This window comes from Malania oleifera, chromosome 7 (genome assembly GCF_029873635.1).
Source record: "Malania oleifera isolate guangnan ecotype guangnan chromosome 7, ASM2987363v1, whole genome shotgun sequence".
In the NCBI taxonomy this organism is placed as follows: domain Eukaryota; kingdom Viridiplantae; phylum Streptophyta; class Magnoliopsida; order Santalales; family Ximeniaceae; genus Malania; species Malania oleifera.
Genome location: NC_080423.1, coordinates 33,560,919 through 33,705,097, shown reverse-complemented (window position 1 = coordinate 33,705,097; position 144,179 = coordinate 33,560,919). Strand labels below are relative to the sequence as shown.

General features: G+C 35.9%; 3 protein-coding genes across 10 annotated transcripts; 1 reads left to right on the top strand and 2 right to left on the bottom strand.

Moving 5' to 3' along the window:
* Positions 1-6,056: 6,056 nt before the first annotated feature.
* Positions 6,057-12,028, top strand: LOC131159768 (sucrose synthase 6-like). 3 transcript variants are annotated; one of them, XM_058114928.1, is made up of 15 exons: positions 6,057-6,448; positions 6,554-6,711; positions 6,876-7,077; positions 7,399-7,517; positions 7,619-7,839; positions 8,754-8,845; positions 9,114-9,290; positions 9,492-9,608; positions 9,723-9,889; positions 10,024-10,251; positions 10,378-10,944; positions 11,132-11,270; positions 11,372-11,451; positions 11,558-11,584; positions 11,678-12,028. In XM_058114928.1, the coding sequence occupies exons 1-15, from the start codon at positions 6,176-6,178 to the stop codon at positions 11,691-11,693; spliced, it is 2,583 nt and encodes an 860-aa protein (XP_057970911.1). In that variant the 5' UTR covers positions 6,057-6,175; the 3' UTR covers positions 11,694-12,028. The 3 variants fall into 3 exon arrangements, with proteins under 3 accessions (XP_057970911.1, XP_057970912.1, XP_057970913.1); XM_058114929.1 differs by lacking the exon at positions 11,558-11,584 and having other exon boundaries at positions 6,058-6,448; positions 11,372-11,460; XM_058114930.1 differs by lacking the exon at positions 11,558-11,584 and having other exon boundaries at positions 6,058-6,448; positions 11,372-11,460; positions 11,657-12,028.
* A 10,447-nt stretch (positions 12,029-22,475) lies between these two features.
* Positions 22,476-46,717, bottom strand: LOC131160442 (ALA-interacting subunit 1-like). Of its 3 annotated transcripts, none has more exons than XM_058116126.1 (9): positions 46,414-46,717; positions 45,972-46,062; positions 30,869-30,927; positions 30,683-30,757; positions 30,465-30,581; positions 30,248-30,318; positions 23,655-23,955; positions 23,255-23,544; positions 22,476-22,807 (listed from the first exon to the last, which is right to left on the bottom strand). In XM_058116126.1, the coding sequence occupies exons 1-9, from the start codon at positions 46,417-46,419 to the stop codon at positions 22,747-22,749; spliced, it is 1,071 nt and encodes a 356-aa protein (XP_057972109.1). In that variant the 5' UTR covers positions 46,420-46,717; the 3' UTR covers positions 22,476-22,746. The 3 variants fall into 3 exon arrangements, with proteins under 3 accessions (XP_057972109.1, XP_057972111.1, XP_057972110.1); XM_058116128.1 differs by having other exon boundaries at positions 30,663-30,757; positions 46,414-46,680; XM_058116127.1 differs by lacking the exon at positions 30,683-30,757 and having other exon boundaries at positions 46,414-46,711.
* An 18,688-nt stretch (positions 46,718-65,405) lies between these two features.
* LOC131160417 (uncharacterized) lies at positions 65,406-137,435 on the bottom strand. 4 transcript variants are annotated; one of them, XM_058116081.1, is made up of 11 exons: positions 137,109-137,435; positions 125,985-126,087; positions 115,442-115,455; positions 109,549-109,767; positions 109,340-109,411; positions 106,823-106,912; positions 106,096-106,134; positions 66,741-66,845; positions 66,276-66,441; positions 65,735-65,844; positions 65,406-65,658 (listed from the first exon to the last, which is right to left on the bottom strand). In XM_058116081.1, the coding sequence occupies exons 1-11, from the start codon at positions 137,331-137,333 to the stop codon at positions 65,572-65,574; spliced, it is 1,230 nt and encodes a 409-aa protein (XP_057972064.1). In that variant the 5' UTR covers positions 137,334-137,435; the 3' UTR covers positions 65,406-65,571. The 4 variants fall into 4 exon arrangements, with proteins under 4 accessions (XP_057972064.1, XP_057972065.1, XP_057972067.1 ...); XM_058116082.1 differs by having other exon boundaries at positions 106,096-106,136; positions 106,834-106,912; XM_058116084.1 differs by lacking the exon at positions 106,823-106,912.
* Between the last annotated feature and the right edge of the window lie 6,744 nt (positions 137,436-144,179).

Here is a 144,179-nt window from a genome sequence, read left to right as displayed (position 1 = left end):
AATTAGTGTGTTTGGTCTATTTCATTGTTGAAGAATTCGTTATTGTTTATTTACTTTTTGTTCCTCATTTTAATACTTAGTTGAGTCAATTAGTGAATTGAGTTTTTTTTTTTTTTACATTAGTGTTAGGTTTATTTATGTTTAAGACATTGTTAGATTAAGTTTATTTTTAGTTGAGCCCGTGCTAATTTTAGTTTATGTACATTTGCATCATTTTAAATCCATCACAAATTCTCCAAAAACCCAAGATTTCGAATTTGAACTATGTTCAGTAAAACTTTGTTTTCTTATTTTCTTTTTTCTGTGTTGCACGAGTTTGGAACCGAACTACATTCCCTAAAGAGACGATCTGGCCTCTTTGGCTGATTATCACATTACATAACTCCTATTGTAATGACTCGAAAATTAAAATAATTAGGAAATATAATAAATGAAATGAATTAATGGGTAATAAGGGAAAAAGGAAGGAATTTAGAAGGAAAAGCAGGCCTCGTCGACGAATGTTCTGTCTTCATTGATGAGTGCCCTTCTAAGATTTTCGACAAAGGAATCCCAAGAGAGTATTTTTGGAACTCTGAATTTCGGCGACGAAGTTATCTTCTCATCGACGAAGTCTCTACAGTGCCTCATCGACGAATCCACATGTCTCGTCGATGAAACCTTGTCTATAAATAGGTTGTTCTTCATTTTTTTAGCGTGAATTCGCGAACTCTCTCTCTCTCTCTCTCTCTCTCTCTAAAATGGTCTCCCAGCCTTCTCTCTTCGATTTCAGACCGGATTTGATTCGGTTTGACAATCCGAAACCACCACGGGGTTCGTAGGATCATTCTCTGTAAAGCTGTAGGAGCTGATCGTTGGATTGAGGGGTTTGGAAAACATCATAAAATCAGGGTAAGTGAGTTATTTTGGGATTTTCTTAAGGAATAATGTTATTTGGAGCCTAGAAAGTAGTAAATAGGTGTTTTTCGTAAGATATGAGTTAGTTGAAATTTATTTTAATTAGATAGAATTTTTGGATTCAGGGTCGTCCAAGTGAACGTTGTGGGTATCAGTTCGGGGATCCTATCAGCGTAACTTGAAAGTCAGGTAAGGGGAAAATCTATGTATTAAATCAGGTTTTTATGAATTAAAATGGATTATGTATTATTTATAGATATATATGTTTTCATGTGGATTTAAAATACCAACCATGAAAAATCATGTTTTCTGAGCTTAGGTATGTTTATATAGCTATGCATATGTGAAAGTAAGTAAATGAAAGTGAAAGGTATTTTCTGAGAAATTATGTAAGAAATGAAATGTATTTTCAACATATAAATGTTAAATGTGGGTTGACCTACTTTACAAGAATATGTATGAATTTACTGTTAAATTGTGTGGCATGAGATTCTGTGCAAATATATGTTAAATGTATGAGACGTAGACTAAACAAGGAAAGTATTGAGAATAAAATATGACATGAACAATGTTGCCCGTGTATGTTAAATGCAACAATGTAAATGTAAGACAACTGAAAGATAGCCATGTTAGCAGATACTAGTGCATTTCTATGTGAACTAACTGTTAGCAGATTCTAACACATTTCTATGTGGACTAACTAATGATAGCTAAAGACCAGCTATAGTACGAAGGAATGAAATGAAACCGTTATGCAATGAAATGACAATGCAATGAAATAAATTGTGAAACGTGAACGATACAAATGGGAAAAAGTCACTTAAAGTAAAATGCAATACAATGTTAAGCTATGAACATGAATGAATGTGTATGATTAAATAAAGACAGAAAGAATAATGTATTATGATATTAGAAGTATTTATGTACGTAGAATATGCTATGATTTGGGTGGGGCATACTTTTCGCCTGGGGGCTTGTTGAGAAAAGCGAGTGCACTAGTAGCTTTAGATGTGTAGTAGTTGCATAACGTACTAAGGTAGAGGGAACCTACTTATATGGGCAGGTAGATTTCCCTATCTTTAGGGTCTTTGCCGATAAATTATTATTGAATTGTGTGAGTACGAGATTAATCTAATACTTGAGGGCTTACTGAGTAAGGTGAGTGCTTTGGTATACTTTAGTTGTGACCTTAGGGTTACTTAAGTATTAGGGCAGAGGCGTGCTACTTGTATGGGCGGGTAATTACCCCTATTCTTGGGTAATCTCGTGGGTTAAATATTTGCATATGATTGTTTAGGTTCAGAAAACGATTTCAATGTTATGTGATGATTTGCAAATGTAATTAATATGATATCTATTTACCTCATGTTGGCCACACATTGTTTTAATATGTATGTTTCTTCCCTTACTGAGATGTGTCTCACTCGGATATGATTATTTCTTTTTCAGGACATCCTCGAGGTTGGGCTTAGGGAGCTCGAGGGTATTTAGTCTTTTTGAGGAATATAATGAAACATGGTATATGTTGATGACACTTTTGGATGTAATTATTTATGTTTTAAGTTTTATGTCGTTATGTTTTAAGGACGTTGAGGGATGACTAATAGTGGAAATACTAAAATTTTTTGGAGATGTGTATGTATTTATGGAAATACAGGTGTTGGATAAATTATATGGAATTTAGATAGAGATAGTAAACTTTGGTATATTACGGTATTATGGTATTATGTTTATGGAGATTATGTTTATGTTTTCCATTGCGAATGTATGTAAGGATTTTTGATTTATCAGGTATAACGCACCGGACCTGGGTTTAAGGGTTTGGGGCATTACACTTATACTTGGGATAGCCTTTGCACTACTCATTTTTAGAAGTGAGTCAATCTTTCCCTTGGTTAAAATTAAGTGAAATGATAAGTTTATCTTTTGATCTAAACTCTAATTTGCACTACACTTTACATGTTCGATGACCTCAAAAATTCATTTTCCTGCATGTAAAATTCAATAGTAAGGAATTTAGTATGCTTTGAACCCATTACGAGCACTTCCCCAAAGTGGAACAATGTATGTCTAAGGCATGCAAACAGAAAAATAAATTTTCTTCCACCCTCAAACTAGATGTAGCATTGTCCTCAATGATTAAAAGAAAGACAAGAGAGTGATAATGAGAGAAGTAATTAAACGAGTACATGGGTAGAGAAGTAAAGGACAAAAAATGAAACTAAAAGAAAATGTACCTACAAACAAACTAAAAATAAAACAAAACAATGCAAAATGAAACGAAGGAAAAGTAAAAAATTACGGCATTTGTGGAGGATCGAGATTAGATAGTGGTTTCAAGACTAGAGATAGTGGAATTTCATTTGATGGTTGTTGGTTTATGGATTGAAGTGGCAGGTCATCAAATTTGAGTTGCCGCAACGAGTCTATTTTGTTACCTGCAAAAAAATTAGCATCAATTAAGTCATTAATGCTCTCCAAGGTTTTAGACAAACCATGCTCCAATTGAATTTCTTGCTCTAACAAGAAAGGTTCTTCATCAAGTAGGGATTCCAGCAAGTTCATTTGCTAAAGTTCTTCTAAATTTTGGGGTTGCTTGCAAATGATAAACGCATTTAATTCTAATGTCATATTCCCAAAAGTCAATTAAGGATATCACTTTGACAATTAATCAAAGCATTGAAAGTAACCAAAAATGGCCTCCTTAAAATGACAGGTGCCTGAAAAACATAGTTAGGAGTTAATTGAACATCTATCACCATAAAATCAACAGGATAATAAAATTTATCTACTTGCACCAACACATCTTCGACAACTCCCCTAGGCTTTTTAATTAAATGGACAACCAATTGTAAAATGATAGAAGTTGATTTCAACTCTCCTAAATCCAGTTGCTTATAAGTGGTGTAAAGAAGCAAATTCACACTTGAACCTAGATCTAGTAATGCGTGTCCTATTTTTGAGCTCCCTATAATACAAGTTATTGTCGGAGAGTCTGGATCCTTGTACTTAGGAGGAGTATTGGACTAGATAATGATGTTGACTTGTTTTGTGAGAAATGCCTTCTTTTGCACATTAAGTTTCCTCTTGATCTTACACAAATCTTTCAAAAATTTTGCATATGCTGGGATTTGTAGAATGACATCAAGAAGAAGAATGTTAATGTGAACTTGTCTTAAAATTTCTAAAATATCAGCAAGATGTTTATTATTATGTAGTGGAACCAATATTTGATGGAAACGTGCTGGAACAGTTACCTTTGGTTCTAAAGAAACATCAACATCAAAATTTTTACCTCGTTACTTGGACATGGAACTCTTACCATTCTGGTCAGCTACATTATCCGATGTACCAATCACCTTACCACTATGGAGCATTGTTATGGTCTTGCAAGTCTTGACATTTACTCCAGTAGAGGATGAAGGCTTCATGGCCACAACCTGCACTTAAGGATTTGGTTGGAGTTGAGATGAGAATTTACCTTTCTCTAGTGTACTCAAGGTTGTGTTCAGCCTAGTTAAATTGTTCCTTATGTCATTGATGGCTTGAGAGGTTTGGTTGTTGAAGGTGGTATGACTTTACATGAACTGTTGAAAAGTAGAGGCCATTTGTTGAAATGGGTCATCCATGGGTTTCCTAGGAGCTGGAGGTGGTGCATTTTGTTGAGTAGGAACTGAATATTGAGGTGGACTAGCTCCGGAATGTGCTAAATTCATGGGATGATCATTTCTCCAGCTAAAATTAGGATTATTTCTCCAACCTGCATTATACGTGTTAGAATATGGTGCAGAAAAAGGTTTATGATGTAACGGGCTGAGAAGAATCAAACAAAGCTTCCTTAAAAGCTGGAATAGTGGGGCATTCGGATGTCACATGACTATCCTCTTCAGAAATATTACAATTTTCTTGCTTTGGAATGCCTTGAACTTCATGCACTTTCTTTAACTCATTTGCCTCTAATTTTTTTGACAATAAAGCAAATTTAGCATGCAAATCATCTTCCTCATTCAAAGTATACTTACCTCCCTCACTTATGGTCCTCAATGGTTTAGTTCGATCATAAGCACAAGAAGTGTCCCATGATTGAGCATTTTCAGCCAAATAATCAAGATAAGCAAATGCTTCTTCAGGTTCTTTATTAAACAATTCTCCATTACACATGGTTTCAATAAATTGGCGCATCTTAGGTATCAAAGCTTTTAAAAAAAAAAAATTAATAATACGACGATCCTCGTAACCATGGTGTGGACAAGCATTTAAAAGATATTTGAACCTTTTCCTACATTGATAAAAAGTCTCGGTTTCCTTTTAAGAAAAATTCATGATTTGTCTCTTTAAGGCATTGGTTCGTTGCATTGGGAAAAACTTTTTCAAAAATTCAATTTGCATTTCTTGCCATGCACCAACGGATCTTGGCCTTAATGTATTTAACAATGTTTTTGCTTTATCCTTAAGAGAAACAATTTCAATCTAATAATCTTCTCAATGCAATTTTGATTAAAAAATGTAGAGCATTCTTCCTCAAATTCCTTAAGATGCAAATAGGGATTTTCAGACTTCATCCCATGAAAATATGGCAATAATGATATCATGTGAGGTTTAAAATTGAAATTATGAGCATTCAAAGTGTAATGATACGTGATGAAGTGGTAGTCCTAATAGGATGCAAATATAATAAAGTTAAAAAAAAAAAAGATAGGAAATGATTATTTCTAAATTTTATGATTCACGGAAATGTTTTTTGTTCTTTCTAATATTTCATGTGAAATGGAATAAGACACATTTTCTACTTAAATTCTGGTAAAGCGTTAACGCAAAGCAAAATAAATCAGAGAGAGAGAGAGAGACATAGGGCGCTTTGCTTCATTCCTTGCGCTCTTCTCTCACGATAATTAAATTCCTTACTTTCTTCTCGTGATTCCGGCCAGATGAATACACGCAAGGGAATGTTCCTTCCTCTCGACCCAGTCCAGTCCAATATATTCCCTGCCCAAAAGCAGTTCAGATCCAATCCATCCTTCCCCCAACCAAAAGCAACTTGCCCCCTCTACACTATATATATATATATATATATATATATATATATATTATATTAAATTCTCGCGCGAAACCTATACTACCCTGCATATATATATACAGCGTCCGGCCCGTATCAATCTCCGTTAATTTGGAGACATCCAAACTATATACATATCCCTACATATAGAGATAAACAGATACACGCACGTAATCATCTCAATTAAATTCGGAAGAAAATAAAAGTAAGTATTACTAAATAATGGCAGCGGCGACTTCCAGTGGTAACGGCGCTGGTGGTGGTGGTGGGGCGGCGACGTTGAAGCGGACGGAGTCGATAGCAGAGAACATGCCGGAAGCGCTGAAGCAGAGCAGGTACCACATGAAGAAGTGCTTCGCCAGCTACGTGGGAATGGGGAAAAGGCTGCTGAAGCGCGCCCACTTGATGCATGAACTGGACGCCACCATCGACGACCCCACCGAACGATCCAAGGTCTTCCAAGGCACGCTTGGCTACATCCTCTCCTCCACTCAGGTTCCTCCCTCTCTAGCTCGATCACTACCTTATGCTACGTGTTAATTAATTTATTTATATATTGGGTACGTCCATGGCTTAATTTATGAATTTGCCTGCATGCAGGAGGCGGCAGTTGTGCCTCCTCATGTGGCCTTTGCTATAAGGCCGAGTCCCGGGTTCTGGGAATACGTAAAAGTGAACTCTGAAGATCTCTCGGACGTCGTGTCCATCTCTGCTTCTGACTACTTAAAATTCAAAGAGCTAATATACCATCGAGAATGGTACGTATTAGATTTTTTTTTTTTTTAACTTTCTAAACAAATTTTATTAAGAATTGAAGAGACGAATGAAAATGAACCAAAAGCGAAAAGAATGACATCACTTGATTCTATTAAGATTTGAATGCATGGGAATGATATTATTTTATTTTGCATATTAATTGCAGGGCGAATGATGAGAATGCATTGGAAGTGGATTTTGGGGCACTTGAATTCTCAATGCCTCACCTTACCCTCTCTTCTTCAATAGGAAGTGGGATTGGCTTCGTTTCGAAGTTCATGACCTCAAAGCTATGTGCAGGATCAGGATTACACAGCGCAGAGCCTCTTCTTGATTACTTACTCTCACTCAAGGACTACAGGGGAGACGTACGTTTAGACACAAATTCAAAATAAATAATATCCATAAAATTTAAACAATAAACAATCAATTTTATGCAGTTAATTATTTAATTATTTTAAAAAAAATGCTACATATTTTATGTGTGTGTCTCTTATACAAAGCATGCAACATTCAATGCCTTCGGCAGTTGCAGCCCAAATCATATCGTGGACTTGGAATGCAATTTCTGAAACACCATGTGTCTAATCAAGACATCACACAGAATGCAATTTTAAAAAAAAGTCATTATCGGTATATATATATATATACATATATTCATTTTTTTGTGGATGGTTTGAAAAATGCAGCAACTGATGATAAATGAGACGCTGAACACAGCGACAAAGCTTCAGATGGCGCTGATTGTGGCGGATGTGTACCTCTCTGCAATTCCCACGGGCACACCGTTCCCGAGCTTCGAGCTTAGGTGAGTCTACCATTGATTTTTGGTATAGCTAGTTCTAGCTCCAAGGATATAGGTAAATTAAGACATGTGACAAATAATATAATGTCGATTTTGGCATCCAGATTGAAGGAGTGGGGGTTCGAAAAGGGATGGGGCGACACTGCAGAGAGGGTGAGGCAGACAATGAGATGGTTGTCGGAGCTGCTGCAGGCTCCAGACCCCCTCAGCATGGAGAAGTTCGTTAGCAGGCTCCCTACTATTTTTAATGTCGTAATATTCTCCCCACATGGATATTTTGGGCAGTCCGATGTTCTCGGTTTGCCCGACACCGGTGGCCAGGTAGGTGTATTTCCACGCGGTTGCATTAGCTATTTCGGGATTTGTATTTCTTGAGACATCCTCATGAGACATATGCCAAGTTTAAGATATAAGCATACTTCTTACCAGATGCCTCCTGAGATATAAATCATTTTGAGAGTGATAGTACTTCTGCACGTTTTCTAATTTGGAGTACACCTTTTATTTCTTTTTATATGTATATGCGTCCACAATTTGAATAGAGAAGCAGGACTCAATTTTATTATACAGAGAACTTTCCTGTTCATGTATCTGTTTTCTTAACCATACACTTTATTACCAATTTGTATGCATTTGAAATCTAATATCCTAAAAAAAAATTTTTTTTTTTTTGCTTTTTCGCCCATTAGAATTTTTTCAGTTTTTTCTCTTTATTTTCTCCATATATTAGTAAATATTCTTTTTTTTTTTATAATATTACCGGGTATCCGCGTCCGTTTTACGGTCCGAGACTAATCCCACGCCCCGTGAAACCAACCCCACAACTCCATAGGGGGGTAAATTTCAGGAGCCCAAGGGTAGGAATCGAACCCGGGAGGCATTTCTGCTGACCGTCAAGTGGCACTCCCGGGGTTCGCCTTACCACCTAAACCATACCGTGGAGGTTTATTAGTAAATACTCTTGATATTATGTCATCTAGCTTTCAATTAAAAAACAATAAGGATAAAATAGTAAATAGGAAAAAAAATTCAAGTGTCCAAAAGTTAAACTACTCAGTACTCTCACTTAGCTTTATCTAAACTCACTTAAATACTCTAATATTGTTCGTGTGTGTGCGTGTTTGTTTATATATTTGAGTTTTACATAATGTGCTATACCTTGTGCTTGATTGTAATACAGTAATACTGATGAGGAAGCTAGGGTGATTAAGTTTCTATGGTTAAAATCAAAACAGGTAGTTTACATCCTTGATCAAGTCAAAGCCCTGGAAGAGGAACTAACTCTCAGAATAAGGGAGCAAGGGCTCCATGCCAGTCCTCAAATCCTCGTGGTAAGTTCTTCACAGAAATATATATATACACATTGTTGTGAGTTGCATTGGGAAATGGAATTTCAATCTAGCCTTGCCATTCGTTTGAATTATCATTTATTTACTCCACCATCCCCTTAAAATTTCCGATCCCCCTTATATAGTATAAAATTTGGAATTCCAATTCCCCTGGCTCGATCATTTTCCCATTTCCATTGCTGCCTAAATCCCACCAAACGCGGAACTTGACGGGTACTTTTCATTTTGTGGGGAATGTGAAACCAAACAGGTGACGCGGCTTATACCGGAGGCTCGAGGGACAAAGTGCAACATGGAGTTGGAGGCAATCCATGGAACCAAACACTCCCATATTCTCCGCATCCCATTCAAAACGGAGAAAGGGGACATTCTTCGCCCATGGCTTTCTCGTTTCGATGTTTATCCCTATCTTGAGAGGTTCACTCGGGTACATCCTATTCTTTACTAGGCCCTTGTCTTGCTTTTTCTTTCTTTCTTTTTTCTTTTTTTTAAGAGACTCCAGGGCATTTGTCTAGTACATTGAAATAATGGACTCAACCCAGTGGTATATTTATAGAAAGGATAAATAAGAATGCTATTATTTCTTCCTTAAGGGTTTCCATATTCCAACATATATTTGTATCACCAGGATGCGACAGAAAAGATATTGGACCTGATGGAAGGAAAGCCAGACCTCGTCATAGGAAACTACACAGATGGGAACTTGGTGGCATCTCTCATGGCAGGCAGACTGGGGATAACTCTGGTGCACATATTAATACTAATTACTTCTTTTATTTTGAACCATTTCCAAGCTTTAATCTCAATTTTTAATTTGCCAGAACTGATTTAGCTAGAGTGGTAAATTTGAAACCTGCAGGGAACCATTGCTCATGCCTTGGAGAAGACTAAATACGAAGACTCTGATGTCAAGTGGAAAGATTTAGACCCCAAGTACCATTTCTCCTGCCAATTCACTGCTGACACAATTGCCATGAATGCTGCAGATTTCATCATCACCAGCACGTATCAAGAGATCGCGGGAAGGTTAGATCATACTTAGATTAGATCAAATGCCGTACATGTTCAAACTTTTAATTGCAAGCAAATCATGCAGCAGAAAGAGGGAAGAAACTAAATCTCGTACTGACGAACAAACGTGTTCATGTTTTTGGTTGCAGCAAAGATAGACCTGGGCAGTATGAAAGCCACAATGCTTTTACTCTTCCGGGGCTCTGCAGAGTTGTTTCCGGGATCAACGTCTTCGATCCCAAGTTCAATATTGCATCACCGGGGGCCGACCAGTCTATGTATTTCCCTTTCACAGAAAAACAGAAGCGGCTCACAACATTTCATCCTGCCATTGAAGAACTACTTTATAACAATAAAGGGGACACTGAAGAGCACATGTAAGTTCTCAGCCTTGCATAAATTTTGTACTTCAGAAGGCCTTGATTTGAAGATTAACATTATCGGAGCACTGCATAGATTTGAACAACTTTTTCTGAGTAATACTTTGGAAATTAAATATATAGGGGATATCTAGCAGACACGCAAAAGCCCATCATCTTCTCAATGGCAAGGCTTGACACGGTGAAGAACATCACTGGGTTAACCGAGTGGTATGGGAAGAACATGAGGCTGAGAGAATTAGTTAACCTTGTTGTTGTTGCGGGTTTCTTCCAGCCTTCCAAATCGAAAGATAGAGAGGAAATGGCTGAAATTAGCAAGATGCACTCGCTAATAGAGAAATACCAGCTGAAAGGTCAGATTAGATGGATTGCTGCACAGACTGACAGACAAAGGAATGGAGAACTCTATCGATGTATAGCTGATACAAAGGGAGCTTTCGTGCAGCCCGCTTTATACGAAGCATTCGGTCTTACCATTATTGAGGCGATGAACTGTGGGTTGCCTACCTTTGCTACTAATCAAGGAGGCCCCGCCGAAATTATTGTTGACGGGGTCTCCGGCTTTCATATTAATCCCAACGACGGAGACGAGTCCGGTTATAAAATTGCTGATTTCTTTGAGAAGTGCAAGAATGATACTGGATACTGGAATGAGATTTCAGAAGCAGGCCTAAACCGTATAGAAGAATGGTAACAAAAGCTTAGTCAATTCCTAGTTATATATACTATATAGTCATACCCATAGCCAATTTTATTCATATGTACTAATCAATCTCTGGCTTATTTTCACTTCAGGGTTTATTTATTTATCTCTTTTTCTGTCTTGAATCTTCCTTGGATTTCATAATTCAATTTTCCTTTTATTTGTTTGCTATAGCTACACATGGAAGATATATGCAAACAAGGTGTTGAACATGGGTAGTATTTATACCTTCTGGAGACAATTGAACAAGGAACCGAAGCAAGCAAAGCAAAGATATATCCAGTTGTTCTATAATCTCCATTTCAGCAACTTGGTATATATGCATATTTTACCTATCTTGTCTCATATATTGCTTATGGTCAACATCTTTTTGAAGAATTCGTATATGCTCCTCATTTTGTGACAATGTTACAGACCAAAAAAATGCTCTTGCCACCAGAAGCACCTCCACGCCCAGAACCAAAGGAAACACTCAAACAACAGCCCACTCAAAGGCATGTTACGTAACCCTGACAAATCTTTATAGTTCAGATCTTTCTCTTTGTTTCTAAAAACAGGCAGGCTTGCTAGCTCAAACTAACTCAAAATTTTCTTGTGTAGCATCAGGCGCTCGCGATCGTTGTCGAGGTATGACGCTGCGAACCCCATTTACCCCTTATTTAAATTCAAGTTTTCAATTGTTCAAACTAACTTATTCAGACCATACTAATTTACTTTCAGGTTGTTTGGAGTGTGATGTTTGAAGACAAGATACCTTCGGTTGGATTGCATCTTTTAGCATCTAATATTGCCATTTGTGTCGTTGCATGCACATTTTTTTTTTTTCCTCCTGATTCATTGACAGTCTAGTACCTGGTCAAGGTCTCGGTGAAGCTGTTGTATTTAAGTCAATAAAGGGCAAGCATCCCCCACACACAACCCCCCCCCCCCCCCCCCCCCCCCCCCCCCCCAAAAAAAAAAAGGATGTATTGTGCAATAATTTTAACAATACAATTTGTTACAATGTGGTTTATGTTTAATGATGCAGAATAACAAATGTATAAAATGTTAGAGAATAGAAAACATTTCAAGGCACGTTATAATGTCATTTTCCTTAAAATGTTATTTGCTCCCATAAAATTGGTGTGCATTAAGTCAGCAAATATATTTTCAGGATACAATGAAATTCAGAATATAATCTGATATCAGTTTGCATTATGCACGAATGAAAAACTAGTCACTATGTGATAACCCCAAAAATGTATATAAGAGTAGAACATGATAATAACAATAAAAATAATAAAAATAGACATTTAGTTAGTATCAATACGAAAGTGTATCTCTATTAGGATCCTTGATTCCATGTTTGATGCCGAAGAAAGGCATTGTCTAAGTGAGTACTTAGAGACTATTGCGGCTTAATCGCTCTTTAGAGGTTGGCTTGGTCAAAATGAAATTTCATAGGATAAGCAGAGTAGACGCAGAGGATGTAATGATTTCAAAAAAAAAAAAAAAAAATCAATTAATTAATTAATTAAATTAATTTAAAACTAATTAAATGGGAGTATCGGCAAGCACTCCCATTTTTTTTTCTCCCCCACATGTATCTCTATCCTTATCCCATACCTAACCCATCTCATACACATTCCTTTATAAATTTTATTTTCTTCCCAAAATTTTTCTATAAATAGGAAGCTCTCAGCCTTCATTTTTCACAAAATTTTTTCAAAAGAAGAAAAGAATTAGTAGTGGAAAGAGAATTTTTGTTATAATTAAAATTCTCACTCTCCCACTTTTTCCAATCTCATTTTTAGAGATATTCGTGATGACTGTTTCACAAAGTTAAGAAAGTGTAAGTAAATTTGATTATATTTGATTTTTATTAAAATTTATACCCGAATTTATTTGTAAGTAAACGTTGACTCTATGAGTCCAATCCTGTTTTGATAATAACAAATCACTTGGTATTTGACTTGTGCGATTGAATTTGTGAACATGATCATGATTTAAAATGCATGAACGGTAAACTTGATATGGAAACCACGAGAATCCTAAAGTACATATCACTTGCCTCAATCCATGGAATTAGACGAATAAAATGATGAAGAAGAAAGCTTCAAGTTCAAGATCTTCAATGGGAATGAGTATTTAGAGTTGAATGTATTTACATATGTCATATGATATAATTTGAAACTCAAACATTCCCTATAATGACCTTAGGACTCGTGCATTTCATGAAATATTCATTTACATTAGTTATTGGTTGAATTAATTTTTAGAGGCAAATTTTAGAGGCCTCGTCGACGAACCCCATGGCTTCATCGACGAACGCATGAAGGTCACTCAGTGATGAACAGTTTTGTCTCGTTGACGAAAAAATATCGAGAGCTCAAAAAGTTCAGATAGTGCTCTCGTCGACAAACTCAGGATCTCGTCGACGAATGAGTGTTGTACACTCGTTGACGAATGAGTGTTGTACACTCATCGACAAACGTACCCATTCGTCGACGAAGGTCGCAGCACAAAACGACGTTCTCAGAGCAAATACGGACGAAAACCTTTATTTTTAAATGATCCAACGGCCAAGATTTGATCAACTGTCGAGAACACTTATAAACCTAATCTCTAAACCCTAGAGCATCACTTTTTGGCATATTACTGAGAGCCTTGAACTTTTTTCCTACATTCTGAGAGCCTTGAACATATTTCTAAACTTGTGCCTGCACTCCAAAGATTTTACATCCAGTTTTGGGCATTTGTTACATTGATCAAAAGACATTCACGCAGATATTTTACAATCGTCGTTGGTATTGAGGTTTGAGTAGTTTGAGCATTCAAATCATATTTTGTTGTTTTTCACATTCATTATATTTTATATTTTCTTGGGGGCAAAAATATTGTTACGTATTTTGTATTCATTGATTGAATAAAATACTTGGAAAATTTTTTCTAAAACTAAAATCTTTGAGATATTCAAATCTATATTTTCATTCAAAGATTTGGCATTTGGTTATTGTAAAAACTATCTAATTGCAAAATTCTAAGAGCTTCTACATATTCTTGAGGAATATCTTTTGAAAAAAATTATTTAAATCTTTACAATATTCAAGGTTATATTTTAATTCAAAGATTTAATTTTACAAATTATTTGATAGTAAGAACATAGATCTGCGTGTTATTCAAGATTATTTTTAAAAGGATCTTGCTTTCTATTTTTGCATAAAGTGATTAGACATTAAACCCTATGATCTCCAAAGCACTTTTTTTTTTTCAAGAAATTATTTTTAGGAGATATTGATTAAAAAGTAAATTTGGGAAGCATCTCATTACTTATATAACGATCTCATCATTACATGCATATTGAGCTTCATGTTTTATCATATGATTATGTGTTAGGAATTCTATTGTACTTACTAGTTTGGTTAGAAGCATTTTGAGTTTACTAGAAATTGTAATCTTTATATTGTATTCACAGTTGGGGCTATGAACCGAGGTTGAAGAGAAAGCTACGCCTCTTGTAAGTAACAGATTGTAAAAGAAGTTCCGTCCTAGTTAAAGGAGCGGATTTTAGTGGAATCCTTGAGTTGGTTGCTCAAGGTGAGGACGTAGGCTGGGGTAGGCCGAACCTCGTAAAAATCGAGTTTGCATCTCTCTTACTCTTACCTCTATTTAATTTCTATGTAATCTTCTTTGTGTGAATATTGTGAATATTTTAAATATATAGTAGGTCTACGAAGTAACTTGGTAAATCAGGTTGATTGAAAAAATCACTCATTAGGTTGATTAATTGAAAAACATTGAGGTAGTTGTAAGTAGCTTATAAGTTTGTAATTGATAGTTTTCCAAAGTTAGAACTTGAAGGACTTATTTTTTAAAATACCCAATTCACCCCTCTCTTGAGATAACACCAGAATTCACATTTGGTTCAAAATAAAGATTTAAACAAATGGGATTTATATGAAAAAGTCCAATTAATTCATTACGAAAAACAAACTGAATATGAAGAAAACTCATTATCAAATAAAAAAGAAAATTTTAAAAAACACTATAGATACGATCTTCTATCATATAAATCTATTAGTTATGAAGCTAAGAAAGACTCCTATATTTATGAATCACTATTTCAAGTAAAAAAAAATGAAATGATTTATTATAATTACAACACATATAAACGCAAATTATTTGATATGCTGGGGAGTACCCCTATAAAAAATTCTCTAGGAGAAGATGATATTAGGGATATGGAGAAAAATCCGAATAGAAAATATTTGGATTGGAGAATTATCAATTTTTGTCTTAGAAAAAAAGTAGATATTGAGTCCTGGATCGATATCGATACCAACAGTAATAAAAATACTAAAACTGGGACTAATAATTATCAAATAATTGATAAAATTGATAAGAAAGGTCTTTTTTATCCCACGATTCATCAAGAAATCAACCCATCCAATCCAAAAAGGTTTTTTTTGGATTGGATGGGAATGAATGAAGAAATACTAAATCGTCCCATATCGAATATGAGACTTTGGTTCTTCCCAGAATTTGTACTACTTTATAATGGATATAAGATTAAACCATGGGTTATACCAATCAAATTACTTCTTTTAAATTTTAATGAAAATGTTAGGGAAAATAAAAACATCAATGGAAAACAAAAAAAAGGATCTTTTCATATCATCGAATGAAAAAAAATCTTTTGAATTAAAGAATCGAAATCAAGAAGAAAAAGAACCCACAAGCCAAGGATATTTTGGATCAGATATACAAAACCAAGAGAATCTTGGATACCTTCTCTCAAACCAACAAAAAGATGTTGAAGAAGATTATGCGAGATCAAACGGCACACATCGGTGTAACCCCATTCGGTGAGGGACATTCGTCCACTAGACCACCAATTTTTTGAAGTATAAATTACACCTACTGGAAACGAAGGATGAGTATATATCTTTTAAATGTTGATTGGAAAGTGTGGAGAATAGTTTCTAAAGGAAACCATATTCTTATGAAAGTAGTTGATAAAGTAAATGTACCTAATACTGAAGATGAGTATATTGACGATGATTTGAAATCTGTTCAAATAAATGCTACTGCAATAAACCTTTTATACTGTGCACTAGATGTCAATGAGTTTAATAAGGTAATGGCCTGTAAAACTGCTAAAGAGATATAGGAAAAATTAGAAGTAACATATGAAGGCACTAAGGATGTAAAAGATAGTAGGATAGATATGCTTACTAGTGAATATGAGGCATTTAGGATGACTGCTGATGAGTCTATTCAATCCATGTACACTAGATTCACACACATCACAAACTCATTAAATGCTCTTGGTAAATCTTACCCTACTTATGAGTTGATCAAGAAAATCCTTAAGGGACTACCTCTAGTTTGGGAAGCTAAAGCTACTACTATAGCCGAAGGAAGGAATCTGAAAGAGATGTCAGTTGACGAACTGATCGGATCGCTCATCACTTATGAGCTAGCAATAAATGAGAGGAAAAATAAGTAGAATAAAGCAAAGAGAGTAATAGCTCTTAAGGCATCGTTTAGCAGCTCTAGTGAAAGAAGTGACTCAAAATCAAAAGATGACATGACATTTTTAACAAAGAATTTTGGAAAGTTCCTAAATAAGAATAAGAAGTTTAATAGAAAATTTTAGAACTTGAAATCAGAAAGAGGAGAGTCTAACCAGAGGAAATAGAAGGAAGATCCGCCAACTTGCTACAATTGCAGAGAGGTTCGACACATCAAGCCTGAATGTCCTAAACTAATGAAAGCCTCCGAGAAAAAGAAGAAGGCTCTAAAATTCGGTTGGGACACACACAGCACAAGTAGGTCATGTAACGACCTGCTTAATTTCCATGTTTTTATTTTATTTTATACTATAACAATTAAAATGCTCTGATACCAAATTGAATCTTCAACCTAAGCGAGGAGAAGCAGAAATCAAATAAACATAACCATATATAATTATATACAATACCAGAGTGCTAGAATGCATCCTCAAAATATACATATATAACTGTTTCCCCAAAATACCCTCAACTGGTTAGGGCTATACAAAAATACTCCCACAATACTCACTCCACTATCAAGGTAATACTGAAAGCCCCTCTATCTATGAGTTTGGTCTGCTTGCCTACCTGAATCACCTAAAAAATGGTTAAACACTAGGGTGAGACAACGCTCAGTAAGACGAAATATGCTATTACTAGTATGTGGCAGATGAGTTACAATATTATAAAAATCTGTTTCTATAAGATCATGTATAACTCGATCTGTAAATACAGTACAAGTAATAGAAACCACCATCATTTGCATGTTGCTTAACATACCAGTGTTTTAGATTACTATTTAAGATACTTCTAATGTACATAAGTATAATCTCTGTCTCTAAAAATCTGTACATACATAATAATAACTGAAATCTTTCCTCGTGGATAACTGCGGATAATAATGTACCCGCCCGTATATTTCTTTGGCTTGCTCGGTATTCCTTCGTCGACGACGCTTTGAATTTCGTCAATGAAGCACTGAAAGTACATCGTCAATGATCATTCTGCCTTTGTCAACGAACCCTGCTAGAATACCCCATATTTACCCTTTTCTTATTTATTCTCCTTATTTACGGGTTCGGGTCTCTACAAGCACTTTACTTGTACTTAAATTTTCATATCATTTGTATTCCAGGCGTAGGCTTGAAGAGAAAGACTAGCCCTGTTAAATAGTCCTGGATTGGCTTAGACCTGGTTAGGAAAGTTAGGTGCACCATTCTAGTAAGGTGTAGGTTGAGTTCAGCCCCGTTAATTGACCTGATTGTAACTGGTGCCGCTCCACCCGTTAAGTGAGCATTAGTGGAATTCTCAGACTTGCAAGCTAGAGGTGAGGACGTAGGCACAGTTGGCCGAACCCCGATAACATATTGTGTGTGCACTTTACTTTTCTATAATTTTTTTTTCTACACATGTACATTATTTTATGAATGTTGCGCATGATTTAATTTCCGTATATTATCTACGCATTTGGGTTTATGTGTATACATAAAGACCCTAGGTTGTGAAAACTATTGTTGCATTAGCCAAACTTAAGACAAAATTTAAATACCCAATTCACCCCCCCCCCCCCCCCCCGCCCCCTTCTTGGGAATACACCAAGGCTAACAAATAGGATAGGACTCAAAAAGTCAACATTCAATTGTCTATAAGATTGAAATCATAAAGCTAAGTGAGCTCCTCCTTGATAAGGGAAACCCTATCTACTCCAAAGTGTGTCTCTATTGGTCTCAATAATTTAAATGCATTTGAAGCTTCAGTTCATTTAGCACCTCATTGCACTTTCTTAATATGGGAGGAGCATTGCTTTTATATCAAAACCCCTCCTCTTCTAGTTGTAAATACAAGAATGCATCTCCATTGGCATAAAACATCATCATGCGATATCAAAACTCTACTTTGTGACTACTAGAAACAAATGTTCTTCTATATACAAACAAAGATGTAGACTTGTGTTTCATGTGGAGTAGAACAAAATAATGTTGGGCAAACCAATATAAAAAGTCAATTAAGAACCAATAGTTAGTCCATAAATTTATGAATAGTGTGGAGCTTTTCTTTTCTTTTTTCGATGATACCAAATAGTGTGTAAAATGTATATGGTTTCTTATATATAAATATATTGAGATGAATGCAAAATAAACGAAGGATTTTTAAAATTTTTCTTAAAAAACATCTTGAAAATTTTCATTTATCTATAGAATTTTATTAACTCCACGTGTAAAGCATGTACATATTTTTGGTACTAAATATAGGATAAAATGTTAATGTTATTGTTGACAATCTATATAATTGGTGTTTTGCTTATACATTTCTATCAATGGTGTTGGCTACTATGTAGTAGTTGTTAAATTTTTTAATCTGATTCCTATTTTGATGCTGACAAAGCACAAATTTTTTATGTGTGTATTTAGCATGTGAACAATCCCATTAATTTAACATACACATAAAGGAACGGAAATAGAAGCCTGAAGGACTTAAAGTCTATACAATCTGGCATATTCCATAAAGAGTGAAGAGTAAAGAAAAAGAAGAAGACATCTATTTTAATTTGTATTACATTTACTTTTTTATATTTGGTCTGTAATAATGTAGTTCTTATATGATATGATTGCAAAGTTCAAAATGATCATAGACTGACCTTAGGACACCCAACACGGTAAAATAAAAACCTTTTTCTTAACAACTAAAATCATACAAAAAGTTTTAAATCATTTAAGGTCAAAAATAGGGCTAAACCTTATGTTTTTCACTGACCTCGGTCGACCGTCCCATGCACGTTCAAAGTGCCTTAGTCAACCAACCACACCTTGGGCAAGAAGTCAAAGTTTGACTAAGCTCAGTCAACTAACCGTTTTTGAACTTAGCTTTCATAGTCGACCGACCTCAAAACTTGGCTTTTCTACATTATCTGGCCGACCGACTTTTAAGATCAAAATAGTCTTAGCCGACCGACCTTCAAGGCTCAACCAACTGGTTATTTGGCCAACCAACCGAACTTATGAAGAAAGGAAAATCACCCTAGGTCAACCAACTAGCCCTTTGCTCGGCCGACCGAACCCATTGAGAAATTCAAATTTGGTGTGTGAGGTTAGCCAATCGACGCTAGGGTAAGCCGACCGAACCTCTCGGGTTTCGGTCATTTTCTAGCACTAATCACATTTAATTTTTTAATTAAAAAATTTGAAAAATATCGAGTATGTCCCCAAATGGTCAAATTTTTCAGAAATCTATATATACCCCCTTGATAACTATGTTTAGTAACTTTGATTAGCCAAAAATTTCTCTCAAATCTTTTGGGTTATTTTTTAATCAAAGTTCCCCCATACAACATTTTATTGCAAAATTATCTTTTGGGGTAAAATTGTTACACTCTCTCCAACTCCCTTTCAATCATTCTTTGAAAATTTATTTTACAAAAGAGTATTTTATTTGGACATTCATTTTCATTGATAAGCACGTACTTCCACTCTTTCTTTCGTTCTTGAAAATCATTTTTTGAAAGTTAGCTTAGTGTTTCTCTACATATTCCTTCTTCATAAATATTTTTGAAGAAACTCATTTTTCGGTTATGAATATTTTTGCACACTATTTCCAAACCAAAGATCATATATATTCATTTGTGCAAAAATACCTTTGAAAGCAAACCCTGGGCTCTCATACACTCTTTATTGAAAAATAATTTTTGGAGAAATTTATTTGGATTTACATCTGTGTAGAGCTTGTCATATACATCATATTCTAGTATTACAAATTTATTTTGAAAATACCCTTACTCTATGAGATTATTTTATATCATTATAGAGTGCATTTTAAGAGCTTTCATGTGTACATTTCTGCTGATTTTTAGAAGCATTTTATATGTACAAAAATGGTTTTATGTACTAATTTGGCTCAGCTTGTTGATTGAGCTTGGGAGTCTCTACCTCATAAGAGAGACCGGTTTGGTTCAACCCAATAAATTGAATTGGGGAGTCTCTGCCCCGCAAAGGAGACCAATTGAGCTCAGCCAAGTAATTGAATTGTGTTTTGGCACCGCCTGTAAAGTGTGGCTGGGTTTTGACTCTACCTAGTAAGTGTAACTAGTGTATTCCTTACCTCGTGAGGAGAGGTTGTAAACAGTTTCTACTCTGCTTGTTTAAGTGAGTATGGATAGTGGAATCTTTGGGGGTATGCCCCAGGCAGGGACGTAAGCTGGTTTGGCCGAACCTCGATAACAAATCATGTCTCTCTCTCTCTCTCTCTCTCTCTCTCTCTCTCTCTCTCTCTCTCTCTCTCTCTCTCTCTCTCCTCTCTCTCTCTCTCTCTCTCTCTCTCTCTCTCACATTTATTTTTTGCACTTTAATTTTCATATGTGTATGTTTATTTATTTACTATTACATTCATTTGCATACACACATTTAATTTAAATGAGATATGTTGCACATGTGTAAGTTCACATTCATTGCCTAATCATTTTACTTGCATGCTTATTTCGAATGAGATATGAATCGTGGTGAATTGACACAAATGTATAAATTAGAAAAATATTTTTAAAACTCAATTCACCTCCTCCCCTTTAGGATTACATCCATTACATCAGTAGCAATCAACCCACATGGCAAAGATGTGTGGTGTGGATCAAAGTACACTCAAATCATGTGGTCGTATTTGCGTATCACTCACTTACAATTAGTTATTATTTTTGATACAGCAAGAACTTGGTCCTGCAACTAGTATGAGAGGCAAGGTTATGGATTTGATTCCTAGTGCCAATAAGCAATTGCTTGTGAGTAGGAGGAGAAGAGATTGGTCAAGGAGTCACGAAATGGTAGCGACCAACCCGTGAGAACTCCATAAGTTGTGAATCAAGTCACTTTCAAAACCTACTATTATGCAGAATAAGATTGTGATTTGAGCAACACTCATGCTATTACATTACAATGAAAGGGACTTTCAAACGTAGGTTCAAATTTTGCTTCCAATTATAATCATAGCCCTAAATTTTATCAGTGCCAACCATCATAGTAAGCACTGTCATACCTAGAAATATAAGGCATGGGTTTTGAAATCTAATTAAGCACTTCATAAAAATGCCACTAAATAGTTACTTTGTAACGAACAGTAGAATAAACTAGCGACTGTCGTTTTTGTTTTGTTTTGTTTTTTTTTTTTTTGTTTTTTAAATAATTTATAATCGGCAATAATTTCCTTAAATTTCACAATGGTTTCTCAATGCACCCAAAACAAGGAAACATGAGGAAAAAAGAAAAAAATAAATAAATAACTAACTGATACCCATATAAGCAAGAATTGACTTCTTGCATCAGAGTTGATATGACGACAGTTCTAAGAGAATTAATGGCAATTTTGTGTGACCCTGAATTTGCTTAGGCTTTTCAATATTTTGTAGTAGTTGTTCAAGCTTTTCCATTTCTTTTTTTCCTTTACAATGCAATGCTATTTTACAGAAAATCCTTCAAATGCTTTTATTTGTTTGCATAGATAAAAAATAAAAAATCCTAATGCTATTGCATTGCTTCATTTATTTATTTATTTATTTATTTTTATCTTTCCTTTCCTTTTACATCTTCTAAGTCTAACCACAGAAAATACTTGCATAATTTTTTAATCAATACCTATATCAATAAAGATCTACAACGATGTCATCAACTTATTGCAACAAATAGAAATTATTGACATATTAGATGACATCTGCCCTGTTGTGCAACTATAAAGGTCCAAAGTCTCAACAACTAGTACCTCTTTTTCAAATGTTATCAGAGTAACTTGTCCCTCTTCATATCAGTTCCTTGATTCACCAAAATGGTCAATTTTTTCTTTCTTAATAAAATTTCCATACCAAAGCTTCAAGCTTTCCTTTAATCATGAAGGCTACCAATACTCCCAGCAATGAAAGCTCCAACCGCATTCAGGGAAAACAGAAGTACTTAAGCATACAACGCAGCACTCGACAAAATAAAAATACGGTTAGGGAAGAAGACAAGTTAGAAAAAGAAGAAAATAAATTAATAATATATAATATAACAAAAAATGTTGTCTTGATGTCTTCCACAGATAAAACATAATGACATCCATACGCAAGAATGACTTCGATTGCAAGAAACAAAATATCCCCCCTCTGAAAATATTCATGAAATTTATAAGCACGCCGCTCTATATACACTTGAGTTGGAAGCCTCAACCTTGTTAATGCTTGACTGAAAGAAATTGTTCAAGGAAATTTCAGCATGGCATGTTGGTGCAACACATGAAATCCTAGTTAATCTGTACTGCAGGATTTCTGTTCCACGACAGATAGGATGGATCCCCAAGAGGCCTGCACAGTACACAAAAACCACATTGCCCAAAAAAAAAAAAAAAAAAGGATACAAACAAAAACAGAGGCAGTTCTATTTTAAATAATCCAATTGTCATCATCTACACTCAGATGAAATAAGTACTTCTTCATAAAAGTACTCTTGTATCACTTGTGTCAATAAATATTTTAATTGACACTTGAATAAGTATTTGTTCCAAAAAACACTTTTCCAAACTATTTTTTTTTTTAAAGACAATTTAGTATTTTTAAAAATATTTTATAACTACTTTTAGATAAGTACTTTTCCAGATAAATACTTTTCCAGAAAAGTACTTTTCTATAGATGGCTCCAAACAAGCCCCAAGTGACTGAAGATAAATGCACCATGATATGAAGATTTCTTCTTATCTTCAATATATATTTATTTGCGTACATGGGTGCAGCCACAGTGAAATGATTTCTTACCTTGGCTTGATGACATACAAAAATATAAAGCTTATTGCCAGGAACAAGCACAGGCCACCAACAATAATATAGGCTATGCCTAGGAAATCATTTCTTCCACCAATCCAGCTTGTGGTAGAAAGAACCAGCATCTTCTTGCCACCAAAACCATAGGTATTATAATTGTTCTCAATTACAACTGTTATCTTCTCATTAGCTTCAAGATCCACCTCTATCTTCCCATAAAGTTTTCGGAAACTCGGCAGCGCAGCAGTTCGCATCCAAACAATAAGGTCTTCTTGTTCACTCAGCTGTAAAATGCAGCAGAAGTTAATGACCCGCAAAGAGTTGGAAAAAAAAAAATAAAAAAAATAATTAAGATGAAATAAACTAGCGCTTAATTAATTAATAATGTACTCACAGGTATGCTCTCATTAAGCTTGGCACCACCAATCAAGCCCCCAGCTTGGAAATTTTTAGGATATACATTGGCCCCAAACTTATGCTCTTTGTCACTTTTCCATGCTATGTTCTTTTTGTTAACCTGTAGCACCTTGTCATTAACTGCAAATCCAAATGTGTCATTGAACAAACTCCACGCAATGAGGCCGCAAGGAATAATTGGAGATCCATTTGCAGCAATGTTTTCCGGTGCACAATGTCCTAAATCAAGGTTAGGGTCTCCAGTCCACAATTGTTTGTCAATTCTGCTTTGAAAATATCTGTGCCCAGAAAAGTAAAGGTTCAATCTTTCATATAATAAGTCATTTATTCTAAAACAAATACAATTTGAATGTTTCTGGCTCGTATAGATAAACAAAGAATACACAGCTTTGGGATTCCTCTTGTCCAACATAAAAATTAAAAAGATCCTTCACGAAACAAGCAAGATAATAAACATTTCAATTAAGAAAAAGGTATTCTAACTTTCAATAATATAAGGTTTCCCAAAATAGTTGCACTCAATTTATCCTTCTCACGAGAAACCAACTCTCGCAATGATAGCTGTTAAACCACACATTGTACATACATCAACTTTTATATTTGCATATCAACCATAATCATAAGGTACCCATGAGAGTTTCAAATAAATTAAATAAAATATAAAACTGAATGCAAAACTTATGAAAAGCTTCACGGATCGACCCTGACTGGAGGAAGAGTAAGGAGAACTAGATTAAGGAATTATTGGTTTTCAGTCTAATAGGTTTAGGAGTAATTATTTAGGCTTACGTTCATTTGGGGGTTGGTTTGTAATAAAAATATATTTTAGGGGTTCATTAGTAATTTCGTGTATTTTTAGGAGCTCAGGTGCAATTTCATGTAATTTAGGCTTTCTTCTAAATAGGGTGTGAAAGCCATGCAAGAATCAATTTTCAATAAATTTTCATGTTGGATGTGCCCCTCTTGAACCAAAAAAAAAAAAGCCCACATTAAACTTAGAAAATAATGTGGAGAAGCTCCCCTCTCCTTTATATTTTCTTTAGCTAGGCCCATGCTGCTCTCTTGTGATAAACCCAGCACAAGTACCCAAAAAAAAAAAATGGCTGGGCCCAATTCTAAAGCAAACTCTGCTCAATTCCATAACATTGAACAGCAGCAGGCCCTTGTTTCTTTTCCTTTTTTCAATAGCCAAACCAAGCCCCTCTTCACGCTGGCACATCTTCACCCATCTTATCCAACATAGCCCTCCACCTGCAGACATGTCATCAGTGCATCAGCACCATATTGGATTGCCACATCAGCAAACCAGGCACACAAACATCCTATTCCAGATAGTAAATCCCCTAAAAATATATATAAATAAGAAAAAAAATAAAAATTCCAGCAGCATGGTGATAAACTTGGGAAAAGGGAATGCCTTTTGTCGTACTTTGGCAACATATCAAAACTTTTCATGCATTTCTCAAGTGTCCAGAGAATGTTTGCAAAATTGTCATTGATGGAAGATGGACAGTGAATTGGTTTCTAGAAATGGTCTCCCTCATATCAACTTCATCTGTAACCCCAACCAGCACCTTATGAGATATCTTGGGTTGATAATACTACCTCACATGCTTGTGAACGATGTTTGGTTACTATCCAAATGGGTGACTATTTTGATAGTGTTTTGTATGACATCATAACTGTTGTAAAGTTAGAGATGGTGAAGAGAAAAAAGCAAGAGAAAAAAGGAAGCAGCAGTTTCCTGGAGCATTAGATTCAGCTCCAGGTGCCCTCTTGGAAGACAAAAATACCCCCATGTACACCACATAATTACTAAAATAGTCTATCTCTTCTAACACCCCCATGTATAAATATCAACTAACTCCAGCTTGTTACAACTATTAGACAAGGCAGGCTTAAATAAAGCATTCATGAAAACATTGCCCAACTGATCCACATATTTCACTTAAGGAATTCTTGCAACCTTATTCAAAACAGCATCCCTCACAAAATGAGGGTCAAACTCGATGTACTTGTCCAAAAACACTAGGTTCCTAACAATATAAACAACAGTTTGATTATCACAAAACATGCTTAGCTTCTTAACCAAGAATTCCACTTTTGACATAAGAGATTTCAACCACATAAGAAGCCATGGTATTCTGCTTCAGCAGTAGATCTTGCTACAATAGCCTGTTTCTTGCTACACCAGAAACAAGATTACCACACCCACAAATGTAATGTATCCAGTAGAAGACCTTCAAGGCTGTGTGGCACTAGCTAAAGATCTCTCACTTAACTAGCCGGCCGGCCAAAAATTACCACAATTTAGCACAAGAACACATTCACAATAGTTGAGTGAGAAGTACGCAGAAGCAGTACGCAATTCATGAAAGAAAATGGCAAGAAAATCATAAATATTGAAGCAACATAATCCATAAAGACTACCTCTCTAAGTAACATGTGTTTAGCGAGGGAGGCAAGTAGGCTAAACACATTGAGAAGAGCTAGTGAGTTTTACAAAACTGATGGACACTCACCCTCCCCTAAAGAGATTTGTATGTGATTTTAGCTCTAATACTAGGAAACATCAAAATGTTTGAGTCATACGCCCTTTTTACACCAAGGAATAGACACCATACATAAACAAAACCTATTCTAGTATTTACTTGATGGTAACCCACCCCATGCACACAAGACAAGTGGTCATAGGCAAGCATAATGCCTTGAACAAGCTTGGCTCGTGGCACTGAGCTAGCCCAATCTACATCAACGTATCCCATGATCTCATAGTTTCTAATACATTTATATATCAAATCTTTGCCAGGACAGCCTTTGAGAGACCTTAGAATCCTAGATACAGCATTGTGGTTGTTTGGGATTTTCATAAACTCACTCAACCCCTGAGGCAAAGAATATGTAAACTTTTGTGACAGTCAAATAGATCAACTTGCCAACAAACTGCCTATATCAATGTTTATCTTCAAAGACCGGTACAACATCCCTACACAACTTCACATTGTGATCTATAAGAGTATCAACTGGTTCAAGCTCCAAGCATACTGGTCTCACTTAGCAAGTTAAAGGTACATTTTCGCTGCAATAAATTCAACCCTTTATTACACCATACAATCTCAATACCAAGAAAGTAACACAAGATACCCAAATCATTGATTTGAAATTTTTCTTGAACCCACTGCTTGAATCTACAGTCACACTTTGGTTGCTGCTAGTGATGATGATGTCAATTTATATGTTCAGTGGGCTCATGGAAGTTGCTAATGATTGGACAGCAATGAAATTTTGCAGATAGATCTTCTGGTGGTTTTTAATGTGTGGAATCCATACTCTGGATTGTGTCATGAATGTCTTCAAAAACTGAGTGGCATGGCTGTAATTTCTGGAAAGTTACAGATGAACAGTGCAACCACACTGTTCTGTGTGTCACTTATGGCAGCGTGAGAGATTGGTGCAAAGAAATTTCAGTTGTCATAAGAGCAGTTATAGAAACAGACAGAAAATTGAGGAAGACGCAGAGGAGAGAAAGAGAGAGAAGGAAGAAGAAGGATCAAGGCTTCTGTAGGATTTTGATAGCTGCAGAGGAAAAATAAAGGGCTGGAATTGGTCAGAAAAACAAAAAGAGGAAGAAGAAGAATGAGGGAGGGGAAAATGAGGGATTAAAAATGGAAGAATGGTGTGATCATGGTTGGGTTATGATATCAAATGATGCATAACAAGAAGGAATTGCTGCCAAGTAAAAGAGAAATAGAGGAGAGGAGATAGATGTATAGAACAATAGTAAGATACCGCCCAGGAGAGAGATAATTTGGGAAAATTTAAGGAAAGGAAAGCAGAGAGGAAGAAAGAAGAAGAGAGAGGAGAGGAGAGAGAGATATAACTGGGGGAAAACTCATGTTCACTCCTCAGTTCAAATTCATCAAAAACTAACTCTCACATGACTTTCACACCCTATTTGTAAGAAAGCCTAAATTACATGAATTACAAGCAAAACCCAAAATAAACACAAGCCTACCACAAGAAACTAAACACACATAATAAACTACTAATCAACTAAACATATTTGGGTTTAGGATCCAGCAATCCCTTGACCCTATTCTTTGAAATTGTTCTGCAAATTGGGTCAAAATGATCCATCCAAATACCCACTTCCTATCCCTACATCAGAGGATGATGGATGGACCCTCATTGGTGGCTGATTTAGGAGAATTGAATTAAAGTACTATTGGATTTCAGCCCAATAGATTTAGGAGTAATTGATTAGGCTTATGTTTATATGGGGATTTGTTTGTAATAGAAATGTCTTTTAGGTGTTGTTGCAGGACAATAACTGAATATCAGAAGAGAGAGAGAATTGGGATAATTATGGAAGAGAAACGGAGAGGAGAGAGGCAGAAAGAGACATGACATAAAGGAATGGGAGGAGATGATAGGAAAACTGTATTTGGCCTCGCCGGGGGGGGGGGGGGGGTGCGAGATCAAATCTGACAAGTAACCATTCCAGTACACAGTCACACTATTTATATACAAAATAGTACAACTAAAACATATAATTATAAAATAACCCCAACTAAAATATAAAAATATAAATTAACCCCAAAGTACTTAAATACACAAAATAACCCTAAATTAACGAAACTTTTTTCAAAAATAACCAAAATTTCCTAAACTAAAATAAAAATATTGACTACGATATAAACATATAAATTTCTCCATTGATGTTTCTCCATCAAGGGTTCATTTGTAATTTCATGTATCTTTAAGGGTTTATGTGTAATTTCATGTAATTTAGGGAGTCCATAGGAGGGCATAATATACATGAGTGAGCACCAACTTGATCCAAAAGCTTAATTCACTAGGCCTTGGGCCCAACCATGTATACAAGCACCCATCCTCCACTTTATTTTTTCAACATGGGAGAAAGTCATAAGTGGAATTATCAAAAATATCTCCCTCATTTGTGAGTTTCAACCACTCCCACTTGAACGGAAACCATTCTTGACACTTCATGTCATACAACCAACTAGGAGCCACCACTCAACCATGGGAGCCCATTCATTTATGGGATTAGATTCTGTAGGATCAACAGGTTCTCTAGGGCTGCAAAAGAGCCAAGTTGAGCTAAGCTTTGGAATGTTCAAGCTCAGCTCGAAATAGGAAGAGGTCTGCTCAAGCTCGGGCTCAGGCTCTAACTCAATCTCCGGCTCCGGCTCCGGCTCCGGCTCGAGCTAGAGCTCAACTTGATTTAAACTTTGAAATATAAGCTCGAAACCAATATTATCAACTCAAGCTCAACTCAGTCTAGGCTTGCTTTACCCTCAAGCCAATAACTCTTCACACACAAATCAGAGGACTCCTTCGTGTGGGCCAGGAGTATGTACAAATAACAGCTCAGCCATGGGATGGGGAAATGAAGAGGAGAAGGCTCCATTTATAAGCAAAAGCGAGGCTGAAAATTTAATGGGGTTTGTGATGTGGGACAAGGAATGGACGGAGACTGGAGAGCACTTGCAAGTTGCAACCTGCCTTGAGCAACTTGTCCCACATCAAAATTTCTTAAATGGGGAGGGCCTCGCTATTTCTATAAAATCTAAACCCCCCCCCCCCCTTTTTTCCCGGCTCCTCCACTCATTTGTAATTTTAGTTCTAATGAAAGTTGAAAAATTAATAGTGTAAAAATTCAATATAAAAGGAGAATTATGAATTATAAAATTATTAAAATTTATTAATATAATTTAGACAAATTATTGTTGATTTGGGAATGAAGCAATGGCTAAAGTAATAATTTAAATATATAAATAAGCAAGAACTAAAAAATTAATTGGCTTGAAATTGAAATCGAACCCATTACTAAGCCTAGTTAAGCTATTCACGAGCCAAGCAAGCCAAGCCCGTTTGTGCTCAAGCTTGGCTTGTTTAGTGAACAAGCCTAAAAAGTGGGCTAGGGAATCACTTATTAAGACAATAAGCGAGCTCTTTCCAAGCCAAGCTCTTGAGCAACAATGGTTTAACACATAAGAATAGGGTGTGAAAGCCATGAAAGAGTTAGTTTTGATGAATTTGAATGGAGAAGTTTAATGTTAGTTTCCCACCAATTGTACCTCTTCCCCCTCTCTTCTTTGGTTCTTCCTTATTCCTTCTTATTCTCTCCTCTATCTCCCATAATTCTCTCTTGGCTGCAATTCCTTGATGCTATTCTGCATCACTAGTTCAGTAAAATTTACAATTAACAATGTTTGTTTCCACAACAAGATATTGTTAAGCATCAATTTCTTTATACCCGACAGAAAACTGGCGGTTAATTAATGCTAACATTAAACTCTGATAAAAATTCACTCTGGTGAAAAATTCTCCATATGTTTCCATTCAATTTATTTTTAAAAAAATGACCAAGTTCCTTTGATGACATCAAATTGGATGGAATAATTGCTCTAGTGGCGGCTAAAGGGAAAGAAAGATGCATGAAAAGGTACATAAATTCCAAACTTTGAGTCCTGAAAATTATGCAGTCAACATGAACAATAAACCTGTATAAAATTAGTATCAATCTTACAAGTCAAGTCTGCATACCTGCGATGGTTCTGATAGAATTTATCAAGTTGATAATATATATATACAGGACTTTTCATTTGCTTAGGGACCTGAAAAAATTAAGTTTTTTTTGTAAGTAAATATGCTTCACTGGAAGGATGAAACACACGCAAACACAGACAAGTTAGAAAGGGATAAAAAAAACTATAACGTTAATTTGTTGAAACTGATAAGCACTGTGAGGAAAGGGACGAACAATCAAACTCCTAGTGCAAGTCTTATTAGTCTCAGTGCTTTGAATATATGCAAGCAGATTGTTGCTATAACTTGCAGGAACACAGTCTCTGTCATAACGGTCCACAATTTCTACAACCTACATGTAGAAAAAAATGTTATTTCATGTTCAACATCATCGATTGCAAACCATACAACTCCACATAGGCAAATATATTACGGAGGCATAAAGTAATTTACACGCTCTGAAGCAAATATGGAAGCAAGTCCAATGGGGATGAAGACTATGCCAACGAAAATGAATGCTGTAATGACCTGACATGGTTAATTAAAGATAAGGGGAAATATATTTAAAGCATAAATGATGCAATAATTGTATCTTTCTATATTTTAAAAATAACAATATAGCTAAACCATTATGTATACCCATCCTGGTGTCAGAATTAATTTGCAGGCAGGAAGCTCCTGCTGAGTAAACCTAGAATCTGCAAAAAAAAGCAAATCGTGTCTGTCAAAAAAATAAAAAAGGATAAGTAATCAATTGTAAATTAATAAATCAAGCCGTAGAAAAAAGTCAACAAAAGGGAGACAGAAACACTGCTGAAATTCCAAAGGACGTAATTTCAATTTTTTTTTTTAAACGATGGTGTCCAAGGCACTCTTGACACTCGACAAATCTACCGGGATAATGGACCGACCCCTCTACCTTTCTCCACTTAAACAGCAAGATATTATCTAAACAACTTAATTTTTATCAAATTGTATATGAATAAAGACAAGATGCCAAGATCTGAAATTAGCTTATTGGTTAAAATCGGTACATAATGCTTCCCATCCTATTTATGAATTTGGCATGTCAAACTACAGTGCTTTTTTCAAAAGAAAAAAGATGGAAGAGTTTACTAAGCATACGTTGGCACGTGTGCATTGGTAATAAGATTCCAATCTCACTAAATGGTCGAGGGAGACCATTTCAACCTCAAGACTCTATTCAAATCTCAAACGGGGCAAGGAAAAAGTCAAAAAATAATATTCTCAATAAGGAAGTTATTTTGCTTTGTTCATCCTCTCACCGAACCAAACAGAAATACCATATTCAAACATAAAGCGTAAATGAAAAACTAGATGCATATAAGCCAACCCATGAGATAAGGATAAGACTTAGCTCAGTTAATAAGATTCGGGGCAATAACAAACCATTGGATTTGGCTGGAAAGAAGCAAGAATTGCACCGTCCTTGCTAATTGACAAAATCAAACTGCCTATGATTCCATGATTCTAATATGGGTAAAATAAAGTTTGTCGGGCTGAAGCAAACAACAAGAAAAAAATCTCTACTTCAGAAGAATTTGCATGGTAGAAGCAAAGAAAAGGGTAGCAGCAGTAGTAGTAACCGTAACATAATAATAATAATAAATATACTCGCACTAGAAAATATGCATTAGAAAACTTTGATCAGTACTAGAAACACAACCATATTCTATTCAACACATTTAAGGCTCGTTAGTTTTGGAAAACATTTTCCAGTCTTCAATTTTTAGTTTTCCAAAGAATTATAGAAATTTTAGCTTATTTTTTAACTTCTCCAGATTCATATTAAAGAGTTTATTTAAATGTGCATAATAAATTTTTATTTTCCATTTATAGATTTCAAAATAATCACAAAAAAGACAACTTGTTTTCCAATTTTATGAAATTTATATAAGGTAACACTTAGAAGTAAAGATTTTGGGAATTTGGATTTGAGTGGATTTAGAAGAAATTTTATACATAATTCACGCAAATTAAAGTCTAACATCCAAGTTCCATGCTCTCATAGGAGAAGTAAGAGTTAGAAATCTTAAAAAATAATAATAATAATAATAATAATAATAATAATAATGAAAAGTTATTTTCTAACTTTTCTAGATAAATTTGGAAAATTAGAAAACAAGATGGTATTTTTTGTAATTACTTGAAAAATTAGAAATGAAAAAATATTAATATTTTCACGAGAAAATAGTGTCAAATTGTTTACTGTTGTACATTTATTTCATATAAATGTTGTAAAAATAAAAATTTAGCTAACTTTTTGGTAATTTTTTTTTTAAACCAAAATGGAAAATGAAAACTGTTTTAACTAAAAGGGTCCTTAAATTTTCTCATCCAAAACTAAATATTTATGAGTTGTTTCGGCAGTTAGAAAAGTAAGTAGTCTTAAGCAGCTTAATGTTTTAACCTTTTTACTGTTTTGTGCCTATCTTTTTCTTGTTGATTAGAAACCCACAAAAAGGGACAGCTAAGGATCTATTGGGTATCATTTCTACTTTTTTTCTGTTTTTGTTTTCGTACATTAAAGAAGCAGATTCTAACAATGCCATTTGTTCCTATTGCTAGTTTTGCTTGTTGGTTTTCAGCCATTTTAAAAATCATAAAAAAGGGCAGCCCAGTGCACAAAGTTCCCACATATGCGAGGTCTGGGGAAGGGGCGGACCACAATAGATACGCGGGAGCTTTATGCACCGGGCTGCCCTTTTTTATGATTTTTAAAATGGCTGAAAACCAACAAGCAAAACTAGCAAAAGGAACAAATGGCATTGTTAGAGTCTGCTTCTTTCAAGTACAAAAACAAAAACAGAAAAAAAGTAGAAATGATACCCAATAGATCCTTAGTTGTCCCTTTTTGTGGGTTTCATAATAAATAAAAATAAAAATGAAAAATGAAAAATAAAAACTAAAACAAAAACTGAAAACCAAATTGTATGATTTTAATTGTTTTTGCAACCCCGCCTATTTTAATATCTAGAATTAACTTTTTTAAATTAAATCATTAATTTTGTATATAATTTTTCATTATAATTAAAAAATAAAATGACCATGTGAACTTGAAATATAATTAAAATAAAATCCATAAAATTTCTTTAAAATTGAAAAAAAAAATAGTAAAAGTTACTTAGAAAATATTTTACATTTTCCTATTTTTCAATTATCATGTACAATAAGCTTATTCTTGTAGCACTAAGCAATGAGTCTTGAAATATAGCAAGTAAAGGTAATTATAATCATTTCCATTTTTACTATATTATTATTTTTGATAAAAATAAAAAAAAAAAGATACATTTAGAAAGAGAATGTACAATATAAATCCTCACAAAGAAAAGGGAAAAAAAAAGCAAAGAACAAAAAAAATAAATAAATAAATAATAATAATAATAATAATAATTAGAAAAAAAAAATAAAATAAACTGAAATTATCCAAGAAAGCCCCTCTTTAATCCCTTCCCATCATAGTTCTCCAAACACTTCGCTAATTCCCTCTGACCCTTCTTCACCTTAGATTTACCACCAAGCCTAACTCCATTTCCTCCAAGAGTAGATAAAGCGAGGCCCAAGCTATCCAACAAATTCCAAGTTTGAATGCCTTTCTAAGTAGAATCTTGAACTGGAGTGGCAGAATTCCATTTTTGAACTTCAGTTCTTCTTTAGAAACATAATCCTCAAAAATATTCTAAAGGAGGAGGCAGCACATAAGAAAAATCCTCAAGACAATCAGAAGAAGAATCGGAAGAAAATTCTTGCTGCTCCCAAATTTGATCCAAAAGTAAACCCTTGTCACATTCAAAATCACTACTACCAATACCATTATCCTCTGAAACATCCCCCCCAACTCTTACTATCCCTACTTGTATTAATCCTCCCAACATTTGGCTCCAGCACTACACTTTAAACATCATTAGAATCTCTCTTTAAGTTTCTTTTTTTGAGTCACCAGATGAATCCAATTATATTCAAAATAATTCCTCCTTTCGAAACTCAATTGCACTTCCTTACAACGAGTGTAAACCTTTCAACTCTTCAAATTATCCAAATTGAATGACTATATCATCTAAATTCCCTTCTAAACCAACAATAGTCTTGATTTCAACTCCACAAGAATAAAAATTCTTAGAAGAAGATCCTCCAAACTCAATCCTGGAACCTCATCTACTATCATTCTTCTCCAAAATAGGAGATGCATCACTCTTTAGAAAATTACTAGAATTTTTTGCAACCCACCTATCCAATTCTGCCTCCTTTTCTTTTCTGTTTTTTTTTTTTTTTTTTTTTTTAAGAGCAACTGCTTCTCTACTCGTCCACCATAGATCTTGTTTGAAGGTGATCAAAGCGCTAAACCATATGCATCTTTCTTCTGTTCAAAGGAAAGATTAATTCCTGAAGCCTCACAGGTTCTCATAAAAATTCCTTTTGATTGGAAAGCTGACTAAGCATTTGGGACTACCCATTCAGTTGGCCCAACTGTGATTTACATTGCGGAGTCTTCTCCTCTCTAAACTAAACTGGCCCAATATAGAACCAAATTCTGCTTTTGAGCCTCCCTAACCAACAGGCCCATCAGAAATTTTTAAAGACCTTTATTATAATATTTTAAATTTTTTTTTTTTTTTGTATTTTTGTTATTTTATTTAAATTTTAAAATTATTATTCGAAATACACGCACACACAGAGAAGAGAGACCAACAATTCTTCCTTTTCAGTAATAACTAGCTATACTACATGCTCTGTAGCTCTTGTTATTTGTCAACAGTTTTGAATTTAAGGCAGATAATTATTTTAGTAGTCATAGACGGTTTTTCAGACATTATTGAGAAATAAGAACATCAATTTAGTCCTTTTAACAATAGTAGAAATTTTTTATTTTTTAACTTTGAATACAAAAAAAAGGGATCTTTTTATAGCAATGGAGAAAATGCAGACTGAAAGTTGCCTCTGCGTTTCTTCATTAATAATAGAGATAACTAAGGGTTGAACATAAATTTCTTTTACTATGACAGGAGTTGCTCAACTGAGAATTACTTTTCGTCTTATTTTTTCTGGTTAAAAAATGTAATGTCCCTGCAACTTATCACTTTTCTACTAACAAAAAGGGAATGATAGTCAAAATCAATGTTTGAAAAGGTGCAATCAAGGCTCAACTCGAGGCTTGCCTCAAGATGAACATGCCTAAAATGCCTCAAGGCTCATCCCAAAGTACCAAATACCCAAAAGGACAACAAATTACACACTGAGGGTTACAAATTTGTACAAAAAGCACACCTAGACATTTCTAGTTATGGCTTAGGCATTTTGAGTGGGTGAATCTCAAGTTAGATTTAGCTAAAAAACTTGCAACTGCATATTCATATGAAAAGAATGTTGTAATATGAGTTGATTTCTGAACTCTTGAACCTCCACTTTCCAAAATAATTGAGAGGTGCAGTTTAGATCTTGCATGTAACTTGACCTTTGCAACATTAAAGCTATCTGATGTAGGGAAAAAAATAGAAAATGAGAGAGAGAGAGAGAGAGAGAGAGAGAGAGAGAGAGAGAGAATTAAAAAAGAGATAGAGAATAAAGAAGAGAAAAAAGGAGAGGCAGGACAGGGAGAGAATAGAAGTATCAGAAACAAAGAGAGACCGAATGAGAATGGACAGCACTCAGCAGCGAACAGAATAGAACAGCAAGGAACAGAAGAATGGGGGAAGAAGGAAGAAAAAGAAAAAAGGAAAAAGAAGGGGGAAGAAGAGGGAGAGGGCTGCACGAGAGAGAGAGAGAGAGAGAGAGAGAGAGAGAGAGAGAGAGAGAGAGAGAGAGAGAAAGAGGGAGGGAGGGAGGGAGGGAGAGAACTTAGTAGCGAACAGAACATAACAGAGAAGAACAGAACAGTTCTGGAAACCTGGATTCAAATTGATAAGTAACTGTTTCATGCATAATAAACAAAGTACATATACATCTAACATTACAATTCAAACAAATATTTACAAAACAACTCCATGTTAAACAAAAATTAAGAAAGATCCCCAAAGTACTTAAAATACACAAAATAACCCTAAATTAACTAGACTTTCACAATAACCAGAATCTTTCCCAAACTAAAATGAAAAAATCCTAACTACAATATAAACATCTAAAGTTCTCCTTTAGTAGTTCTCCATCAGACTCCTTTGTTATAGAACTCGACCTTGAGTTTTCAAATGTCATAGTAGTTTTAAGTCCCTGAGCAGGAACAAATTCGAACATGTAAACAAATCAGGAGGGGGCATGAACTGCATTGCATCCTCTTTCACCATTGGGAGTATCTAAAGGATCCTTCAACTGCAAGTAGCATAGAAGGCTGCAATGTCCTCCAAAGAAGAAATCAATTTAATATCCAAATTTATTATAAATTCAAGAAAATATGCATTTGATCCATATTTTAGAATGATGAACAATGTTTCACTAGATTTTGTTAAAGAAGACACAGAGAGAGAAGATGCGAGGCTGGAGGCACAAGTCTAATTTGATGGATGAGGAATAATCTCAAGGGGATTTTCAACAATAGGGGCCATGATTAATAATTTTCAATAAACTCTGGAGCAACAAATTGCTCCTCGCTCTTTGGGTTAGAAGAAATTGTGGTTGAAACATATATGTCCCTTGTACTTGGCAACTCAACTTAAAGTTCACTGTAAGTCTCAGCAACCAAGGGTGGTTACGAGTCAAGGTCATCTCTAACCTAGAGGCTGCAACAGTGTCCAGGGTCACTAAAAACAAGTCTAATGCCTTATTTTGAGAAAATTCATGAGGTCAGGTCCCCTGAGAATAAAAAATCATGTACTAATAATATGAAAATCATTTATGTAGTCATGATACACAATTAAGCAACAATTCGCAAGTGCACTTATGATATTAGATTGTTTATCCTCAAATGGTTGAAGGTTTTCTTGAACATTTTGTGCAGGCCTAGTCATGACCATTGAGAAATTGACCTAGAATGTTAAAATCCTTAAGATTAGAAGTAGTCTTATTGTTTGGTAGATGGAGAAATCTCTCAGCTTCCAAAACCATCTGGTCAACCTCAAATAGAGCAGTGGGGTGTTTTTGAATCTGCAAAATAATATGCTTTCTAATTTCTTTCCTCAGCCCTTTCAAACATAATCACACCACTCTAGGTTCCTCACTAAGAGCACACTGGTAAATAAGGTCTCTTAATTTAAGGTAATAATAGGTTACACTAGAAGAAAGTTGCCTGAGAAGTACACACTTGATCCGCTAATTGCTTCATATAAGAATGTGGGATATATTTCTCTATTAAAATATATCTTATTCTAGACCAAGTGATAACAAGTTCTCCACAATAGTTTTTGTCCCTTTCAATTTTCTTGATGATATTGCTTTGCTAAACCAAAAAGTTTTAGCTAAGAAAATAATATGGTGGTCACAAAATCCATACCAATTATAATTCTCCTTGTCATCCAACAAACCTAAGAAAAACTGAGGACTTAAACAACCATCAAAATCATAAAGACACCTAAGTTTTATCAATTGTTGGAACTTGGGAATAGCCAACTAGGTGGGAAATAGATGTGGAATCAACTCATCATTTTCCTTCTTTATATCAAAGCGCAAACATGGAGCAACGCAAATTCAAACTATTACTAACCAGGTAAGTAAGATTAAATTTATTTCTATGGCGTCTTAAGTAGTGTAAGTTTATGCAACTTGACCAAAGGTTGTTAGATGTTCACAGATGCTCCGCTAATAAACTTGAAAAATTGTGATGGCACACAGTAATTGTCCTCCAAAAATATGTATCAAACAATCAAAGTTGGATTTCTTCAGACCAACATCAAAAATATCTCACAAAGAAAACTAATTTTATCGCAGTAAATCTCAAAATACTGCAGCTGAGCCTCAATCTAATGCTGGCGGACATTCAAAACATTGAAATTTGCAATGACAGTCCAAAACCTTATAGTATAGGTCAAAATATCTTGAAGTTAAGTCAAAATATAGCAAAAAAAAAAAAAAATCAAAATATCGTGACTAAATTAAATTTCTTGCAATTTTGGAAAATGCAGAAGAGTCTGACAGTTTCTCCCACGTGCGTCGCAGTGCGTGGGGCACATATGCCCGTGAGGCTCCTCCAGCGATGATATTCTGAATGATAGTATATCAAAGGAAGGTGATTATAAAAGTGGTGCAGGTGTATCAAAGCAATTCCACAAAATGTCGAGTTTCAAAAGGTGGTCAGCTAGGAGACGTTATGGTGACGCATGGGGCCACGCCCCTAGTCGAATGAAGATGAAAATGGTTTTTTTATGGTTTTTGTGAAATTATACCTGAAAACTGGAGTTTGAAACTCAGGGGCACAATTGTAATTTTTGGGAAGTATGTAGTTGATGAGCATTGCTCTGACTTTTGAATTTTCCTTGTTTTCTGAACTTTGAATGCTTCGTATGAATTGTAGTTGTGCAACAATATTTGCAATTACAGAAACTAAAATTTAATAGAAAATAGCTGTTCCTTGCTTTGGTCTAGAACAATGCAGTGCTCTGGTCTTTGGCGTTGGTGGGTGCAAGGTGTGCGGCTTAGCTATGTCACGAGCTAAGCTTGTTCAGGGCATTATGCTTGCCTGTGACCGCTTATCTCGTGTGCTTAGGATGGGTTTCCATCATATAAATACTAGTGTAGGGTTAATTTCTGCTTTGTAAGCCAAATAAGGCAGTATGACTCCTCGGTCACTTTGATATTTCCTAGTGTCAGGATGATAATTATATAAAAACCTCTTTAGGGGAGGGTGAGTGTTCATCAGTCATTGTAAAACTCACTAGCAATTGTCAACGTGCTTAGCCTACTTGCCTCCCTCGTTAAGTACAACATGTCAACGGAGGATTTGTTAATGAATTACGTTTGCTTCAATGTTTACTGCTGGGTTGCCACGGCTTTCATGAATTGATTATTATTTCCGCTGCTATCTGATTGAATGTTAATGAAAGTGCTTCGTGGATGAATGTTGGTGAACTATAGGCTGGCTAGTTAAGCAAGAGTTATTTAGCTAGCGCCGCACGGCCCTTCACAACGGTGTGAAAAGAGGCGGACCGTGACATTTGGTATCAGAGCCAAGTCAGTGACACTTGGTGAGAGCCCAAGGTTGAGTTTCTACGTGAATTCGATTGCCTTCGTTGTTGGATTTGGGAAGCTTTGGTAAGTAACCATGGCACCAAACAATGCTGAGAGGATCAGCGTGCTGGAAGCACAGGTTGAGGAAACAACCAACACTATGGCCGCGGAGGTGGCTCAGATGAGAGAACTTGTTGATGAAGTGATGGGATCACAAAAACGTCAAGCAGGTTTGATAGGCGACATGTCAGAGGACTTTCGCCACACTGTGGAAGCTTTGCAGGCCCGGATGGCAGATCTGGATGCAAAGGTAAATGTGATGGTTCTTGCTATGGGGAACTCCAACACTCCGGGAGTTAGCAAGACCAAGGTGCCAGAACCCAAGACGTATGGTGGTGCCCGAGATGCCAAGGAGTTAGAGAACTTCTTGTTTGATGTGGAGTAGTACTTTCGCGTTGTGAGGATGGCCTCGGAACAGGCAAAGGTGAATACTGCGACCATGTACTTGGTTGGTGATGCCAAACTGTGGTGGCATACCAAGTACAGAGAAATTGAAAATGGAAACTGTGTAATTGATAGTTGGGCAGACTTGAGGAGAGAGCTCAAGACCCAATTCTTTCCTAAGAACGTTGAGTATAATGCAAAGAGAAAACTGAGAGATCTCAAGCATACGAGGTCAATCAGCGAATATGTGAAACAATTTTCTACTTTAATGTTGGATATTCGGGATATGTCGGAGAAGGACAAGTTGTTCTATTTTCTTGAGGGGATGAAACCGTGGGCAAGAACTGAACTTCATAGGCAAAGGGTTCAAGACTTGTCAACTGCACAAGCGGCTGCAGAACGCTTGACTGACTACGCTGGTGATGATACCGCTTCGTCCAAACGGTTTGGTGGAGAGGGAAACAGTGGAAAGTTTTTCAAGAATGGCAAACCCAAGAGTGGGGGAGCCGACTCTAAATCATCAACCTCACAGGAAGCTTCGTCGTTTCAAGGGTTCAACACACCCAATGGAAAGGGGAAGAGTAAAATTGAGTGTTTCTTGTGTCGAGGTCCTCATAGAGTTTTTGAGTGTCCTCACAAAACATCACTTAATGTCTTGCAGGCTTCCATTGTAGAACAGGCAGTGGAAGACGATGGGGAAGAGGATGATGCCCCAAGGGTGGGTTCAGTGCGGCTGGTGAACGCATTGGAAAAGCAGGCAAAAACACCGAACGTTACAAGAGCAAAAGGGTTAATGTTTGTGGACTTGAGGATAAATGGGAAGAGTACTCGCGCTATGGTGGATACAGGAGCTACTCATAATTTTGTTTCGCAGTTGGAAGCAGGAAGACTCAACTTATCCTTAGAGAAGGATACAAGACGCATGAAAGCAGTTAACTCTGTAGCTTAGCCTACTCTAGGAGTAGCCAAGCAAGTGGCTATAAAGCTTGGACAGTGGGAAGGTCATGCGAATTTCACAGCGGTGCCATTGGATGACTATCCAGTCATTCTAGGAATGGAGTTCCTAATGGGGACGAGGGCAGCGCTGATGCCTTCGATTGGTTCCCTGTGTCTCATGGGAAATCACTCGTGCATGGTGCAAGTCGTTGCAACGAAAGGAGACAACAGGAAGTCCCTTTCAGCCATACAACTCAATGAAGGATTGGGTAAGGGTGAGCAGACACGTCTAGCCACGGTGGTGGTAGACAAAGAAGTAGGCGAAGAGCTGGAGCCTACGACCGTCCAAGCGGTGTTGGATGAGTATAAGGCGGTGTTGCCGGGTAAGCTGCCTCACAATTTGCCTTCACGACGGACTGTGGAGCAAGAGATCGAGTTGTCATCAAGAGTGAAACCACCTGCTAAAGGACCATGTCGGATTGCGCATCGAGAGATAGTAGAGTTGGGGAAGCAATTTGAAGAATTGGAAGCGGGATGTGTTCGCCCTTCCAAAACACCGTTGGGAGTATCAGGGTTGTTTCAGAGGAAACATGAAGAGCATCTGCAGAAGGTGTTCGACAGGCTGAGGGGAAACAGTCTGGATTTGAAGGAGGAGAATTTCTCTTTCGCTCGGTGGAGCAACAAATTCCTTGGTCAAGTGGTTGAACAAGGTCGTATCCGGAGGGGTATGGAGAAGGTAAGGATGATTCAAGAACGGAAGATTCCCACGACAATGAAGGAGTTGCGTTCCTTTCTTGGCCTTACTAAATACTGCAGGAAGTTCGTTGAGGGGTATTCGCGGAGAATGACTCCAATAATAGGAGTACTGGGAAGGTATTATTGGCCGCACACATGGGATGATGTGGTTGATTATACCAAAACTTGTCTCACTTGCCAACAAGACAAGGGGGAGCGGAAGAAATATGGTACTTTCATGGCCGCACCAAAGTACTGTTCGGCAGAGGAGACAACACAATTGTTCCTTGTGACTGTTGTGAAACATTGGGGTTTTCCCCAAGTTATTATTTGTGACCAAGATTTAATGTTCACTGACAACTTCTTAACAGAGTTTTTCAGGATATTCAGGTCACACCTTGACATCTCTTCGAGTTATCATCGACAGACAGACAAACAAATGAAGAGATTCAGAGAGCTGCTAGATGGGTACTTGTGTCATTTTGTCGACGACAACCAAAAGAATGGCGTGCAACTACTTGGTGTGGCTCCATTCTGTGGCAACGCCCAAAGGCGCTCAACAACCAACAAGAGCCCTTTTGAACTTGTTACAGGCCAGCTGCCACTGTTACCTCACACAATGGGCGAGCCGTACAGACGAAAGAGTCCTAGGGCGTACATCTTCACCAGTGAAGGGAGACAGAATGCAGACTTTGCCCAAACCTATCTGGAGAAAGCTTCTAAGCAGATGAAGAAGTGGGCAGATCAGGGGAGAAAACTGCAGTTTCATGTTAGCTGCCTTAAGCCATCCAACGCCAACACCATCGACATGAGCAGAAGTCAGTCAGACAGCGCAGAGTTGAAGACAGTGCAACTTGACAGACATGAAGTTGAAGAGATCCTTGCATATAGAAAGTTCATATCCTCAAGGAAGAAGCGGCAGAAGTTCCTAGTGAAGTGGAAGTGCCTTGATGACAAAGAAATCAGCTGGATTTCTGTGGAAGATTTGAAGCCATTCGTGGACAAAGTTGAAGTGTACCTACCACCAAAAGTCTACGAGGACGTCGACCGCATAAGTGGGGGAGAATGTCACGAGCTAAGCTTGTTCAGGGCATTATGCTTGCCTGTGACCACTTATCTCGTGTGCTTAGGATGGGTTTCCACCATGTAAATACTAGTGTAGGGTTAATTTCTGCTAGTAGAGTCTTTGTAAGCCAAATAAGGTAGTATGACTCCTCGGTCACTTTGATGTTTCCTAGTGCCAGGATGATAATTACATAGAAACCTCTTTAGGGGAGGGTGAGTGTTCATCAGTCATTGTAAAACTCACTAGCAATTGTCAACGTGCTTAGCCTACTTGCCTCCCTCGCTAAGTACAACATGTCAACGGAGGATTTGTTAATGAATTACGTTTGCTTCAATGTTTACTGCTTGGTTGCCACGGCTTTCATGAATTGATTATTATTTCCGCTGCTATCTAATTGAATGTCAAGGAAGGAATTGAATAGAAGGATCAGAAACCAAGAGAGACAGAAAGAGTTAGACAGGAGAGAACAAAATGGAATAGAGAATAACAAAAGAAGGAAGGAGAAGAGGGAGAAAACTGCACAACAGAGAGAGAAGGAAAACAGTTCTGGAAATCTAGATTCAAATTGATCACTAACTTCTAACAAAACTAAAACAAATATTTACAAAATAGCCCCAAGTAAAACAAGAAATTACAGAAAACTTCAACGTAGTTAAAATACATAAAATAACCATAATTTAACTAAAACTTTTAAAACAACCAGAATTTTCCCCACAGTAAAATAAAAACCATAGCTACAATATAAACACTCTCCATCGGTGCTTCAAATTTTGGGTTTTCCTTAATTTATGAACTTTGAATGCTTCATATGAGTAGTAATTGTGCAAGAATACTTACAGTTACAGAAATGGAAATTGAATAAAAAAATAAATGTTCTTTATTTTGGTTTGTGACAACAATGGCAATGCTCTGGTCATTGCCTTTGATGGCTGCAAGGTGTGTGGTTTGGTTATGGCGTGTAATCGTGGTTAGGCTGTTATACCAAATTGATGTAGGGTAGAGATAGAGAATCACAAATGGAGATAGAGATGAAGAGAACTAAGGATGAGATAAAGAATGAAAAAGAGAAGAAGATGAGAGAAGAAAGGAGAGACAAGACAAAGACAGAATAGAAGGATCAGAAACAGAGACAGATAGAGAGTTAAACAGTAGACAATAGAGCAGAATAGAAAAGAACAGAGGAAGAAGCAAGGAAGAAGGCAAAAGGGGAAGAGGGAAAAGGCAGCACAAAAGAGAGAGGGAAATGTTATAGAAATTTGGATTCAAATTGATAACTATCTGTTTCAATCATTAGAAACAAGTACTTATGCATTAAAATACAAATAAAACAAATATTTACACTCTAACCTCAAATAAAACATGAAATTACAAAATAACCCCTAAGTACTAAAAATACACAAAATAACCCTGAATAACTAAAATTTTAAAATTACCAGATTTTTTCTCAAACTAAGATAAAAAATGTTAGGTACATTATAAACAACTGAAGTCCCACATTGGTGCTCCAAATTTTGATTTTCTTTGATTCTGAACTTTGAATACTTCATATGAGTTGTAGTTGTACAACAATACTTACAAAAATGAAATTTGAATAAAAAACAATTGTTCCTTATTTTGGTTTGTAACAACCATGGCTCTCTGGTATTTGGCTTTGGTAGCTGCAAGGTGTGTGGTTTGGCTATGGTGTGGTAATTGTGGTTGGGCTGCAATAGGAAATTGATGTAGGCCATAAATAGAAAATTAGAAATAGAAGAGAGAGAGATAGAACTAAATAAGAAAGAAATAAAGAATGAAGAAGAGAACAAGAGGGGAAAGAAAGGAGCGGAAAGACAGGGACAGAATAGTAGGAGTAGAAATAGAGAGAGACACAGAGAGTTAGACAACACAAAACAGAACAAAAGGAGAAGGGAAGAAGAAGCAATAGGAAGAAAGGAGAATAAAAGAGAAGGAAGTAGAAGAAGAGGGAGAGGGCTGCACAAAAGAGAGAGGGAAAACAGTTTTGGAAATTTGGATCAAATTGATAACTAACCGTTTCATACATTACAAACAAAATACTTATATATTTACCATTACAATAAAAAAAATACTTACAAAATAACCCCAAGTGAAACAAGAAATTACAAAATAAGCACAAAGTACATAAAAACACAAAATAACCCTAAATTAACTAAACTTCTACAATAACCCAAATCTTTCCCAAACTAAAATAAACAAATAAAATCCTAGCTACAATATTAACATAGGATCTCCTTTGGTGGTTCTCCATCACTGTCTCTTGGCATGATTTTCTTAATAAATTTCCAACAAGTAGTTTACAGATTGTATTTGACTTTTTTTTTCTATTTGATTTGTAATTTTCATATAACTTTTTTAAAAAGTGTATGTAATCTATTAGGTATATTTATCTAAGAATAAAATTATTTAAAAATATTTAAGCCTCAAGGCCTTACGGCTTATTCCTCACCGCTTAATGATAAAACATTGCAATAATTCTTGGTGTATTCCTCGCATAATGCCTCAAGGCCGTCGCTATTTAAAACATTGGGAAAAATAATAATACAACTATATTTTAAAAGCAAAAACAATATAAAATATGGAGGCCATGGAGTAGTACATGGCACCATGGAGTAGTGCATGCCCTGCCTTCTTTAAAAGGGATATATATATATATATATATATATATATATATGTGTGTGTGTGTGTGTGTGTGTGTGTGTTAGCTAGCTATTCTACTATTTTATCATCATTTTGTTGAAAAGCTTTCATTGAAAGCTATAGAAGAGGGATGCTTAAAGATATTTGTAGAAAAATAATTAGAAGAGAGACAAGATGGAGAGACCAACAGGGTCATTCCTTTCAACAAAAGTGCATATGTGCACAGGTTTCCATAACTGTGTCATTGTGTAATGTATATATGTATGCATTTGGGAATTAATAGTGCACAATTACACATCATCATACAGAAAATGCAAATTGTCTATCAGGAAGTTTCACTATCTATAAACATTTTCTTTTGCCAGGCTCAAATATGTATGAACAAATCCCAGTGCTGAAATATGCAAGTAAATAAAATCCAGCTATTAATTTCCAGAGACAATGCAAGTTAAATTTCAAAAACTGATCGCAACCAGATAGTGTTTCTATTTTTATTTTATTTTTAACAAAAAACTCTATTGAGGAATCAGATAACAACTGATTTAAAAATAATATTTTTCAAGAGATATTCAAAAATATTATTAAACAGATCATATACATTGTTTCATATTTGCTTAAACGATCCATGATATCAAATATATATATATATATATATAACTCAAAAGACATCATAAAGGTTGCGAAAACACCAAGAATTATTGCAACTAAAGATAATTGGCATTATGCATCCAAAGAAACAAAAGAAAGAAATTAGAAATAGAGTGGCAAAGTATAAATTTGCGGAAGAAGACGCACATTTAGGTTTCCTGGTATCCCGCTTGGGAGCAGCAGAAGAATCAGCAGTTCCAGTGCCCCCTGACGAGCTCGGTCCTCCTTTAGGATTCATCTACATATCCATTACCGCGAAAATGAGAGAGAGAGAGAGAGAGAGAGAGAGAGAGATAGAGAGAGAGAGAGAGGAGAATTGATTCAAAACCACGTCTATACTTCTACGATAATGATGCTCTCCCGTTATATTTTTCCCTTTCCTCTTCTTTCCCTCCCTTATTTCTTCTCATTAATTCTCAGAATCAACCAAAATTTCCATATATTTCCAACACACTACATCGTCCACATTGCTCCAGCCACCATTGGTACGTTTTCCACACTCAAATCTTCCTTCTCATCCATGTACTCATGTGCGTTGTTATGTAGTTTATTCAATAAAAACTTTCAGAGGAGGAAGAACAGAGACCACCTGCATAAGATCTGTTAAGGCGGAGGAAGAGAGAGATCAGGCGATGTAGTCGCGCCGCCGCCACCAGCTCCGTAATAGAAGGGGATGAGACAGAGACCCGGTGGGAGAGGAGGAGAGATCAGGGCGGAGAGAAAGCTTGCTGTAAGCGCGCCACCACCGATTGCCCGACATCAATGGTATCGCTGAGGCGCGCGGAGAAGAGGGAAAAAAGAATAGAAAAAAGAGCGAACGGTTTTTTTCTCTCATTGGCAAGTGAATTTTGGGGGGTTCCGCTGCCTCCTGTTCACAAATTTGTTATGCCTACGAATAATAGAAACGGGATTCCTCTCTTTTAGTCTGATTTTTTTTTTATTGCAAAAATACCCTTAATTTTTTTCCCCAGCGCCTACTACAAATTTACTTTCAAAAATTCCTTTCGCTGTACATATATATTTTAACAGTGTAAAATTACAAATTGGTTCCTATACTATAACCAAAATCTATTTTAATTCTTATAATTTTAATTAAAAAAATTAAGTATTTGTACTCATTGGTTACATACAATTGTTTTATCATCTTGATTGAATCTAAATGTCTCAATGAATTCAAATAAAATTGCTTACAAATATGAGTTTGTCACACATTAAAATTTTGAGTGGATGATGGGTATTTATATATATGGTTGAACCCAAAACCCAACAAGTTTAAGCTTTTGAGTCAAATTGGTGCTCACTCATGTGTATCAAACACATCCATGGGCTCCTCCAGTGCTAACAAGTGATATCAGAGTTGACGGTTCGTAACTTTGAGTGAGTGACATCATAAAAAGTCGAGACGTCAAACTAATTCTCCTGACGTGCTAACAGTTGAAGGACCAAGTGTGTGGCTGAGGCCAATAAGGATCATTTAAGTTAAGGATGGATCCAAATAGGATCAAGACATGAGAGGTATAATTGGTTCAAAAGCACATGGGATGCAATCCGAAGCACGTAAGGCGCCAGTGGTAAGACCCACTTGAGTAATTGTTGGGAAATTGGGTTTACTCCCATAAGGGAGACGATTTCCATTCAAGGGGGAGCAGTTGGAAGTCACAAGTGAGGGGGAGATTGTTGAGAATTCCACTTGTGAGTTGAAAATTTTGAGTGGATGATAGGTGTTTATATACATGGTTGAACCTAAAATCCAATAGGCTTAAACTTTTGGGTCAAGTTGGTGCTCACTGATGTGTATCAAACCCACCCATAGGCTCCTCCGGCGCTAACAAGTATTACATGTTGTACCGCTATTATTTTTAATAAGCCTAGCATTAGAAAAAATATTCAAAAATTTTTATTTGTGATATATGAAATAATTACGACTTTAACTGTATAAATTAGTATAAAATATTTTAAAATAATATGTAATTTTTTTGTAGCTAATAACATTTGGGCTTCAATTAAGCTAACTTATCTTGAAGGGTGGAAGAGTCTTCCATTAATTTCAACTCTCCAATTTATAACCACTAAACTAGTTTAAGTGACAACTTTAATTGAATAAAATTAATATGTTTGTGCATGCTTTTGAGGATTTGGAGTTGAGGGGGACTCTAGCCACCATCGCGTCATATTGGACACTATGGTGTGGCACCAAACCTGGGAAGGGTGAAAGCCACCCGCCCTAATAATTCACCGGCGTAATGCCTCAAAGAGGAATCGAACTCGTGACCTTGCAGTCTCCAAAGTAATATTATGACTTGATATTAGCCTAACAACGTGCCTATATGTGAATGTGAAAGATAAAGAGATAATTTTTCCATCTTAACTGAAAATGTTATATTCAAAATTTATGATTTGAAATTTTCATCTCCAATTTATAACCACTAAACTAGTTTAAGTGACAACTTTAATTGAATAAAACTAGTTTAAGTAACAAAATTTTCATCTCCAACTTATAACCACTAAACTAGTTTAAGTGACCATTATTTTTTAAAAATTCCTTTGGACCTTTGGGGGTTATGTTTGTGCATGCTTTTTAGGATTTGGGGTTGAGCGGGGTTTTTGTATCATGTAAAGGCTCCCAATATTTAAAGCAAGGTAAATAATACACGAAAAAAATTGAAAAAAAAAAATCAGTAAAAATAAATCCTCTTATGGACCTTGAGGGTTAAGTTCACGTATGCCTTTGGCGATCTCAAGGTAAGGGTTGTTTGTGTTCTATCCAAGACTATCAAATATTTAAAGGTTAATTAACTGAATAAAAAGCAATAATTTAAGTATTGATCAATTGATTTCTATGGTAATCTTATATTTAATTAGGTATCATCCATTAGACGAGTTTATAGAACACATTAGTACCTTCCCCTCCCATAATCGTAATCTCAAACCCTACCTAATTGCGTAGATCATAACTATCAGTTCCTTTGACCTTATGCTTAGCATAGACCAATATTTAAAGATTAGGTTATTGAATAAAATGCAAGAATTTAAGTATTGATCAATTTATTTCTAAGGTGATCTCAGACTTATCAGGTATCCTTCATTAGACGGGTTTATAGGGGGCGTTAGTACCTTTTCCTTACATTACCATACCCTCAAACCCTAGTTGGTTGTGTAGATCATGTGTAGGGACCCGAATTCGGAAAATAAATAAAGAAAAGAGAAGGGAAATTAAAAAGGATAAAACAGTAGACTCGTCAACGAGGCTCCATTTCACGTCGATGAAGTCTCTTCTGTGGCTCAGTGATGAGATGCAGGGACTCGTCGACGAAAAGATATTGAGGAATTTTCAGAAATTTTGAAATCTCAGGCTCGTCGACGAGGTCACTCTCTCGGCGACGAACTCCCTTCTTCAGCTCGTTGACGAGAACTCCAACTTGTCGACGAGGCTAGCCGGGTCAACATAATTATAAATAGAATATTCATTACTTCATTACTAAGTTATCCCAATTCTCTCTCTCTCTCTAAGATTTCATGCCGTCTGTTGGAATCAATGATCCAACGTTGCTACGTGGATTAGGAGGAGAATCTCTACAGTTATAGCAAATCAAATTTTCGTTATAAGGATTTTCGGGTTTTTCCCTAAAATCGAGGTAAGGATCTGATTTGTTTTTGGTTCGGTAGATATGAAGTAGTTGAGATTATAGTGATGTATTATTCTTCGATTTTAATGTTTCGAGGATCCCGTGTCTTTGTTTTGGATCGATTCGCTCGTGTTTCAATTTTCGAGATTAAGGTAAGGGGATTTGTTTATATCAATAGTTTTAGAAAACGAAACCACAGGATATCTAGCTTATATTTATATGTACTTGTTGACTACTAATTTGCAAAGTTTTACCGGGTATAAATGTCAGTTCTTACGATTTTCACAATTTTACGATTTTAGGCGAAAAAAATGAGGTTTTTGGCATATGAACTCCAAATTTCGTAAAACTGCTTTATTTGCACTAAAACTAAAGTAGGAGATGCTTGAAACTCTTAAATTGCAGCAAGAATGATATTTTATGAATCCATTTATATCTATGTATATTTAATCAAATAAATGTGGCGTATGATATGAATTGAATCTATACTAATTTGCAATGTATGTATATGAACTATGGGGACTAAGGTTCTAGGTGGTTATCAGAAAATGCAGAAAATAGGTGCCGGTTAGATACCATGCCAAGTATGAGAAAAAGGTAAATCTGAGAGGTTACGAGCCTGTTTTTACCTGAGTATGAATGAAAGTATGCATGAAATGAGATTGTGAAAATACTGGAATTGCACACGTTATTATGTTTTAATGTAAATTATATATATGATATTGGGACCACAGCTTGTTACATAGAGCATAAGAAGCTCAATAGTATATGAAGCCTTGGACAACTTATATTATGTAGGCACAGTACCGTTGCTAAAACAAATAGGTACAGTGCAACCACACCCAGTTATTTTTCAGTGTGGGTATCTAGTAGTCGGCTTGGTAAGAAGGGCCACTAGTCAAAAGGGATCAGGGTGGTGATGGCCAAGTCAAGTTGCAATATGTTATGATGCCTGACAATTCCTGCACGAACAGGGCTCGATCACTACTTAGTTATCGCACAACCCTTGCCACAGGGAGTTACTGCCATAGTTATGATAGTTTCAAGCTGGACGGTGTTCTAAATATGCATATACATGATTTTAAAGTTTTAATGGGTAAAGTCACAGGTTTGAGTACCGGGCAGAGGGATTGTATAGTGTATGGGCCTGTACCCTTCCCTAACCTCAAGAACTCTCACTTGTAATGATGTTAAGTTATCTATTATCAGGAATTTATATATGTACAATATATATATTACAGTATTGAGAATGTGCAATCTATGTAACTGATTTCAAACAGGAATAAAATTGTATAGTCACACACTGATGTAATATCTTCCTCCTTACGGAGAAGTGTCTCACCCCAATCTTACAACCTTTGTTTCAGGAGTTACAGAAAATCGGTCCTAGTCTTCTAGAAAGACTTTCGAGCATAGAGTCTGGTTAGCTGACATAAGTTTTGTATGAGTTCTAGATTTTTAGCCAGGATGGGTTTTTGGGAATGTAATACAGTTTATGTTTTACGTACGGATGACTGTATGTAAGGAACAGTTAGATACTCTGGTACGTCTATTAGAATCCATATGAATGTTTATGTTTTTTCACAATATATGAAAGTACAGATCAGTATGATATACCCGTATGTCCCTGTTCAGGACGGGTATTTGATGTATGCTATCTGATTGTATAGGTTATGCATGTATAGTAGCACTCTGGCGTCGTATAAAGGGTCGGGGCATTACAGTTTGGTATCAGAGCCATAACTAGCTGGAAGGGTGATGTGAATTGCACAACCTAGTTATGGATATGCTCAGAGCTTAGGTTGTTAGGTTCTAAAGATTAGACTATACCAGAGTTTAAGATATGAATATGATTATCGAGTGTAGCTTTGTATACCTGGAGATAGGAAATCCATTGGTTAGAATTTTGTGTTTTTCTAGATCATTCGAAAGGTTTAGAAAGTCATGACAATCTATTGACGACTTTTGTTTCCAAGTGTAAGGGTGGGACTTGAGTTAGAATGAGAATGTGAGTCATTAGAGTACGTTAGTACTAGGAATGTTATTATAGGAAATAAGTTTATAATATTGCAGTATTAGTTGATAAAGCTTCTAATTGATTTCCTCAATTGCTTCTTTAGGATGGAATCCAAGGATATTATTGCTAACGTTGGAGGCAATAGTAGTGAAGGAGTTGGCCATGAAGCTGGCAGCGACTCCACGAGTGTTCTACGAGACTTCACTCAACAACTTATAGCTGAGGTTATCCGAACAAATAAGGGTTAGGATTGTCCCCTTGCTGAGTTGGTATGCTCCATTGACCAGTTCACAAAACTGAAATCTCCCGTCTTCGTAGGGAGTGCAGATCCTATTCGAGAAGAGAATTGGATTGGGGAGATTAAGAAAATCCTAGACGTTCTTAACTGCACTGAGAAGTAGAAGGTAGCCTTTGCGACATTCAAACTAACGGGTGAAGTAGAGAGGTGGTGGAAGTCAGTTAAGTTGTTTGAAGAGCATCGACCTATTCCTGTAGTTGTAACGTGGGCCCGATTCAAAGATTTATTCTTTGAACGGTATTTTCCAGCCACAGTCAGAAATGCCAATATTGAGGAATTCATGAGTTTGGAGCAAGGGCAGCTGTCAGTTCAGCAGTATGCTGCCAGATTTCAGGAGCTTTCTTGATTTGCTCCATTCATGATTCCAGACGAGGCAATGAAGGCCTGGAAATTTCAGAGGGGCCTAAAGAAGGAGATTCGCAAGCAGAAAACTATCTGGCAGATGCAAGACTTTGCTACTCTGGTTGGCAAAGCCACCGTAGTAGAGGAGAGTTTGCAGGAGGACCTTGAGATTCAGGCTTCAAAGAAGAGGCCAGCGCCTCCCAGTTCATCTTTTGGTTCAAAGCAGGGTAACTAGAAGAAGAATAGCAGGGGTTTTTCTTAGAGTACCGCATCCACTCTAGTTTGTTCTATGTATGGTAGACCTCACTCGAGGAAGTGTTTGAAGGGTTCTCGAGCTTGTTTCTAGTGTGGTAGGATGGGACATCAAAAGAAAGATTGTCGCATGATGATGAACAGCAGAGCTCCACGACAGCCATATGGAGGAGGTGCTCAGGTGCCACAGGGTGGTTAGCAAGGGGGGACATCCCAAGCTAGGGTGTACTCCCTAACTCCTGGCGACGCAAAACATGCAGGAGATGTTGTCACAGGTACCATTTACATGCTTTCCAATAAAGTTGTTATACTATTCGACTCAGGGGCAATGCATTCCTTTATCTCTCGAGGATTTATTAAACTGTGTGGAATTGAGACTCAACAGTTAGATTATGAACTAGTAATGACTATGCCTTTAGGGTCGGTAATCGTATGTAGTAGGGTAATCCATGACTATCCATTAGAAATTCAGGAGAGAGTTCTACCAGTTAGTCTTATTGTGTTTGATATGCATGGCTTTAATATCATTGTGGGTATGGACTGGTTGTTTTCCAGTTATGCCAATATCGATTGCCACAGGAGAGAAGTGGTGTTTAGACCTCCGGGGAAGTAGGAATTCAGATTCTTAGGGTCATGTGTGTGTTCCGCGCCACGAATCCTCTTAGCTTTACAGGTTAGGAGATTGCTTTTGGAGGGAGGCCAAGGGTATCTGGCATTTGTGAAAGACACGCCAGTAGGGGAACATGAACTGGAAGAGATTTCTGTGGTGTGCGAGTTCCCAGATGTGTTCCCAGGGGACTTGCCAAGATTACCTCCAGATCGTGAGGTGGAGTTTGGTATAAATTTAGTTCCTAGTACGACACCAATATCGAAAGCTCCGTATCGTATGGCTCCAGCAGAATTGAGGGAGTTGAAGGAACAGCTACGGGAGCTTCTTGAAAAGGGGTACATTCGACCAAGTGTTTTGCCTTAGAGAGCATCGGTGCTGTTTGTGAATAAGAAAGATGGGTCGATGAGGATGTGCATTGACTATAGAAAACTTAATAAGATGATGATAAATAACAAATGTCCGTTACCCAGGATCGATGATCTGTTCGACCAGCTTCAGGGCACACAGATTTCTTTAAGATCGATTTACGGTATGGGTATCACTAGCTGAAGGTGAAAACGAAGGATGTTCTGAAAACAACTTTCCGAACTCGATACGTCCATTTCGAATTCATGGTTATGCCATTTGTTTTGACAAATGCACCTATAGCATTTATGGATTTGATGAACCGGGTTTTCCAAGAATACTTAGATTAGCTCTTCATGGTATTCATGATGACATCCTAGTATATTCTAGAGTGTTGCAAAGCATGAAGTTCATATGAGACTGGTATTACAAGTGCTCAGGGATAAGAGGTTATACGCCAAACTGAAGAAGTGCAAATTTTGGCTAGAACAAATTTCGTTTCTAGGTCATGTAGTGTCCAAATGAGGGGTATCAGTGGATCCAAGTAAAATATAAGCAGTGGTGGACTGGGCGAGACTGAAGAATGTTCAGGAGGTCAGAAGTTTTCTAGGTCATGCAAGTTACTACCACCGTTTTGTAGAAGGGTTCTCTAGTTTAGCAGGTCCATTGACATGACTCACGAGAGTGAACTTGGGGTATGATTGGATTGATGAGTTCAAGCTGAGTTTCCAGGAGCTAAAACGGCGACTGGTTACTACTCCAGTTCTAACCATTCCATTTGGGGATGGTGGATTTGTTATCTACAGTGATGCCTCTAAGAAGGGTTTCGACTGTGTTCTAATGTAGCAAAGAAGGGTGGTTTCACATGCTTCTCATCAACTCAAAGAGTATGAGAAGAACTACCCGACACATGATATGGAATTTCTAATTGTACTGTTTGCATTGAAAATCTTCAGGCACTACATGTATGGTGAAAGGTGCGAGATTTTTACTGATCACAAAAGTCTTAAGTACGTTTTCACCCAGAAAGAGTTAAACTTGAGGTAGTGTAGGTGGCTTGAATTGATAAAAGACTACGATTGTACCATTAGCTATCACCCAGTAAAAGCAAATGTGGTAGCTAATACTTTGAGTCAAAAGTCTGTCGATGCGTCAGTCTCTACATTGGGAGTTCAACATTAGATCTGTATGGACCTGGAAAGGTTGAGCTTAAAAGTGGTGGAAGGAAATCACCAAGTTGTTCTTGCTAGCTTGGTCGTATAGCCGACCTTACAGGAGAGGATCCAAACAACTCAGAAGGAAGATCCAAAGCTGGTTGAGGTTATGGAAGGAGTCCAAAGTGGGTTAAAACTGGATTTCAGTATCTCTGGTGATAGGATTTTGAGATTCCATAATAAGGTATGTGTACTAGATGACATCAGGATTAAACAGGTCATTTTGGAGAAGGCACATCGTTCTCTCTACACTGTACATCCTGGAAGTACCAAGATGTATCGAAATCTAAGGGAATCTTTCTAGTAATCAAACATGAAAAGAGAGATTGCTCGATTCATAGAGCATTGTCTGATATGTCAGCAGGTCAAGGTAAAGCTCTAGAGGCCAGTAGGACCACTTTAGCCACTTAACATCCCCAAGTGGAAGTGGGAGCACATCTCAATGGATTTCGTAACGGGGTTACCTACGGCGGTGCATGGGTAGAATGTTATATGGGTTGTAGTTGATCGACTGACGAAGACTACACATTTCATTCCAAACAGAGTCAGCTATTCTCTGAATAGTCTGGCTAAGTTGTATGTGCAGGTGATTGTACAACTCCATGGTGTCCTTATTTCTATTGTTTCAGATTGAGATCCACGTTTTATGTCTCATTTCTAGAAGAGTCTACATGATGCCTTGGGATTGCAGCTCACATTCAGTACGTCTTTCCACCAGCAGATGGATGGGCAGTCTGAGATAACTATTTGGACATTAGAGGATATGTTGCAGGCTTGTTTACTGGACTTTGGTGATAGTTGGATACGATATCTACTGCTTGTCGAGTTCCATATAACAATAGTTACCAGACCAGCATAGAGATGACACCTTACAAGGCATTGTATAGTTGTCAGTGTCGATCTTTGTTGTACTGGGATCAGGTAGGTGAATGGCAGATTCTGGGTTCAAAACTGATTCAGTAGGCCTCTGCAAAGGTCGAGTTGATCAGGGAAAGAATTAAGGCAGCTCAGATTCGGCAGAAGAGTTATGCTGATGGTCACCGATGAGAGCTGGATTTCGAGGTAGGAAGTGTTGTATTCCTGAAGATCGCTCCAATGAAAGGGGTGATGAGGTTCAGGAAGAAGAGGAAGCTAAGTCCTCGGTATATTGGGCCTTTCAAGATTCTAGAAAGGATAGGTTCGATTGCTTATCGAGTGGCTTTACCCCCAACACTATCCAGAGTTCATGGCGTATTCCACGTGTCAGTGCTGAGGAAGTACGTGTCAGATCCATCACACGTGCTAAGTTACGAACCTCTAGAGATCAGTGATGCTTTATCATATAAAGAGGTACCAGTACATATGTTAGATCGAAAAGTTTAGCAGTTACAGACTAAGGAAATACTACTAGTGAAAGTATTATAGCGTAACCATGCAGTGGAGGAAGTTTCATGGGAATTGGGGTTAGGTATACACGCCAGAAGTACCCGCAGTTATTTTTTGATGGTACATAAGTATGTATAGTAGTATAGGTGGTTCAGGTTAAATTGGTACGGTCTTCGAGTGAGTTTTGCATGTGTATATAATCTTCTGAAACATCATGTTGTAACCATGGTATTCCTCCATCATAAGTGAGGGTAGGTAATAAATTCAGGCCGAAGCTGCTTTACGAGTAGTTGCCGACTTTTCTATAGGTCTTCGATGTAAGGTAGAGTGTGCTTGGTATTGATTGGTGAATTTTGGGGACGAAATTCTTATAAGGAGGGGCGATTATAGGGATCGGAATCTTGAAAATAAATAAAGAAAAGAAAAGGAAAATTAAAAAGCATAAAATAGCAGAGCTCGTCGACGAAGCTCCATTTCTCATCGATGAAGTCTCTTCTATGGCTCGACAATGAGATGTGAGGACCCGTCAATGAGAAGATACTGAGGGATTTCAAAAATTCTAAAATCTTAGGCTCGTCGACGAGGTCACTCTCTCGGTGACGAACGCCCTTCTTCGGCTTGTCGACAAGAACTCCAACTCGTTGATGAGGCTGGGTGGGTCAACCTAGTTATAAATAGAATATTCATTACTTCATTGCTAAGTTATCCCAATTTTTTCTCTCTTTCTCTCTCTCTAGAACACGAACCAACCCTCTCTCTCTCTCTCTCTCTAAGATTTTGTGCCATTTATTGCCTAAATCAACGATCCGACATCGCTACATGGATTAGGAGGAGAATCTCTATAGTTATAGCGGATCAGATCTTTGTTCTAAGGATTTTTGAGGTTTTCCCTAAATTCGAGGTAAGGATCTGATTTTGTTTTTGGTTCGGTAGATGTGTAGTAGTTGAGATTATAGTGAAGTATTATTCTTCGATTTTTAGGTTTCAAGGATTTCGTGTCATTGTTTTGGATCAATTTGTTCGTGTTTCAGCTTTCAGGATTAAGGTAAGGGGATTTGTTTACATTAGTAGTTTTAGAAAATGAAACCATAAGATATGTAGCTTATGTTTATATGTACTTGTTGATTGCTTATTTGCAAAGTTTTACTAGGTATAATTGTTGATTCTTATGGTTTTCACTATTTTACGGTTTTAGGCAAAAAAATGAGGCTTTTGGCATATGATCTCCAAATTTCATAAAACTAATTTATTTGCACTAAAACTTAAGTAGGAGATGCTTGAAACTCTTAAATTGCAGCAAAAATGATATTTTACGAACCCATTTATATCTATGTATATTTGATCAAATAAGTGTGACGTATGATATAAATTGAATCTATATTGATTTGCGATGTATGTATATGAACTATGCGGACTAAGGTTCTAGGTGGTTATCAAAAAATGTAGAAAACATGTGTCGGTTAGATACAGTGCCAAGTATGAGAAAAGGGTAAAACTAAGAGGTTACAAGCCAATTTTACCATAGTATGAATGAAAGTATGCATGAATGAGATTATGAAAATATTGGAATTGCACAGGTTATTATGTTTTAATGTAAATTATATATTTGATATTGGGACTGCAGCTTGTTACACAAAGCATAAGAAGCTCAATAGTATATGAAACCTTAAAAAACTTATGTTATATAGGCACGGTACCGTTGCTAAAAAGATAGGTACACTGCAACCACACACAGTTATTTTTCAGTGTGGGTGTCTAGTAGTCAACTTGGTAAGAAGGGCCACTGATCAAAATGGATCAGGGTGGTGATGGCCCAGTCGAGTTGTAGTATATTATGATGCCTGATAATGCTTGCACGAACAGGGCTCGATCAGTGCTTAGTTATCGCACAACCCTTGCCACGGGGAGTTACTGGCATAGTTATGATAGTTTCAAGCTCAATGGTGTTCTAAATATGCATGCACATGATTTAAAACATTTAATGGGCAAAGTCACAGGTTTGAGTACCTTGTGGAGGGATTGTACAATGTATGGGCCCGTACCCTTCCCTAACCTCGATAACTCTCACTTGTAATGATGCTAAGTTATCTATTATCAGGAATTTATATATGTACTATATCTATTACAGTATTGAGAATGTGCAATCTATGTAATTGCTTTCAAACAGGAATAAAACTATACAATCACACGCTAATGTAATATCTTCCTCTTTACCAAGAAGTGTCTCATCCCAATATTACAACCCTTGTTTCAGGAGTTACATAAAATCGGTCCTAGTCTTCTAGAAAGACTTTGGAGCATTGAGTTTGGTTTGATGATGTAAGTTTTGTTTGAGTTCTAGATTTTTAGCCAGGATGAGTTTTTGGGAATGTAATACAGTTTATGTTTTACGTACGGATGAATGTATGTAAGGAACAGTTAGATACTCTGGTCTGTCTATTAGAATACATATGAATGTTTATGTTTTTCCCCAATATATGAAAGTACAGATCAATATGACATACTCGTATGTCCCTGTGTTAGGGCGGGTATTTGATATATGTTATCTGATTGTATAGGTTATGTAAGTATAGTAGCACTCTGGGGCCGTATAAAGGGTTGGGGTGTTACATAATAACTATCACTTCTTTGATCTTATGTTTAGCTAAGAAAGAAAGTAATTGATAGTAACTAATTATGTAACACCCCGAACCCGCCAAGTGGGGCTTGAGGTGTTATGTGTTCCATTCACCTATCTCTGATACCATAAATGTCATTTATGCAGTGGAAAATTATTAAACAACCTCAAATAAAATACCAGAGTACTATACTGTACAACCAAAAAGAGTTTCCATCTATCCATATTACATAACCAGCATTTAAAACAAAAACTTATATGTTCCAGTATCTTACATTTACTCATAGATATAAAAACTAAATCCTGCCTAAGCTTTCAAGTCCGATCTCCAAAAGGACTTGAAAAATCAATAAATCGTTAGGGGTTAGACACTTCTCAGTAAGGATGGAATAATTTATATCATTGTGTGGCAGATGAGTTTTATTGTCTATAAAATATAGCTGTTTGTTAATCAACATCAACTGAGAAGACACATGCAGACTGTACTCACACATACGTAATCATTTATAAGTGAGAGTTTGTAGTAACCCGGACAATTATGGGAATTAAATAATAAATAAATGAGAAGAAAAAGGAAATTTTAAAGGGAACACAGTAGGCCTCGTAGACGAATGCTTTGCGTTCATCGATGAAGAGTCTTCTTGGGCTCGTTGATGTGGATGCGTGTCTCGTCGACGAGAGTTTACAGAGGGGTTGTTTTCGGGGCCTAAAACTCATTGATGAGGGTTAGGTATTCGTCGATGAACTCCCTTCATGGACTCGTCACTAGGTGACGTGGCTCGTCAACGAGGCCACGTGGAAAACACCCTATATATAGCCCCAAAACTGATTTTCAGCGAAAAAATTCATTTTATCAATTTACTTTCTCTCTCTAACTCGATTTCTCTCACTTCTCTCTACGATACCGATTTTGTTCTTCGTCGGTTCGATGACCGAAAGCCGCCACGCTACTCCTGGGAAGATTCTCTTCAAGTCTATTGAAGTAAATTGTTGGTTAGGCCAACTTGGGCACCATCCCAAAATCATGGTAAGAAGGTTATTTGGGTATTTTTAGTATTACCAGGTTTATTTAAGCTTAGATTTGGTATTGTATGAGAATATATTGGTGTTTTGTGAAGTAAAATCAGGGTGTTATATTTTCAAGGTTAGGGTGTTTTTGGGACCCTATAGGCATGGGTTGAGGACCCCAGTATATATATATATATATATATATATATATATATATATATATATTTCAAAATCCTAGGTATATTAAAGTTTAAGAAATTGTGAATAGGCTATATATATATATATTTCAAAATCCTAGGTATATTAAAGTTTAAGAAATTGTGAATAGGCAGGTTTAGGAAATATGAGTGGATAATTTTCTAGGAAATTTAGTGATTCACTGAGAAATTTGTATAAATGTATTATTGCAGGATTTAAAGATTGGTACGTTGAGGGCGTGAGGGTAGAGTTGAAGGCAAGCCTCCTAGTCAGTTAGGTAAGGGAAATATGCTATGCTAGGAATGTTAGAATATTTATTAATAAATTATATGTTTTCTAGATTATTATTCAGTTCAGAAATTATTTGTATATTAGAAAATAGAGTATGAGTATATGAGATATTTATTTATGTAGTTGTGTGACATGAGACATTATTAGATCAGTATATGAAATATACAGTTTCTAGATTATTATGTTTTATAATATTTAAACAGAAATATATTTATGAGACCTTATCAGATCAGTATAGAAACAATATAGTTTTCAGATCGATATGATTTATATTATTATGCAGAGATATGTTTTATCAGATTTTACAAGAATATGAATTACAATGTTTATACATAAAGATATTTTACAGCATATGTAGATTACTATGATTTTCCAAAATGCTAAAGCCATAACACTATGTTATTATAGTTTATACAACTCAGATAATGCAATATTTTCATATCAGTTTTACGACTATTTTCCATAACACTGACATTACAGTTTACACAGTACAAACATTACAGTATATTGAGGATTAGCTTTCAGTATTATGGTTATTTTGGAATCATGACGAAACAGCAAGATAATTATGTATATCAGTACTATATAGTATCAGACCTTGATGAATCAGTTCAGTAAATATTCAGTTATCAGAACATGGTGCCATTGCTATTACAAGATCAAAGTGCAACCACACATCTTAGATAGCGTGTGGAAGGTTTACGGCAACTGTGCCTAGAGGGATTGCAAACTCCCTAGAAGACTGGGTTGAGGTAGCCGGTTTGATGAGGTAGATACTAGTTCCATGCCTAGGAGAGGTCACAGTTTGGCCGGGTTGAGGATTGATAGAGTTACAGTTGACTTACCTAGTAGGCCAACTAGGGTTAAGTCCCGCACAACCATGTAATGAGGGGTTAAATCATGACGTACAGTTTTCCAAGGTAAACATTTCAGTTATGTATATGTATATAGATTTACAAAATATCAGCAGATATAGTATGATACTAGAAGTATGAAAAAGTAGAAAACTCATATATTACAGTTATACTTTAACCTATGATAGATGCAAGTTATACTGTATATTGTTTTAACAACTTTTACAAATTCAGATATTGTCAATATAGTATTTATGAAACTTAGTCGTCACACACTAGTAATAGCATATTTTCTCTTATTGAGCGTTATCTCATCCCAATGATTTAATATTTTTCAGGTGATCCAACTATACGAGCAGATCAGGCTCACAGATAAAGAAGGTGAGTACACTACCCTATTTGTTGGGTAAGTATATACAAGAGATAGTATTTTTGAGTAGATGATATTGGGGTGATGTGTATATATGTGTGTATGGTTGGGATGAGTTACTAAAATTTTGGTATTGTTTATATGGATGGATTGTTTTATGTTTTTTCACTGCATAGGTGTGTAATATAATTAGGTTTCCTCAATGCTTACTTGGGGCCTAAGATGTTATAGCAGATTATATAGGAGTGACATAATGTTATGTTTTGCGGTTTATTTTATATATGGGAGTATATATATATATATGGAAAAATAGGCAGGTCTTTACAGAGTTCTCGAGGATTGGGGAGATTACATGCTCATACATGTAACGCCCCTTTGCTTTGATACCGCCCGTAACCTTGCCCTTTTTAATTTAGGTGAGGCTACAACTGATACTTATTAGGGCACTCACCTTACTTAGTGAGCCCTTGAGTGGAGATTTTTATTTCTCCATAGTTATTCATGCATTTAAGTTCACATATATGTACTCACACACATTCAACATCAATCATACCACAGAATCTGCACAAATACTTCACTTTTCATGGTTCTCAGGGCATTCCCTCCCCATCAGTCCCAGCATATTTCACAATCAACATCCACTGTTACACTTTCACAATGATTTATTCATAGTAATTCAATAAAATGAACTCCTTAGGTCTGCCAACGTTTTACCCCCCATTTATTTAAATGACAATATAACAAACTCCTCATGCCTGCGAACGTCATATTGTGATTTATATTCAGGGCAATATAACAAACTCCTCAGGCTTACCAACGTTATATTGTGAAATACTCGAATAACCACACAAAAAAAATCACCCAAATATATCAATTCATTTACCACAGTAATCACGACCAGTTAATTATTAAGAATTATTCTCATGTCACACGGTTTGAATGTCATATCATACCCTAATAATTTGACCAGAGAATTTATATCACATAATAATCAATTTTAATCGGTTGGATTTTGAAAATACAACTAGCATAATGTTTCTAAAATCATAAATTCTAGTTTAATTGGTTCAAATTTAATAAAAAGATGGTATAATTTATTCCCCTTACTTGATGCTAAGAAAATGCCTAAAACGATCGGGAGATGAAGATCCTAGATTTACGACACTGCCGCAGAAACTGATTTAGCAACCCGAGAAAGATAAGAAAGACGTTCAGGGAGTGAGAGCGGCTTCGGGTGAGTGTAGAAGTGAGAGAGAGTCACGTGAGGGATGAGAGAGAGAGAGACAGATTCAGAGCTGAGAGAGAGAGAGAACTGATTTTTCTAAAAAAAAAAATGACATAATGTCTATTTATAGGCAAGTTGTCCCCATAGGAAACCGTCAACGATTTGGCCATTTACCAAACCAAAAATGCTCTTATATGCTCTCAATAGTTTGCTGTGCAGGAAAACTATCGACAATTTTTCTGAGTCCCACCAAACCGTCGATAGTTTAATCCTAGCCAAACCCTTTTCCTTCATTTTTCTTATTTTTCCTTTCCTTTATATATTTTCCTTTTCTTTGATTTATTTTCCTTTTATTTTCTAGGTTCGTGTCTCTACAATCTCCCCCTATTATAGAAATTTCATCCTCGAAATTCGTTAATCAATCATTTGACATAACTATGGTATTACCTAACTAACCTTATACCAGAAATCTCTTTTAGAGGCTTATTCCCATAAATCAACCATCCTAACCTTTGAGTTCTAATTTCAAGTTCTAGTCTTTTTTCTTGGAAACATCACTGTCGATGGATTTAACATGGTTTTCTTAAACCGTCGACTGATTCAAAAATCACAAGATGTCCGTCAAGTGATTTCTGCCTCCAGGCTATGAAACACAACTCAAAATTCCAAATAGTATCTTAATCTACCCATTCCTATCCTCATCCTAACTCGAACCTATACTCTGGTATTAATCTGCCCTAAAGTCTGTAGAACCTGACAACCTAAAGCTCTGATACCACATTGTAATGCCCCGAATCCGCCAAGTGAGGTCTGGGGTATTATGTGTTCCATTCACCTATCTCTAATACCATAAATATCATTCATGCCATGGAAAATTATTAAATTGCCTTAAATAAAATACTAGAATACTATACTGTACAACCAAAAAGAGTTTCCATCAGTTCATATCACATAATTAGAATTTAAAATAAAAACTTATATGTTCCAGTATCTTACATTCACTCACAGACACAAAAATTAAACCCAGCTTAGGCTTTCAGGCCCAATCTCCAGAAGGACCTGAAAAATTAATAAATCGCTGGGGGTGAGACAATTCTTAGTAAGGATGGAATAAATTATAGTGGCAAATGAGTTAGGGTGTATACAAAATATAGCCATTTGTTAATCAACATCAACTGAAAAGACACATGCAGATTGTACTCACACATACGTAATCATTTATAAGCGAGAGTTCCTGAGGATTGGGGAGATTACACGCCCATAAATGTAACGCCCCTTTGCTCTGATACTGCATGTAACCTTGCCCTTTTTAATTTGGGTGAGGTTACAACTGATACTTATCAAAGCACTCACCTTACTCAGTAAGCCCTCTGGCGGAGAGTATTACTTCGCCATAATCATTCATGCATTTAAGTTCACATATGTGTATTCACACAAATTCAACATCAATCATACCACATAATTTGCACAAGTACTTCACTTTTCATGGTTCTCAGGGCATCCCTCCCCATCGTTCCTAGCACGCATTTCACAATCGACATCTATTATTACACCATCACAATGATCTATTCATAGTAATTCAGTAAAACGAACTTCTCAGGCCTGCCAACATTTTACCCCCATTTATATAAATGACAGTATAACGAACTCCTCAGACCTGCCAACGTTATATTGTGAAATACCCGAATAACCACACAAAATAAATCACTCAGACATATCAATTCATTTAGCACAGTAATCACAACAAGTTTATTATGAAGAATTAATCTCATGCCACATGGTTTGAATGTCATATCATACCCTAATACTTTGACCAAAGAAATTATATCACATAATACTTAGTTTCAATCGGTTGGATTTTGAAAATACAACTAGCATAATGTTTCTAAAATCATAAATTATAGTTTAATCGGTTCAAATTTAATAAAAAACTAGCATAATTTATTCCATTTACTTGATCCTGAGAAAATTCCTAAAACGATCGAGAGATGAAGATCCTAACTTTACGAAACTGCCCCGTAGAAACTGATCCGGCAACCCGAGAGAGATGAGAAAGACATTCGGGGAGCGAGAGCGGTTTCGGGTAAGAAAAGAAGTGAGAGAGAGTCATGCGAGAGATTTGGAGTTGAGAGAGAGAGAGAGAGCTGATTTTTCTATAAAAAGAAACTTAATGTCTATTTATAGACAAGCTGTCCCTGCACAAAACCGTCGACAGTTTGGTCCTAGACAAACCCTTTTCCTTACTTTTTATTTTTATTTTTTATTTTTCCTTTCCTTTACATATTTTCCTTTTCTTTTATTTGTTTTCCTTTTATTTTTTGGGTTCGAATCTCTACAAATTAGGTGATCCAACTATGCCTAAATAGCTACTTAGGCTAATCTCACAATAATTAGGTATTGATTAATTGATTTCAAAGGTAATCTCAGGTTAATCAAGTATCCTTTAACGGATGGATGTATATGAGGCACTGATACCTTTCCCTCACATAATTGTACTCTCAAACCCTACTTAATTGTGTAGACCATCACTATTAGTTCTTTTGACCTTATGTTAATATTAGAAACCAATTAACTAGTTCTAACTACATAAGTGATCTAATCGCACCTAGGAAAATATCATGTTAGTAGCAACTCCACTAATTCATATCATACCCATTTCTCAATCCCTTGCTTTTATATTTTGATTCGATTTCACCGTCCGAGTCAAGGCGATTTGGAGATTTAGCTTTGACAAGAGGTAGCCCTCTAGGATGTTGCAATTCTCCAAATATTTTGAATCTGTGGTCCTAACTTTTATAATAAATTTACAAAAATAGATTGTGAAAGGATCTAAATTTTCTCCCTTCCTTTACCCTAATATATGTAAATTTGACATAATAAGGCAACTCGTTTGCTTGAAGAATTTACATTTATATGAATCTAACTAGCTGTAATACTTACATATCCTTATTTATGTGAAGTTATGATAATAATTCATTAAATGTGACAAATAAATGTTACACATGAAAAATTAATTTTAATTGAGAAATACAATTATATACTTGATTCCTAAAATCCTAAACAAGAACACAGATATTTAAAATTTTGAAATAAAGAGTTTGGCTTCACTTAAAAATCAAGTACAATCCACAATTGTTGGTTCCATTGGCATGGAGCTATCTCTGTCACACATCTCTGGAGTAACGTATACAACTTCTTCTCCCTGTATCATAAGATGCATAGATTAGAAACATGAAGCACAAATAAATATTTCATTGGCTTAGGCAAAAACTTGGTACCTTCACTAGGTTCCTCAAATATGTGGTTGTGTAATTTCTTGCAGGAAACAAGGCTTCAACAAGATCTGCTAATACTAGTTGAGGTTGTGAGATTGCCCCATCATACCAGTCTGACATATGAAATTCATAGAGATAAAAGGAAAATCTTATATTAATTAAACTGTATGAGCTAGAAATTATACCTTACTCTTTTAATAGTAAACTTTCATTTCCTTAAAGTTTTGTATTTAATTTCTATTACGGGGTCTAATCAGATGAAATTAAAACTTCAACGGTGTGTTTGGAAGCATGGATTTTGAATCTTGGATTTGGATTTGGGTGAATTTGGACAAATTTAAATTCAAAGTCTCTCTAAACATAGGGTAAAGATCAAACTTTTGCAATTAAAATCCTGGAGACTAAAATACGATTCAATGAAATTTTAGAAATTTATAATTTAACGTATCAAATATATACAACATAATCATCCCTCTATGCTTACACATTGCAATATATATGTAACATCGAATAAAAAAATATTACTATTGTGAGATATGCTTACCAAGAGTGCTTGAGTTATGGACTCTCTTGTCATATCTCCATAAGGTTTGGTTTGTGATAAAAGAAAAGAAAGAGTAATCTTCAACATTAATATTTTGGAGGAAGCTAGAGAGGTTGTAGCTGGCCGGATCAGAAGTATGAGTCTCATCAATTACCACATCCAAAGTCTAAACAAAGAAATGAAATTAGAATAAGAATCAAGACAAGCAAAATTGTATTAAAAAAAAAAAATCATAATATGCATGTTTGAATAGATCATTCTATTTCCTTGTTAGCCAATTTAATGTGGGTTGATCATTTGATTTCCAACATAAGGTATTATCATTTTGTATTAATATATATTATCTAAATATTTAGAAAATTACCTCATGAATGAAAATGCTCGATCAACATCTCATAAAGCAAATAATAAACATGAAAATATAATTAATTATCTAGTTATCTATAACTATTTTGTTCAACTTACACATAGGATTGCGTGAAATTCGTCCAAGTCCCCAGGATTAGAGATGTTGTATTTAATTTTGTTAATTGAGCTATCCACGTTCTCTCCACCTGCATCTTCTACATACTGTTCCAAAGGTCAATACATTGAAATACAGGATAACAAAGGAATAATGTTGAATTCTAGACACTACAACAATTGTAAGGTTACTCGCTACTAGACGATAATCGTTAAAGACAATGAAAAATGAAAAAAGTTGCAATAGTTATTGCTTAATTTGGATTAAATTTTATCAATTAATACTACCCCCATTATCATTACTATTCTTTAGTTTGTCATAATTTCATTTATTTATTTAAAAAAGGCTTTAGTGCATTGTATCTCACAATGGTACTGATAATATAGAAACTAGTACACGATGATAAGGAAAGGGAAGGCATATTAACCATATTTTTTCTATTTCGTTTCTCTTAGACTCCAAAGCATTAAAGGGTTTATCAAAGCCTAACCATTAGTCCCTATTTTCTATTTTACTTTTGGCATCGTTCTTAATTTTTCAACCTTATCGCCCTAATCAGAATCAATATATATGAACAAAAATTGGTACTATCATTGATATGAAAACTGATCACCATGACTCTCATTGATGATGATCGTTGAGACAAGCCCTCCAACCCACCATTGAACCCAATTTCCATCCAGGTTGCTTTTGGGAAAAATTTTCTTCTTGCTAAATAGTTCTAAGTAATATTATAGTAGAAGTGGATCTTGGCATGGATATTCTTATCTTAGAGAGAGAACCACTGTTGGGAATGTGGCTCATATTTGAGTGGAACACATGCACCGGGAAAGCATTGTGAAGCGTGGAACAAAAGGGAGGTTCGCAGGATGAAAACTAGCAATGGTTTGCTCGACAATTTTAGAATTGAGGGGTAACCTTCGACGGTTTTAGTGTAACTATCAACAGTTTCAGGTAGAAATCAGGGAATTCTTCTCCACTTCAAACCATTGAGGGTTTGGCCTAAACCGTCGAAGGTTTCGTTCGGCGCAAGTTATGATTTTTAAATTTGGAGATTAGTAGATTGGGAGGATCGGAGGATTTTCCTTTGGGGATTACTACAGGGATGATTTAGATAGGTTATAAGGTTCTTGTACGCTCAGGGTTCGTATATAATCATATTTTGTAACCTTATCTGTAAGCTTGACATTGTGATAGTGAATGTTTGGGTGGTGCTCTCATAGACGTAGGCAAATTTCTAAACCATGTAAATCTTATGTTTTTTATTGTTGCTTTCATTTATTCTCATTATTGAGTGATTGCTTCTTACGTATAGTTCATCATTGAGTGATTGCATTGCTTGTTTTGTGATTGTTTCATGAGTTTGTGTGAGGGCTTTTGAAAGTAGAATAGTCATCCCAAGAGGAGGGGTGAATTGGATTATTAAAATTTCTTTTAAATCCTTTGATGAATTCTTAACCTTTTATAATTCTTTCAAAGATTTCTTGACTTCTTTTAGCAATCACACAAAGACTTAAGTCTTTTATTCAATCCACAAACACAACACAAATAAACAATCAATCAACTATTTAAACCAATCAACCACAATATAAGTAACCAATCAATATATGCTTTTCAATTCTTTTGGCAATATTTAACTTGATTGTTTGCAGCACTGTGTATATGAATATGTAAGCCCTGTTGAGAATGCAATTTGCCTTTTAATTGATAATCAATACAACATCCATTACTCTTTCCAAAATCAGAATTCAAACAAACCTTCAATATTGATTAACCAACGTACTCCTTCTCAGTTTCCGCAAGCCCAAGAACAAATTAAGCTTTGGTTTATTTAATTTCCAATACACGTTGTTTTTATGATTTCGAAAATTACAGCATCCACACAGTTTATATTTTTGCTGGAATTTAAAGAGAATAAGGGAAAGAGAGTGACACCACTATTTTTACGAGGTTCGGCTTATCCCTAGCCTACGTCCTCGCCTTAGGCAAACCACCTAAGGATTCTACTATACGCGTTCCTTTCCAAGTGGAACAAAACAGTTACAAATAACCTCTTTTTCAGGAAGAGAAATCTCTCCAAGCGACAACCCACAGTTGGTCCAACGATCCAAATCAATCTTGAATCATAGTGACTACGCCTTTAGGGTCGGTAGTCGTATGTAGTAGGGTAATCCGTGACTTTCCAGTAAAAATTCAGGAGAGAGTACTACTAGTTAGTATTATTGTGATTGATATGCATGGCTTCGATATCATTCTGGGTATGGCTGGTTGTTTTCCAATTATGCCACTATCAATTGCCATAGGAGAGAAGTGGTGTTTAGACCTCCGGGGAAGCAGGACTTCAAATTCTTAGGGTTGTGTGTGCGCTCTGTGCCATAAATCCTCTCAACTTTGTAGGTTAGGAGATTACTTTTAGAGGGATACCAAGGGTATTTGGCAATTTGTGAAAGACATGCCAGCAGGGGAACGTGAACTGGAAGAGATTCCTGCTGTGTGCGAGTTCCCATTTGTGTTCCCAGAGGACTTGCCGGGATTACCTCTAGATTGTGAAGTGGAGTTTGGTATAGAGTTGGTTCCTAGTACGACACCAATACCAAAAACTCTGTATCGTATGAATCCAGTAGAATTGAGGGAGTTGAAGGAACAACTATAGGAACTTCTTGAAAAGGGGTATATTAGACCAAGTGTTTTGCCCTAAGAAGCGCTGGTACTATTTGTAAAGAAGAAAGACGGGTCGATGAGGATGTGCATCGACTACAGAGAACTTAATATGGTGATGATAAAGAACAAATGCCCATTACCCAGGATTGATGATCTGTTTGACTAGATTTAGGGCACGCAGATCTTCTCTAAGATCGATCTACGGTCTGGGTATCACCAGCTGAAGGTGAAAACGGAGGATGTTCCAAAAACAGCTTTTTGAACTCGGTACGACTAATAAGAATTCATGGTTATGCCATTCGGTCTAACAAATGCACCTGTAGCATTTATGGATTTGATGAACCGGGTTTTCCACAAATACTTAGATCAGTTCATTGTGGTATTCATTGATGACATCATAGTATATTCTAGAAGTGCTGCAAAGCGTGAAGTTCATCTGAGACTAGTATTGCAAGTGCTCAGGGATAAGAGGTTATACGCTAAACTGAAGAAGTGCGAGTTTTAGTTGGAAAAAAATTTGTTTCTAGGGCATATGGTGTCCAAAGGAGGGGTATTAGTGGATCTGAGTAAAATAGCAATGGTGGTGGACTAGGCAAAACCGAAAAATGTTCAGGAGGTCAGAAGTTTTCTAGGTCTTGTAGGGTACTAACGTCGTTTTGTAGAAGGGTTCTCCAGTTTAGCAGGTCCATTGATGTGACTCATGAAGAAGAATGTGAGCTATGATTGGACTAATGAGTGCGAGCTGAGTTTCGAGGAGCTGAAACGGTAACTGGTTACTGCTCCAGTTCTGACCATTCCATTTGGGGATGGGGGATTTGTTATCTATAGTGATGCCTCTAAGAAGGGTCTCAATTGTGTTCTAATACAGCAGGGAAGGGTGGTTACATACGCTTCTCGTCAACTCAAAGAGTATAAGAAGAACTAACCAACACATGATATGGAATTTTTAGCTGTAGTGTTTGCATTGAAAATCTGGAGGCACTACCTATATGTTGAAAGGTGCGAGATTTTTACTCATCACAAAAGTTTTAAGTACATTTTCACCCAGAAAGAGCTAAACATGAGGTAGCGTAGATGGCTTGAGTTGATAAAGGACTATAACTATATCATTAGCTATCACTCGAGAAAAGCAAATGTGATAGTTGATGCTCTGAGTCAGAAGTCAGTTGATGCGTCAGCCTCTGCAGTGGAAGTTTAGCATCATATCTGTATGGACCTAGGAAGGTTGTGCTTAGAAGTGGTGGAAGGAAATCACCAGGCCGTTCTTGCTAGTTTGGTTGTACAACCCACCTTATAGGAGAAGATCTGAACAGCTCAAAAGGAAGATCCAGAGCTGGTCGAGGTTATGGAAGGAGTCTATAGTGGGTTAAAGCCAGATTTCAGTATCTCTAGTGATGGGATTTTGAGATTCCATAACTAGGTATGTGTACCAGATAACGCAGGGATTAAATGGGTTATTATGGAGGAGGCACATCGTTCGCTCTACACCGTACATCCTGACAGTAAGAAGATGTATCAGAATCTGAGGGAATCTTTCTGGTGGTTGAACATGAAAAGAGAGATCGCCCGATTTGTAGAGCAATGTTTGACATGTTAGTAGGTCAAGGTAGAGCACCAGAGGCCAACAAGACCACTTCAGCCACTTGACATCCCCAAGTGGAAGTGGGAGCACATCTCGATGGATTTTGTGACCAGGTTACCTGCAGGGGGTAAGGAAAGAATGCCATATGGGTTGTAGTTGATCGGTTGACAAAGACTGCACATTTCATTTCAATCAGAGTCAGCTATGCTCTGAATCGACTGGTAGAATTGTATGTGCAGGAGGTTGTACGACTTCATGATGTCCCTATTTTTATGGTTTCAGATTGAGATCCACATTTTACGTCTCATTTCTAGAAGAGTTTACAGGATGCCTTGGGATTGCAACTCAAATTTAGTACGTCTTTCCACCCGCAGACGGATGGACAATTTGAGAGGACTATTCAAATGATAGAAGATATGTTGTGGGCATGTGTATTGGATTTTGGTGATAGTTGGATACAGTATCTACTGCTTATTGAGTTTGCGTATAACAACAGTTACCAGACCAGTATAGAAATGGCACCTTACGAGGCATCGTATGGTCGTCGGTGTCGATCTCTATTGTATTGGGATCAGGTAGGTGAGTGGTAAATACTAGGTCTGAAATTGATTCAGCAAGCCTCTGCAAAGGTCGAATTGATTAGGGAGAGAATTAAGGCAGCTCAGAGTAGGCAGAAGAGTTATGCTGACACTCACCGACGAGAGCTAGAGTTCGAGGTAGGAAGTATGGTATTTCTGATGATCGCTCCGATGAAAGGGGTGATGAGGTTCGGGAAGAAGGGGGAAGAAGGGGAAGCTAAGTCTTCGGTATATTAGGCCTTTTGAGATCGTGAAAAGGATAGCCTATTGAGTGGCTTTACCCCCGGCACTATCCATAGTCCATGACGTGTTCCACGTGTCAGTGTTAAGGAAGTACGTGTCAGATCCATCACACGTGCTGAATTACGAACCTCTAGAGATCAGTGATGCTTTATTATATGAGAAGGTACCAATACAAATAATAGATCGAAAAGTTCAGCAGTTACAAACGAAAGAAATACTGCTAGTGAAGGTATTATGGCGTAAACATGTAATGGAGGAAGCTTCATAGGAATTGGAGTCAAAGATACGCCAGAAGTACCTGCAGTTATTTTCTGATGGTATGTAAGTATGTATAGTAGTATAGGTGGTTCAAGTTAAATTGGTTTAAATTGGTTTGGTCTTCGGGAGAGTTTTGTATATGTATTTAATCTTCTGAAACATCATGTTTTAACCACGGTATTCCTCCACCATAAGTGAGGGTAGGTAATAAATTTGGGCCGAAGCTGCTTTGTGGGTAGCTGCCAACTCTTCTATAGGTCTCCGATGTAAGGTAGAGTATGCTTGGTATCGGTTGGTGAATTTCGGGAATGAAATTCTTATAAGGAGGGGAGATTGTGGGGATTCGAATCCAGAAAATAAATAAAGAAAAGAGAAGGGGAAATTAAAAAGGATAAAATAGCAGAGCTCGTCGATGAGGCTCCTTTTCTCATCAACAAAGTTTCTTCTATAGCTCAGGGACGAGATGCAGAGGCCTATCGACCAAAAGATACTAAGAGATTTTCAGAGATTATGAAATTTTAGGCTTGTTCATGAGGTTACTCTCGCGACGACGAACGCCCTTCTTTGGCTCATCGATGAGAACTCCAACTCATCGACAAGGCTAGCCGGGTCAACCTAGTTATAAATAGAATATTCATTGCTTCATTGCTAAGTTATCTCAATTCTCTCTCTCTCTCTCTAGAACACAAACCAACCCTCTCTCCCTCTCTAACGTGTCGTCTGTTGCCGGAATCAACAATCCAACGTCACTACATGGATTACGAGGAGAATCTCTAAAGTTATAGCGGACCAGATCTTCGTTCTAAGGCTTTTTTATTTTTCCCTAAAATCGAGGTAAAGATTTGATTTCATTTTTGGTTTGGTAGATATGTAGTAGTTGGGATTATAGTGAAGTATTGTTCTTCGATTTTTAGGTTTTGGGGATCCCGTGCCATTGTTTTGGATCGATTCGTTCATGTTTCGATTTTCGGGATTAAGGTAAGGGGATTTGTTTACATCAGTATTTTTAGAAAAACGAAACCACTAGATATGTAGCTTATGTTTATATGAATGATATGATTGCTTATTTGCAAAATTTCACCGGGTAGATATGCCGATTTTGCAGTTTTACGATTTTGGAAAAAATGAGGTTTTTGGCATATGATCTTCAAATTTCTTAAAATTACTTTATTTGAATTAAAACTAAAGTAGGAGATGCTTGAAGCCCTTAATAGCAGCAGAAATGATATTTTACGAACCAACTTATATGAAATGTATATTTGATCAAATAAGTGTGACATATGTAATGAAATGACATGAAATGGAATATGCTGAATTGTTTGGTATATTTATGAAATAAGGGAACTAAATAGGGGGTTAAACTGAGAGGGTATGTGCCTTCCCATATATGAAAATAACTTTAGTGGTTAAACCGAGAGGGTATGTGCTGGTTTTTACCACAGTATGAATGAAAGATAGTATGTATGAAAGAGTTCATGAATAAGATTGTGAAAATACTAGAATTGCACAGGTTAATACATTTTATTGTAAATTTTATATATGATAATTAGGACCGTAGCTTGTTAGTCAGAGCATAAGAAGCTTAATAGTATATGAAGCCTTAAAAAGATTATATTATATAGGCGCGGTACCATTGCTAAACCAGATAGGTACGGTGCAACCATACGCCTGTTTTCAATGTGGGTATCTAGTAGTCGGCTTGGTATGAAGGGCCACTGGTCAAAATGGATCAAGGTGGTGATGGCCAAGTCGGGCTACAGTATGTTATGATGCCTAACAATGCCTGCACAAATAGGGCTCGATTAGTGCATAGTTATTGCCCAACCCTTGCCATGGGGAGTTACTAGCATAGTTATGATAGTTTCAAGCTGGAAAGTGTTCTAAATATGCATGTTCATGATTTAAAAGCTTTAATGGGCAAGGTTACAGGTTTGAGTACCGGGCAGAGGGACTGTGCAGTGTATGGACTTGTACCCTACCCTAACCTCAGGGACTCTCGCTTGTTACAATGCTGAGTTATCTATTGCAGGAACTATATACATATCTCCTATATTACAGTACTGAGAATGTTGTGAATGTTAACTGCCACTAATGGTTTAAACACATGTTGTCACACATTGATGTAATATCTTCCTCCTTACTAAAAAGTGTCTCACCCCAATCTTACAAACTTTGTTTCAGGTCTTACGGGAAATTGGTCCCAATCTTCTAGAAAGACTTTGGAGTGTAGAGTCTGGTTAGCTAACATAAGTTTTGTATGAGTTATGGGTTTTTAGCCAGGATGGGTTTTTGGGAATTTAATACAGTTTATGTTTTACGTACGGATGAATGTATGTAAGGATAAGTTAGATACCCTGGTACGTCTATTAGAATCCATATTAATGTTTATGTTTTTCCAAAATATATGAAAGTACAGATCAGTATGATATACATGTATGTCCCTGTCAAGTATGTATAGTAGCACTCTAGGGTCGTATAAAGGGTTGGGGTGTCACAACCTTCGATTGCACGGCTTCTTGTATCAATTTCTCCTGACATATTACTAATTACCCTAGTGTAGATCTACTTATTGTTAATTGGAAAATAAAAAATACAGATGTATGGTTGTTGCTATTTGCTCCAAGAACAAATTATTGGTTTAACTGAATAACTAAATAAAATAGATAATCCTTTATTTTATTCTTAAGAAAAAAAGATTTTCCATGATATTGAAGGACATATCTTAACTTATACAAGTTAATAACTTGGATTTGTTCCTATCTTTTATCGCCTTATATTCTATTCCCCACTTATATATGCTATACAATATTTTTCTATTGGAGCTTCCTAACTAATGTTTAGAATTTCTTTGAATATGCCCTTGAATTTATTTGAGACAAAAGCAAAACTCAGATTCGAGAAGAATACTACCCAAAAGTTCTTTCACAAAATAATTCATCTTTTTCCAGTTTATTGGTTTTGTAATGAAAAGCTTACTATCCAAGGGGGAAACAACTCGGACCACCAGCTAAGGCCCCTAAATGACTGCTCAGTGCCATGATATTGCTTATAATGATAGGTGAATTAGTAGAATTTGACGAGGGTACAACGATATTTCTGAACAACTTCCTAGATAACAAGCCTAAAGGCATTACTCACCCGTTTGCCACTGGGAACACCACTTTTATTTCAGTCATTTTGAAAGAAGAAAAAGAAGAAAATAGGGGATCCTTTGAATTTTAAGTATTTAGTAATCTGAAGGTGGGGTAATGAAGGTGAGCAAGGGCATTTTGAACCTGATGAAGGGGAAGAGAGTGCCGAGGAATATATACACACTGTTGGGTACAATGGTTGTAGATGGAGTTGTGGCCGCAAAGTTTAAGTTTGATAGTACCGTTTTGTGGCATATGCGTTTGGGGCATATAGGTGAGCGTGAAATGAAGGAACTTCACAACAGAAATCTTTTGAAGGGAGTTCAATCATATAAGTTGGAGTTCTGCAAGTATGGTGTGCTTAGGAAGCACAATAGAGTTTAGTTCATGATAGCTATACACAAGACAGAGGGAGTACTGGATTACATTCATTCAGACTTTGGGGCGCCAGTGAGCGTGACATCACAAGAGGGGCATGTGTATTTCATGAGTTTCATTTATGATTACTCATGGAAGGTCTAGGTTTACTTCATGCGGTACAAGTCAAAGACGTTTGCCAAGTTTAAACTATGGAAACCTAAGGTGGAAAACCAGAACAAGAAAAAGATCAAGTTTCCCAGGATAAACAATGGAACTGAGTACACAAAATTGAGTTTCAGAGAATTTTGTGGGCAATATGGCATAATGAGGTATTTTATAGTATGTCGGACACTGCAACAAAATGGTGTGGTGGAAAGGATGAACCATACCCTAACTAAAAGGGCTCAGTGGCTTAGGTTAAATGTTGGGCTCGCCATGAATTTCTGGGCCAAGGCGATTAGTATGACTTGTTTCTTGGTAAACAGATCACTAAGAGCATCATAAGATGGGAAAGTTACTGAGGAGGTGTAGATAGGTAATGAGGTAGACTACTCTTGATTGAGAGTATTTGGGTGTCTAGCCTATGCGCACATTATTGGTGAGAAGAGATAAAATCTTGAGGCGAAGTCTAGATGGTGCACCTTTATGCGATATCAAAAAAATGTGAAAGGGTACAAGTTGTGGGATCTAGTGGCAAACAAGGTGGTGATCAATAGGGACGTGGTTTTTGATGAGAAAACCATGTTGTGGCGTACTTAGGAGGAAATAGAGACACATAGGTGCTAGAAAATCATAGCAGTAATGAGCATGCAATTCAGGTGGAGTTGGAGACTTAGGGCAGAAATGCAAGGCATTCTAACTTGAGGGATCAGTAGGCAATGTAGGTGGAATCAGAAACTCAGGGTGGAGATAATGATGTTCAAAAATAGGGAGTTCTAGCTCGGATGACTAGCAGCCATGTTGCAGCATAGCTGTAGACAGACCCAGACGCATTGTCAGGTCACCCCCCAAGTACGTTTTTGATGATCTGGTATGTTATGCTCTTATCACTAGGAGCGGGGATCCTACTACCTTTCAGGAGGCCGTGCACAACCATGTGAAAGGTAGTTGGATGACCACTATAGTGGAAGAGATGGAGTTGTTGCATAAGAACTAGACATGGGACTTGGTGGAGCTTCTAGCTGGGAAGCGGGCTATTGGATGCAAGTGGATATATAGAAAGAAAGAAGCAGTTTTAGAAAAGGAAAGAGAGAAGTATAAGACTCACTTGGTAGCAAAGGGATACTCGCAGAGGAAGGGTGCAGATTATGATGAAATCTTCTCCCATGTGGTTAGATACACTTCCATCAAGGTAGTGTTAGGACTAGTGGTGCAACATGATATGCATTTGGAGTAGATGGACGTAAAGACGACATGACTCCATGGTGATCTAGAGGAGCTGATTTACATGGCATAGCCATAAGGATTTAGCCAACCTGGATAGGAGCACTTAGTCTGCAAACTAAAGAAGTCACTTTACGGGTTGAAGCAGTCTCCAAGGTAGTGTTACAAAAGGTTTGACGCCTATATGATTTGTATTATCTACAGGAGGTGTGGGTACAATTATTGCATCTATGTGAGGAGTCTTTAAGATAGGTTTCTCATATTTTTGTTACTGTATATTGACGATATGCTGATTGTTGCTAAATACATTACTAAGGTAAATCAGTTAAAGACTCTGTTGGGAGAAGAGTTCAACATGAAAGACTTGAGTGCAACTAAGAGGATACTTGACATAGAGATTTATGGGGACAAAGCTGTAGGGAGACTATGGTTATCTCAGGGTGGCTATGTGGAGAAGGTGTTGGAAAGGTTTAACATGGCTAATGCTAAGTCGGTGAACACACCGTTGGTGAGTCATTTCAGGTTCTCTATCGCCCAGTGCCCAAAGACGGACAATGAGATTCGTGACATGCCCAAAGTCTCTTATGCTAGTGCAGTGGGGTTTCTGATGTATGTTATGGTGTGTACAAGTCCAGACCTAGCACATGCCGTCAGCATGGTGACCAAGTTCTTTTTGAATATGAATTGATAGCATTGGGATGCGGTCAAGTGGATTCTCAAGTACTCAAGGGGTACAACTAGATATGGTATCATGTTCAGAAAACAACATAGGGATCCATCAGTGGTAGGGTACATGGATGTTGACTATGCTGGAGACTTGGATGGTAGGAGGTCTACCACAGGGTACGTATTTTCCCTTGTGGGAGCTTTGCTTGGATTTTATCAACGTCTCCAGGTGTTAGACGGGAGACGACCCCAATCCACTGTCCAAGGTGGAGCAGTGATTATGCTTTTGTTTTTTCTCCTTAGTGGTGAATATTCTCCAAGGTGGAGATTGTTAGGGATATGGCTCATTTTTTGAGTGGAATGCATGCACCGAGAAAGCATCGTGAAGTGAGGAACAAGAGGGAAGTTTGCAGGATGAAAAGCTAGCAACGATTTGCTCGATGGTTTCAGAATTGAGGGGTAACCGTCGATGGTTTAAGTGTAACCATCGATGGTTTCAGGAAGAATATAGGGAATTCTTCTCGGCTTTAAACCACTGACGATTTGGCCAAAATCATCGACTATTTTGTTTAATGCAAGTTACGATTTTTTGAATTTGTAGATCAGTAGATTGGGGGGGGGGATCAGAGGATTTTCCTCTAAGGATTTCTATAAAGATGATTTAGATATGTTCTAAGGTTCCTGTATGCTTACGGTTCATATATAATCATATTTTGTAACCCTAATTGTAAGCTTGACATTGTGATAGTGAAAAATTCAATTACTGCTCCCGTGGACGTAGGCAAATTGCCAAACCATATAAATCTGGTGTTTTTTATTGTTGCTTTTGTTTATTCTCATTTTTGAGTGATTGCTTATTACGTATAGTTCATCATTATTAAGTGATTGCATTGCTTGTTCTGTGATTGTTTTGTGAGTTTTTGTGAGGGCTTCTGCTGTGCGTACTCAGCAAAAACAACCACTCCCACCATCATGAATATTAGGATCATATATAGTTGATCGGTTCAAGTCTCCCAACCTCAGAAACTATAAGACTAAGGGATAGGATACCTTAACCTCTCCGAACATCTACTCAAACATGAAATTGGTAAAGAGCTTGTGATCGACATTAAGCCTAAGAAAGGGATGTTTGAAGCTGATGAACTGCTAGGTGTACTTAAATAGAGTTTGAATTTGATCACTTTTGAAGTGGAGTACAGTTGACCATAAATATCATTTAGGAATTATTGTTTCTTGGATTCAAAATGCTTTCCATGAAGTTCTATACTAACAACATGGCCCTATTGATTATTTAGAGACATTAAGTACACTTATTTTGCTCCACAATGCCCCTTACACCACTATGTGTGTAAAAAATTTGTTTTCTCTCCTAAACTTTATATTCTATCATGAAGCAAAAATTGGAAATTTATTTTAAATAATTGAGTATTTTATTTATTTATCACTTTATTAGTAGTTGTAAATTGGGAAAAACCTCATCATCCTTATGAAAATTAGGAAAAAAGCCTAATAAGCCACTAAGTAGTATAAGATGCATTTTAATATGTTATCATGTAGGTTTGACAAGCTTAGTTAATCACTGCATAGCATAAGATAATAGTAAAGACATGACAACTTTGAAAGAAAGGCTTGGATAATAGAGAACTTGGATGTAAGAAGCAAGAGTATAAAAGGAGCAAGAGTTGTTGATCTTGTCAAAGGATGACACTCAGGCAAGGTTCGCTATAGAAAGCTATTGGATGAAACAGATCTGCACAAGTAGTTGATTTTGTCAAAGGATGACACTCAAGCAAGGTTCCCCATGGAAAGCTATTAGATGAAAGAGATTTGCGCAACTTTTATTTGAATGATTCACTTGCCTTAGTCTAAAAATCATGTCATGCATATAGTCTACTAATTCCTGCGGATTTAGCCTATTAAATAGTGAAGCAAAAGAAATAAAGGAACTTCACTCCAAAACACAATTGAGTAATAAATAAGAAGATAAGAAAGTTATTAAAGCAAGGTTCATCGAAAAGGAATAGTAACTTGATTGGATTGCTAATATGGTATTGGTTAAGAAACACAATAGAAAATGGAAATTAGTCTATGTTGAGTTCAAAAAACCTTTTATAAGATGTGCTCGAGGGATATTTTTCTCCACCCTAAAGAATAGATGTTAGATTCAACATGAAGTTATGATTTATTAAGCTTTATGGAATTCATTCGTCTACACCTAGATTCTCTTTAGCTTAAAATACATGGAGAAGATAATCATAAAGAAGAAAATTTATTACTATAAGACAAAGGCCAACTATTTTAGGGTAGTCAACTAGTGTTGAGTTGATTGATTGGAGACACATTAACAACCTTAAGAAAGAATTTGAGGTTCTCAGGAAGTATTGAATGAAGCTAAACCTATTAAGGTGAAAGTTTGGAATTTCATCTAATAAGTTCTTGGGCTCTATAGTGATGGAAAGAGAGATTCAGAATAACATTGATAAGATGTAGGCTCTTTTTGGATATGGTACAACTCTAGATGGCAACAGGGTGCATAGGTTTGACTCAAAGGATTGTTGCTTTGAGTCGCTTCATAAGGGCTGCAAAGAAGTGCCAATCCTTCATCATTATACTAAGGAAGGTCATAGAGTTTGTCATTGTATTGAGAAATCCTTAAGTTTTAATGGACCAAGCAATTCAAAGCACCATTCAATGATACGAAGAAGTTTCTTTCTTTTCCCCTACTTCTTACAAAGTTTGATTTTAGAATGTCTCTATTTATACTTAATACTTTCATATTCAATTGTTATATAAATAATCATTAAGGAAGAAGAAAGGGTTCACAAGCTTCTTACTTATATATCTTTGGTGTTTAGACACCAACTTAAAATATAATAGGTGGAAAATCTTCCATATGTCATTATTTTACCAAAAAAAAAAAACGTAGGCCATAATTCCAAGGCCACATAGTTATAGTCATTAATCAAGTCTTAGGAAATTTTGAGGTCAATTGATGAAGAAATATTTTATAAAAGCTTATGAGATCTGCGGGTTCAAAGATTTACAATCTAACTCATCCCTATGGAAGAAAATTGTTATGGAGAATGTCCTCTTCAAGCTAGCAACATCTACTCCCTTAAGCCTCATTTAAACCATAATCTTAAAAGTGACGCCAACCAAGATTGTTGAGAAAATGGATAATTGAGGTAGACAATGTTAAGGTAGATGCCCTTTCCGAGCTTGCCACATCCACTACCTATGGTCTTAATGAAATGTGACATTAGTAATTGTGCCATACCAAATTATTGAGGAAATAAAGAAGCAAGTCTTCCAAATCCTAACATCTAGCTAGCTAGTTGGATGGAGTTTAGAGTTTATTTCAAAGATAACACTTTGCTTGTAGTCAAAATATCTCCATATGGATGACTTTAAATCAATCTAATAATCACTATATATAGGAAAACAAACTGTATTGGATGCTATACACCTTACCTTGCAATATTTCACTACTTTATTTGGATAAGCTAATTATATACTTAAAGAGATCTATGAGGACATTAATAAAATAAAAATACTAAGCTCTAGCCTAAAAGGTTTATAGGAAGGGACTCTAATAGTCCACACTCCAATGAGACACAATTGATTTTATGAAAAAAAAAAAACAAAATGTGATGTTGGCAATGACATGCTAACATTTATCATCTTGAAGTACTACCTTAACTTCTTTTGCTAGTAGATAGCCATTTTCTCTGTGGGTACATATATATATATATATATATATATATATATATATATATATTAAATACATTTTTAAGGTAACCACATAGAATAAGTTCTTTTAGGGTAGTTGTGGATTATTTTTCTTAGTGGATAGTGGTGAAACCTTAAGCTCACATTGACAATGAACTTGCAAAACCTCATATCAAAATTAGTCACACTCCAAATTTATCTTTCCTAAAGTCATTTTAATCAACAATGGTGGGCATCTTGATACTTCGAAGTTAAAAAATATTGCATGTAGAAAAATTTATTAGGAATCGGTACATAAAATACCCTTAGCTAATGGATATGTTGTAGTCAATAAGAAGAAGCTTTTGTGTGCCTTAAAGATTATAGTATGAGCTGCAAAAGATTAGTGGGAAGACATTCCAATGATATCTTAGGCAAGCTAAGCCAACCAAACAAGAATTGAGTAGACATTGTTTAAAAACAAGGGGCATTTGGTATCATCATAAAAAAAAATTATAAAATAGAAAAATTGGCAAGGAAAAGTAAAAAGTTGAAACACAAATTGAAAATAGAAAACAACCTTGTGGTTTGCTTCCATACCAATTCATCTTTTAGATCCAAAATTTTAGAGACTTCCAGATGGAACTGTGAAAACTGCATTTAATCCAAAAGATGGTCCTTCCTCCAGAACGCCCCCAGTTTTCCAATCCCTGGTGATAAAACCTGTCACTTTTGAAGAAGATATTCCCTTAAACAGTGTTAAAGCAGATGGATCTCCCATCTACATTGACAATATTGAAGGACACTTTATCTGGGATATTGATCCTTCGATGTGTCATCCTGATTGTGATTGCCATATATCACACTAGAAGGAAACCAAACCGCCTTGCAGTCCATTTCCCCCTCACAGAAGGCCTGATGATCCAAATAGCTCATGGCTAGGAATTCGAAGTCCGAATCCTAAACCTAAAAACCTATGGATCTATGAAAGAGCCTTTAAAATTCTTCATCAAAAAGGATTACTTCCTCTAGAAGAAAATGATCCAGTTCCTTACCAAAATCCAATGCCTAGCCAAACTCAAGCCCAACCTATTCCTTGTTTTATGGCATCCCCATCTGATAAACATTTTCCACCATTAGAACCCAGGTCATATCTAGAATCAAACATTCATTCTAGACCTTTTTTTCAAACCTATGAAGTCTAATTAGATGGTTCCAGGAAACTCCCCTCACAAGCTGAACAAGTCTTAAACTGGCAAACCCAAAATGCCAGATCTCAAAATTAAACTTTATCTTCCATTGATCATAAGGTTGATAAACTCATTTCTCAAGGTAATCGGATAAACCAAAGACTTGACTATCTTGATTCTAGACTTGATAATATTTACGCTGGTCTGAAAAGGAAAATTAATAGTCTTGATGCTGAGCTCAGATAGTACATTGACGCAGGATATTATGAACCAATGTTCAATGAAAAGGAGACAGAGATTAATAGACTCAAAGACAAATTGTCTTAGATGGAATGAGATCTCCATCATTCTCCACCAATTTATTATGTCCCTAAATCCATTCCATACACCTCGTCATATTCCTCTCGTCCATCTCAGTCACCGCCATCTCCATCCTACTCACCAAATTACTCTAAACATTTCAAATCAATTGCTAATTTCTTCAAAAGACATTCTCTCATGCCATCCAAAGCCACTTCCCCAAGACCCCCAACTTTGCCCAAACCAATGTCTTCCAAGCCTACGTCCATTGATCAAAAGTTCAAACTACCATTTTCATCCCCGGATCAACCACCATCATTGCTTGTTGACAAAGTTTTGTCCATCCCTGAAGCATTCTCCAAAGATTATGTTGATAGTGATGTTTCCACCTAAGCATTATTAGAAACCCTATCCACCCCGGATGATGAGATTACAGATCTTTCAAACATGTTAATGGCATCCCCCACTGATCTAGGATCTTCCAGAACACAAGAATTTAATGAGCGTACTACAACTCCCATTATAGAAGAACCCATTGAAGTTGATTCAGCTACAGCTGAGTCAGCCCCAGAGCAATTTTTTCCTCATAATTCCACAAATGGTTCCTACTTCTCATTTGAAGGATTCTCATCCACAAAATGGAGAGACAAAATTGGAGAATTTGGTGCTTGGATTGATCTCCAGCCCTCTAAACTAGGCAACAATCTTGAGACAGTTCTTATTGAATTCATTTCTAGATTCACTGGAATGTTAAGAGATTGGTTTCAAAGTCTTGGTGATTATAGACAATTATAGTTCATCAGATCACAATCTCCCTCTCATCCCATTGGAACTCTTTATTGAGAATTCATTGGAGAACTTGATGCTTATGCTAATGAAGTTAGACAAGAATACTTTGAGATGCATTGTTGTTCATTAAAAAGAAAAGATCTTGATATTCATTATCAAAGAATGTCCAGACGATATTATCTTCTCGGCGGTCTTAATGATGAAAACCTCATACATGTTTATATTAATTCTCTACCAGAAGATATTCAGCTTGAAGTTCAAAGGAGAATCTCTTCTCTCCAAAGATCTCTTAGAGACATATTTTTTAGAGAAATTCATTAGCTTGCCTTGGCCTCCCTTGAAAAACTGTGTGACACACACCAACTATTCTCAAAGATGATGAAGTAGAACCACAAGTTCACTAAGCAGTGCAAGAAGCCTTATCTTCAGATCAAATGCAAAGAAAAGGATTGCATCTGTAATCTAAAAAAGAAGAAATACTTCAAAGACTATGGCTTTGATAAGCACCCCAGAAAGGATTCCAGAAGGAAAAAGAGATTCAAATTCTTCAAAAAGAAGTCTCGACAAGGACACGACAAGTCTTTTCGTTGTTTCATTTGCAAAAAGAAAGGACACTATGCTAAACAATGCCCTGCAAATCAGAAAAAATCTTCAAAGCTTGCCCAACAATTACAAACTGAAGATCTCAATGCAAATGCCGAATCCATTCTTTCAGAATAAGAAGAAATGACTGAAGAAACCATTCTTGTCCTTACCGACTCAGAAGATTCTAATTCAGATGATTCTCATTCAGATGAAATATTCAATGTCCAACCTCTTCTCTCTTCTGAAGAATCACAGATAAGTCCTCATGTTCAAATCCAACTCTTTCCTGAAATATATGGTAAACCCATTCCTACTGTTGCATACATTGAAATAGGTTCTCATAAGACCATGATTAAATCAAAAGTCCTACTTTCGGATTGTTGGTCTTCCCACACTCAGTTCTTTAGAGCTGCAAATGATCAAATATTCACTACAACTTAGATATCCAAAAATAAAATTGGAATTAAACTCCTTCCTAATTGCATCATTTGGACACATGTTAGTTGGAGTTCTCTCCCACAGTTAGGATGGGATGTTTATTGTCTATCCAAATCTTTGAGGATTCTTCCCACCGAAATTAAGTTTAAAAGAGAATTCAAGCCCTTTACTTATACAAACAAAATTTATTCTCTTTCCTTTTCCTCTCCAGATTTCCAGTCCCTTCAAGAAAAACTCCTGAAATTATGTGCTGAAAGCCCTGATAAGTTTATCCATGACCAACCTCTTTGTAAAAATCTAGAATTCTTTATTCATATCCCTTTCAAATTTAATGAATATGTCAATCCTACTAAAGCCTCCCATCCGGGAATGTCCCCCTCAGATCTTCAACTTGCATGGGAAGAATGTCATTCTTTATTAAAACAAGGTCTCATTGAACCAACCAGCTCTTCTTCGGCTTGCCAAGCATTTTATGTTGAGAAAAGATCAGAGAAAATTAGAGGAAAGAAAACACTAGTCATTGATTACAAGCCTCTTAATACATTCATTAGAGATGATAAGTTCCTTATTCCAAAAACCAGAACATAGTTCGTTCATCTTGCCGAGGTAACGATACTTTCCAAGTTTGATCTCAAAGGAGCCTTTTGGAAACTTGGAATCCATCCAGATGAAAGATACAAAACTACCTTCAGCATCCCGAATGAATAGTTTCAATGGACTATTTTGCCCTTCGGCTTGAAAATTGCTCTATCACTATTTCGAAAAGCAATGACTAGGATTTTTAATCCTATCCTACACAATACTCTAATATATATTGATGATATCTTGCTATTTTTTAATTCCCAAGCTTATCATTATCAGCTTCTTCAACAATTTGAACAGTTGGCAACATCTTACGAGATTATGCTTTCATAAAAGAAAAAGCACAGTTGGACAAAATACAATTGAATTTTTAGGTACAAAAATTTCACATGGGACAATCCGTCCGGGCCCCATCCTGCTGAAGAATTATTGCATTTCCCTGATAAAGATCTCTTTGTAAAGCAAGTTCAATAGTTTCTTGGCATCATCAATTACGTAAGAGACTTCATCCCTCATGCCAGTTAGTATACCACTACCTTGTCATGTCTCTTGAAGAAGAAGCCACCACCTTAGGGCCCAGAACAGACACAAGCTGTCAGATATCTCAAGAAAGCTACAGCAAATCCACCGCCTCTGACTATTCCGTCCACAGGAAACCTTATCCTACAGTCATATGCCAATGACTATTGTTGGGGTGCCATACTGCTTGAAGAAAAGGACAATAAAAAATCCTATTGTGGACATGCCAGCGGAGAATTCAAAGATTCCTAGAAACTTTATCACATTGTTTTGAAAGAAATTCTTGCGGTGAAAAGTAGGATTTAAAAATTTGACTTTTATGTTAGATCAAAGCATTTCACTGTTGAAATGGACAATTCATCTTTCCCCAAAATGCTTGATTTCAAGAATAAGATTCTCCCTGATCCACAGATCCTCAAATTGATAGATTGGTTTTCTAGATATGATTTCTCTATGAAACATATAAAAGGCGATCACAATGTTCTTGCTGATATGCTTTCTCGCCCTCGGAAAACTTCTTTTCTAATCTCAAATCACCAGGTCATTCCTTTGATCCTTATGGCATCCTCCTCCTCCTCCTCCTCCATAGATATCCTTCACCTTAGTGCCTCCACTCAAATGACCTCCCCACTTGAATTTCCTTCATAAAGTTTGAACACAGCCCAACTGAAATCTTTTGCTATGACCCACTTCCGATCTTATGCTGACAAGATTGTACATCACCTCACCTTTCCATCTTATCCTTTCCTGAACGCATACATCATCAAGCCCTCATATTTAGATACTAATGTTATATGGTATATATGGTATATTTCTATTTTGCAGGTCCATGCCGTATTTATACCACTACAAGAAGCTTACGCACACCTCCATGATCAAGCTAATCATGATTCCTTGCTCTGTACTTTCTTGCAATGGTTTGACCCCCTCCTCACTTGGAGAAAGAAGTTAACCACTCTCATGGGAAACCACAATGTTTGGAAGCTTGACCCACAACTTGCATCAACCATCCACAATGTCTTCATCCTGCATATACCATATTTCTACAACTCTAACAGGAATCTCCTTAGGTCACAAAATTAGACTTATGAATGGGACACTCTTTATGACTTCCCCAGTTCATGGTCAAACTATAAACTTCCATTGCTCAGGTATCTCTGTGAAATGAATGATTTCAAGTTCTACTCTGAAATCCTCCATGCCATTCCAGGCATCATCCCAGCACCTGAACCACCGTCTTACAAAGATACTATGCAAGACTCCCACGATCCAATGGACACAGATAACCCATTCCTTCCTTCTACCTATCATCACCCCATCCATGGAGAAATCATTGATGAGGACTACATCAGCCTCAACTTGTCGCCATCACATCACATGTAGCTGGCCACATGTCCTGTTATACTATTTATCTATTTATGTATCGTTGGATAAATAAGTCAAAAGTTGTTGGTGCCAAAGTATAAAGTTGTTGGTCGCTAGAGTTAAATATTGTTGGCTGATGAAAGGTGGCGGTAAACAGCACAAATGCAGCCGCCTATGTGCTGTCACCTTTTGTTATGTCATCTGTCAGACGTCACCCTTAAAGTCTTGACCCACTTTTATCTTTATGTCATTGTATGCTTTAAGTCTTTATCTATATTTGCTTTATGTCAAGTCAGGAGAAAGCTTTACGCTTGTGCTTATCCCTGAGTCTCTATATAAGGGACTGTCTTCCCGTTTATAAGACAGAGGAAGTTAGAATAAGTTTGAGAAATAAAACTCCTTGTGTTCTTATCTATGGCTTTCTAATTCTCTCTTTCCTTAGAGCTATTTTTCCAAAGGACTTCTAAGCTTCACTTCTATGAGCTTGTAATGTTCTCATGATTTCAGGAGGGGTAACTTTATAGTGGATACCCATAATGTAGAATTTGAGGCTTAAACTCAGGTTTATTGAAACTGTAATGGGTACCTCTGATATTCATGTCATGGCATCGAGTATGCTCTGTGCTTGCCTCTAAAGAGGATCCTACACATAAGAAAGGTTGTAAGGTCCCCATTGATCTCCTTTGGTAAAGCATTGATTGAAAGACCCGAGTTCTCCATTTGAAAATCCATGAGAAGGATTGTGTTGGAGATGTGGTCATAGATTGGTTGCTTTCCTTTGGAAGATCAAGGGGCTCCCGAATCTGTGTGACTGATTGAAAGACCTGAGTTCTCCATTTGAAAATCCATGAGAAGGATTGTGTTGGAGATGTGGTCATAGATTGGTTGCTTTCTTTGGAAGATCAAGAGGCTCTCGACTCTATGTGGTATCAGAGCCATGTTTCTTGCCTGGAGTTAAGGAAAGTTAAGATCATAGAAGTGTTGTAGAAGAACGGTACAATTAGCAATAGAGAAAACTTGTAAACCATGGATACACCCTCTCAAGATTCCAATCATCTTTCTTCTTCCATCTCTCTTCCTCCCTCCATCAAAAGAACCGTTTCTTCCAAAATTACCAACTTAGTTGAATACTCCTATATTCTTGATTCTGCTCAAATCCAGGAATCCTCGCTTCCTCTTGTTAATCCTTATAATATCTTTAGAAAAAATAAATCCTTAGCTAACCAAGTCCGTACTCTTCTTATTTCCCACAATAGACCTCATGTCAAAGAATATGTTCAGACGACAGCTCTTAATATGTGTCTGATCTTCTTCCAAAGAACAATATATTGATCTTGAGCTTGACCAAGATCTGATAAACCAATGTGTTGACCTTATAGGTCACAACCGATTTTGATAATGACAAATACTTGTTGTATTTGATGGATGTTTGAGGATATGTGCAGGTATACAATTGGCGAATCAAAATGATGGCACAAGAAGTAGAAGTTGAAGGCCCTAAAGACTTTATTTGCGATGTATTTAAATTCATTATTCTTTATGGGTCTATAATAGTAAATAGGATCTCGGTTGTAATAATCATATGCATCACTTGTATGATATGATAGGTAAGCTCAAACGAAAAAGACCTAGAATGACCCTAGGACACTCATACATGCACAAACATATATGCTTATATGGATAGGGTGATTGCATAAGGAAATAGAACCAAAATATATTAAAAATGCATGTTTGGTCGACCGTACTTCACAAGTATAAATCTGTCGGTCAGCCGAATCGGTCACCGGGTCAACAGTTTGACCACTGCACGGTCAACCGAACCTTGCCCAATTCAAATCACCCAGTCAACTAAACTCTCTCTCGGTCAACAGTTTGACCACACAGTCAACCGCACCTATTGCTTAAGCCATCCACCTAGTTGACTGAGTTCCTATGTGTGTTTAGCCAACTGCCCCGTCGACCGAACCACTTAGTTCCAATCCACACGGTCGACCAAACCGTGCATAAATGGAAAAATAACCTTGGAACCTTGTTGTCTAGTCGACCAAACTTCCAGTTCAAATCTTACCTGGTCAACCAAACTTGGTCACTTGGTCAATCAAACCTCCTATCTGGTCGACCGGTGCTCTCGGGTTATCAAAATATTTTTACCGTGGTTAAAATATTTAAATAGGGTTAATTGGGTTAAAATGTTTTAAAACAAAATTAATAATCCCTTATGTGTCCTAGACGACTATAATCAAGGGGTAGTCAATATATACCCCCTCATTTTAAAGGATTAGCATCAGATTAGAAAACTTGATTAGTGAAAATTCTTTGACTTCCAAAATCTTTCTTACTCACTTCCAAGCATCCTACACTCATACTTACCTTGCCATATTGCCAAAAATTCGTTTGTAAGTGTGAATTGAGTGTTTTTGTCTTATAGGTTTGCTCTCTTTAATTTGTGATTGATTGAAATTATTTTGTTTGAGAGCAAGACCTCAAGTTATCTTAGGAGACTTTATCAATAAGTCTTTCCTAAGAAGACTTTACTTGAGCTTCTGAGCATTGCACTACTATTGCAATACCTTAAGGAGTTCTCATTCGATTTTGGTTGCTAAAAACATCTTCATATCATTTTCAAATATCTTGTGTGTTTCAATTTGAGAAAATTCTTAGAGAGATATTTGCTTATGTTTTAAAGATCTTTGTTGCAATATTTTTGATTAGCATTATCTTTTGAACACAAAGATCAAACCATTTTTGCAAACAAAATCTATATATCTCTTGAGGCATATATTTTGAGAAAAATTATTTGTTGAGATATCTAAAGTATGGCAAGTATCTTTGTTTGAGCATTATGATTGAATATATTGTGTGATACAAAGATCATATTAGTTGCACTCTCACACACTGATTGCAATGCTTGTATTAATATTTGAGAGTAGACATCTTAGACCACATTGACCTTACTTCATTATATCATTTGGTGGTGTATGTGATTGGTTATATTGGATACAAATTTGCTTTACATGAAAGCATAATCACTGTACCAATCTCATTATTGTGAACATATTGTTGTATTCCAGGTGTGGCCTGAGGGGGCGGTAATCCAGCCTGGTAAGGATTGAGTGTAAAGGTTGAGGTCAGCCCTGTGCTAATTGACCTAGTTGTTTAGGTGCCGCTCCACCCATTTAAGTGAGAATTATAGTGGTAATCCTTGTTCTTGTTAGTCAAGCCAGGGACGTAGGCAATTTGCTGAACCTCGATAACACTTATGCGTGTCACTTCTCTTTACTGCTTTTTGGTGCATGCTTAGTTTATTAAAGTGCGTTATTTAATTTTTGCTGCATATTACAATAGATTTATTATACTTGCACTAGATTGACTTTAGGGTTGTGAATATACTGCTGTTAGGATACTGACCTAGGGTATTAATTTTAAAAATAACAATTCACCCCCCTCTTGGGATCACGATAAAGCTAACACAATGGATCAGAGAAGGTTATACTCACCTTTACTTCGGTGCTGTTCGTTTTCTTCTCACCCTACATGGCAGAAAAGGACTTCCTGTTACAGTAAGGATTACTTTGTCCTCAAGACCACTTATACTTAGTATGAGCATGCTACTATTGTGACTTCTCTCACTACACTTCAAGCTGGAAGTGTTTGCCTCACCTTTTTTCCAAACTTCAATATTCCTTTAAGGGATAAAAATTTGAAGAATTGTACGTATAAAGGTCCAGCTTCAAATCACTAGTTCCCCTCAGATATCCTCCACCTATATGGCTACTCTTCACCACCAGCTCTTCTATAGACTACAAAATCATTCTGTTGATCTTCCCCTTCCGGGACAGTTTGACAACACTATTCTCATTACTGCTGAAAGAGAGGATGAAGTACCAACAATCTTGTAGATACCAAGGCAAATTCCTAGAGATGAATTAAAATAGCTTATTCCTTTGGAATGGATTACCAGCAATAGGCAACTTCACCAGCATTCCATACCAATTCATCTTTTAGATCCAAAATTTTAGAGACTTCCAGATGGAATTGCGAAAACTGTGTTTGATCCAAAAGCTGGTGCTTCCTCTAGCACGCCCCCAGTTTTCCAATCCCTGATGATAAAGCCTGTCACTTTTGAAGAAGATATTCCCTTAAACAGTGTTAAAGCAAATGGATCTCCCATTTACACTGACAAAATTGAAGGAAACTTTATCTGGGATATTGATCCTGATTGTGATTGCCATATATCACACCAGAAGGAAACGAAACCGTCCTACAAACCATTTCCCCCTCACAGAAGGCCTGATGATCCAAATAGCTCATGGATAGGAATTCGACATCCAGATCCTAAACCTAAAACCCTATGGATCTATGAAAGAGCCCTTTAAATTCTTCGTCAAAAAGGATTACATCCTCTAGAAGAAACTAATCTAGTTCCTTACCAAAATCCAGTGCCTAGCCAGACTCAAGCCCAACCTATTCCTTGTTTTATGAAATCCCATATGATAAAAATTTTCCACCATTAGAACCTAGGTCATATCTAGAATCAAATATTCATTCTAGACCTTTTGTTCAAATCTATGAAGTCCAATCAGATGGTTCCAGGAAACTCCCCTCACAAGCTGAACAAGTCTTAAACTCACAAGCCCAAAATGCTAGATATCAGAATTCAACTTTATCTCCCATTGATCATAAGGTTGATAAACTCATTTCTCAAGGTACTCAAATGAACCAAAGACTTGACTGTCTTGATTCCAGACTTGATGATATGTACTCTGGTCTGAAAATGAAAATTAATAGTCTTGATGCTAAGCTCAGACAGTACATTGACACAAGATATTATGAACCAATGTTCAATGAAAACGAGACAGAGATTAATAGACTCAAAGACAAATTATCTCAGATGGAACGAGATCTCCATCATTCTCCACCAATTTCTTATGTCCCTAAATCCTTTCTATACACCCCATCATATTCCTCTTTTCCATCTCAGTCACCACTATCTCCATCCTACTCACCAGATTACTCTAAACATTTTAAATCAACTGTTGATTTTTTTTCAAAAGATATTCTCTTATACCATCCAAAGCCACTTCCTCAAGACCCCCAGCTTTGCCCAAAACAATGTCTTCCAAGCCTACGTCCATTGATAAAAAGTTTAAACTACCATTTTCATCCCCGGATCGACCACCATCATTGCTTGTTGACAAAGTTCTGTCCATCCCTGAAGCATCCTCTGAAGATTATGTTGACAGTGATGTTTCCACTAAAGCATTATTAGAAACCCTATCAACCTCAGATGATGAGATTATAGATCTTTCACACATGTTAATGGCATCCCCCACTGATCCAGGATCTTCCAAACACGGGAATTTAATGAGCAGACTCATACTACAACTCCCATTGTAGAAGAACCCATTGAAGTTGATTCAGCTACAGCTGACTCAACACCAAAGCAATCTGTTCCTCATAATTCCACAAATGGTTCCTGCTTCTCATTTGAAGGATTCTCATCCACAAAATGGAGATACAAAATTGGAGAATTTAGTGCTTGGATTGATCTCCAGCTCTCTAAACCGGGAAACAATCTTGAGACAGTTATTATTGAATTCATTTTTAGATTCACTCGAACATTAAGAGAATGGTTTTAAAGTCTTGGTGATTACAGACAATTATAGTTCATCAGATCACAGTCTCCTTCTCATCCCATTGGAACTCTTTATCGAGAATTCATTAGAGACCCTGATGCTCATGCTAATGAAGTTAGACAAGAATACTTTGAGATGCGTTGTTGTTCATTAAAAAGAAAAGATCTTGATATTCATTATCAAAAATTGTCCAGACAATATTATCTTCTCGGCGGTCTTAATGATGAAAACCTCTGGAAGGTTTATATTAATTCTCTACTAGAAGATATTCAGTCTAAACTTCAAAGGGGAATCTCTTCCCTCCAAAGATCTCTTAGAGACATCTCTCTTGGAGAAATTTATTCGCTTGCCTTGGCCTCTCTTAAAAAATTGTGTGACACACACCAACTATTCTCAAAGATGATGAAGCAGAACCACAAGTTCACTAAGCAGTGCAAAAAGCCTTATATTCAGAACAAATGCAAAGAAAAGGATTGCATCTGTAGTCCTAAAAAGAAGAAATACTTCAAAGACTGTGGTTCTGAGAAACACCTCAAAAAGAATTCCAGAAGAACAAAGAGATTTAGATTCTTCAAAGAAAAGTCTCGACAAGGACACGACAAGTCTTATCGTCGTTTCATTGGCAAAGAGAAAGGACACTGTGCTAAACAATGCCCTGCAAATCGGACAAAATCTTCAAAGCTTGCCCAACAATTACAACTAAAGATCTCAATGCAGATGCTGAATTCATTCTTTCGGAACAAGAAGAAATGGCTGAAGAAGCCATTCTTGTCCTTACTGACTCAGAAGATTTTGATTCAGATGATACTCATTCAAATGAAATATTGAATGTCAAACATCTTCTCTCTTCTGAAGAATCACAAATAAGTCGTCATGTTCAAATCCAACTTCTTCCTAAAAAATATGGTAAACTCATACCTGCTATTGCATACATTGATACAGGTTCCCATAAGACCATGATTAATCCAAAAGTCCTACCTTTGGATTGTTGGTCTTCCCACACTTAGTTCTTTAGAGCTGCAAATGATCAAATTTTCACTACCACTTTGATATCCAAAAAGAAAATTAGAATAAAACTCCTTCCTAATTGCATCATTTGGACACATGTTATTGGAAGTTCTCTCCCACAAAAAGATGTTCTTTTAGCATGAGATGTTTATTGTCTATCCAAATCTTTGAGGATTCTTCCCACCGAAATTAAGTGTAAAAGAGAATTCAAGCCCTTTACTCAGACAAACAAAATTTATTCTCCTTCCTATTCCTCTCCGGATTTCCAGCCCATTCCAGATAAACTCCTGAAATTATGTGTTGAAAGCCATGATCAGTTTATCCATGACCAACCTCTTTAGAAAAATCCATAGTTCTTTATTCATATCCCTTTCAAATTAAATGAAGATGTGAATCCTACCAAAGCCTCCCATCCGAGAATGTTCCCCTCAGATCTTCAACTTGCAAGGGAAGAATGTCATTCTCTGTTAAAAAAGGGTCTCATTGAACCGACCAACTCGTCTTGGGCATGCCAATCCATTTATGTTGAGAAAAGATCAGAGAAAATCAGAGGAAAGAAAAGACTAGTCATTGATTACAAGCCTCTTAATACATTCGTTAGAGATCATAAGTTCCCTATTCGAAAAGCCAAGACACAGTTCATTCATCTTGCTTACGCAACGATATTTTCCAAGTTTGATCTCAAAGGAGCTTTTTGGCAACTTGGAATCCATTTGGATGACAAATACAAAACTGCCTTCTACATCCCGAATGAACAGTTTCAATGGACTATTTTTCCCTTCGGCTTGAAAATTGCTTCATCATTATTTTAGAAAGCGATGACAAGGATTTTTAATCTTATCCTGCGTAGTACTCTGATATATATTGATGATATCATGATATTCTCTAAATCCCAAGCAGACCATTATCAGCTTCTTTGACAATTTGAACAGCTGGCAACATCTTATGGGATTATGCTTTCAGAAAAGAAAAGCACAATTGGACAAAATACAGTTGAATTTTTAGGTATGCAAATTTCACATGGGACAATCCATCCGGGTCCCTATCTTGCTGAAGATTTATTGCATTTCCCTGATAAAGATCTCTCCGTAAAGCCAGTTCAACAATTTCTTGGCATCATCAATTATGTAAGAGAGTTCATCCCTCATGCCAATCAGTATACCACTACCTTGTCATTTCTCTTAAAGAAGAAGCCACCGCCTTGGGGCCCAGGACAGACACAAGCTGCCAGATATCTCAAGAAAGCTGCAAAAAATCCACCACCTCTGGCTATTTTGTCTACAGGAAACCTTATCCTACAATCAGATGCTAGTGACCATTATTGGGGCACCTTATTGCTTGAAGAAAAGGACAACAAAAAAAAGCTTGACCCACAGCTTGCATCAAACCATCCACAGTGTCTTCATCCTGCACAAACTGTATTTCTACAACTCTAATAGAAATCTCCTTTGGTCATAAAATTAGACTTATGAATGGGACACTATTTATGACTTCCCCAGTTCATGGTCAAACTATAAACTTCCATTGCTTAGGTATCTCTATGAAATGAATGATTTCAAGTTCTACTATGAAATCCCCCATGCCATTCCAGACATCATCCTAGCTCCTGAACCACCATCTTACAAAAGATACTATGCAAGACTCCCAAGATCCGATGGACACAGATGACCCATTCCTTCCTCCTACCTATCATCACCCCATCCATGGAGAAATCATTGATGAGGACTACATCAACCTCAACCTATCGCCATCACATCACATGTAGCTGGCCACATATCCTGTTCTACTATTTATCTATTTATGTATCATTGGATAAATAAGTCAAAAGTTATTGGCTCCAAAGAATAAAGTTGTTGGTCGTTAGAGTCAAAAGTTGTTGGCTGATGAAAGGTGGCTGTAAACCGCACAAATGCAGCTGCCCATGTGCTGTCACCTTTTGTCATGTCGTCTGTCAGACGTCACCCTTAAAGTCTTCACCCACTTTTATCTTTATGTCATTGTATGCTTTAAGTCTTTATCTATCTTTGCTTTATGTCAAGTCAGGAGAAAGCTTTACGCTTGTGCTTATCCCTGAGTCTCTATATAAGGGACTATCTTCCCGTTTATAAGACAGAGGAAGTTGGAATAAGTTTGAGAAATAAAACTCCTTGTGTTCTTATATATGGATTTCTAATTCTCTCTTTCCCTAGAGCTATTTGTCCAAAGGATTTATAAGCTTCACTTCTATGAGCTTGTAATGTTCTCATGATTTCACGAGGGATAACTTTACAGTGGATACCCGTAACCTCTTAAACTCAGGTTTAATGAAACTGTAACGGGTACCTTTGATGTTAATGTCATGGCATTGAGTATGCTCTGTGCTTGCCTTTAAAGAGGATCCTGCACATCAAAAAGGTTGTAAGGTCCTCATTGATCTCCTTTGGTAAAACATTGATTGAAAGACCTGAGTTAAACCTGAGTTTAAGCCTCAAAGGTTAGATTACGGGTATCCACTGTAAAGTTATTCCTCATGAAATCATGAGAACATTACAAGATCATAGAGGTGAAGCTTAGAAGTCCTTTGGACAAATAGATCTATGGAAAAAGAGAATTAGAAACCATAGATAAAAACACAAGGAGTTTTATTTCTCAAACTCGTTCCAACTTCCTCTGTCTTACAAACGGGAAGACAGTCCCTTATATAAAGACTCGGAGATAAGCACAAGAGTAAAGCTTTCTCCTAACTTGACATAAAGCAAAGATAGATAAAGACTTAAAGCATACAATGACATAAAGATAAAAGTGGGTGAAGACTTTAAGGGTGACATCTGACAGATGACATGACAAAAGGTGACAACACATAGGCGGCTGCATTTTTTTGGTTTCTTGCCACCTTTCATTAGCTAACAACTTTTGACTCTAGAGACCAACAACTTTAGACTTTGGAACCAACAACTTTTGACTTATTTATCCAACGATACATAAACAGATAAATAGTAGAACATGACATGTGGCCAGCTACATGTGTTGTGATGGCGACAGGTTGAGGTTGATGTGGTCCTCATCGGTGATTTCTCCATGGATGGGGTGATGATAGGTAAGAGGAAGGAATGGGTCATCTATGTCCATCGGATCCTAGGAGTCTTACATAGTATCTTTGTAAGACAATGGTTTAGGTGCTGGATAATGTTCGGAATGGCATGTAAGATTTCAAAGTAGAACTTGAAATCATTCATTTCATAGAGATACCTGAGCAATGGAAGTTTATAGTTTGGCCATGAACTGGGGAAGTCATAAAGAGTGTCCCATTCATAAGTCTGATTTTGTGACCAAAGGAGATTCCTGTTGTGGTTGTAGAAATATGGTTAGTGTAAGATGAAGACATTGTGGATGGTTGATGCAAGCTATGGGTCAAGCTTCCAAACATTGTGGTTTCCCATGAGAATGGTTAACTTCTTTCTCCATGTGAGACGGGGGTCAAACCATTGCAAGAAATTCCAGAGTAGGGAATCATGATTAGCTGGATCATGGAGGTGTGCGTAAGCTTCTTTAAGTGGTATAAATACGGCATGGACCTATAAAATAGAAATATACCATATATACCATATAACATTTGTATCGAAATACGAGGGCTTAATGATGTATGGGTTCAGGAAAGGATAAGATGGAAAGGTGAGGTGATGTCCAGTCTTGTCAGCATAAGATTGGAAGTGGGTCATAGCAAAAGATTTCAAATGGGTTGTGTTCAGACTTTGTGAAAGAAATTCAGGTGGGAAGGTCATTTGAGTGGAGGCACTAAGGTGAAGGATATATGTGGAGAAGGAGGAGGCCATAAGGATAAAAGGAATGGCCTGGTGTTTTGAGATTAGAAAAGAAGTTTTTCGAGGGCGAGAAAGCATATCAGCAAGAACATTGTGATCTCCTTTTATATGTTTCACAGAGAAATCATATCTGGAAAACCAAGTTTTCAATCTGAGGATCTGTGGATCAGGGAGAATCTTATTATTGAAATCAAGCGTTCTGGGGAAAGATGAATTGTCCATTTCAATCGTGAAATGGTTTGATCTAACATAAAAGTCAAATTTCTGAATCCCGTTTTTCACCACAAGAATTTCTTTAAAAATAGTATGATAGTGTTTCTGGGGATCTTTGAATTTTCTCCACTAGCATGTCCACAATAGGATTTTTTATTTCCTTTTCTTCAAACAGTAAGACAGTCCAATAATGGTCACTAGCATCTGATTATAGGATAAGGTTTCTTGTGGATGGAATAGTCAAAGGTGGTGGCTTTTCTGCAACTTTCTTGAGATATCTGACAACTTGTGTCTGTCCTAGGCCCCAAGGTGGTGGCTTCTTCTTCAAGAGACATAACAAGGTAGTGGTATACTGACTGGCATGAGGGATGAAGTCTCTTACGTAATTGACGATGCCAAGAAACTGTTGAACTTGCTTTACGGAGAGATCTTTATCAGGGAAATGCAATAATTCTTCAGCAAGATGGGGACCAGGACGGATTGTCCCATGTGAAATTTGCATACCTAAAAAGTCAATTGTATTTTGTCCAATTATGCTTTTCTTTTATGAAAGCATAATCCCGTAAGATGTCGCCTGCTGTTCAAATTGTCGAAGAAGCTGATAATGGTCTGCTTAGAATTTAGAGAATAGAAGGATATCATCAATATATATTAGAGTACTATGCTGGATAGGATTAAAAATCCTAGTCATCACTTTCTGAAATAGTGATGGAGCAATTTTCAAGCCGAAGGACAAAACAGTCCATTGAAACTGTTCATTTGAGATGCAGAAGGTAGTTTTGTATCGGTCATCCGAATGGATTCCAAGTTGCCGAAAGGTTCCTTTAAGATTAAACTTGGAAAATATCGTTGCCCGAGCAAGATGAACGAACTGTGTTTTGGCTTTTGGAATAGGGAACTTATCATCTCTAATGAATGTATTAAGAGACTTGTAATTAATGACTAGTCTTTTCTTTCCTATGATTTTATGTGATCTTTTCTCAACATAAAATGCTTGGCATGCCCAAGAAAAGCTGGTCAGTTCAATGAGACCTTGTTTTAACAGAGAATGACATTCTTCCCTTACAAGTTGAAGATCTGAGGGGGACATTCCCGGATGGGAGGCTTTGGTAGGACTGACATCTTCATTTAATTTGAAAGAGATATGAATAAAGAATTCTAGCTTTTTCCAAAGAGGTTGGTTGTGGATAAACTGATCATGGCTTTCAGCAAATAATTTCAGGAGTTTATCTAGAATGGGTTGGAAATATGGAGAGGAATAGGAAGGAGAATAAATTTTGTTTGTCTAAGTAAAGGCTTGAATTCTCTTTTACACTTAATTCCGGTAGGAAGAATCCTCAAAGATTTGGATAGACAATAAACATCCCATCCTAAAAGAACATCTTTTTGTGGGAGAGAACTCCCAATAACATGTGTCCAAATGATGCAATTAGGAAGGAGTTTTATTCCAATTTTCTTTTTGGATATCAAAGTGGTAGTGAAGATTTGATCATTTGCAGCTCTAAAAAACTGAGTGTGGGAAGACCAACAATCCGAAGGTAGGACTTTTGGATAAATCATCGTTTTATAGGAACCTGTATCAATGTATGCAACAGCAGGTATGGGTTTACAATATTTTTTAGGAAGGAGTAGGATTTGAACATGAGGACTTATCTGTGATTCTTCAGAAGAGACAAGAGGTTGGACATTAAATATTTCATCTGAATGAGTATCGTCTGAATCAGAATCTTTTGAGTCGGTAAGGACAAGAATGGTTTCTTCAGTCATTTCTTCTTGTTCTGAAAGAACAGATTCAACATCTGCATTGAGATCTTCATGTTGTAATTGTTGGGCAAGCTTTGCAGATTTTGTCTAATTTGCAAGGCATTGTTTAGCATATTGTCCTTTCTTTTTGCAAATGAAACAACAAGAAGACTTGTCGTGTCCTTGTCGAGACTTATTTTTGAAGAATCTGAATCTCTTTTTCCTTCTGGAATCCTTTCTAAGGCGCTTATCAAAACCATAGTCTTTGAAGTGTTTCTTCTTTTAGGACTATAGATGCAATCCTTTTCTTTGCATTTGATATGAAGATAAGGCTTCTTACACTGCTAATTAGTGAACTTGTGGTTCTGCTTCGTCATCTTTGAGAATAGTTAGTGTGTGTCACACAATTTTTCAAGAGAGGCCAAGGCAAGCTGATGAATTTCTCCAAAAGTGATGTCTCTAAGAGATCTTTGGAGAGAAGAGATTCTCCTTTGAAGTTCAGGCTGAATATCTTCTGGTAGAGAATTAATATAAACCTATTTAAGGTTTTCATCATTAAGACCACCGAGAAGATAATATCGTCTATACATTCTTTGATAATGAAAATCAATATCTTTTCTTTTTAATGAACAACAACACATCTCAAAGTATTCTTGTCTAACTTCATTAGCATGAGCATCAAGGTCTCTAATGAATTCTCGATAAAGAGTTCCAAGGGCATGAGAGGGAAACTGTGATATGATGAACTGTAATTGTCTGTAATCACCAAGAATTTAAAACCAATCCCTTAACGTTCCAGTGAATCTAGAAATGAATTCAATAAGAACCATCTCAAGATTGTTGCCCGGTTTAGAGAGCTGGAGATCAATCCAAGCACCAAATTCTCCAATTTTGTCTCTCCATTTTGTGGGTGAGAGTCCTTCAAATAAGAAACAAGAACCATTTGTGGAATTATGAGGAACAAATTGCTTTGGTGTGGAGTCAGCTATAGCTGAATCAGCTTCAATGGGTTCTTCCATAATGGGAGTGGTAGTATCAGTCTCCTCATTAAATTCCTGTGTTCTGGAATATACTAGATCAGTGGGGGACCCCATTAACATTTGTGAAAGATATATAATCTCATCATCTGGGACTGACAGGGTTTCTGATAATGCTTTAGTGGAAACATCACTGTCAATATAATCTTCGGAGGATGCTTTAGGGATGGACATAACTTTGTCAGCAAGCAATGATGGTGGTTGATCCAGCGATGAAAATGGTAGTTTAAACTTTTGATCAATGGAAGTAGGCTTGGAAAACATTGGTTTGGACAAAGCTGTGGGTCTTGAGGAAGTGGCTTTGGATGGTATGAAAGAATGTCTTTTGAATAAATCAACAGTTGATTTAAAATGTTTAGAGTAATCTGGTGGCTAGGATGGAGAAGGTGGTGACTGAGATGGAAAAGAGGAATATGACGGGGTGTATGGAAAGGATTTAGGGACATAAGAAATTGGTGGAGAATGATGGAGATCTCATTCCATCTAAGACAATTGGTCTTTGAGTCTATTAATCTCTCTCTCCTTTTCATTGAACATTGGACCATAGTATCCTACGTCAATGTACTGTCTGAGCTCAGCATCAAGACTATTAATTTTCCTTTCGGGCCAGAATACATATCATCAAGTTTGGAATCAAGATAGTCAAGTCTTTGGTTCATCTGAGTACCTTGAGAAATGAGTTTATCAACCTTATGATCAATGGAAGATAGAGTTGAATTCTGAGATCTGGCATTTTGGGTTTGCCAGTTTAAGACTTGTTCAGCTTGTGAGGGGAGTTCCCTTGAACCATCTGATTGGACTTCATAGGTTTGAACAAAAGGTCTAGAATGAAGGTTTGATTATAGGTATGATTTGGGTTCCAATGGTGGAAAATGTTTATCATATGGGGATGCTATAAAACAAGGAATAGGTTGGGTTTGAGTCTCACTGGGCACTGGATTTTGGTAAAGAACTGGATCAGTTTCTTCTGGAGGAAGTAATCCTTCTTGACGAAGAATTTCAAGGGCTCTTTCATAGATTCATAGGGGTTTATGTTTAGCATCCCGACGTCGAATTCCTATCCATGAGCTATTTGGATCATCAAGCCTTCTGTGAGGGGGAAATGGTTTGTAGGACGGGTTGGTTTCCTTCTGGTGTGATATATGGCAATCACAATCAGGATCACACATCCCAGGATCAATATCCCAGGTAAAGTGTCCTTTAATTTTGTCAGTGTATATGGGAGATCCATTTGCTTTAAAACTATTTAAGGGAATATCTTCTTCAAAAGTGACAGACTTTATCATCAAGGATTGGAAAATTGTAGGCGTGCTAGAGGAAGCACCATCTTTTGGATCAAACATAGTTTTCACAGTTCCATCTAGAAGTCTCTGAAATTTCGAATCTGAAAGATGAATTGGTATGTAATGCTAGTGAAGTTGCTCATAGCTAGTAATCCATTCGAAATGAATAAGCTGTTTTAATTCATCTCTAGGAATTTGTCTTGGTATCTACAAGATTTTTTGTACTTCATCCTCTCTTTTCGTAGTAATGAGAATAATGTTGTCAGACTGTACCAGAAGGGAAAGATCAACAACATGATCTTGTAGTCTGTATATGAGCTGGTGGTGAAGAGTAGCCATATAGGCGGAGGATATCTGAGGAGCACTAGGGATTTGAAGCTGGACCTTTATACAATTCTTCAAATTTTTATCCCTTAAAGGAATATTGAAGTTTGGAAAAAAGGTGAGGCAGACACTTCTAGCTTGAAGTGTAGTGAGAGGAGTCCCAATAGCAGCATGCTCATACTGAGTATAAGTGGTGTTGAGGAGAGTAATCCTTGCTGTAATAGGAAGTCCTTTTCTGCCATGCAGGGTGAGAAGAAGATGAACAACACCGAAGTGAAGGTGAGTATAACCTTATCTGATCCATTGGTTTATCAGATCTTGGTTAAACTCAAGATCAATATATTGTTCTCTGGAAGAAGCTGGGATCATACACTTATCAAGAGCAATGGTTTGAACATATTCTTTGACATGAGGTCTATTGTGGGAAATAAGAAGAGTACGAACTTGGTTGGCTAAGGATTTCTTTTTTTTGAAGATATTATAAGGATTAACACAAAGAAGGGAGGTTTCTTGGATCTGAGTAGAATCGGGAATATAGGAGTATTCAACTAAGTTGGTAATTTTGGAAGAAGTGGTTCTTTTGATGGAGGGAGGAAGAGAGATGGAAGAAGAAAGACGATTGGAATCTTGAGAGGGTGTATCCATGGTTTACAAGTTTTCCCTGTTGCTAATTGTACCTCATTCTTCTAAAATCACTTCTATGATCTTAACTTTCCTTGTTATCTAGTGTTATAAGAATAGTCCTATTGCAATGATAATTGAATTTGGTAAAAAATGTTCCATGTTTAGTACATAATCTCAAGGAAATTTCCACATGTAAGGAAGTAATATTGTTGGAGAACTTGGATTAAATGGTATGGACACTACAAATTGAGGGACATTGCCTAACCTAGCACATACAAACTTTAAGACTTTTGGCAGAGCCATCCCTTGCACCTAGCATTTGAAGAACCAACAATAGTACCACTAGTAACTCTATATATGTTTCTTTGCTTATTGCTTGCATTTCATAATCAAAGATTAACTTAAGCCATCTCAAAACAAGTCCTAGAAAATAATCTGTACTAAAGGGACTAAAATGACTTGGTCTCATTTAGGCTTATATTGTAACAAGGTCAAGGGATTGCTAGGACCTAACAAAATCCCAAAGACATCCAGCCTAGCATAGTGAAAGGGCTAAGAATCAATAGATTTTCAATGGTTTTTAAACATATTGAGCTAATTGCAATGATTGGGAAAAGGCTTGAAGTTTCAAAGGGCATTGATCTTGATATAATTGAAGGGAAAAAAATTTAAAACATTCCTACCACATTGAGCCTAGAGGCGAGAATAGCCAAGGGCAATGGGCTTGGCAAAACTATACAAAAAAGGTCCCAAACATTTGCGAGGGTGCCGAGCCTAGAAAAGTTTAAGGGCATTGAGCTCAAGAAAGCTAAATGGTATTGATCCTCGAGCAACTAAAGGGAAAATGTCCCAAAAGCTTAAACATATTTGGTCTACCATCATACGGAAACATATTCAAGGACCTTTAGTTTGAAGCCTAAAAGATCCTAATATTACAATATACAACACACAAAGACAAAAGGAAGGTAGTATGCAAATAAGTAAATAAAATTTCATTACTTAAAAAAACTTGTCTATACAGAGGTCACTAGGATAGATTTTAAAAAAAAAATTAAAAGTAGATATAGAAATAAGGCAGTGCAATAGCAGTGAGTTTGCTCCTATCTAGATGAAAGATTAAGCCAACTATAACATTTTAGTCTAATTCTCCTCCACTTCAACTTTTAAGGGTTTAAGTTCACTTATTTCCACCAATCACATTGCATCTTTTTAACCTCTTTTGTTTTGAGCTTGGAGCTTCCATGTGCAACCTTCTCTTTCCATTAATCAAAAGCCCAAACTAACCTACCACCTTATTCTTCCTTGTATTTGTGAGCTTCTAGTTCAATTTTATTTTGAGCCTTTGGCACAACCTATGAGGCCATAGCCTTATAGAAGACACCTAAATTGGCATCACTATATGTAAAAATATAAAATAGTTAGTTTCATATATGATCAAAAATGGGAAAGGATGAACTTTGAAGTTGCCCTATCATTTGCACTAGACCTCTTCTTGTGAGCTTTTTCCAAAGGCGTAGTTGTATTGTCCTAGCTTTCTAGGGCTTTGTCTTTCATCCTTATTGCAACCAGCTCATAAGATACCTCCTTCTAGCCTTATGAACTACTCATCCTTTTGCTCTTGCCCCCTTGCTTACTAAACTACTTGTAGGAGTTCTAAAGTAGGTGTAGCAATTCAAATGTCAAATTTATGAGAAAATTTGTTAAAAATTGGAAAGATTTGTGTACAACCTCAAAAGTAGTTACCTACACCCTATTACTATCACACCAATCTCTCGCCGTTCAATAAAAGAAATAATAGGAATCCTTATCCTCTAAAACCATTTAAGTGGGTTTTACCCTTCTAATTACACATAATATTGAAGCACCTATCCTTGATTGGATGACTTCACCTACTTCTCAACCTATATTTCCTATTATAGAGAATAAAAATACACTTACCCTTCTATTCACAGATAAATGAGAGTACTTCTGTAAATAAAGGTACAATCAATTTATAGAGGATAAAAATACACTTACCCTTCTATTCACCAATAATTTAAGGGAGCTAAAAACGAGAGATTTTAAAATAGTCAATGATCTTAATGCTTAACTTTTAAAAGGAATCTTAAGCCTACTTTAGGGGTATGCTCATAAAAGAAAATTGTAATCGGCTTATAATTTCTAGCCTTTGATTGATGATTAGGGATATGAAAGGTGAAGTATACTAGAATGTGAATACGACAAATATGCCTAAGGGTGTCCTCATAGAAAGGACATTAGGTTCAATTAAGGAACCTTCTAGCTCCTTACTAGAAGACTTTGTACTATTGACAAGAGCTTTGGTCTCCTTACCACACTCATATGAAGCTTTGGAAGTAAAGGGGGGCTACCTTAAGACATCCTAGATGAAACAACTCTTCCTCTAATTAGAGGAGGCTCCTTGATGGAGTGCCTCCAATCCCAACCCACTCAAAATGGCCTCAAAAGGCCAAAGAATTCTCAGAAGGAAGAGTGAGAAGTTCGTTTTAAAAGCAACAAGAAAAAAGAATCCCAACACCTATGTGGAGTAAAATAGGATGATAATTATTATTAAAGGTGAATAAATGGAGTGAGACCTCTTAAAATTAACTACACAAGCATAAATAAGCAAAAGAGAAATGCAAAAAATTGTAATAATTATGATTTCACGCCTATTACCTTATTATGCCCCAACCTTATTTCCCTTTTCCAACTTCTGCCTTAAGAAGGAGATGTTAAGAAAAGGGATTACTTAGACTTGTACTTAGTCTACAAACCTAGTGACAACACGACGAGAAAGCCATATAATCTAGAGCTCAAAGCCACCCTAGTCCCTTGGTCCAATCTCCAAATTGAATAAGGGAGGGAGAAACAATTGTTATAGTAATAGAGAGTTATGTGACCAATAGGAGATGTAAAATCTCGATCCCATATACAACATGAAAATAGGAGGAGGCCATGTTCCCAAAATAGTAGTCCACTCCCCCAAAGCAACCATCACCCCCATAATCTTTAAAAAGGACAATTCTATTATGTTGAGTAGCCTAATTTATAATTATTTCATGGCAAATCCACCTCTATAGTGATTGTAAGTCAATACAACCTTTGTCATGCTCATTTGTTTCTCTTCTTATATCAACCAACTTAAGGGTTAGAGGTATTGTCAATGGCTTGGGCCCAATCACCTTTTTTTTTTTTAATTACTTAGATTGCTTAATCCTCATTACAAAAATAGGGTTTAAATTAACATAAACTATATGGGATCACAATGGTCCTCTCATAAATGTTTAGTTACACAAATTGATCGATAAATAAATTATTTAACTATAACAAAAGTATTAAAATGATTGATACCTTCAACTTGTATGTATCCTTTGTGAAAGTCCAAACATCCTGTAAAGTGTAGAAGAAAATGTTAGTAGTGATCATAAATATGTTTCATATTTTTATATTGAATGTTATCTAATATATATATACATATATATGAATGCATGCTTGGATGCATTGATAATAATACCATATTTTATTTTACTCTCGATTCCCAAAGTGTATGAAGTGAAATGTACTCTCCTATAAACCAAAATCAAGTTTAAACTAACTTAACATTTGGAGCACAAATTTCAGAACCAAGACATGTATTTGTATAGATTTGAAAAAAAAAAAGTTAAATATAATTTTATTTATAATTTTTCAAATTCACAAAAATTCAAATTCATGTCCCTGCATTTGTGAACTTGAAATTCAAATTCATGTATTGAATTTCAAGTTCACAAATGCAGGGTGAAGATAAACTATGGGAATGAGCTCTAGTTAAGACTTTTCTATTATCATTTAAAGTAAACTAAACATCTGAGTTTTGGGATGATGAAGTGGAAATCCATAATTTGACTATAGTAATGACAAGAAACTTTTGCAAAATTTCATGCACCAAAGAAGCATTTGGTTTATGAGCCTAAAATGGATGAGCAAATTTGTATGATATATATATATACATGTGTGTGTGCGTGCGTGCGCGCACGTGCGTGTGTGTGAAAAGGTATGCTTGATTAATGGTTTATTCTTTGCTATTCAATTTACGAACATCACTAAACTCGATCCATGCTACTACTCGCTTGTATGGCGTTGTCATGTTGCTTGTAGCATTTGCCAAGCACAAATAGTTCTTCTTCACCTAAAAAAAACAAAGAAAAGAAAAAAAAAATTGTTATACTTATTTATTGAAAAGTAAGGTAGTCTTTGGATTTATATGAATTTGAAAGAGACTTAATATAGTTTTATACTACATTTTGTCAAATAAAAACAAATTTATTAAAAAAAAAAAAAAAACAGCAACAATTTTGGGAAGATATGGATAGTATCGTATGAGGGATGCTAGCATTTCAAAAGACATTCGAAGGAGTTAATATGACTATAAACATTGAAAAGACCAATATAGGGTATGAAAGAATACATGGAGGTGATGGATATGGAGATAGAATGAGGTTAGTGACACAATTGTAGATTTTATGATGGCATACATTTTGATTATATTAAAAACCTGCTTCATAAAAAGAGAATGTTTAATAGCTTTGAAGAGTGGACAAAATAAAAGCCACATATATTTCTTCGTTACTAGGAAAGAAGATCATCTATCATGCAAGGTTTGTAAAGTTATCTTAAATAAAAGTATATAACATAGAGTCCTAGTAGTATACACACACACACAGACACACACACACACACACTAAAAAACTAAAGAGAGAGAAGACCATAAATCAATGCAAGAGGACTACGTAGTGAAGCTTGAAGGAAGAAAATATAGTAAAATTCAAAGAAAAAAAAAATATCAAAGAGAACAATTGGACAATAGGAGATAAGGTAGATGTAAATAATATGCGAAATAGAATGACAAACTCTATCATAAAAGTAACAAAAGAAATTTTAGGTGAATCCAATGAAAGATACTCGGGTAGAAAAGAAAGTTGGTGGTAGGATCAAGATGTTCAAAAAGCCATAAAGACTAAAAGAAATTGGTATAAAACATAACAAAGTTGTAGAAATATAGAAAACCTTGAAAAGTTTAAAGAGACTAGGAAAAAAAAACAAAAAAAATTTATTAGTAAAGTAAAACAAAGAGCTTATGACACTTTATATACTAGGCAAAGTACAAAAGATGGAGAAAGAGATATTTATAAACTTGTTAAAGGTAGAGAAAGAAAATGTAAAGTTTTACATAATGTAAAATATATAAAAGATGAGAGTGATAATGTCTCCATCAAATAAAAAGACAAAAAAGAGAGGTGACAGAGATACTTTAAGCTTGAGCTTGGAAGTGACAAATTGGAAAAAAAAAAAAAAAAAACTAAAAATAGGAGATTTATTTGTAATAATAGAGTCCTATAAGTAAAGATGAATTTAAAAAAGATGAAAAGTGGGACGTCTATAGAACTAGATAACATACCAATTAAGGTTTGGACATATTTATAAGATGAAGCTAGTATATGGTTAATTAATCAATGAAACACTATTATAAAAACCAAGAAAATGCTAGAAGAATGCAGAAAATGCACATTAATACCTCTATACAAACATAAAAAACGATATTCAAAATTGTAATAATTATTGCAGAATTAAGATTATGGGTCATATGATGAAATTATGGGAAAAGGTAATTGAACAAAGAATAATACTAGAAATGAGAGTTTTAGAGAATTAATTCGGTTTTATGCTTGAAAAATTAACAATACAAGTTATTTATCTTTAAAGAATATTAATGGAAAAATTTAGAAAAAAGAAGAAGAGAGACTTGCATATGATTTTTAATGGCATAGAGATGACCTATAATAGAGTATTTAGGGAAGTTCTTTGGTGGGTTTTTGAAAATAAGGGAATATGCAGTATATCTGTAAAAGTCATTTAGGATATATATAATATAGTAAAACAACTATTGCTAGGACTGTACAAAGGGAATCTATATAATTTTCAATCACAAAAGGTATACATTAATGTTCAACTTTGAGTCCTTATCTTTTTGTGATTGATGAAGTCACTAAGAATATCCAAAATGAGAGCCACTACTATATCTTGTTTACAGATGATATTGTCTTGATTGATGAAAATAATTAGGAGTGGAGTAGAATTTAGTCTAGAACTTAGGAGAATCTCTTTAGAGTCTAAAGGTTTTAGGATAAGTAGGAATAAGACAAAATATATGAAATATAGTTTCAATAATATAAGGAGAGGTATGGAGGATAAAATTAAACTTGATAATTAAAAAGTCAATAGCACTTGTAAATTTCGTTATCTTGGATCTTTTATGCAAATGGAAGGGAAAATAATTCAACATAATTGATAGAAAATAATTCATATAACTGACCCTACCTAGTGAGACTTGAGGATCGATATTGTTATTGTACAAATATAAAAGATTGAAAAATAAGTTGGCATATATGAAAATTATTTTTCACAATTAAACAGGCCTTTAGCATTCAAAATTCATATCTCACCACATATATATAATTATTGTTTGACAGTATACGACTATAAATGTGCACGAGAGAGGGAGAGAGAGAGAGAGAGAGGGAGAGAGAGAGAGAGAGAGAGAATGTTCCATGCTTACTGCATCATAAACTTGATTTGCTCTAGCTTCAAGGTTTGCAAAAGTTCCCATATACTTGATCCATTCTGCTCTCTGAAACACAACGATCAGAAATACAAGTAAATTCACACATAAAAAATTCGTAAAAGAGTTTATTTTTTTTCACCTCCTACCTATTTTGAAATTGTTCAAATCAATCGCATGCATGTAGTTAATGAGAAGCCAATTACCTGAAGAGGAGTATCCTCAGCGAAAGGTTGACAAGTTGCAAAATTGCAAGGTTGTGGTTGGTCAGAATGGCTGGTGAAGTGGGCAGCAAACTGTGTAAGCTGCTGCGGCTCGCTTTGGTTGATAATCTGCACTTCTCCCTCTTGAATTGATTTCAGTAGGCAAGGGGAAGTCACTGCTTCTGACGTGATGCCTTTTATGCTCCCTTGCAACCCCAAAAGCTGCCCAAAATTTTTGGTAAGATGAAAATGAAACAATTTTTTCTCTTAATTAAGTGAAGATGAGGCAATTTTCTACCTTCTTTTCTCTCGTTTGTTGATATTTGAATGCCCCTTTTCTTAAAACTAAACAAATCCTTCTGGGAGAAATATATACTTTTCATCTTAAAACAATAAACTTTCCAAATTTTCAATTCTTTCATTTATATATATACCCTTGTAATATTCAATAATGGGAAAAATGCCTTCATTCAAAATTTAACATGATAAGAGTTTAGGGTTTCTTAACCTATTTTTTCTTTGCCGCCGCCGCCGCCGTCCGCTCAAGTTCTCCCTCTCAATTATCGTCGTTTCCGGCGATATCCCTTGGCTTCGTTTCCGACATCTCTCTTGGCTCTCAGTATCTCAGTCACTGGCCGTCGTTTAGCCCTCTGAAGGATTCCCATCTCTCTCAGTTTGCGGCGCTCACTGTCTCTCAGTCGCGACTCTCATATATTCGACTCATCAGTTCGTCTTCTCTAGCCGTCTCTCTCAGCTCTCCGATTTCTTGTCTCCGGCGCTTTCTGTTTTTCAGTCTCTATTTTCGGGTCATCTTTTCTGACTTCTCTAGCTCATTCCATTCCGCTATCGCTCCCAGCTCCCTCTGGTTTGTTTTTTTTACACTTGACGTGCAGTCTTGGCCGACTTGCAGTTCCGGCTTCTCTGGTCCTCTCTAGTTTTTTTTTTTAACGTCGTGCAGTCCCTACCTTGTTGTTGCTGCACACCCAACAGTCGCAGCTCATCAGCGTCTCATCAACTCTTAGTTTTTTCTCCGGCGTTCTCTAGTTTTTCCGACAATTCGTCCGCCATTCACTCCACTCATTTTAGCATTTATAATCAGACCTGGATGAACTAGGAACGACATAGATCAAAAGGTCGTTCATTAGCCCTACTAGTAAAGCACAAGAAAAAGAGGGATTGATTTCGACCTTGCTTTTATTGGAGCTTTCATGGCACTTTTTTGGGGATTCTGTAAGGCTAAGAGCTCGAACAGTAACTTTCACACTTGGATTCAATGCCATCTCTTGCTAACTGCGCATTTTATTCCTTTAAATGAAGGCCCTTTCTTTTTTAACTGGAATGACTGGCTTCAACCACATTCATAGCATACCTTACCAATGCCGAAACGAAACTCCCTTGCTTGGATAGCTTTGGAGACCGGCCAAATTAGTTTGTCTGCCGTTCATAACCGAGCCATTTTTGGCTCGATTTAGAAAGGGCTCGGCCCTTTCACAAAAGAGCAAAAGTTCCTGTTGTCATGATAGGGAGGGAGCATTCTCCTTTTTGCGCCTCGGTTGTTTAGTTTTCTTATCATTGTCGTCTCTCAGATCTCTGTTTTCTTGCCATTTCAATTGCCGGTGCTCGCTATAGTTTTCTCTGACTTCGGGCTACTCCTTCTCTCTCAAGCAGCATTCTCTCTCAGGCCGACGATCTCTCTTCGACTTCGGGTTGCTCTGACTTGCATATACGCATTCCTGGCTGACTGGTCATTCTCCGTTCTGGCGTCATCCTCTGCTCCGGCCGTCTTGCAGCTCTCCGTTTTCAATTACATCTTGCAGCTCTCAATGCAGTTCCAGCGCTTGCAATTCCAACCATCTTATAGGTGTAACAACATCATTACTTGAATTTATTGATTACGAGCTTCCTTCTCCAGTCGTTTCTCATGAGCCTTAGCTGTCTCAAAGTCATCACACAACTCCTCAAGCCTCTGGTCATCTTCTATGGCATATATTCAATTTTCTCAGTCGCCGACGACATTCCTTGACTCAGTTTCGGCTCACCTTAGTGGTCTCAACACTCCGACAGCACCTTCGACTTCTCTAATTAAACTCGAAGATTATCAAATCGGGGTTTATATTTTTGGTCATTACAAAGATTGGATTTGACCCAATTCGGCGTTTTGATTTATTTGAACTGATCTGACGTTATGGAAGAATCTAGTTCTTCAATGGCTGCAAATATTGTCACAGGTTCTTCAAACTCTTTGAAGATTTCTATCCTTGGTCTCACCAACAAATAATACCGTCAACTCTTGGACCTTTTATCGCCATTGACCACCAACTCTGCCAATTTTGCTGGTAACCTTGCCTCTTGCCATTCTACTTCTCTTTCTAATATTGAATGAATTGTTGATTTAGGCGCCTCCAATTATATGACTTCCAATTTGTCTTCTCTTGATAATATTCAACTTCTCATTTCGCCATACCCCATTAAGCTTCCCAATGGTGACATTGTTCCTGTAACTCATACCGGCACTATGCGGTTTTTTTCTAATTTCTCTCATTCTAATGTTCTTTATGTGCCTTCATTTAAATTTAATTTATTGTCCATAAGCAAACTTACCATTGATCTCAATTGTGTAACTGTATTTTTTCCTACCTTTTGTGTCTTTCAGGACCTATAAATAAGGAGGCTGATTGGAACGTGTGAAGTACGAGATGGGCTTTACCACTATAAACCTCCCTCCGCCTCAGTTTTCCACTCTCAACGTGTTTCTGACACTACTCTTTAGCATCAACATCTTGGTCACCCTTCTATTTCATGTATTTCAAAAACCTTAAATATTTCTTCTTCTCATTTGCCTTGTGATGTTTGTGCTAGAGTAAAGCATACTCGTTTACCTTTTTCTTTGAATACAAATAAGAGCACAGTTTTTTTAATTGGATTTATTATAATAGATGGGGTGGTTATTCTACAACTTCATTTTCTAGTGCACATTATTTTTTAACAATCGTGGATGACTACTCGCGTGCTACATGGGTCTATCTTATGTGCATGAAATTTGATACTTTCACTTGCCTTAAGAATTTTTGTGCCATGGTTAAAAATTAGTTCAATTGCACTGTTAAGTACGTGCGCACTGATAATGGTTGAGAATTTATATTCACTCCACTTCAAACCTTTTTTCATGATCAAGACATTTTTCATGAGCGCACATGTGTGGATACATCTCAACAAAATGGTGTTGCCGAGCATAAACATCGCCATCTTCTTAATATGGCTCGATGTTTATGTTTTCAAGCTAATCTTTCCATCTCTTTTTGGGGTGAATGCATTCTCACAGTTACTTATTTAATTAACCGCACTCCTTCACATAGCCTTAATCATAAGTCCCCTTATGAACTTCTTTTTCAGAAACCATCGTCATATACACATTTTTGAGTGTTTGGGTGCTTCTTCTATGTCTGAACTGCTCGTCAACACCGCGATAAATTCTCTCCCCATGCTCTTCGATGTGTTTTCTTGGGTTATCTTACTCATCACAAGACTTATCGTGTCTGCGATCTTGAAAACAAAAAAATTTTCATCTCTCGTGATGTCACTTTTGAAGAAAATATTTTTCCCTATCATCTCATATCTCCAACTCCTACATCTTCTCCAGTCTTTCCTCTTCCTATTCCTGATATACATCCTTATTACACTTTACCTACTCTACCAACCCCACCTAACCCTAGCCCCTCATCTCTCCCTCCTTCTCCCTTGGCCTCCTCCCCAAAAACCCCACCCTCACCCCCTTCTCCACCACCCCCTCCACCCACCTCTTCACGACCCAAACAAGCTGTCACACATCCCTCTTACTTGGCTAATTATATCTACCCTACTTTACCAAAGTCCTCCACAACTTCACAAGTTTCAAGATGTTCCTACGTATGGTTTATTGTCTTTCCTCTTTTTTATCTTATCATCATTTCTCTCATCAACATTTGACTTTTCTTTCTGTCATGTCCCAACATCTCGAACCCACCTCATATTCTTAAGTTGTGCTACACCCACATTGGCATGATGCATTGACTTCTAAAATTCAAGCCTTAGAAACCAATAATACATGAGTTCTTTAACACCTTTCACCGAGAAAAAAATCAATTGGCTGTAAATGGGTGTTCAAAACAAAACTTCGGGCCGATGGATCCATAGAGCGACACAAAGTTCACTTGGTGGGCAAGGGTTGCACTTAAGTCGAAGGTTTGCATTATCATGACACTTTTGCTCCTGTTGCTAAACTCGTTATTGTTAGGTATGTTCTTGTAGTGGCTGCAGTTCGGAATTGGCATCTCCTTCAATTGGATGTCAACAACGCTTTTCTCTATTCTGACCTCAGTAATGAGGTTATATGCTCCCTCCACTGAGTTATTGCAAATAGGGGGAGACTCGTGTTTTTTGTCTTCAGAAATCCCTTTATGGACTTAAGCAAGCCTCTCGCAATTGGTTCTATAAATTATCTTCTGATTTACTTACTGAGGGTTTCACTCAATCTCAGCCGATCATTTTCTTTTCACCTATTCTCGAGGTCAATCTTTTACTCTCATACTTGTTTATGTTGATGACATTCTCTTAGCAGACAATGATCTCTCCGATATTAGCACTTTCAAAGTCATGCTTGCTCAGAAATTCAAAATAAAGGATCTTGGAAAATTGAAATATTTTCTTAGCCTCGAAGTTGCTCGCTTTCCCACTGGCATATTTCTTAATCAACGAAAATATGTTTTTGACATTCTCACTAATAGCGATCATCTTGGTGCTCATCCTGCCCACTTTCCCATGGAACAAAATCTCAAGCTCAATAATACTGATGGTGATCTTCTCTTCGATCCAAGCTCGTTTCGAAGATTCTTTGGACGTTTGATATATCTCACCATCACTTGTTCTGACATTGTATTTCTAGTCAACATTCTAAGTCAATTTATGTACCAACCTAGACAACCCCATTATGATGTTGTTGTACGTGTTCTTCGATACATTAAGACTTCTCCAGAACAGGGCTTATTTTTTCCTACTGCCAACACTCTTCAAGTCTACACCTATTCTGATTCGGATTGGGCTAGTTGTCCCCTCACTCGCCGCTCCACCATTTGTTTTTTTATTTAGTTGTGCACCAGTCCAATTTCCTGGCGCACTAAGAAACAAACTACAGTGTGTAGCTCTTCCGCCGAAACTGAGTACCGGGCACTTGCTTCCACTACTTGTGAACTTACATGGCTCGAAACTCTTTTAATTGATCTTGGAGTACCACATTATCCGCCTATGCTTTTATATTGTGACAACCAAACGACTCTTCACATTGTCCAGAATCCAATTTTCCACGAACGTACAAAACATATAGAAATCGATTGTCATATTGTTCATAAAAAGTTATGCACTAGCCTCTTCTTCACTAAGCATATTCCTACCCACAATCAGCTTGCCGATATCTTCGCCAAAACTTTGAATCATGAACATTTCCAAAACTTATCACGCAAGTTGGGCATTACGGATTTCCATGCTCCAACTTGAGGGGGAGTATTAGAAAAATATATACTTTCCATCTTAGAAAAATAAACTTTCCAATTTTTCAATTCTCTCATATATATATATATATATATATATACCCTTATAATATTCAATAATCAATAGAGAAAAATGCCTTCCTTCACAATTTAACATCCCTCACTTGATGGATAAGCTGGCGAATTCAATTTTCCATAAAATTGCATTAAACCTTCTGGGGTTTTTTTTTTTTTTTAAAGTATTTATAATTAACTGCCAAAGCTCATGGCTTTTGAAACTGTATGACTCAGGCAATGTATACCTTTGGCCATAGAAGATATCAATTTAAATTTATGAGTACTACGACTTACGAAGACTAGCTAGCAAGCCTCACCTCCAGGAAAGAAACTGGAAGACATAAAAAAAAAATAAAAAATTAGAAAGTATATAAGATAAAATGCATGAACTCAAAATGGACAACAAAGAAAAAAACAAAACTACAGTTAGACTTTAATAGTTAATTGATGTAAGATGGACTTTGCTTTGGTGGTTGGTCGTGTTCAGCTATGGTAAAATTTAGGGTTCAAGTTTCCTTGAAGAAGAGTTTTACTAATTTTTTTAAGGGTTGTTTGGATGAAGGATTTTACTTGAGAAAAAATGAAAGGAAGAGAAAATAAATAGGAAACTCATTTTTTCTTATATTTTTCTTTTCTATTAAATATTATAAAAAATAAAAGTTTATTTTAATATGACTAAAAATTAAGGAAAATTAAACAGTAATCATGCGTAAAATAGAAAATTTGTTTATGAATTTAGTATATTTTTTTATAATTTTTTTCTCATTTTTCTCAATAAACAAACATGAAAATGTAGATTTCTTAACATTTTCCTTTCTTTTCTTAAAGATTTTTCCGAGTTTCAAACGGAACCTTTAGGAAAGGGAGGACTTTTGGGAATTTTAAACAATAGAAGAGAGATTGGGGCAGAAAGATGTATGATTGCGATATGCCACAAGTCTCTCTCTCTCTCTCTCTCTCTCTCTCTCTCTCTCTCTCTCAATTACTCATTTTAGTTTAATTTTCTTGAAAAAATATATTTACAGTTCCTAAATTATACCATCCATTATAAATGTTTCCTTAAACTTTTTAAAGTAACCGTTATATCCCCTACTATTAAAGGGATAACATACTAAAATCCATTAACTAAGATTAAAAAAAATACTTTTATATATTTTACTTTAATTACACCTCATCAAATTTAGTAGCAAGTTTTTGACGGTAAGAATTAAACGGCAAGGCTAACACAATTATCATAAATTTTTCAAATATGATTTATGATTACTACATATAAAATGCATTAAATTTTATGACTAAATAAATTTTTTTTATTTAAGAAGATAAATTATTTCTTTAATTAAGTTCTTTTTTGGATACACAATGTAATTCACAAGGTATATGTTATGTGAATACGTAAAAATTACAATATATAGTATATGTTATTTAATTAATGTATATCATATTACTCATGTAATGAAAATATAGCATATTTTACACTAATTCTCGGTGTTTGGAGTTTTGTTAGCAGCAGGGCATTAAGAGATACTTTACCATTCGCCGAACACCTCAGAAAAATGGTGTGGCAAGAATGATGAATCGGACTCTACCTGAAAGAGCTCGGTGTCTCAAGCTACCAAAGAACTTCTGGGACGAGACAATTAGTATGACTTATTTTTTGATAAACTGATCACCAAGAGTCTCACTAGAGGGTAAAATGACAGAAGAGGTATAATTGTGAAATGCAGTAGACTACTCCGGATTGAAAGTATTTGGGTGTCCAACCTATGTTCACATGTATAGTGAGGAGAGGTATAAGTTTGACCCGAAGTCTCGTTGTTGCATCATTTTGGAATATCAAAAAGGTGTGAAGGGGTACAAGCTATGGGACTTAGTGGCAAATAAGGTGGCGATTAGTAGGGATGTAGTCTTTGATGAGAAGGCTAGGTGAAGCGTACTCAAGATTGTGATAAATAGAAATAGGAGCCAGAAAGCTAGGGCAGTGATAAATATGTTATGCAGGTGGAGTTGGAAGCTCAAGGCAACGACAATGATCATGATCCTTTGGTTGCAGGGACCGCTAGCTTGGGAAATCAACAAGTCAATGATATTCTTATTCGGAGATCCAGACGCATTATCAGACCTCCACCAAGGTATGAATTTGAAGAGTTAGTGTCTTGTGCTTTCCTTACTAGTTGCAACAATCTAACTACATTTCAAGAGACAGTGCACGACCAGAAGAAAGGTAGGTGGATGGGTGCAAAGATTAAGGAGATGGAATCACTTCATAAGAATCAAACTTGGGAATTTGTGGAGCTTCCAGATGGGAAGAGATCAATAGGTTGCAAATGGGTATATAAGAAGGAGGCAATTTCAGAAAAAGAATGAGAGAAATTCAAAGCACGGTTGGTGACAAAAGGAAACTCACAGAAGAAGGGGATAGACTGTGATAAGATCTTTTCACCTGTGGTCTGACATACTTCTATTAGGATTTTGTTGGGGTTGATTGCTCAGTATGATTTTCATCTTGAACAAATGGATGTGAAGACGGCGTTTCTTCATAGTGACTTGGAGGAACAAATTTATAGGGTATTGCCAGAGGGATTTTGTGAGCCAGGGAAAGAAAACTTAGTTTGCAAGTTGAAGAAATCTCTTTACGAGTTGAAACAGTCTCCAAGGTAATGATAAAAAAAATTTGATTCTTACATGATCAAGATTAGCTACAAAAGGTGTGAGTATGACTGCTACGTATATGTGAACAAAGTTGATGATGATTCTCTTATTTTATTGTTATTATACGTTGATGACATGTTGATAGCTGCAAAGGATTTAACCAAGATGAATCAATTAAAAGAATTGTTGCATAAGAAATTTGACATGAAGGATCTTGGTACAGAACTGTAGGGAGGTTATGGTTATCTTAGGGCGATTATGTACATAAGGTGTTGGAGAGGTTTAGCATAATTGATGCAAAACTGGTGTGTACACCTCTAGCGAGTCATTTTAAATTGTCTACTGCAGATTGCCCAAGTACAGATGAGGATATTTGAGACATGTCAAAGGTCCCCTATGCTAGTGATGTGGGGAGTTTAATGTATGCTATAGTGATGCTAAAAAAAATGAAAATGAAAATTAAAAAAAATTAAATTAATTAAATAATAATTATTATTATTTAAATAATATAATATAATGATAATAATATAATATATATATATATATATATATATATATATATTATATAAGATGATAAGATTCAATCCAGAGATTGAAATCTTAGGATTGAATATACAGAGACCGCTGCCCCTGTAGCTGTGCAACTCCTCCATCTTCCTCGTCTCCTCTCTCCCAATCTCCTCAATTCCTTCTTCAATATTCGGCCGATTGAAAAATAGAAAATACTGTTGGGATCCTATCTCCGCCACCGACATTCCTACTATAGCGGATTTGTCGTAAGAGTGGTGTAAGCATATCTCCTAGGGTAAGGCCAATTCTTACTCTTACCTCAATTTTTCTTAAATCTTAAACCCAATTAATGAACGGAAACTATCAAGAGATTCGTGGGAAGATTCTCTACAATCTAGTCGGAGTAGGTTTTCGAGTTGGAGCTTTGGGGCACCAACCCTAAATCGGGGTAAGTTTATCTATTTAGTATTTTATAGGCTATTTAGGGTATTCAAAACCTAGGGGGATTTTAGTGAAAGTTACTCTGAGGATTGTGATGAATAATATGGTAAAGTTTGAATTTCAGGATTTCAGGAGTTTTGAACGTCGTGGGGCATAGGTCAGGGTTTTATTGGGCTTTTCATGAATCAGGTAAGGGGATTAAGTTAAGTTAGTAATTTAATGGAATTTGAATCAATTTAATTGTGATGTTTATATATATAACTTGATTTGAAAATTTGGAGGTTATTTTTGAAAACCCCATTTGGATTGATTCATTTTTTTACAAAATTAGGATATATGATATGTAATTTTGTATAAAATGAATGACAGACAATTGAATATATATATATATATATATATATATATATATATATATATATATATAAGTGCGTCTAAATGTGAAATTGTGTGGCAAATGATTTGAATGAGTGGGAACTTATAAAATATTGAATTGTTTGTGAAATATTGGAAATGCTTACGAAAATACTGAAACTATTTATGAATTGCAGGAGTTTGAAATAACGGCCAGTGGCCGGGTATTGTTTGATTGGTCAAGGGCCAGTATTGTTATTTAATGGTCGAGGGCCGAGTTTTAATTGATGACTATACGCCGGGTTGTATTTTGTGGCCGGGGGCCAGGTTTTTTCGAATAACATGAAATATATGTGAATTGATGTTTTAAATGGTGATTTTTATTATCTAAATTGCGTGATATGCTTTAGGAACCTTGGGGATCAGTGTATTGTGACCATGGTACCGTTGCTAGGGATTTGTTATATGGCCGTGTGTGCCCATACTTGTGTTGAGAGGTGTAGGGTAGCCTTATCCGATTAGCCTACGTGAGGTGAATGTACCTCCCTGGATAAGGGCAATCAAACCAACAGCTGGAGCTGTATATACCTGTGAAGTAGTTTAGTAGAGAGTACAGATGACTATTGTCTGGGTGGATCCACAGGACTATAGTCTAGCCTTCGAGCCGCACAACTCGTGCCATGGGGGAAGTAAATGGCGTGTTTGTCATAGAGAGGGTTGTAGACACCCTATTTTTGCCCAAGGCCCAATATATTATTTTTATTTATTTATTTATTTTACTATTACTGTCGTATATATTATTAGTGTTAATACTTTATTATTATTACTATTATGATTTTTATTGTTACTATTATCTATTATCACTACTATTATTTTCACTATTATTATTATTATTATTATTATTATTATTATTATTATTTATTTTCCTATATTGATATAAGTAATTTGTTATTATTACTATTATTTTATTATTTATTTTCCTAACACTATTATTTATTTATTTATTATTATTATTATTATTATTATATCCTTATTACCATGATAGTAATTATACTCATATATATTGTTTCCAAAAGAAAAAATATAATAAAAATACAATAAACCAAAAAAGAAAAGAGAGAGTTAGGGTTTCTAAATTATTATTTTTTTATATAATGACCCTTTTGGCTTCTCTCCAAACGGAGCCGGAGGAGCACGCACAGACCTACAGAAAAAAGGGCCTCTCTTTCTCTCCATCAGCCGTCACCCATCTCCATTCTCCTCTCTGTCTCTCAGTCCACGCCATAGCCGCAGCAACCCAGCTCCGGCCAGCACCAAGACTCCACCTTACTCTGCTGCTCTTCATGAGCCACCATCCACCACGAGCAGCCCCACTCTGCTGCAACTCCGATCTCCCTCTCCATTGCAACTCCGACCAACCCGAGAAGGTTCAGCCACACCTGAGAAGCCTAGCTCTGCGGCCAGCCATGGCCGAGACCTCCAGCCACAGCCGATACCTCCAGCTCCAGCCACTGCCAGCCGCAGTACAGCAACCCAGTTTCTTCCTCTTGCGACCTCCAGCACTCCCCACAGCCACCAACAGCTACTCCAGCCATACCAGAACTTGCTTCAACACCAGACCATAACAACGTCTTCCCCCCACGTTCACAGCCCACAGGTAAAGTCCTTCTCTTTCTATCAACACACACGTGCACATAGATTCCTTTTTATTACTATTTGTATTATTATTATTATTATTATTTTTTTTTTTTTTTCATTTTATTGTTTTGATTTATTCTGATGTTTGGGTTTTCATTGTATATGCAGGTAAGTCTAATATTGATGTTGAGGTTGTGTTTATTATATCAAACTGCAGGGTTTTTATAGTTATTATATTTATTTTAATATTTAATAGTCAGGGTAAGTTTTTTTTTTTTTTTTGTTGCATTTATTATATAGGTTAATTGTTTTACTAGTATTGTTGTGGAATTTTTATGGCGAGAATTTGTTTTGATATTTAAAGTTTACTCTTTTGTATTCATTGAATTATTATTGTATAATCCTTAATGTTATAATGTGCGATCATGTGTCTAGTATTCATGTTGTAGGTTTTATTATTGTTACAACTATTTTTGATGTTCAATAGTCAAATTTAAGGTCGTTTTTGCTATTATTGCATATTTAATATTTATATATTTAGAATGGTTGTTATTATAACTTATTTTCTTAAAGGGGGTTATTGTCTAATATTTGTGTATTTAGGTATGTTATATGTAATGTTCACAGTAGGGTTATATCCAATATTAGAGTTTAGGGTTCTTGTAATTCATATTTAGTGTCTATATTAAGAATATGGTTATAGTTTAATATTGTGTCATTTTTAGTATTACATTCTATGTTACGTATTATTATTATGGTTATATTTATTATTTAGTAGATATTTGTTAATATTCTAATTTTTATGGTATTACTTTTTAGTATCTTTAGTATCTTAATGTATATATATGGTATATTGTATTTTATTACCTATTATGATATTCACAATATTGTAGTAGATATGTATTCTTATAATTATTGTGTGTATTATGGTAGTTTAATATTTTAGCTTATTATCCCATTAACCTATATTGAAACCTCCCAAACTAGTATTTTTAATACTTAGAAAAACCCTAGAAAATTTTCAAAATTTGGAAGTGTATTTTGTAAATTATTTTCGATTTTATCCCTATGATTTTAATGCGAGGGTATGAGCCTTCGGGCTTCACATACTTTAAGCTCTGAGGGAATATATGTATATATTTATTTATTTATTTATTTATTTTTCATAGGTATTTATAAATTCACAAAAGGGAGTAATTTAAAGACTTATTAGATTAACTTAGGGATAATTTCAAATTAATTAGGTACCGTTTGTAAGAACGGGCGCGTAGGGGATGCTCGTACCTTCCCCTCACGTAACCGAACTCCCGAGCCTGACTTTGGTAATGTAGACCTATTTTACCCCTAACGGGGTAGTCATCATGTGTTCTAACCACACTAAAGGTTAGTGGCGACTCCGACATTCCATGTTTTTCCATGAAAATATTAAAATTGATTTTTATTTCGCCGCCCGGTGCAAACGCGCTCCTGGGACATTGTGACAAGGGTCTTATATGCATATCTATTAATTTATGTGAATATGAATAATTAATAAGATAATTTTGAGGGCTTACTGAGAAAGGTGAGTGCCCTAGTAGCAGTAATGATATTAGAGCAGAGGGAAGCTACTTGTATAGGCGGGTAATCTTCCCTATCCTCGGCTAATTGTGTCTGTGAGTGTAAAATAAGAATGATTTCATAAATATGTTTATCTATTTAGTGAATTGGTTATTTTATGTACACTAAATGCATGTTAGCCACACACTGACATTAACTTAGTATTTTCTTTACTGAGTTGTGTCTTACCCCTACCTTACAAACTGTCTTTTCAGGAAATCCTAGAAATTGGGTCTAGCAGGCTAGAGGAGCCGGGCTAGTTGTGTAAATTTATGTAGGTGGTGTGTATGGACAGAAAGTTTATTTTTATATGATTTTATGGGTTGTAATTATGTGAAAATGGAGATATTTATGTATAAAGATAGTTAGAACTTTGGTAATGTAATTTAAGAATTTTGTATTTTATTTCTGTTGTGTACGTGTGTTTTATATACGATGGATAAGGTATCAGGTATACAGACGTCACTAAAGTAGCACCTTGGGCCCACGTGGCGGGTCAGGGTCATTACATTTGCCATGGTGTGTACAAGGCCTTATTTGGCATATGCTGTGAGCGTGGTGAGTAAATTTCTCTCTAATCTAGGAAGACAACATTGGGAAACCATCAAATGGATATTTAGATACTTATGGGGTACAACAGGATATGACATCATGTTTGGCAAGCAACAGGATTGTTCTTCAGTTATGAGGTTCATTGATTCTAACTATGCAGGGGATATAGATGACAGAAGGTCGACAACGGGTTATGTTTTTACCCTTTTAGGAGGACTTATATGTTGGAGATTCATGGTTCAATCTCTGGTAGCATTGTCCATGACTGAAGTTGAGTATATGGCCGTTGCTGAAGCTGCAAAGGTAGCCTTATGGCTTACTAGTTTAGTCAAAGAGCAGGAATTATAGTAAGATGGAGTTGTGCTGCATTGTGATAGTCAGAGTGTTATTTACTTGGCGGCGAAGAATCAAGTGTTCCATGCTAGAACTAAACATATTTATGTAAGATTCCACTGGGATCAGGTATTGATTACTTCGGGTGAGCTTGTATTGGAGAAAGTTCACACATCTAAAAATGCATCGGATATTTTGACAAAATCGGTTACCTCCGAAAAGTTCAAACATTGCTTAGACTTACTTCATGTCTCCAAGTGATAGAAGGGAGACAAACCCAACCGGACATTTCATGTTCAAGGTGTAGCAGTTAGATATGTTTTTCGAGTTCTCCTAAGGGGAGTATAATCGCCAAGGTGGATATTGTTGTTTATGGTGTGGCTCTTATACTTGGTGTTTCATAAACAAAGGAAGGAAGAAAAGTATAAGGATGTAACACAACAGGGAGTCATCAACAAGTGCCCTATGCTTGTCGATAAGTAGGTCCCGAGAGTAAGGAAAATTCAGAGTTTCAAGATATCGAGAGCAGAAAAATGGGCTTATCGATGAGTGGCCATACTAGTTGACGAGTGGTCTTCGCTCGTCAACGAATGCCCTGTTCTTGTCGACGAGTGTTCCTTGGCTGTGAGAAAATATTTGAATTTTGAATTGGAACATTGGGGTGGTTGGGAATTTGAAGGGAAACTTCCGAGGGAGTCTTATTTATGTTCTTCTGGGTTTATATTGTCATATGAGAGAGATCATTATGAAGTGTATTTTGTACTTTGATATTTCTTAGTAAAATTATTGTGTCGATTGTTTTCGTGGATATAGGTTTTGCCGAACCACATAAATCTTGTTGTTGTTCTTGTTATTTCTTATTTACTAGTTGTGTTTGATTTGCTTGTTGCGTTTTATTCCACTGTGCATCCTATATCTGATCTTTATCACAACACATAGTGCGCTAGTGAGGAAGAGTAAGTTAGTTATTGTGGAGGGTGATAGAAGAAACAGGGGTAGACCCAAAATAACTTGGGAAGAGATAGTGAATAAGAATTTAATAACTCTGAATCTGTTAAAAGAAATGATTCATGATCGTATAAATTGGCGAAAAATGATTCATATAATCGACCCCACCTAATGGGATTTAAGGTTTGGTTTTGTTGTTGTTGTTGCACGAGGAAACTATTTAATGGATCCTGCATGCCATTGGTCATGTGGAATATCTTCAAGGGTGAACCCTTTCATAGCTTCTATTGGTGAGTTATAAAAATGTTGTGGTAGAGGTTTCTTATAGTAGATGTTCAATGATTAGATTTGGGGTGATTCTTGCATGAACATCTCCTATTCTTGATATTAGTTAGGAGATCTATCATTAGAGGAGAATTTTTCTAGGTAGGCTTTTAAGATGGAAGGCTATGACAATTGGGTAATATTCTTTTAGAAGGATGACACTGAGTTCAATATCTTAATTGTTAGAATTAACATTAAGATAATCATGTTGGTACTTGGAATTGGCTCCAACTTGAGGAATACACACATAATATTTTGTCATGATGGAATCATTGTTGATAGGGATTGGTCCTAAGAATTTGCACAACTAATGGGCATACCATCTTGGTGTGCTATTAATTATAAGCTAGGTTCTTGATGAAAATAAAGAAATTTAATTATGTATCATGCATTTAAAAGTTTTTGTGCACTATCAATATTGGTTTTTTTTTTCTTTAAAGACTTGGCATTCCCTTGCTTTATTTTGTCTTTAGAAAGATTTATTTTTTGTGTCTTATTTTTTATTTGGGATTCTTGAGTGATTGCAATGAAATAGGGACTTATAGTCTGCCTACTCCATGGAACTTTCTATTATCAAAGTGTTGACTGAAACTAGTTCAGGGGATTGGAATAAGAATGATGGAGTTCAGATTTTCTGAACATAAACATAGGCTTGAGGTTTGATGACTCCACAAAGCCCATGGGGATTATTATGTTCAGAGAAGAGAGAAGGGTGTTTTTAATGCTCATGAAGCACTTGATAGAGAAGTTCGTAAGGATATGTTGATAGACTCATGTGTATGTACAAACATATGAATGTCTACTAATACAAGCAGTTGTTACAAATTTAGCAATAAATTTTGTCTGATTTATATGTTTCCTAGTTTTATTATAGTAGATAATTGAATCATCCACAAAAATAAAGAAGAAATTGTTTTCTAAGTGTAAGAATTCAAGGGCGGACTTGAATTTGGAATTAAAAATAAATAAATAAATTAAAAAAATCAATGTGATTCATCAAAGCTATAAGTCATGCTTGTAAGATGAACACATAAATTCATGACAATTCAAGAATTGATCGTTTATGATAATGCCATTTCTATAAATCGTTTTGGTTTAAGTTAATGGAATGGTTATAATTTTCACTCATTTATCAAATATTTTGCTAAAAAATGGTGCATATATCACATTATTTTTCTATTTTAATTCATCACATATATATATATATATATATATATATATATATCAATCTTTTATTGTTTTCTAACTAGTACATAATTTTTTTCTCTAAACAATCACAAATCATGAGTGTTAGTTCACTTAGTGGAAATAACATAGGGAAGAACTTTTAAGGCTCAACTCCTCACTTTACATTAGCGGACCTACAAGTCGAGTCGGGCTCTGTGCTCTTTCTTTTTGTGTGGGACGATGCCGGGGTATTTTTTTCAACAATTTTTGGTTGATATGCTAGTGCAAAATTTAAGTAAAAAAGCATATAATATAATGAAAAAGTTATTAGGGGTGACTAAACACATGTACCTGGAAAATATTCAGTGTCGATAGAATAGTTAGACAATGGAATATCAAATGATTTGATCCTCGATGTGCAATATTTTCTCTTCCCAGCCATCCTTGAATTATTCTGTTATAATTAATCATCCAAAACATAATAAGAATAAATCTACAAAAAAAGAAAAAAAGAAAGATGAATAGGTCAAACAAGTCTTAAGTAGGGAACTTTTAGATGCTAATTAAGCATACATGCATCTTTCAAGATTATATGCACCTATTATTTTTATTTTTATTTTTATTTTTCATTGAAGAAGCATATTTACAAATTAATCAATACAACATGAGGCTACTTTGCTTGTTATGTTTGTGTGACTCTTATACTTGGTGGAGTTCATAAATAAAGGAAGAAAAACATATGGGTGAAGTTTTTGTACTGTGCAGTAGGGCATTCATCGACGAGTGGGCCTCATTCATCGATGAATGGAGATACCGAGAGTAGAAAAAGTTCAGACATCTGAGATACTGAGAGAAGATAATATTTAGAAGTTCAGAATTATCGATGAAAATGCATCATTTGTCGACGACTGGGTAGCAATCATCGACGAATCGACCCTTTTCTTCGATGACTACTCTCAAGACTACAAGAAAGAATTCAAATTTTGAATGTGAACATTGGGACGGTTAGGTATTTGGAGGCAAGCCTCTGAAGGGTTGTTAAATATGTCTTTTTAGGCATATTGTGAATCAGAGGAGATCATTGTAACTATTGTATTATGTATTTTGATTTTTCATAGTGAAACATTCGCCGATTGCTCCCGTGGATGTAGGTTTTGCCAAACCACGTATATTTTTGTGTTTATTCTTGTTGTTTTTAGATATATTGAGTGTGTGAATTATATTTTGGTGCTTCATTGTTTGCTGCATTTATATATTCCACTATGCAATCCCATACTCTTTTCACAACAATTGGTATCAGAGTGTGGTTGTCATGGCATCGGGTTCTTCTTCTAAGAGGTTTGATGTTGTAAAATTTAATGGAAGCAGAAATTTTAGTTTGTAGTAGAGGAGAGTGAAGGATCTGCTTATGTAGCAAGAGATGGCGAAGGCCTTGTATGGTGTTCAATCGAAAGGTATGGATGAGACAACTTGGAGAGATTTGGAGGCTAAGGCTATTTCCACAATATGTTTGTGTTTAGCTAACGAAGTGCTCTATCATATGATGGAGGAGGATTCTCTAGTGGTTGTGTGGCGAAATATTGAAAGCCGGTACATGTCTATTACACTTTCTAATAAATTATTCCTTAAGCAGCGTCTTTATTGGCTTAAGATGGCTGAAGGTTTGATTTGAAATAAACATATCAATGCATTTAATCAAATTATAAGTGATTTAATGCATGTTGATGTTAAGTTTGATGAAGATGATAAGGTTTTGATGTTACTAAATTCCTTGCCAGCAATTCATACTTATGAAAATTTAGTTACCACTCTTAATTTAGAAGAGGTTACAAGTTCCTTGTTGGGTTTTCATCAAAGGTTGAAAATTTGTGATGATAACTCACATGGAAGACTTGTGGTGAAAGGTAACTATGAGCATGGGAAAGGAAAATTCAAAAGTGGATCGAGTTAAAAATACTGTACTCAATCCAAGAAGAAAAATGATATCCGGTGTTATAAGTGCGGTAAATAAGGGCATATGAAATCGGAATATCCGAATTGGAAGAAAGGAAATGCTGAAAAGCATGAAGGGACTTCAAAATTAGCGAATGTAGTTCAAGAAAAAAATTTAGTTTGCAGTGATGGTAATGTACTTTCACTTTCATCGGGGTCGGATCACCTTATGGACTCATGGATTCTAGACTCAGCATGTTCTTACCATATGACTCTAAACAAGGAATGGGTCAGCACTTATAGGTTGGTAAATTCAAGTTTAGTTCTTATGCGCAATGATGTTTCTTCTAAGATCATTGGCATTGGAAATGTTAAAATATAAATGTTTGATAGTGCTGTGAGAAAGTAATGTAAGACACATACCGAAGTTATAGATGAATCTAATTTCGCTTTGCACCTTGGGTTGTAATGGTTTCAATTATAAGTCAAAAGGTGGGGTTATGAAAGTATGAAAAGGTAATTTGACAGTGATGAAAGGGCAAAAGCAAGATGGGAATATTTACACACTGCAGGGAACTATTATTGTAGGTGGAGCTGCAACTGTAGATGCTGAATCTGATGAAACCATCTTATTGTGGCATATGGGTCTTGGGCATATGGGTGAATATGGTATGAAGGAACTTCACAAGAGGAAACTCTTGAATAGTATGAAAACATGTAAGATGGATTTTTGCAAGATTTGTGTTCTAAGAAAATAAAATAGGGCAAAGTTCAAATCAGCTATTCACAAGACAGAAGGTATTTTTGATTATATATATTCTGATGTTTGCTGCTCGATTAAAATAGCATCATGAGGTGGACATGTGTATTATGTAAGTTTTGTTGACGATAACTCATGGAAAGTCTGGGTATACTTCATGCGGAATAAGTATGATACGTTTGCTAGGTTCAAGTTGTGGAAAGATGAAGTGGAAAACCAGACGGGAAGGAGAATCAAATGTCCAAGGTTAGACAATGGGACTGAGTATGTTGATTCTAGGTTCATGGAGTTTTGTGAGTAGAAGGACATTAAGAGACACTTTACAGTTCGTCGGACATCTCAGCAAAATGGTGTGACTGAAAGGATTAACCGAACTCTAACTAAAAGAGCTTGATGTCTCAAACTTAATGCAAGGCTATCGAAGAACTTCAAGGCTGAGGTAGGTTCTAGGCTAAGGTAGGTTGCTAGTATGACTTGTTTCTTGATAAATCGATCACCAAGGGCATCACTAGAGGGAAAAGTGGCAAAAGAGGTATAGACAGGAAATGCAGTAGACTATTCCAAATTGAATGAATTCGGTTGTCCAGCCTATGTTCACGTGTCTAGCGAGGAGAGATTGAAACTTAATGCAAAGTCTAGACGTTGCATATTTTTAGGATATCAAAAGTGTGTGAAGGGATTCAAGATGTGGGATCGAGTGATAAACAAGGTGGTGATCAGTAGAGATGCAGTCTTTGATGAGAAGGCTATGGTGAAACGTACTCAAGATTGTGATGAATAGAAACAGGAGCTAGAAAACTGAGGCAGAGATGAACAGGTTGTGTAGGTGGAGTTAGAAGCTCAGGGCAACAACAATGATCATGATCCTATGGTTGTAGGGAGTTCTAACTTGGGAAACCAACAAGTCGACAATCTTCCTATATAGAGATCCAAACGCACTATTAGACCACCGCCAAGGTATAATTTGAAGAGTTAGTGTCTTATGCTTTTCTTACCAGTTGCAATGATCCAACTATATTGCAAGAGGCAGTGCACGACCAGGAGAAAGGTAGGTAGATGGGTGCAATGATTGAGAAAATGTAATCACTACATAAGAATCAAACTTGGGAGTTGGCGGAGCTTCTAGATGGGAAGAGAGCTATAGGCTACAAATGGGTATATAGGAAGAAGGAAGAAATTTCAAAAAAGGAAGGAAAAACATTCAAGGCACAGTTAGTGGAAAAAGGGCACTCATATAAAAAAGGAATAGATTATGATGAAAATTTTCACCTATAGTCCAATACACTTCTATCAGGATAGTGTTACGGTTGGTAGCTCATTATGATCTGCATTTGGAACAAATGCATGTGAAGACGACATTTCTTTATGGTGACTTGGAGGAACAAATTTATATGATACAACCGGAAGGATTCAGCGAACCAGGGAAAGAAAATTTAATTTTCAAGTTGAAGAAATCCCTTTACGGGTTGAAACAGTCTCCAAGACAATGGTACAAAAGATATGATTCCTATATGATCAAGATTAGCTACAAAAGATGTGAGTATGACTGTTATGTGTAAGTGAACAAACTTGATGATAGTTCTCTTATTTTCTTGTTTTTGTATGTTGATGACATGTTAATAGCTGTTAAAGATTTGATTGAGGTAAATCAATTAAAGTAATTGTTGCATAAAGAGTTTGACATGAAAGATCTTGGTTCAGCCAAGAAAATACTTGGGATGAAGATTTGCCAAGAAAAACTGCAGGAAGGTTATGGTTATCTTAGGGCAGTTACATGGAGAAAGTGTTGGAGAGGTTTAGCATGGCTGATACAAAACCGGTATGTACACCTCTACCGAGTCATTTTAAGTTGTCCACTACAGATTGTCCAAGTACGGATGATAATATCCAAGACATGTCAAAGGTCCCTTATCCTATCGCTATGGGGAGTTTAATGTATGTCATGGTGTATACAAGGCCAGACTTAGCACATGTTGTGAGTGTGGTGAGTAAGTTTCTTTCTAATCTAGGTAGATAGCATTGGGAAGTTGTCAAATGGATCTTTAAGTACTTATAGGGTACATCGAGTTATGAAATCATGATCGTCAAGCAACAAAATAGTCCTTTAGTTGTGAGGTTTGTTGATGCTGATTATGTAGAAGATATGGATGACAAAAGGTCTACAACGGGTTATGTCTTTACCCTTGTAGAAGGACTTGTATGTTGGATATCTATGGTACAATCCCTGGTGGCATTGATCTACAATTGAAGCTGAATATATGGCAGTTGCCGAAGCTACAAAGGAAGCCTTATGGCTTATCGGTTTGGTCAAAGAGCTAGGTATACCAGAAGATGGGGCTGTACTGTATTGTGATAATCAGAGTGCTATTTACTTAACAAAGAATCAAGTGTACCATGCTAAAATCAAGAATATTGATGTGAGGTTCATCAAGGCTCGGGAGTTGATTACTTCAGGTGAACTTATATTGGAGAAGGTTCACATATCTGAAAACGCAGCATATATTTTGACAAAGCCGGTCACTACTGAAAAGTTCAAACATTGCTTGAACTTACTCCATGTCTCCAAGTGTTATAAGGGTGACAAACTCAATCAAACGTTCTAAGGTCAAGGTGGAGCAATCAGATATGTTTTTTAGGTTCTCTTAAGGGGCGCATAATCACCAAGGTAGAGATTGTTATGTTTGTGTGGCTTTTATACTTGGTGGAGTTCATAAACAAAGGAAGAAAAGCACATGGGTGAAGTCTTTGTGCTGTGCAGCAGCGAATTTCTTCGAGTGGGCCTTATTTGTCTACAAATGGAGACACCGAGAGCAGGAAAAGTTAAGACATCTGAGATACTGAGAGCAGATAATATTTATAAGTTCAGAGTTGTCGATGAAAATGCATCATTCATCGACGACTGCTCTCGAGGCTGCGAGAAAGAATTCAAATTTTGAATGTGAACATTGGGACAGTTGGGTGTTTGGAGGGAAGCCTCCGAGGGGTTGTTAAATATGTCTTTCTGGGCATATTATGAATAAGAGGAGATCATTGTAACCATTGTATTGTGTACTTTGATTTTTCATAGTGAAACCTTTGTCGATTGCTCCCATGGATGTAAGCTTTGCCAAACCACGTATATTTGTGTGTTAATTCTTGTTGTTTTCATATATATTGAGTGTGTGAATTATATTTTAGTGCTTCATTATTTGTTGCATTTATATATTCCACTGTGCAATCTCATACTCTATTCACAACAATATTTTCCTAGTGGATTGAGAAATCATTTATTTATACGTGGAACCCATAGGAGGTAAACGTTTCAAACATGTTGAAAACAATACCACAATAATGATATTTTGAGAAACTTCTTACCTACGTACCATCAATGGTGACCTAGGTTATTGCTAGTGGGGGCAAGTGCCCCTACTAAAATTTTAAGAAACAATATATTATATATATAATAAATTTTAAAATATTTAAATTAAAAATGTAACTATGTCTCCACTAAAATTATGAAATAGTAGGATTATATCAGTAATATTAATCAAAATTATGTGAAGAAAGTATTGTTAAATTAATGAACATAAACATCATTCAAAATTTTTCTTTAATGGGCACCATAATGGTTTGAAAATTATATCACTTTTATATTACACATTATAGTTCTCAAGTTCAAATTTAGAAAATTTTAATTTTGAAAACTTTTTCTATATATGTTTTTATGTTTTTTTTCTTTCCTTATGCTTATATATATATTTCTTACAATGATAAGTTATTTAAAACCTTCTCATCTTGAATGTGCATGACTAATCCAACATCCAAGAATCTTGGTATGCAGTCCAAGATTCTTGGATGTTGGATTAGTCATGCACATTCAAGATGAGAAGGTTTTAAATAACTTATCATTGTAAGAATTAGTTGTTAGTGGTATGCTCTAAGCCCAATTATGGTGTTGATAGTTTTCTATACTCACCAAACTTAGAAAAAGACAAGGTTTTCATATTCATGCATATATTAATTAAAGACATAAATTACTTAATAGAATTTAAGCCAACGAAATAAATTCTCGAAGAAGTTAATGACATAAGATTCATATTTCTTGGTAATTAATTTTGAATCAATCTTAATTGGAGGACTATTAATTGGGCATTGATAATTCAATTACGAAATCGCTATTAGGAGATGACTAGTCTCAAGCCAATGAATGGTGATACTAAGAAAGCCAAAAGGGTGCATATTAAGGAACATATACACTGAGTATGATCAATCACTAAAACCGTAAAAATAAGGTTTTAAATGTATGTCAATATAATGTTTTACATACATTATTGTTATCTTGTACAAGATATATATATATACATATATATATATATATATATATATATATATATATATGACTAAGAGGACTGATTATGCATAAGTTATATGTGAAATTCTTGTAAATGAAGTAAGTGTATGTAAACTTTAGCGAAAAAAGAGAATGTGTGATCCTTCTTGATGTAATATTGAAAATGTTTTTTTTCAAGATAGGAGAGAGTAGACAAACTATCTTTTGAATGCTTAAGAAATGGTCAAAAGATTAGGCATTTAACATTAGGCAAGAGCTCTTATAGTTAGATCAATGTTGTAATTTCTTATATTGATATATTGCATGTTGGATGGATTGAATCGAATAGTAATTGCAACTTCAAAAAACTTTTATCACTCAATCTATAAGACATATTAGCATGAAATAAGTATCTTTTTATCAAGTTTCAGGTAAGGTCAATGTCTTTTACCCAAAAAATTATAATGCGTTCTAATATACTCAACAAAATTGAAAGGGAATTCTCATTGAGATATTGATAAAGATTAATGTCATTATAATCACTACTAGATTAAGATAAACCTAGGGTTACATGCAATATTGGCAAATTATAGTTGAGAAATAATATAAGTTAAATTTATAAATGCATTTAAAGGGTATACATATAAACTTAGTTTCCGCAAAACCCACATCATCACTTATAAGGTGCTTGATTTTTTATCAATCAATGAAGAAGACTTTTTTTATTACATAGGAACTCTAGCCACCAACAAGTCCTTCGGACCTTCTGGTGCGGTACCAAATCTACGGATCAGCGTCCTCCCCTAAGGTTTCGCTGATCAGGATAAAGTTCAGAATGCGAACACGTCTTCCGTGCATCATAAGACAAACACATTTAACTAAAAATCTCAAGTCAATGAGAGTATTATCTAAGAATCTCTAATTAATTTTGTCATAAGCTTTCTTTAAATCAAACTTCATATTAGAATACTACTTTCAACTTTTAACGTGGCTTTTGATTTTACTACAACGTGGGTATTGGTTTAATTTCAATTCCTCTCACTCAAATTCTAATGATAGACTATCTTAAATCTGGTAAAATATTGAAGGGAGAGATAGAATGTATGTTTATATTAAAATTAATTAAAAATATTAACAATTTGAATTCTAAAATGAAATTTGAAAAGGACATGATCTGACATTAGTAGCATAACTATTTAATAAAATATAATAAAAATAAATAAAGCACTATTTATGATAAACAATGCATATAAACAAATGAAAACTAGACTATTGATTGTGTTGGACTTGTTTGAACTATTAAGGGTTGTTCAGTTCATATTTTCATTTATTGATTTTAGAAATGTAATTTTTGAAATGTTGAATGTTTGCATATAATTACACAACTTTAATATTATTTATGAGGGCACCACCTTAAATTCATAACATAGATATTCATGAACATTTTTTACTTTATTATTATTTACATTTAAAAAAAAAAAATAGTTGTGGACCCTACCTAGGTCCCCCATAGCATCCTCCACAGGAAACTACCTCCTCCCATCCCCAACCCCACCACTTCTTAATACCTTTTTTTTGGAAAGAATAAGAAGTCACCCACATAGCAGTCCCGTCCCAAATTGATTAATTACCCTCACTTATAACGGAAGAATACAGTGAAAATAAAAGGACACTTGAGACAACTATCTTTAATACTTATTACTACAATTACTGTTATTATTATTTTATTATTGTTCTTATCAAAAAAAATATTATTAAAACAATTTATTATTATATAAAGCTATTAATATTAGTATAATAATAAAAATATAATTATTATTTTTAAGTATAATTAAAATATTATTAATGACTATTACACATTATATGCACATGTGAGTGTTTGTACGTGTGCGCGTGTTGGCAATTACAAAATTACAAATAATATTATTTCGTTACGAGCTTTAGAATATCACAATAATCCTACTTTTGTGTACAACCTATTCTAAAAAGTGATGGTAGGGGATTATGTAAGAAACTTAATTCAAAGACTTCTACGAGTACATAATTAATCTTTACAAAAAAATTTATCTTTATAAGTGTAAGATCTCCCTAACACACATTTAATATGAGGTCGTGACAGACTCTCTTGCCTGATCTCTGATGCCCTCGTACACCTTTGTGCAAGATCCACCACATGATAGTACCTCTAGGGTAGCTTTGATACCAAATGTAGCTATCCTAGACCCAACTCTAATAATCGGCTTTGACTTACTAGCAATGTAACGATTCTGAACCCAACTCCAATGAAGTATTGTCCGAATTTTTTGGATCAATTATATTTTAATACTGCATTGGTAGTGACTGCTGTGATTAGTTTACCATATGTTTACCGTGTTGGGTTTTCCCTCCTTGCGGGCCCCAAGAGATTGGAAAGTTTTTTTCTTTAATGTTGTTTGGCTTCTCAAGGAGCCTGTCTGCCATGCCTAGCTGTTCCTGGGCTTCTCCCAAGCAGCGCTTCATGCGCACAACTCAGCAAATAGTGGTTGCCCCCAATTTTTTTTTTTCTCTATTTAGATTTTTGGTACAATAATAGCAGAGCAAGCTGCTCCGCTCAGTGCTTCCATCTCCATTCTGATTTCATACACAGAGCCACGCCCAGCTCCTCAGGCCTACGCCGGTTGTCTTCTCTAGTGTAGCTACCTATTGCTACTTTCTTCTTCTTGTGACTCCGGCTGCGTTTTATTATCAGTATTTTGGGGAGCTTCTGATTGTACTATTTTGGTTGGTTATTTCTTTGGGAGTTTTGTTCAGAATATTTGGTGAGAGCTTTCCATCTTGTTATATTTATTTATACACTCTTGTGTATTTGTAAGGCTTATGCCTTTTGTATCCACTTTATACAACATATTTGGTGATAGTGGATTAGGACCGCCGTGCCCCGTGGACGTACCTCAACATTTGAGGGAATCACGTTAAATTTCTTGTGTCTTAATTTTTTTATTATTTGCATTACTCCATTAATTTATTTGTGAAAATTAGTTCATATATAATATTTTCCCCAACATACCGGCCTATTCAATAACGAAATAAGAGCAGTCCAAATACTTTGCAACTGGGATATACTAAATCGAGGAGGACAAAGCATTTTGTCTAATGAAGGGGAGGAGATGTGAGGAGGACAAAGCATTTTGTCTAATGAAGGGGAGGAGACGAGGGAACCTAACCTCTGACCTCGCATTCTGTGCGCGCAGGAATAGCGTGACAACAAAGTGTGAAGTCATGGGGTCGACAAGCTGGTCTGCCTCGTGACCACTCACAGTCCGGCCTTCCCTTTTATCCCCCCCCACTCTCCACAAGCTTCTTCATGTTTTGTAGCTAGTGGTGCTAATTTTATATTCCGTTTTTTTCTATTTTCTTTTAAGTTCTTCTGTCTTTTTAGGAGAGAGAACTATGTTTATCTCCCTGGCTACAAAATCCTCCACCTCGCAATTAACCACTAAGCTCAAGGTTCGACCTAAAAATATTAAAGGAAATTTTATATTAAGTTTTATGAAAAATCTTAATAGAAAGTCGAGTTATGAAATTAATCATGCATAAAAGGCTCAAATATTGGGTAAAAGAAATTTCTAACTTACAGAATTAGGGTTTTAATTTTAAAAATAAAGTAATGAGGTTCACTCTAATCATGCTAACAAGACATTTCTTAAGATAAAAATTGTGAGATTTATAAATAAATAAAGGGTAAAAGACACCGACCTCCCTTGAGATTTGACAAAAAAAATAATAACGTCCCTCTATGCTTCAAAAGTTTCAGGAATCTTTCCTGAGATTTTAAAAATTTTAGAAACCTCTCTTAAGATTTACTAAAAAGACATATTTTTCTTTGTACTTTGTAAAAAAACAATTTTTTTGACGAGAGATTTGTATTTTTTTGACAAATGTTAGGGTAGATTTGTGACATTTTTGAAATCTCACAAAGGGTCGGTGCCTTTTTGCCAAGGAGGAGTGAGTCTCTTTTTCTCATAAACAAAAATGGACAATACATCAAACAGGCGAAGATCTAACTTCCTATTTTAAAAGAAAGGGAAAAAATTAAATCATTGAGCACTAATTTAGATATAATATTTGAAGTATGAATTTTGAATATTGAATTAAAATTTTTGAGAATTCAAAAGAGATTCAATACACGTATATTATGTTTAATTTGTCTGAATCCATCCAAATTTAAATTAAAAAATAAAATTTATGCTACCAAACATGACATTGGTTAGACAAATTTCATTTATACTATAACTAAATGAAACCCGGTTTCATTTAATTTATTTCAAGAATTATTTAATTTTATTTTTAATTAAGTTTTATCAATTTTGATAATTAATTAATTTTTTTTTGTATTAATAAGAATATCTTAAACGAAATAATGGAAAGAGGCAACTTTTTTTATTTTTCGATAAATGTGAAGAAAAAACATATAAATAAATGCAAATGTATATACCTGGATGAGGAGATAGCTCATGCCGTCGGCGTTGTTCTTGATGACTTTGAAAGTTTGGCCGTAGTAGATGTGGAAGTAGGCGGCGTCTTCCACTTTTGAAGTGTTGCCCACTTTCACCGTCGCCGCCGCGTCAACGCCTCCATCACTCCCTATCACCACCGCCCACATAACAAGCACCACCAATACAAGCTGAATACCGCCACCCAATGCTAAAATAGAAAACATGGTAGCTCGATCAGACCACCAGTTCACCTCTAGTATGCAAATATATATGGGAGAGAGAGAGAGAGAGAGAGAGAGAGAGAGAGGTGTGGCATGTGTGGTGTAATTTCTTAGAGCAGTGTTTTGCCCGTGAACCCATTTGCGCATTTGTCATCTTCTTCTTATCCCTGCGTCGTTTTGTTCCATTTACCGCTACGTACGTATCTTTTCTGTGTTGCCATGGAACCATGTGCCGTGCAACTCCATTAGTGCCTTACAGCAGGTAATATAATGGGTTCCACATTATATATATATATGTACGAAGGTTTGTGATCATATGGCTTGGACGTTTTCAGCAGGAAAAAAAGAAAGTAGAAAACAAGAAAAGATCAGATGGATTTGATGAGTTCAGCTTTATGTTATAATTCAAGAAATGTGGGGTAGGAAGGGGCTGAGGGACACAGCTGTGCATAACTTTATGTTATAATTTAAGTTCTTATCTCAGTTAACCAAACGAGATGGGATATGTGTTGTTGATCATTGTTTTACGACTAATTCTGAACATCACTCTTTGAATTTAAAGAAATTGATATATTTTTATGAGTTTCTAAAATTTAAATTGAGTTATTTCTGGGTTTAATATCACCAAATTTGAGTTTCATTTAATTTTAATAGCAATTTGGTGAAAGGAAGCGCCTTGAAAAGATATTTTGAGAAGGCTTGAGTTCTTGAGTTAAGATTTTAATTATTTACTTATAAAAAGAAGTTAAGGAACTTAAAGAGAAGACATCTACGCTCAACTCAATTGGGAGTTTAATTATATGTTTATTTGCAACGGGTCTCACTCTCATGTTTAATCACAAGAACAAGATTGGTCATTTATCTCAAAGCAAGACACGTTCAAGACTGGATACCTGCGTTCCAATTGAAAGAGGATACTATTGAATTCATGATTGAAGAGTACGTTCAAGGAGAAGGAGCTTATTATTTTGTTTTTTTGTTTTGGTTTATTTTTGTTTTACCTTGCATGGGATGTTCTTGAATATTTTGAATGAATAGTAATGCTTTTAAAAATATTTTGAGGTGTTCTGATCATTTTTTGTTTTTGACGTTAATATCAAGTTTAACCTACCATCTCTTCATCATTTTAGTAAAGCAAAAAAGCAAAAGGAGTGCGCTGTTCTAGTAAAAAATTTCTAAAATTTTTCAAATATTTTTCTAAATTTTTTTGGAATTTTTAAAGAGTTTCCTTTATTTTTTGGTATTTTATTTTCAATTTTTCATTCTGAGTCAAAATAACTCAATTTTTTTTCCTAATATCAAAAATTTGTTTTTTTCAAAAAACCTTTTACCATTTTCCTGATTTTTTAATGATTTTTTTGCTATTTTTATCTAATTTCAAAAATTTAAAACTAATTAAAAATATTAAATAAAATAATATATACAATAAAAATAAATGAATAAAAAAAATAAAATAGTAAATTTGGTCAACTGGTTCATTTAAAATGTACTGGGTTAAACCAGTGAGTGCCACGTGTCCACTCACAAAGGTGACATGTGACTTTTTTTTCATTTTTTTTTTTAGAAATACTGTAGTAGGATGACGTTAGCACAATGTCACCTTGATACGTGTTACCATAACACGTGTCACTCTCTAGGGCCTACTTTTTATTTTTAAAATTTATTCAAAAAAAATTATAGGACTTTAAAAGAATTATTCTTACTTGAAGCTGTTGTTGCAATGGGCTCGCTGTCTGTAAAAAATTTAGTTTAATTGGACAAGGAATCGCAATCCAATCGTCTAGATCAAGCTGACTGCACAAACCTTCAATCCTGAAGTCGCTACTGCAATGGGAGGGCTGTCCGAGTCACAAAAAAAAAGTTTCAAAGCTCTATATAACAATTTAACCTGTCAAAATTAAAAGGGATTAATCATGCATAACCTGTAAAAATTGCTACTTAATCAAAGGAGAAATAAGCAATCGATTGTCTGGATCAAGCTGATTGTGCAAGCACCTCTAATCATAAAACTGCTGTTGTCATGAGGCAGATATAAAAGGCACAAAGTCACAGTTTAAAAGCTTTAAATAACAATCTAACTGATCAAAATTAAACCGGGTAAGTCATATACAACATGTAAATAATTTAGCTCAATCAGATTAGAAATCACCATTCGATCGCATGGAACCTGGTTGCGCAGGCACCCCTGCTGACTCACTCAAAAAATGAGTAACTCAGAAGCTATCCCAAGTATAGGAATTCAGTCGTGTAATAATTAGCCCAAAGGTTAGATCACCTTCTCAGGAAATGCAGTCTAATTCCAAATTTAGTATAATTCTAAAAGAAAATGAGAAAATAATTTTTTACTGAATACAATTTAGATTCAGGTTTTCTGGAATATTTGAGATTTTTTTTTGACGAATTAAAATAACGTGCAATTGAAGTTATGAATTCTAACATGTACTAAATTAACAACAAGAAACGATCTTATGTTTAATCAGTTGGGCGAGAAATAAATCTTACGTTTGAATTTCGGAAAAAAAGACTAAAGACGATAACTTTACTACGTAGTTTAAGTATGCAACTCTAAAAAAAACTCAATCAAACACAAACTCAAACAAAAACTAAATTTTAACGTAAACAAGAATACAAACCAAAATTAACTCTTTAACAACTTTAACAATAAATTAAAACATAATAAAAATTCAGACTTTAATTAAACTGAACTTAAAACAAATAGAACCCAACAAAATTTAAATCCTAAGAATATATATATATATATATATATATCTATATATATATATATATATATTTTTTAAGAGATCAAACAAAACTTTAATGATAAAAAAAATAACCCAAGCAAAAATTAACTCTAATGATAATATTAATTAAGAAGAGAAAGAAAATAGATTAATTTTAATAATAATAACAACCCAACAAAGATTCAAAAGTGCAAAACTTTAATAGAAATTTTACTAAAAATTAACAATATTCATTCAAGTATTTAAAAGAAAGAATAAAGAAAGAAAGAGGGAGAGAGAGAGAGAGAGAGAGAGAGAGAGAGAGAGAGAGAGAGAGAGAGAGAGAGAGAGATAAAGTAGCTAGCTTGAGGGGAGTCCGTTCGTGGCAGCAAGGGGCTTCTCAAGTTGGCCTTTGGTAGTAGCACTGGCAATGGAGCTCGGGTTGAGGGAAGACACAGCAACACAGCAAGGAGGACAGTAAAGGGAAGGCATTCTCGGGTTGACAACACACAACAGGAAGCTCTGAGAGCAGCAAAAGGAGCTTCGGGTTGCAGCACGGCATGGAGGAGGCTTTGACAAGGCTCTCGGGTTCCCTAGTTGTGGCAAGAGTAGACAACAGTAGGGACAACAAGGAAGATTGAGAGAGGAGAGAATAAAAGAAGAGAAGACATAGAGAACTGAGATAAGAGACAAGAAGGAGAAAGGAGAGGGAAAGAGGAGAAGGAGATTGTTGAGAGAAGAGAGAGTTTAGAGAGAAGAGAGCAGAGAAGAGGGAGGCCGAAAGGGAGAGAATTGGAGAAGGCTTGAGGCAGAGAGAAGAGACAAGATTAGAGAAGAGGAGAAGGAGAAAGGAAAGGGAAAAAGGAAAAGAGAAGAGAGGGCGAGAACTGGGGCGCTGGCTAGAAAAAGAAAAAAAATGAAAAATTAAACTGTCCCAAAGGAAGCCCTACACGACCCAGCACACACATGCAGACGCTACATGGCTGGGTCACATCAACCCGGCCTAGCTCACTCACACATGCACGAAGGTCCAAAAAGGTATATATATATATATATATATATATATATATATAAATATATATATATATATATATTCTTGTTTCTTTCTTTTTTGTTTCCCAATGCACAAATCCGATTTTGACCTTTTTATAGCCCATAGCTATCAAAACTCAAAACATGGAAGTTGTAGTGCATTTTCTCGGCTTTCCACAGCGTTTTGAATCATCTCGATCAGAGCTCGAATGAGAGAATTATGTCTAGATTACGAAGTAATGTCGGCTTTAATATCTATTAATTACCCTGCAATAATAAAATACAAAAAATTCATAAATTATTGAATAAAACCCAAATATTATAAATAGAGTGCAATGTTAAAATATTAAGCATAATTAGGCATTTAATTAAAATTATAATCCTTAATGCATGAATTTAAATGCCTAATTATGCAACTTTGATGCGTAATCACACCCCCTTAACTAACGTTTGATTAGTCTCTAACAAATAACGTGAATGAAATCCAGGGCGGTACCCACAAACACTAATTCCAATAGACATGAAATGACTGCACATGCGACACAACCATTGTTAGCCTTGGTGTATTCCCCAGAGGAGGGGTGAATTGGGTATTTAAAAATTTATTCTTAGGTTTAGCTAATCCAACAATAGTATTTCACAACCTAGGGTTTTTCTATATATACATAAACCCAAATGTATAGATAATACGCGGAAATTAAATCATGCGTGGTATTTATAAAATAACATATACGTGCAGAAAATAAATTACGGAAAAGTAAAGTGCACACACGATATGTTATCGGGGTTCAGCCAATTGTGCCTACGTCCCCGCCTCTAGCTCGTAATCTCAAGGATTCTACTAATGCTTACTTAATGGATGGAGCGGCACCGGTTACAACCAAGTCAATTAACTAGGCTGACGTCAACCTACACCTTACCAGGATGGTGCACTTAGCATTCCCAACCGAGTCTAAGCCAAACTGGGACTATTCAATAGGGCTAGCCTCCCTCTTTAGGCCCACGCCTGGAATACAAAGAATATGAAAATTTCATACAAACAAACGCTTTTTACACAAGCAGATATGTATTACAATACGAACAGTATAATCAATGCACACCAAACATGTAAGAATGATAAGCTCAGTGGTGTATATGTGCAATCTACACTCAGTACAATGATAATCTCAAGTATGCATAAGAGTGTTCAAACAAGCTAATCTTTAAAAGCCAAGTATATCAAATCTCAATATCAGATTAGTGTTTCAAAGATGCTATCAATAATATTCAAACAAATTCAAAAATATTTTTCCAAATTATATCATGCACAAGAGTTGTTTGAAATCAAGTTTTGTAAAATATTTTGCACAAAAAAATTATTACTTAAGGAATCTTACAATGACAATGTAAAGATTTTCAAGTTAATGAGCTTTCCCAACACTAGATTTATCAAGTTAAATTTGTGGGAAGAACCCTAGCCAAACTCTCAATACAAAAATCAAACAATACAAATTTCAATTAGAGTATAGGGTTATTTGGAATGAAGCACTAATAATCTAAACACTCTCTCTAAGCTTGGATGATCAAAGAAAATGAAGTAGGATAGTATTTGGGAGTATTTGAGAAATATAGGCTTTGGAAATTTTCATAGGATTTTTTACTAATCACTTTGCTAATTTCTCACTAATCCTCGCAAATGAACCCTATATATAGAAATGGGGAAAATTATAACCGTTAAAGACATGGAGGGAATTATTAATATTGTTTTAAAACCATTAAGAAATATTAACCCCGTTTAACCGTACTTAACCGCGGTAAAAATAAAACAACCCAAGAGTTTTCGAGTGCTTGATCCACGATTCGATCGCTCGAATAGACACAGTTCAAAAAGGCATTTTTGAACATTCGAGTGCCTAAGTGTATGATTGGTTTGTTGAATCGAGGCGATTTCCAAAAAGTTCTTGATTTGGTCGTGTGTTGATTACGCGTTTAAATTGCGTAATTAGGTGCTTTAATTCATGCATTACAAAATATATTTTTAATTAAATGCCTAATTACTCTCAATATTTTAACATTGTATCCTATTTATAATATTTGGATTTTATTCAGTAATTTATGAATTTTTGGTATTTTTTTTATTGCAGGACGACTATTGAAGCTAAAAATCGATGAGACTTCATAATCTGTGCGTAACTCTCTCATCCGACCTCTGATTCAAGTGATTTAGGATGCTGTAGAAAGATAAGAAAATGCTATACTATATTCTTATTTTGTATTTTGAGAAATACTAGCTACATCAAGGTCGAAATTGGATGTGAAGTTACCATACGCTGCTTTATGGACTATTTTGATATTACTTCGTAACTTGGGCGTAACTTTCTCCTCCAAGCTTCGATCGAGACGATTCAAAATTCTCTGTAAATTTGAGAAAGAGCTCTACAAATTCTTTTGTTTCGATCTTTAAGAGATACATATATTTACTAGGTCAAAATTGGCCTTGAAAGTTTAGAACCGATTATGTGTTAACTAAAGAAAAGAAAAAAAAAAAGAAAAGGAAAAGGGAGAGACTTAAATGGGCTGGGCTCCACGGTGATGTGACCACATGAGACAGCCCTTCCATGTGCTGCAAAGAGTCAATTTGGGGGATTTTGAATGGGAATTGGCCATTTTATTACTTCGAGAAATGGAAAAAAAGTTTTCCAACCTGAAATACTTATCGACATACCAAAAATTGTACCGACACCCGAAGTTACAACTGAGATAGATGAGATTAAAGAAAAATCAGAGGAAGCGAGCTGCGAATTGAAGAAGTCAGTTAACATGGAGATCGAAACTAGTAAAGAGTACCAACTAGTGGTACTTTACCCTTAGAGATTGATAGTCGTGGAACTATCACTCCCTACTGGAGTAAATGTCAAGGAGTGCAATGTTGAGAGTTTAATTTTCAAAGAATCAGGTAAAAATTTTAATGTTGATGCTTCTGAAGAACTAAAGGTAACTATTTCGACAACTCTGCCTCAAAGACTAGTTCTTAAAGAAGTGAATTTCCTAGAAAATATGCTGAATAAAGATCCTTTCTTGTTAAAATAAAGAAGACAGTCTGCACATGTTTTGTCTG

What these genes read in the sequence shown, in the direction of transcription:
- LOC131159768 (XM_058114928.1), top strand. Translation starts at nt 6,176, where the DNA reads ATGGCAGCGGCGACTTCCAGTGGTAACGGCGCTGGTGGTGGTGGTGGG. An exon ending in CTAATATACCATCGAGAATG is followed by an intron (nt 6,712 to 6,875) that starts GTACGTATTAGA and finishes TATTAATTGCAG; the next exon opens with GGCGAATGATGAGAATGCAT. An exon ending in TTCCCGAGCTTCGAGCTTAG is followed by an intron (nt 7,518 to 7,618) that starts GTGAGTCTACCA and finishes TTTGGCATCCAG; the next exon opens with ATTGAAGGAGTGGGGGTTCG.
- LOC131160442 (XM_058116126.1), bottom strand. An exon ending in GGATACCAGGAAACCTAAAT is followed by an intron (nt 30,928 to 45,971) that starts GTGCGTCTTCTT and finishes TTTTTTTTGCAG; the next exon opens with ATTCTAGGTTTACTCAGCAG. An exon ending in TTCTATCAGAACCATCGCAG is followed by an intron (nt 23,956 to 30,247) that starts GTATGCAGACTT and finishes TTCTGGGCACAG; the next exon opens with ATATTTTCAAAGCAGAATTG.
- LOC131160417 (XM_058116081.1), bottom strand. Translation starts at nt 137,333, where the DNA reads ATGTTTTCTATTTTAGCATTGGGTGGCGGTATTCAGCTTGTATTGGTG. An exon ending in CATGGATCGAGTTTAGTGAT is followed by an intron (nt 106,135 to 106,822) that starts GTTCGTAAATTG and finishes TACACTTTACAG; the next exon opens with GATGTTTGGACTTTCACAAA. An exon ending in CCATAACTCAAGCACTCTTG is followed by an intron (nt 65,845 to 66,275) that starts GTAAGCATATCT and finishes TTCATATGTCAG; the next exon opens with ACTGGTATGATGGGGCAATC.